The sequence below is a fragment of the Oryctolagus cuniculus genome, chromosome 5 (assembly GCF_964237555.1).
Source record: "Oryctolagus cuniculus chromosome 5, mOryCun1.1, whole genome shotgun sequence".
Taxonomy (NCBI): domain Eukaryota; kingdom Metazoa; phylum Chordata; class Mammalia; order Lagomorpha; family Leporidae; genus Oryctolagus; species Oryctolagus cuniculus.
Window position 1 is genome coordinate 85,484,030 of NC_091436.1, and position 144,179 is coordinate 85,628,208.

The 144,179-nt window shown below is 39.3% G+C and overlaps 1 protein-coding gene and 4 pseudogenes across 1 annotated transcript; 3 read left to right on the plus strand and 2 right to left on the minus strand.

The window, feature by feature from the left end:
* Window positions 1-8,638: 8,638 nt before the first annotated feature.
* Window positions 8,639-9,149, minus strand: LOC100346461 (ribose-phosphate pyrophosphokinase 1 pseudogene; annotated as a pseudogene).
* A 12,600-nt stretch (window positions 9,150-21,749) lies between these two features.
* Window positions 21,750-95,967, minus strand: HTR1E (5-hydroxytryptamine receptor 1E). Its single transcript, XM_070074641.1, has 2 exons — window positions 95,488-95,967; window positions 21,750-24,921 (listed from the first exon to the last, which is right to left on the minus strand). The coding sequence occupies exon 2, from the start codon at window positions 24,734-24,736 to the stop codon at window positions 23,639-23,641; it is 1,098 nt and encodes a 365-aa protein (XP_069930742.1). The 5' UTR covers window positions 24,737-24,921; window positions 95,488-95,967; the 3' UTR covers window positions 21,750-23,638.
* LOC100346203 (ATP synthase subunit g, mitochondrial pseudogene) lies at window positions 24,890-28,573 on the plus strand (annotated as a pseudogene).
* Window positions 95,968-108,449: 12,482 nt separating the features above from the next.
* Window positions 108,450-109,542, plus strand: LOC138849865 (periodic tryptophan protein 2 homolog pseudogene; annotated as a pseudogene).
* A 2,674-nt stretch (window positions 109,543-112,216) lies between these two features.
* Window positions 112,217-112,385, plus strand: LOC138849898 (U2 spliceosomal RNA; annotated as a pseudogene).
* Window positions 112,386-144,179: the final 31,794 nt, after the last annotated feature.

Here is a 144,179-nt window from a genome sequence, read left to right on the forward strand (position 1 = left end):
GTTTGTGAATGAATAATCTCTTGACGATAATGGGAACTGACACATGTATTTGGGTGGCACGTAGGTTATCATTTGGTTGGTAGAAATTATTTGATATTATGCCAACAAGCTCTTTGTCCTGATTAAACCCATGTTGCAACTTGTATTTATATAATACTTAGTTTCCAGGCAGAATCAATATGATTTGAAAGGTAATTCAGCCTACGTTTTCTAGAACTCTTTTAGGATATCCATTCCCTGAAAAATCTATTTCTGTGGTTCTAAGGTTAAAGTGACCTGCCAGATACTGTAACAGTGTGAATAATAATAGTGTGTAATAGTATGAATAATAGTGATGATGATAATAATAATAATAATAATAGTCCCTTTCTCTTCTTTCTTCCAAAATCCTACCTGTTCTAATCCCTTTGTCATAGAAAAAAATCTAACTCAACAGAACCTATTTTTTTCTTTTCAACTTTTATTTAATAAAAATAAATTTCCAAAGTACAACTTTTGAATTATAGCAGCTTTTCCCCCCATAACCTCCCTCCCACCCACAACCATCCCATCTCCCACTCCCTCTCCCATCCCATTCTTCATCATGATTCATTTTCAATTATCTCTATATACAGAAGATCAACTTAGTATATACTAAGTAAAGATTTCAACAGTTTGCACCCACAAAGACACACAAACTATAGAGCACTGTTTGAGTAGTAGTTTTACCATTAATTCTCATAGTACAACACACTAAGGGCAGAGATCCTACATGGGGGACAGGTACACAGTGACTCCCGCTGTTGATGTAACAATTGACACTGATTTATGACGTCAGTAATCACCCGAGGCTCTTGTCATGAGCTGCCAAGGCCGTGGAAGCCTCCTGAATTCACCAACTCTGATCTTATTTAGACAAGGCCATAGTCAAAGTGGAAGTTCTCTCTTTCCTTCAGAGAAAGGTACCTCCTTCTTTGATGGTCCATTCTTTCTGCTGGGATCTCACAGAGATTTTTCATTTAGGTAATTTTTTTTTTTTTTTTTTTTGCCATAGTCTCTTGGCTTTTCATGCCTGAAATACTCTCATGGGCTTTTTAGCCAGATCTGAATGCCTTAAGGGCTGATTCTGAGGCCAGAGTGCTGTTCAGGGCTTTTTCCATTCTATGAGTCTGCTGTGTATCCTGCTTCCCCTGTAGGATCATTCTCTCCTTTTTAATTATATAAATTATTTGCAGACATTGGTCTTATTTATGTAATCCCTTTGACATTTAATCCCATCTTTTAGATCAATTATAAGCTTAAACTGATCACTTTAACAAGTAAGATGACATTGGTACATGCTACCTTGATGGGATTGAATTGGAATCCCCTGGTACGTTTCTAGCTCTACCATTAGGGTTAAGTCTGAGTGAGCATGTACCGAACTGTACATCTCCTCCCTCTCTTATTCCCACTTTTATATTTAACAGGGATCAATTTTCAGTTAAATTTAAATGACTAAGAATAATTGTGTGTTAATTAAAGAGTTCAACCAATGGTATTAAATAAAACGAACAAAAAACACTGAAAAGAATAAAATAGTAAGTTGTTCCTCAACAGTCAGGACAAGGGCTGATCAAGTCATTGTTTCTCATAGTGTCCATTTCACTTCAACTGGTTTCCTTTTAGGTGCACAGTTAGTTGTCACTGATCAGGGAGAATATATGATATTTGTCCCTCTGGGACTGGCTTATTTCACTCAGCATGATGTTTTCCAGATTCCTCCATTTTGTTGCAAATGACCAGATTTCATTCTTTTTTACTGCTGTATAGTATTCTGTAGAGTACATATTCCATAATTTCTTTATCCAGTCTACTGTTGATGGGCATTTAGGTTGATTCCAGGTATTAGCTATTGTGAATTGAGCTGCAATAAACATTGAGGTGCAGACAGCTCTTTTATTTGCCAATTTAATTTCCTTAAGGTTAATTCCAAGGAGTGGGATGGCTGGGTTGTACAGTAGGGTTATATTCAGGTTTCTGAGGAATCTCCAAACTGACTTCCATAGTGGCTTTACCAGTTTGCATTCCCACCAACAGTGGGTTAGTGTCCCTTTTTCCCTACATCTTTGCCAGCACCGGTTGTTTGTTGATTTCTGTATGAGCCATTCTAATTGGGGTGAGGTGAAACCTCATTGTGGTTTTGATTTGCATTTCCCTGATGGCTAGTGATCCTCAACAGAACCTATTAAGTTGTTTAGTTTTTAGGCTTATAAAAACATCTTTTTAGTTGGATAGTTACTAAATTTCAAAATTTCCAACAGAAGAAATTCTGCTTTGATGAGTAAGCTTGCAATGCAGATCGGTGTGGCCTATGGCCAAATCCTGATGGTTTCTCTCACAGAGCATTTTGTGGAGTTTTAAGAGGCAATAATTCTCTTTACATACCTTCAACATTTTGGGGAAGCTGGTGATGCATTGCCCATCTGATGATATCAAATGCTCCCTCCCATTTATGCCATGAAGTCTCTCTGTTGGGCTTGCCACATCTCTCTAGTAAGGCCTCCAAGTAGGGCCCTATGAAGTCACTCAAGCCTGACTACCTTCCACTGTGCCCACTCAAGGTCTTTGGAATCCTGCTCTATGGACCCATGATGGATGCAAAAGCAGCTCTCTTGCATTCAGACTTCTCTCCTGGACACTGCAATCAAAGGCTACGCCAGCAAGTTTCTCCCAGTAAGATTTTTCAGATAAAAGTCAGGCCCCAGTGTCTGTACTTTCCAACTGTGAAGGATATAAATGTCCTCTCTCATGGCTGTTCCAGGGCAGGATAACGCATGCTTGTTGCTCAGTGAATGTTCAACAGTGGGCTCACTCAGCACTGTTCACTTTTGATTCTTTCAGTAAACACTTTGTTTCTCTCTGAGCAATTCTCTGTCAAGGCAGACCTGCCCAATCTATTCAAAGAGCTTAGCAATAGACTTTTGCAATTTCTGAACTTTCTTTATATCCTGGAGATGTGCTAAGGTTTGAAATTTTGATTTTTAGATGCTTTTAGTAGTCCTGTATTTGGTTCCTCTCTTTTTATTTTTACAGATTTCATTTATTTATTTGAGTTAGAGAGAGAGAGAGAGAAAGAAAGAAAGAGAGAGAGGAGATTTCATGCACTGGTTCACCCTCTAAATTTCTGCAACAGCCAGGGCTGGGCCATGTCAGGAGCCAGTAGCTTCATCTGGGTCTCCCACATGGGTGTAGGTGCCCAAGCTCTTGGGCCATCTTCTGCTGCTTCCCCAGGCCGTTAGCAGGGAACTGGGTCTGAAGGCAAGCAGCCAGGCCATGGCCTGGTGCCCATATAGGATGCCAGCATTACAGGCACTGGCTTTATCTGTCATGCCACAATGTCAGCTCTTCCCCTCTCTTTATAATGTAAGAATACCTATTACCTATTAGTTTCCATTGAACCTAGAAAGTATCTCATTTAATAGTCTACTATAACAATGATTGTGATTGAGAAGGGGAGGGAAATATTGAAGGATTAATCAAAATTAAATCTCAGTATAGGACTGACATTGTGGCATAGGGGGTAAAGCTGCTGCCCATGATGCCAGTATTCCATATGGGCACCGGTTCAAGTCCCAGCTGTCCCACTTCCTGTCCAACTCCCTGCTAATGTGCCTGGGAAAGTAGGGGAAGATAGTTCAAGTGCTTGGGCCCCTGCAATCACAAGGGAGACTCCTGGCTCCTGACTATGGACTGGCCCAGTTCCAGCTGTTGAGGCTACTTGGGAAGTGAACCAGTGGGTGGAAAATCTTTCCCTTGCTCTCTGTCTCTCCCTCTTTCTCTGTGTAGCTCTGCCTTTTTTTTTTTTTTTATAAATTTGTTTGACAGGTAGAGTTATAGACAGTGAGAGAGAGAGAGAGAGAAAAAGGTCTTCCTTCCATTGGTTCATTCCTCAAATGGCAGCCACAGCCGACGCTGTGCCGATCCAAAGCTAGGAGCCAGGGGCTTCCTCCTGGTCTCCCATGCGAGTGCAGGGCCCAAGCACTTGGGCCATCCTCCACTGCCTTCCCAGGCCACAGCAGAGAGCTGGACTGGAAGAGGAGCAACCGGGACTACTAAAACCTCGTGCTCATATGGGATGCCAGTGCCGCAGGCGGAGGATTAACCAAGTGAGCCACGACGCTGGCCCCCATAACTCTGCCTTTCAAATAAATAAATAAATATTAAAAAAATCTCAATATAAGTCATCAATAACTTACAATCAACATAGAAAGGCAAAGCAGAAAAATACATTTTATAGTTGTGAACGATGCAATGTGAGATATTAAGGACAGCTAAGTAAAAGTAATAAATAAACCAAATGCTATTTTAGGTATGAAAACTGTTCATAGGATATGTGTATGAGATGACAGATGGTAGGAAGTGTATTCGAAAGAGAGCATAACTAATCAAAGTGTTAGCATCAAAAGTGTGGCATTTAATTTTTGGGTTTATTAAATATCACATCTATGAATAATGAGATAGCTAATTGAGTTTATAATCAAATATTTATGTAAATGAATTAATGAAATTCCCTAACATTTTGTAAATCATGGTGAAAATTTGATAGAATGGTAGCAGGGATTCTTTTTATTCTATTAAAATAAAGTTAATTTTAACTTTTTATTTAAAAAATTCAACAGATACACAAATTGTACATATTATCTTGGAACTATGTGCTATTTAATTATATGTACAAATTGTGTAATGTCCAATCCAGGTAAGTATATTTATCTTTTCAAGTATTTAACATTTCTTTATAGTGAAAGTATCCAACGATCCTATCTTCTAGCTTTTTATATAGAGAAATATACAGTAGTGTAACATCTATCTTCACCCTTCTGTGCAATAGAATCTCATAACTTTTTACTCCTATCTGATTATATTCTAGTACCTGTCAATCAGCATTTCCCCAACCCTCCCTCCCAACTTCCCTCCCCTGCCTTTGGTAGCCACCATTATATTTTTGACTTCTATAATATCATCTGGTCTTTAGACTCCAGGTATAAGTAAGATCATGTAATGCATATTTTTCTGTGCTTGGTTTGTTTCACTTAGCATAATGACTTCTAGTTCCATCAATGTTGTTGCAAATGATAAGATTTCATTTTTTATGATGTAGTAATACTCCATTGGGTGTATTACGACATCTTCTTTATCTGCCAGTTGATAGAAAATTGGAATGTTTCCATTTCCTGGCCATTGTGAATAGTGCTGCAATAAACATTTGAGTGTAGATGTCTTTTTGACAGATGGATTTCATTTCCCTTGGATGTATAATCAGAAGTGGGATTGCCAGGTCATGCGGTAGTTCTATTTTTAGTTTTTGAATGACCTCCATGCTGTTTCCCACAATGACTGTACTAATTTACAGGCCTACCAAGAGTGTACAAGGGTTCTGTTTTCACCATATATTGGCCAACACTTGTTATCTTTTGTATTTTTAAAAAATTTTATTTAAGGTATACAAATTTCATGCATGCAGATTTAGGAATGTAGTGACACTTCACACCCTTCATTCCCTCTGTCCATGCTCCCACCCTTCCTCCTCCTTCCTTTTCTACTCTCTCTCTTGATTTTTACAATATCTGCTTTCAGTTTACTTTATGCTCATACGATTAACCCTACTCTATGTAAAGAGTGCAACAAATAGTAAGAAAGGACCACTGGTTATCAACAGTAGAGACAAGGGATTTAAACATTCATTGAATTTCAAAATGTCAATTTCACTTCTATATATTACATTTTTGGTACTCTATTAATTACCACAGATCAGGGAAAACATGATATTTGTCTTTTTGGGACTGGTTTATTTCACTAAGTATAATGGTTTCTAATTGCATCCATTTTGTTGCAAAAGGCAAGATTTCATTCTTTTTTATGGCTGAGTAGTATACCATAGTGTATATATACCAACATTTCTTTATCCAATCATCAGTTAATGGACATCTAGGTTGATTCCATATCTTAGCTATTGTGAATTCTGCTGCAATTTGCTGATTTCAATTCCCTTGGGCCATGCATTGGTTTTATAGGCTGATTGGTATCCTCCCAAAATTCATGTTGAAGTCATTGCACCCAGTATCCCAGAATATTACTGTATTTAGTGATAGAGCCTTTAAAGTTAAAATGATACCATCAGAATGGGTCCTAGTCCAATCTGAGTGATGTTCTTATAAGAAGAGGAAATTTGGGCACACAGAGCAACATCAGGGGTGTGTACACAGGGAAAAGCCGTGAGAGGACACAGTGAAGAGGCAGCCATCAGTCAACCAAGGAGAGAGGCTTCAAGGGACTCCAAACCCACTGCACTTTGATCCTGTACTTCCAGCCTCCAGAACTGTAAGGAATTAACTTTATGTGGTTTAAACCACCAAGTCTGTGATATTTTGATATGCCAGGGCCTAGAAATTAATCCAAACATTGGGCAGGGATGTTAGGGACAGGTAGAATGAGTTTGGGGATAGGAATTAAAAGCCTAGGCCTGAAAGCTGGGGTCTACAGGAACAGGAAGAATTGTGATTTAGGGAGCATAAAGCCTCAGGCCTGAGCAGCAAATATGACCAGGGGAGCAATGCAGGTCTCTGTTAGGATATTGAACATGGTTAGATGGTGGATCTCAGGAATGACTGTTTGGGAATAGATCCTCCTGGGCCCTCATGTGAGGAATGTATCAGTAGACTAGCTTATAGAGGCTGATGTGTTGGTGGTGGTAGAGATTCATGGGGGATCATCAATGATTTGGTTGATTGTAGCTTTAGACTAACCATAATTTGGTTTATTTTAGGGGTTGTGATTTTTATTTAGGTCAAACATAAGATTTTAATGCAATGAAGGTCATGCATGTATATGTGCATAAGTGTATGTATGTGTATAAAATTATATGGGGACCTGGGACATCTATCTTAGTTAAGTTCATTACAGTCTTATGCTTATCTGAGTGATTAGTGCATTTGTCATATTTTTATTTTGTCTGCATTTCTCAATAGACAATATTACAGAAGATGGTACAGTTAGAAATTTTAAAATTAAGAGCAATATTCACAGCATAGTTATTTCATTTTGCAGATCAGTTGTTTTCTTAAGTATTTAACATTAGAAAATGTATCCAGTAATATTTTGATTGTTTTTCATTGTATGAATGCTTTTGATGCATTCTTGAACTTTGTATATACCTTAATTTACTTATTTTATTCCCAAAGTTAACCTTCTTCGTGTTCAGGCATAATATGAAGTAGATTTGAAGTACAGGCAGAAAGAATTCATATTGTACATGCATGACAACATGATGGCCAGTAGAGGGCATCAAAGAATTGTCAGAAGTACAGGTTCTGCTAGGACAAAAACACTTGTTTTAACTGTAGGACAATTTTAGACAAAGCATCTACACTGAAATAATTCTATGATGTAGAGATGTTTAAAGCATCATGTTTACACTACTGAATGATAATTCTGTATCTAAATTAGTATAGACTACCTTAATTACATATTTTAAGTAAGAGTAGATCTTATATCTAAATGGTAATTGTTGCATTTTGATACTATTAGGAAAAATATGTTAAATTTAAAAACAAACAGCACAATGTCTGAATTTTGAAAAATGCATATGCAGTCTTTTGGTGCCTCTGTTTCATCATCTCTCCAATGTGGGAAACTGAAAAGATGCTCACCATCATCTTTTCTGGTTATGATAGAATAGAACAATAATTATTTTTTCACACACATACTGACACTTTATTAAACCCATCTAAAAGAGAATAATCACATCCATATTTTTAACGGATATCTCATGTCATTTGAGATGCCAAACGATCCAAGGAAGGAAGATGAAAATTAAATACTAATCCTAAGGCACCTAAAAACCTATGACCACAGTGGTAATAGGCTAAGGAAGATTAAGCTATGGCAAATCATCTAATGTGAAAGTTAGCAGTTACAAGCAAGAAGCAAGTTTTCTTTAAGGAAGGCACAGGGAAATGGTCACTTGAGCCCAGGAGTGTATTTGGCTAGGAGAAAGGAGAAGATGGCTGAAGGTAAAGCCAAAACCAAAAGGAATAGATACGAAGGAGAATTGAAGCTCCATAGTCAAGCAAGATGACGATGGATCAGGCTTCTTCCTCCTGAGAAGGATCCCACCTAACAACTGCTGGAGCTGAACTGCCCACTTCTTCCTTATAGGCTACTGGACTAGGTTTGATGTTACCCAGGACTCTTATAATTTAGCACAGATCTTGAAGAGCTTGTCACACAGTGGGAGGCTTTGTTGCTAGTTGTTCTGGACATAAAGAAAGCCTGAACATTCACATGCTAAGTAGTCTGAGCAACCACCATCACATCCAAGCATCCCTGCATAACACCCTCAAGAGTCTGAAATCTTGCAGCAGCTGTGCTGTAGTTAAAGCTGCAAAGCTCACAGCAAATTCATCAGGGGAGCCAAAATGAGACAAGACAGCTGGGAAATCCCAGCAGGTCATCTCAAGCTACCTTTCCCCATTAGGATAAGCTGTAATATACCTAATATGGGATGTAGAAAACTACACTGGATCAAGCTGGGTCTTCAGCTGAAGGTGTCTTCAGATATCAAGGGCAAGACAAGGGGTGGGGTTAATTTTATTTTGAAAAAGCCTGAGAAGTTACACTTTTATAAAAGGACATGGCTGAATGAATAGGAAACAGATTCCGCATTGTGAGTTCTCCTGATGGCTTCTGCAAGGATTGTGGAGATGTCAATCATTGTGTTTTGGAGCAATGATTCATCTTGTCCTCTTGAGGGATGGTATTGGTTACTACTACCGCTTCAAAGCATGTGTTATTTATGTGAGAAATGGCTGTGCCAGAAAAGGTTCCCTGAGTTAAGATAGCATAAACTCTGGTGGCTCCAGCTGAGAAGTTTGTCAAGTGCATGGCAGATTGTGCCACAAGTGTCAGCCATGTCACCTGCAAGGATGGCCACCGGATCCTTCACACCTCCCACTAGCTCCAGGCAGTCCACTTCATGGGCCTTTTGCTGTCTGTGAATCAAGGCAAAGTCCACATTCAAGGGGTATGCGATGCAGGTCACTCTCTTATCTCTGCCAGCGTCAGGCAAGACAATAGTGTGGTTCCTCCACTCTGACATGTTCTGGCTGATCCACTTCAGGACAGCTGCTTTGGTGTACAAATTATCCACTGGGATATCAAAAAATATGAGCAACATGTGGTCTATGGTGATGATGAGATCAGCGCCTGCCACAGATAGCATGTTTCCAACAAGCTTGGCTGAGATTGGAGCCTGGCTTTTATCTTTCTTATCCTGCTGAGCATAAGGGGAAGCAGGGATGACTGCAGTCACTGGGCTGGCTGAAGCAATCTTGCAGGCATCGATCATGATCGGAAGCTTCATTAGATTGTCATTGATTTCAACGCAACCACTCTGCACAATGTAGACATCTCTCCACATACACGTTTGTCGATTTCCACCAGATCCCAGGTTGCTGAATTTCTTTCCAACCACCCTGCCTAGTTCCAGGCCCAGGTGGTCAGCAATTTTCTGGGATAAGTCCTGGTGGGAGCTGCTGCTAGATTTTCATATTCAGCATCTTGACCTCTGACCCTAGGCACCCTTTGCTCAGCGATCACTGCTGCTGCAGAGACCAGGACTGAAGTCTTCCCAGAGACTCAGTGCTGATTGCTTGGCTTTGCTACTCTGCTATCTTCTACATCAACGATTTATTCTTCTGGGAACACCACTACAAATAGGATGATTAAATACAAACTATATGGAAATACTAGAGGGACCCAGAGATCGAATTAAAAGTGCCACGGAAGACCTGGACATTGAATGTCCAATTTCTTGGCGTTATTTATCAGATTAGGACCCTTTGAATATTACTTCAATATCTTATGAACTTTTATAGAGATTTTATGATTTCACTTTCCATCCCCTCCAAACTCTGTTCTTCTGTTTCTGTCTGTCTCTGCTGGCTTTGTAGTTGACCAAATGAACTTTTTGAGTATTGTGTCATTTAACTTTCACAACATCTGGTCAGTAAATAGTTCTACCCTGATTTTTAAACACTTTTATGTATTTATTTTCATTTTATTTGAAAGGCAGAGAGACAAAGAAATATATCTTCCAACCAGTGGTTTACTCTCTAAATGGCCACAACAGCTAGGGCTGGATCATACCAAAACCAGAAGCCAGGAAATTCAATCCAGGTCTCCTATGAGGGTGGTAGGGGCCCAATTATTTAAGCCATTACCTGCTGCATGCTAGAGTTTCCATTGCAGAAAGGTGGGTTAGAACAGATACTGCACTCAAATCAAGCACTCCAATATGGGATATGCATGGCAAGTGATGTCTTAACTGCTTTGCTAATTGCCTATTCCATGGAATGGAACTTTAAGTGCAGATTTTTTTTATTCCACATTCAGTATTATTTTCAATCTACCAGAATAAGTGTCAATTGAATTCCAAATATAATGCTCGAGAGTGGTAACTTAATGAACTATCCTTATTCACAAATATATGTTCAAGAATCTTATGATTTTAGAGGCAGAATGAGTTAGGTTTTCTAATTATCCATTGCAAAAATGCTTATGGCCTTCTCCCTGTCTCCAACTATTAACTCTGTCTTTTTGTTGGTATCATTAACTTGGGTTCCTTCAAATTGCAGAAAATAAGGACATGGCAGTTCTGAGTTCTACTGTTATAATTTCTGGCTGCCACATATAATCCCACAAAAGTACTTTGGCAAGGTCTTGGCCACTGTCCACTCCCTTCTGGGAGTGGGGTTCCATTTTAGAAGCGTCCTTGGAGCCACATGAAATGATGACAGGAAGGAATTCTCTAAGCTGTTGAGGGGTTGTTTCCAGAACGGAGAAAGAATCTGCTTTCTAAGCACAGGGTGTTGGTCCAGGGAGGGTGCCATAGGGAGAGTTGGTGAGCAGTTGGGAGGAACAGGAGAGCCCTAGTGTCTGATGGTAATCAAGGGAGTACAGAGCACAGAAGATGAATTTCTCTTGTCTGGCTCCTTAATTGGGGACCGTGCCAGGCTCAATGTAACCAAGAGGAAGTGTAGGGAAGGGCCAAAGAATGTCACCGTGTTAAGGGTTAATCTTTAGAAATATTCTGTGTGATACTTTTTGGTTACCAATATACAAAAACCAAGGAATGCAAAATTATGATTCCCAGCTTTTCTTGTTAGTGTGGGGCTTGTCCTCCACAAGAGGAGGTATGGTGTGCCTCCTCACTTGGGGTCACCACTACTGAGGCTTTTATCAGAACACACATAACTTGGAGTTACAGCTTCATGGAGGCCAGTGAGCTGTAAAGCTTACAGAATATGGTCTGGGGGAGCTGTGGAAGCCACGAGCTGTTTTTCTGATGCTAACTGAGCTTCACATTTAAATATCTTCTGTCAATGGTATAGGGTTCCTCAAAAAGTACACAAAGCACACATACCATGAAAAAATTACCCATGGATCTCAAAAACTTGTTGCACCAGAATAAACTTATCTTTTAATTTTGTCTTTTTTCCCATAAATTTTTTGAAGAAACCTGTAGACCTTAGAATTTAAGCACACATTCTAGATTCTATAAGATGTTAAACACAAAGTAAAGAGCATTCCATTGAGAGAGGGCATTATGTGTTAATCCCACATTTATTAATAAAACAATAAGTTTATTAATCTTAATAAATAGATAATTTAATAAATTTATAATTTCAATAAATTTAGTAATTTTGAATAAATTAATTAATGCATTAATTTCACATTTATTGCTTGTTTTGCATTTCTGTGTCTTGCTGTTGTATCTCCTGCTGGGCCTCTGTATTTGCAATGTCCAAAGCAATCAGATGTGAAAGAGGGTAACTCAGTAAACAGGAGTGACTTCCTTCTTCCATTTTCTTTCTTTTTCTTCTGTCCTGTTAATTTCCTTTAAAAAGACAAAGTCCATGATCTCTGAACCCTGGCCAATTAAACTCTCCTAGTTCAGCTTAAAGTCTTTAGTCTTGCCTGAAGAGAATATTTAAGGCTTTTATTAGGACACAAAAGGATTAGCTGAGAAGATGGGAACCTATGGGTACAAATTAATTTTAGAATAGTGAATTTCAGCATAATTGAGGGGAAGCATCAGTATCACCTAGGAATTTGTTAGGAATGCACAATCTCAGATCTTACTCTAGACCTATAAAATCAGTAGTGTGACTAATAATGCCATTGGCTGCACTTTAACACACTGCATTAAAAATGCTACTTAAACCATCCCTCTTTCATCAGACTGAAATCTCAGTCTGGAAGGAATCTGTATGTCTAGTTTCCCGCTGGGTATTTGGAACCTAGTGTAATCACTGGCGCATAGTAGGTATTCCATAAATGTTTGTTGTGTGATCCATGCGGGACTGTCTGCTGGAGTGGGAGTTGTTTGCATAACTAAGTTGTTAAGTAACCAATGTGATTAGAAGGACTGAATGAAAGAGTAGAGTTAACAGCGGGACAAATGAGCTGTGTAATTAACACCTCTGATATTGTTATTTCCTAGAAGAGATTCTTCCGCGCTGTTGACTGTGATTAAGCAAAGAGAGACACTTGCTCAAGTGAGAAAAGGATTTGTCTATTTAGCATAAGGGTGCCTTGCACTATTCTATGATACCCTTAGACTGTGAAATTACTACGTGGTCTCTTATGCAGGTGGAAACTTTGTTCTTCCAATTTAAAAAGGTCAAATTCTAGTGAAATCCACTGAATTGTCTGACTTTTGACTTTATGTCGGAAATTTTTCTGTTATCTCCCTACCTTTTCTTTCCTCTCCCCTCATTTTCTTTTACTTCTTTGGTGTAGATCCATCCCTCCTCCCATTTCTCTCTGGCTTTTTCTCTTTAAATATTTATTTTTATTATTTGAAGGGGGGAGAGAGAGAGGAAGGGGTATGGGAGGGAGAGAGAGAGAGAGATCTTCCTTCTGTTAGTTCATTCCCCAGATGGCCACAATAGCTAGGGAGCTAGGCCAGGCTGAGGACTGGAGGTTGGAACTGCATCCGGGTATCCCACATGAGTGGCAGAGGCCCACCTTCCACTTGAGCCATCTTCCACTGCTTTCCCAGGCTCATTGGCTGTAAGCTAGATTGGAATTGGAGGAGGTGGGACTTGAACAGGCACTAAGATACTGGATCAGGTGGTAGCTTAACCTACTATATTATGTTGGCCCCTTTGACCTTTTTCCACATTCATCTATCTGATGTTCACTCTTCCATTTTTTGGATTTATTTAAGGATATTCTTAAAGCTTCAGGTTTGATTATGTTCTCATTCAGTTAAAAATCTTTGATGATTTCCCACTGCCTGCAGGATAAGATCCAGCCCCTTTGGCAAGACCCTTCTTGGGCATGCCTACCCAGCCAGCCTTTTCTGTTGTCCTCCTTCCTACTCTATATTGTGGCCACTGCAGGCCACTTCTCATTTCCCAAACACTAATTTTGTCTGCAAATCTATGCTTTGTTCATGCTGTTTATCTGAATACATTGTCAGCCAGTGAATTCTTACATCATGTTCTGGTTCAAAATGTGATTATTTTAGGCTCCTCTCCCCAGCCCCCGTAAAACAGCTTATTTCTTCTTCTGTGCTGTATATAGCACACTGTACATATCTCCGCCATGAAATGTACCACACTCTTGCTTACTTGGCTTTCTTTTCCACCAGACCGTATTTTCCTTAAGGGATAGTGCTTTGTATTATTCATAATACAGTGTGTTGACACTAGATATTAATGAATGTTTATAGCTTGAACGAACTTTATCTTCAAATTATTACTTAGTAAATATGATGGTTAATTTTAGACGTGAACTTGGCTAGATTAAAGAATACCTAGAACACCTGGAAAAGCATTACTTTGGGTGTGTCTGGAGAGTGTTTTCAAATTAGTTAAGCGTGTGATTCTGAGCAGACTAGGCGAGATGACCCAGACTCAGTGTAGGTAGCACCATAAATGGGCTGGGATTCTGGAAGAAATGAAAACAAAAGTGAAGATGTCACTGACTCAGAACTGGGACTTGTTTGACTTACTTGATCCCTGCCCTGGACATCAGAACTCTCTGCTTGCTAGCCTTGGGCCTCCAGAACATACGCCAGTGGCCCTCTTGATGGTACTCAGGCTTCTGGCCTCCAGCCGAGAGTAATACCCTTGGCATCCCTGGTTCTGAGATCTTTGGGCTTTGACTGAATCGTACTACTGGCATATCAGGGTCTCCAGCTTGCAGATGACCTGTGTGGCACTTCTTGGCTACTAGTTTCTCTAATAAGTCCTCTTTCATGGATTTACCGAGTCTGGCTCTTTATAAAACCCTGACTAATGCTATAGACTACATTTCACCCCCTTGATAGGTTTTAGTCATATGTCTATTTTATTTGCCAGAGTATGTTCAGACCTATAATAGCTTTTTTTTTTAAAGATTTATTTATTTAGTTGAAAGTCAGAGTTACACACACACACACACACACACACACAGAGAAAGAGAGAGAGAGAGAGAGAGAGAGAGAGAGAGAAAGGTCTTCCACCCGCTGGCCCACTCCCCAACTGACCACAATGGCCAGAGTTGCGTGGATCCGAAGCCAGGAGCCAGGAGCTGCTTCCGGGTGCAGGGGTCCAAGGACTTGAGCCATCTTCTACTGCTTTCCCAGGCCAAAGCCGAGAGCTGGATAGGAAGTGGAGCAGCCGGGTCACGAACTGGTGCCCATATGAGTTGCTGGCGCTTCAGACCAGGGCGTTAACCCGCTGAGCCACAGCGCCGGCCCCTATAATAGCTTTATAAGTTAAGGGAAGTGATGCTACTACTAGGATGGCTGTAATTGAGCTAAGCCTGGGTGTGTACATAGTGGTAATTTTTAAAAAGACTTAAAATTTATTCATTTATTTATTTGAGAGAGAGAGAGAGAGAGAGAGAGAGAAAGAGAGAATCTCTCATTGTCTGGTTCTTTCCCCCAAATGCCTGCAACATCCAGGGCTGGTCCACATCAAAGCTAGAAACCAGGAACTAAAGATGGGTCCCCCACACAGGTGGTGGGGGCTCAACTACTTCTGTTATCACCTGCTGTCACTTAAGATCTGTATTAACAGGAAGATAGAAACAAAGTGGAACAGATATTTGAACCCAGGCACCCCACTGTTGGATGCAAGCACCCCAAATGGTATCTTAACTAACTGCTGCAACCAAACACAAGCCATGGAGGTTGTTAAGGTCATGCCTTTGCTCCACACAGCCCTTGAAAAACACAGAGAGGGTGCAAGTGGGGCTGGTGAAACCTAGTTCATAAACCCTTTACAAAAGCCTGTTAGTACTTTCATCTCCCCACTTAGCTCCTGCCCTTCACTCTTCCTTCCTATTCCCAAGATGTGCATTAGTAGGATCCACAATCCAGACACTCTATTCGTGATGTGGACATCTCAAATGATGTCTTAACTGCTGCACCACCTCTGCTGTATTAGTTCTTTCTTCAAATCGTTGCTGTTATATTGCCTTTCTTTTTCAATGAAAAATTTTCATAATGTATTTAAAAAGTTACTGCACATGCTTGGTCACTATTTGATTACCTAAAATTCTGCTGATATTATCTTCTAATTCCTCCCATTGCTGTTTCTTTGTATCATTATCATTGTTCTAATGACCTGCCCTTTCCTTCAAAGATTTTTAAATACCTGACAACTCCATTTTTACATGAGAAGTCACCCTCCTTACCCATTACGTAGTTCTGCTTGTAAATTTCTTGAAGTTCATTATCAATGTGTCCATTTCAATTAAATTCAACAAGCATGGAAGTTGTATCAGGGGAATGTATCAGGCATGGTTCTGTGCCAGGTGCATCCAGAAAGCCAATAGATCACTGAAGCACTCCTTTCAGAGTGATTTCCATCAGGTGTGACAGAAGTCATTCAAAACATTTTTTTGGTAAAACTGAAAGTTGCTTGTGTATTCTCCAGGTGTGTTTTTTGGGGAGAGAGGAGGTTGCCTTTAATTATCATTAAATGGTCTCAAGAACATCCAGAGTCTTCCTTCCTACCTTTTGAAATGTCTCTTCCTCCGATAGATGGTGCTTGAAATTCCACTTCACAACATCGTTACTTGACAACATGTGGAGTAGGTAACATTCTTGTTTCCTTTCCAATTTAACAAAAGCTCTCAATTTTACAAACTAGTTTAGTTCAGGTCTTAAATCTTGCCTATAATTCCCTTTAAATTCCATCTTAAAAGGACTAAAGTGAGAATACACTTAGCATTTTGGAAGCTTTTTCATCATGTAAGGATATGAGTCAGTCTTCAAAAACATTAATATGCATACACTACTACTCCTTGATGATAGACATTTTATTGGGCACCTTTTACTAATTATCTCTGCTAGTGTCATGGGAAACTCTTTAACTGATGTGATATCTGTATTTGCTGGTCTGACCCTGACTTTGATATTGGGCAAATTCAAACTGTCTTTGAACTTTTAAAAACCCGCATGACTTGCTATAAAACTTCATAACTAACATGTCCACTATGCTTAGCCTTTAAATCTTTAAATACCATCTCACCAACTCCTGAACTGACATTTGGCTTCTGAGCATTCTATGTTGATGCTGTTATTCTTTTGTTTCCCACTAGGTGATGATGTTGATATTTTCAGTGGCTAATTCTTTATTGAGTGGAATTGGCTTGTCTTTTTCAGGATTTAACCTGACGAATCGTACCTCAAGATATCATTAGTATTTTCTGTGGAGATAATGGAAATGCCCACATACATTCCCAAACCCCCTTAAAACTAGAGTTAAGAATTGCCCTTTGCAACTCATGACTAGAGCCTAGGGAGATTACTGACGCCATAAACGAGAGTGTCAAATTGTTAAGTCAACAACAGGAGTCACTGTGTACTTACTTCTCATGTGGGATCTGTCCTTAGTGTGTTGTCCAATGTTAAGTAATGCTATAACTAGTACTGAAACAGTATTTTACACTTTGTGTTTCTGTGTGGGTTCAAACTGATGAAATCTTTTCTTAATATATACTGCATTGATCTTCTGTATATAAAGATAATTGAAAATGAATCTTGATGTGAATGGAATGGGAGAGGGAGCGGGAGATGGGAGGGGTGTGAGTGGGAGGGAAATTATGGGGTGGGGGAAGCCATTGTAATCCATTAACTGTACTTTGAAAATTTATATTTACTAAATAAAAAATTTTAAAAAAAGAATTGCCCTTTGGGTTAGCAGATAAGACATCAGCTAAAATGCCCACATTGCACACTGGAGTATCTAGATTTGATTCTCTACTCCTGACTCCAGGTTTTTGCTAATGCAGACCCTGGGAGGCAGTGGTGATGGTTCTAGTAATTGAGTTCCTGCCACTCACATGAGAGACCTGGATTGTGTTCCAGCCTCAGCCAGTGTAGGTATCTGGGGAGTGAGCCAGTGGATGGAAGCCCTTTTGCATATCTGCATCTCAGATTCTCTCTGCATCTCAAATGAAAGCAAAACAAAACAAAACAAAAACCTGTTGAGTTATGCTCAGATATTTTTTCATCTCTTTGATAAATTTTCCTACTAATTATAGTCAATAATTTATGCCATAAACAAGAGTGTCAATTTGTTAAGTCAACAACAGGAGTCACTGTGCACTTACTCCTCATGTAGGATCTTTGTCCTTAGTGTGCTGTACATTGAGATTTAATGCTATAACTAGTACTCAAGCAGTATTTTTCACTTTGTGTTTCTATGTGGGAGCAAACTATTGAAATCTTTACTTAATGTATGCTAAACTGATCTTCTGTATATAAAGAGAATCGAAAATGAATCTTGATGTGAATGGAAGGGGAGAGGGAGTGGGAAAGGGGAGGGTTGTGGGTGGGAGGGACATTATGGGGGGGAAGCCATTGTAATCCATAAGCTGTACTTTGGAAATTTATATTCATTAAATAAAAGTTAAAAAAATAAAAATAAAAAATAATTTATGCACAGTGCTTTTCACATATTGCATGTGATAGCCCTTGAAAGTGAAACAAGATAGATTTCCACTCTTCTATGCAATAATTGTCATTTTATCAGCACTTTTTATTAAAAAATTACATTTACTTGATTTTTTATTATAGTCATGTTTCTTTTCACAAACTCTTGATTTTCACACTTCTTTGGCAAATGCGGTGTATAATGGAGTTATATGTTGTTGTGTGAGGGATCTTAGAAGCAAATCAAGCAAAGCAACCCTGCATTAGTAGCCTAATACCAATGTGATGGCCAGGCTTGAAATGCCTTGTATGTAGCACAGTTGCTGGATATTGTTTGAAAATTCACCTCATATATCATTATCAGAGTTTACAAACTCCATGCGTACAGGAGGCCCATATGGTTGTCCATGGTAGATAGTGGTTCTCATGGCTACCATGTATAATGAAAGGATCTACCAGGTATACCATGGAGTGACTTATGTCTAAGAATTCTTTCACCAAGTATACACACTAAGAAGTTCTAATTTCTAATGGAGGCAAATGAAATGTTTTTAGCATGCTAATGATTTCACTAGAAAAACTGACTATACAAATATTATAAGGTGTTTTCTATCCTCTCAAGTTTTAATTTCAAGGGGGAATAGTGGTCAATAGTTGCTGGCACTGTTAGTTAAATGAACAAATAAAACAATATTTTTCAAAAGGTTCGTCTTATGTTAGAAATATATGCAATTTCTTTGCTAATGGCAGAAGTAGCAGAAATACATTTAATTAGGACTTGTCTAGTAAATTGAAAATGAGGTAGTAAAAATGAGCAAGTGAATATTCTTTATGCATCTTCCTTTTGCTTTTATTTCTTATACTCTTAAAATTGTAAAGCTCTTAAAATTACCAGGAATTTGCCGGCGCTGCGGCTCACTAGGCTAATCCTCCACCTAGCGGCGCCGGCACACCGGGTTCTAGTCCCGGTCGGGGCACCGGATTCTGTCCTGGTTGCCCCTCTTCCAGGCCAGCTCTCTGCTGTGGCCAGGGAGTGCAGTGGAGGATGGCCCAGGTGCTTGGGCCCTGCACCCCATGGGAGACCAGGAAAAGCACCTGGCTCCTGGCTCTTGCCATCGGATCAGCGCGGTGCGCCGGCCGCAGCGCGCCGGCCGCGGCGGCCATTGGAGGGTGAACCAATGGCAAAGGAAGACCTTTCTCTCTGTCTCTCTCTCTCACTGTCCACTCTGCCTGTTAAAAAAAAAAATTACCAGGAATTTTCAATTATGATATATGGAGGACAATGAAAGTAACATGAATTGTTCATATACTTTCTAGACATTATAGTCAAGATGAATATTAGATATTATTAGTGTATTCATAATCTTAGTTGAATCACCTATAATTTAAATGTTAACATCCTTGTACATGGCTCACTATTAATTGGGCAGACATGTGATTTGCTCAGTAATATTTAAGCTACTCATACCAAAACCAATACCCTTTTATAGCAGATGGATCATTGTTCCCTTGTATCCGTTCTCACCTTCTTTTTATTATTAGGTCAGATACCACAGTTTAAAAAAGATTCATTTATTTGAAAGGCAGTGTGACAAAGGGAGGGGGAGAGAGCTCATCCATCTGATTGTTCACTCTCCAGACGGCTGCAACCAGCCAAAACCAGGAGCCTGGAACTCCATCTGGGTCTCCCATGTGGATGACAGGGGCTCAAGTACTTGTACTGTCACTCATTGCTTTCCCAGATGCATTAGTAGGGAGCTGGATCAGAAGTGAAGCAGGCAGGACCTGTATTGGTGCTCTGATATGGAATGCCAGTGTCACAAGTTGTGACTTAACCCTCCAAATCATAATGCTGACCCATCATCCAGCATCTTTAGTGAGGCACATGACTGCCCATCTAGAGACTTCCCTCCTTGCTCACTAAGGTAAAGTAAGCAGGTGTGATGTATACGATTTCTACATACATTCTGAAAAGGAAATTTTTTCTCTCTTTCCTTTCTCTTCCTTCACATGGACAAGAGCTTCAAAGTGATGGTGACTCAGCTTTGAACCTCCAGAGGGGAAGGCAGAGCCAAGATAGAAGGGATCTGAGTCTCTATGTAACTGTGGAGCAGAGGCCCCTAGTCATTCTGGGATGCTCTCCCACCTCTTGAAGGAGGTTGAGGAGAGAGAGAGGGAGATCTTTTTATAAAAAAAGCTACTTTTTTTTGGGGGGGGGGGAGTTGTGTGTTTCTCTTTTTTGAGGGCAGGTTGGCTGAAATCCTAACAAATAAAGGATGTTTACTTCTATTCAATGTGGCATTTTTTCCCCCATGAAGAACTTTTTCCTGACATTTTTATTTGGAACAAATCTGTAATGGCAAGGTTAACGTTTGGTGGAAAAATGAGGTTGATGTTTCACCATGGGTTTTCTCACAGAGAGAAGATGGAATATTCACATTTTCTCTCCCAGGGATTTACTTTCATTCACACTAACGTTTATTGAGTGCCTACTGTGTGTAAAACACTGTAGCAGCCCTAAGATGCAGGGATGAGAGAGATGCTGTCCCTGCCCTCAAGGAGCCCCCAATCTACTGGAGAAGATAGCACAAATACACAAAGGCCCTAGACAATAGGAGGCACATAATAGTAAATATGCAAGGCAGGTTCTCTGGGAGCATGTGGTAGGGAGAGAGGGCGTCCATAGGGAAGCAGGATCTCGGGAGGACTTCACAGAAGAGACATGGTGAAGAATTGGTGGAAAGAAGATGGGAAGCCGTGGGCCTCACGTTTCTGAAGGCGTGGGTACAAACATTAGGAGGCTTAGAAGCACAGGTAATATTCAGACCTTACTGCACTGTGATGTGATCGAGAAGAAGTCATGCAACATAACTCTGGAAAGTCAGTTTGAAGCTACACAGTGACGGAATCTTGAATGCTACACTGAGGAATCATAATTTTCTACTAATGGGGAAAGAGGGGTGGGAATACAATTAAAAATCAAGGGTACACTCTAAGGTAGTGACTCAAACTGTAGCATGCATCACAGATTGATGGCCTCTACTCTTAGAACTTATGATGCAGCAGGTCTTGGGTGGGGCCCATGGCTTGCAGTTTGATCAGGTTCCCAGGTGTTGCTAATGGTACTTGACCCATTGTAGAAAGGTCTCTCTAGTTAGATGTAGGGGCAGAATTGCAGGTGCAGGATTCCAGAATTAAGTGGATTAACTAAGGGGATTTGGTCCAGGTGAGAAGACCAAATAATAGAAGAAGAAGGTAGTATTTACTAATGTTTCTGTAGAGGTAAATGGACAAGACATTAAGACTATCTGAATGTGGGAGACCTATGACAAACTGAAACAATCAAACCTAGTATGAATGATTAAAGGCATGTCAGTTCTGAGATCTGAGACTTTGAAGGTGAAGGTAAGAGAAGGTTTGAGGGTGAGAAAATAATCATGAGTTGACTTTGGAAGGGTTTTTGAGGGACCAGTGGAATGTTCATAGGGAAGTGGTCACCATACATAATATTTGGGTCTGGAGCCTGAAAAAGGGTAATGATAACTAAAGCCACAAATTTAAGAGACATAGGCATAGAATTTATTGATGGAATAATAGTTGGGATGGTTTATGGAAATATAGGAGGTGATTGCTGAGGATGGAGAATGAGAAGATAATGAATGAGGAAATAAGGGGTCCAGAGCAGTAGGAGAGTGAAATATCCTGGAGGCATGGGCATAAACAAGAAAAGGAGAGTTAGCTGCTTTAACTGATAAGAGAAAGAGAGGTAGATAAGAACAGAGGAAGGTCACTGGATTTTCCTATTGAAAAGTTGTCAATCATCTTTGGGAGGCCAGTTTGGGGAGAACTGGGAGGCCATACTATAATGGCAAAGGATAGAATAATCAGTAGAAGGTAAGAAGACAGAATGAGCAGATTAATGATTGGAGAAACTCAGGTGAGAGTTTCAGGGAGCACTGAAACAGGAGCTTGATAGGGAAGTAGGACTAGAGAATGTTGATTTTAGTGTACAAAAGACTTGGATAAATTAATAGGTAGATTAAAGAAGAATAGGGGGTGGCATTTTGGTGTAGTAGCTAAAGCTGCAGTCTGCGATGCCAGCATCACATATGGGTGCTGTTTCATGGCCCTGCTTCTCCATTTCCAGTCCAGCTCCCTGCTAATGGCCTGATAGAGGCCGAGAGGACAGGGGCTTGGGCTCCTGCCACCCATGTGGGAGACTTGGAAGATCTACCTCTTCCCCTCTCTCTGTAGCTCTTTCAAATACATAAATCTTTCTTTCTTTTTAAAATAATAGTGAGGAGGAAAAGGGGTAGCTTGAATAAAGAAAAAGAGAGAGAGAGGAGAAAAAGAACAGATTACCAAAAAGTTGGGAGGGGATACATCTTGAAGGGGTAAAAACATGGGGATAGAGAGGAGGCCAACTGATACCTTCTCAGTGAACACAGAAAAGTGAAGAGAAGGGGAGAGGATGTAGCTGAGAGACAAAGATCGAGGATGAGGAGAGTCATATAGGAATTTATAAGCTTTCAGTCTTATCATTCTTGCTCATAGTGGTGCATTCTCCCACACTACCAGAGGTGTCTTTCTCCATCATGTGAGGCTGAGCCAGGCTACATTGTGTAGCATCAGGTCCCACCTGCAGCTTTCTGGGCCAGGGTGCAGCCTGGCACAGAAGCCACAGGAATTCCAGGAGACACAGTCTCATACTCATTTCCTGATGGGTGATCTTTGCTGTAAGCATAGATTTTCAGCTTTTTATTCCTTCCCAGATTCTCCAACAGTTATTCAGATAATGTAGTCCCTTGTTTGATCACTGTATCGTGTTACACTTCTTAAAAAAGTTCCCGAAAGTTGATATGTACTCTCACCAAAATCCTGCTAGTGAGAGAGTATATAACGAAGCTTAGATGGAATATTTTTTAGAATGTGAGCTGGCCCAATGTGTCTGTCAGGTAATATAGCAACACACTGATCAAAACAGATTTAGGTAATTTCTCAATTGGTTATGCTTCACATTCATAATAAAAGATGTAGGAAATTGCCAGTGCATTCACTGCAAGTTCTTTTTTAGATAATGAAGATGTTTATTTAATCAAGAACTAAAAAGAACATGCCAGAAATACTATTTTTTCCTGAAAGGAGTAGGCTTTGTAGACATAGTGCTACAGTAAGTAGCTTTAGCTCAGGTCTGCAAGTGGTAGATGACATGATATCCCTTTCTTTTATTCTTTATGTAGTCATGCAACCTCCACTGGAATGTGTGTGCATTTAGAGCTATAACCTCAGCGTTAATGCCACACATGGGCAAGTTATCAGATATTTGATAAATAAGTCAAGAAATTCTGCAATTAAGGATTTCTTGGGCATTCTTTAATTGCAGGGTTAATTGAAATGGCTAAAAAACATACTATTTCATCTTATTATTACTTCTAAGAAATTTCTGGTTTTGTACGATAATGTTTATTTTATATTATGTGCCACAAATAAGACCAGAGGTAGAAAACAGCACAGCAAATAACAAGCTTCAGACAAAACAGAACAAAACAAACAAATAAAAAAAAAGACCACACATACTTACAAATCCTCCCGAACCAAGTAAGTTCAAGAATTAATAAGTTGCACCCCTCACCCCTGTCCATTCATGAGGATCTGGCCAAAGTCATGCTTTTGGCTTTTTAGAATCTAAGTATGCTCTCGGCACCTAATGAGCTTTTTAAAAGCCAGCTTGAAGTCGTCATTAAAACTCGTATAGAGCAGAGGGTTGATCAGAGAATTAACATAGCCAAGCCATGTCAAAAAATCCGCCACTTCCGAGGAAACGGTATAGATGCTCAGACCTACAATCAACTCTTTGATGAAAAAGGGCAGCCAGGACAAAATGAATGCACCTAAAATCAGCCCCAGGATGCGTGCTGCCTTGCGCTCTCTGGTGCTAGAGATCTGCTGGCGTTCTCCTGGGTGGTCGAGATCGTTGTCGAAGGGAGGGATCCTGATGGAGCTGTGGATCTTTTCAAACTCTGTGGTAGGGTCTGAGGTGGAGAAGTCAGACACACAGAAAGTCTGTGTAAGCTTACAACTCGCAAAGGAATTTTGACTGTCTGTGCTTCTGTTGCTCAAGTGACGGCTTGATCCCCTTTTCTGGTAAAGGCTCTTGGCTGCATGGTAAATCCGGTAATAGAGAATCAGTATCAAAGTCAAAGGGATATAAAATGCCCCGAATGTGGAGTAGACGGTGTAGATGACATGGTCGTGCTGGATGGTGCACTGACTGGGAGGTGGGCTGAGCTGGCGGTGGCTTCTCCAGAACAGAGGGGGCATGGAGATGAAGACAGAGATGGTCCAGACGGTGAGGATCATCAGTCCAGCCCTCTTGGCCGTCCTCTTCCTGGCATATTCAATAGCATTGGTGATGGCCCAGTACCTGTCCAGGGCAATCACACAGAGATGCAGGATGGAGCAGGTGCAGCAGGTCATGTCAACACTCAGCCACACCTCACAGATGAAGTACCCAAGCTTCCAGCTCTCCATGACAATGTACATGATGCTCAGGGGCATGACAAGCACCGCCACCAGGAGGTCCGTCACGGCCAGAGAACAGATCAGGTAGTTTGCAGGTTGGTGTAGCTTCTTGGTGGTACAAATGGCCACGATTACGGCTGAGTTCAGCAACATGGTCAGGGTGGTGATAATCACCAGAGTCATGCAAATGAGCATCTTCTCAGTGACAGTCTTGGGTCTCACCGCCATGCTGGCTTCTGTAGTACAGTTCGTGATGTTCATGTTGCTCTTGTTCCAGTCTACCCTGTGGAAAAGCTGTTGCTTATTTTCCTTCAATTGGAAACCAGGTAGCCTTGAATGTTTCTCACCTGTAAGTAAACTACAATTTCTTCAGCTATGTAGTCTCTTGTGTTTCAGTTCCTGTGGATAAAGGGAATGGCCACGGCATTTCTGCTGAATGGAGGATCCTGGAAAATATTGTGCACTGGTTAGTGAATGAAAAGGCTACTTCCTCCTGGGAAGCATGATATCTTAGTGTTCAAAAATTATTTACACATTTTAAATATAATTTCATTTTTCTCCTCTGCAATTTGAGTTAATGCTTACATCATTTCTCAAAAAACACTTTGTTGAGGTAAGTTCCCAAACTTTTTCTGAGGACTACATTACCAATTTTTAAGTCTATCTTGCCGATCTAAATTAGTTTCTTATTTGTAATTATTCAGGTGCACACATAAGTGTGTACAGATTGATAAATATAGAAAAAAGTCTTTTCTGCATTCAAAGACATATATTCCCATTATATAATACTTTAAGAATTCTGGGACCTTTACACTGAAGAAAAATTATGCTGTTTATAATCAGCTGAATTCAAACGAGATTTTAAATTTTCACAGCAAATATTCACCTCCAAATATGTACTAGTGTCACAATTGTCAAAATTGTAAAATTTTGTTTAATTATTTCTGGCATTTTACCTTTCCCACTATGCATTTCTCTGGAGAAAATGTATACAGCATTACTCTGATGTTTGTGGTAAATTGTAGAGTAATACAATAAATAAACTTTTAAATAGCATTGTTACCACGCTCAAAGGTCTCTACATTAAAAATAGGTTTAATTTGGGTTAACATTTGTATTATATCTGTGCTTTCATCTATGCATCCATTCATCCATCCATGTGGCTTTCATGCCTCACTGCTTGAAATCAGAGCTATGATTGATTGGATCATTCATTGAGATAGTGACATCCTAAGAAAATGTTGAGTTGATTTTTAAAAAAATTTATTTCAAGGAGAGAGAGAAAAAGAGAGAGACCAACTGCTGATTCAGTCTCCAAATTTCTGTAACAGCTGGGGTTGGGCCATGCTGAACTGGTCCAAGCTGAAAGCAGTAGCCAAGAACTCAGTCTGGGTCTCTCATGTGGGTGTCAGGGACCCAAATACTTAAGCCATCACCTGCTGCCTCTTAGGGTGCACATTCATAGGAAGCTGGAATCAGAAACAGGGCTGATACTCAAAACCAGGCAATCTGATATGGAATGCAGGTATCCCAAGCAGAATTTTTTTTTTTTTTTTTTTGACAGGCAGAGTGGACAGCGAGAGCGAGAGTGAGAGAGACAGAGAGAAAGGTCTTCCTTTTCTGTTGGTTCACCCTCCAATGGCTGCTGCAAACAGCACCCTGCGTGGATCCGAAGCCAGGAGCCAGGTGCTTCCTCCTGGGCTCCCATGGGGTGCAGGGCCCAAGCACTTGGGCCATCCTCCACTGCACTCCCGGGCCATAGCAGAGAGCTGGCCTGGAAGAGGGGCAACCGGGACAGAATCCGGCGCCCCGACCTGGACAAGAACCTGGTGTTCTGGCGCCGCAGGTGGAGGATTAGCCCGTTGAGTCATGGCACCAGCCCCCAAGCAGAATCTTAACCACCATATCATTCCTAAATCAGTGACATTTTAAAGAAAGATAAAGTCAAATATAAATGTATATTTGCCAACAATTTTAAAGCAATCAAAATCCAAAAGGACTATCCACAGCTGATAGCAACTGGTAGAAAGAAGGTTAATTAAGCCTCATTTGATTCTGGAAGACCTAAAAAATTAGTGTTTCAGTAGTTTTAAGAAAGGAAATAAATTGATTTTCATCAGTATTAACAGACACAATGATTTTAGTTTAGCAAAGGTTGGGGCAGGAGCAGGTGAGGTATGCATGACACAGGGAGTGAATGTGAATGGAGTCTTTGGGTGGCCTGGGGCCTAAAATCTGGAGGGTGGGAATAAAACTCTGTAGCCTGTGGGTCAGATCTAAACCTGGAGTTAATTTTCCTGCCCATAGAGCATAATTAAGAGGATGTGAGGAAGGGCATCATTTTTTCTTTAAATATGGAAAATAAAAGGAAAACAATGATTTAACTAAATATCAAATGCGACAATTATTTTTAAGGTAGTCTGTATTTGTATACAATTAAATGATACACTTTCTGCCTACCTATTTCATTATGCTTTTAGTATTTCTGTGTGTATATTTGCTTTTGGGTGTCTCTCTTTTTTTTTTTTCTTCTGGTTCTTCCATGAGGGTTGCTATGCCAACAAGCCCCTCTTTTGCACTTCTCTTGTAGATTAAACATTTTCTTTCCACTGGTATCTTTTAAAAAAATAAGCCATCCTTATTATTTATGTACTTGGATGGTATATATATATATATATATATATACACTATTTTACATATATATATATATATTCTACCATCTACTGGTTCACAACCCAGATGCCTGTAACAACCATGACTGGGCCAGGGCAAAGCCAGGAGCCAGGAACTCAGTCTGGGTATCAGGGACCCAGGCACTTGACCCTTCACCTGCTGCCTCACAGGGTGTGCAGTAGCAGGAACTTGGATTGGAAAATGGTGCCAGGACTTAAACTCAGGCACTCCAATATGGGATGTGGGCATCCCAAGTGGTGGCTTTAGTGCTGCATTAAACATCTGCTGCATCCTCTAGTATCTCTCCCTCCTATAGACAGTTTAAACTTGAATATATATTTGGGACAGACTATAAAATTGAAAGAAGATGGGCTTTGGAATCAAATCAGACAGTCCTGGATTCAGACTCCATTGGGCCATCTAATAGCTGCCTGGGTCAACTTCTATATACTTCTTCCAGTTCTTGAGTGTTTATTTCTTCTATTTTTGATCTCTTTCTCTAATAAATTGAAATGTATTTTTGTGTATGTTTTGCTCCTTGATTATATTTTTTTTGAATTCTTGAAATTTACTGGGTAGGGTAGTTTTCAGTAAAAAGGCTTTTTTTTCCCTCCCATTCCAATTATAAGAGAGCATAGAAAGTTGCATGGATAAGGGACAGGTAGGTAACTAGAAATTTCAATTTATAGGGACTTTGCAGCTTATACCCTGGCCCAATTTGTCCTGAACCTAGTGGGGAAGGCCTTGGCACTGGTGAATGCTGCTGTGACTTACTCGAAGCCTTGGTTGGCCACATTTTGTCAGTACAACAGGGTTGAGCTGGCTCCTCCAGCCACTGCTGAGTTCCCTACAGCTATTCAAAGCCTGAAAAATATAGTTAACTCTGCTCTGACTGGTAGTTTTGAACAGCTTACAGCTAAGGAAGCTGTGCTGAATGGTTTGGTGGCCACTGAGGTGTGGATGTGATTTTATATCCGAGAGATCATAGGCAAGCGTGGCATCACTGGCTGTAATATTTAAAGAGCAATCTTTAACATATTTGATTTATTATTTGAGTGGACTTGGACCATATGGTTGAGACTATTATCTGAATAAAATATGTGAAAAAAAGAAATTTCAATTTATAGTAGGAATAATAAGGAGATGTATTTATTTTGATAGCATGCAGTAAAAAAATTCTAAAGTAATTCAGTTTTTAAAACCTTTAAAAGCTGTTTTATTTATTTGAGCTCCTGTAACTCTTAATTTTTATTTCCCTGGTGATACCATTTTATTCTTATCTTTATAGCTATTTATTTTTCATCCCTGTTAGCAGATATTGTTTCTGATGGGTGGGATGTAGATCTAATTTTCCTTTTTTAACAACTTCTGGTGAAACCAGAGAAAAGATTATAGGGGGATACATTCTCAACTCTTTAATGTGACTTCCTGGTTTATTTTATTTTATTTTTTAATTTATTTTATCACATTTTCTTTTTTATAGAAAGATTTTATTTAATAAATATAAATTTCATAATTACAACTTTTGGATTATAGCTATTCTTCTCCCATACCTGCCCTCCCACCCCCAAACCATCCCACCTCCTACTCCCTCTCTCATCACATTCTTCATTAAGTTTTATTTTTAATTATCTTTATATACAGAAGGACAGAGGTCCTACATGTGGAGCAAGTGCACAGTGACTCCTGTTGTTGATTTAACAATTGACACCCTTGTTTATGGAGTCAGTAATCACCCGAGGCTCTTGTCACGAGCTGCCAAGGCTATGGAAGCCTCTTGAGTTCACAAACTTCGACATTATTTAAACAAGGCTATAACCAAAGTGGAAGTTCTCTCCTCCCTTCAGAGAAAGATACCTCCTTCTTTGACGGCCCCTTTTTTCTACCAGTATCTCACTCACTGAGATCTTTCCTGTAGATTATAGTTTGCCACAGTGTCTTGGCTTTCCATGCCTGAAATGCTCTCATGGGCTTTTCAGCTGGATCTGAATGCCTTAAGGGTTGATTCTGAGGCCAGAGTGCTGTTTAGGGCATTTGTCATTCTATGAGTCTGCTGTGTGTCCTGCTTCCCATGTTGGATCATTCTCTCCTTTTTAATTATATCAATTATTATTAGCAGACACTTGGTCTTATTTATGTGATCCCTTTGACACTTAATCCTATGTTTATAATCAATTGTGAACTTAAACTGATCCCTTTATCCTGGTTTATTATGAGCCCAATCGTGTCAGAATAGGAGTTGCATTTTATATGCCTATGTTGTCAGTCGTTACAAATTCCTGCAGATATCCAGCTTACTATCTTTCATTTTTTTAAATTAGCAATATATCTTAAAGTTTGGTCCATAACAGCACATGCACCATATTCTTTTGAATGGCTGGGTGAAATTATACCCAGGAAACCCTAATTTGGGAAGTGACTGAACAAGTCTCAGAACTAAGTCCTGGAGCTTTTCACCATTGAAGGGCCAGGGAGATAAGGGAAGAGCAGCAAAGCAGATGGAGAGGGGAGGCTTCTGAAGTGGAGGAAAATGATAAGACACAATTTTAATTCAAGGCAATGTGAAGAAAATGTGTCAAGCAAGAATGATCCACTGTGTGAATACTGCCAACAAACCAAGAGTGATGAGGAGTTGACCGGTTGGGTTGGGCCATACAATGACTTTAGTGACATTGAAAAAGAGTAATTTGGTGAGGTGATGGAAATGAAAGGCTGATATAGTGGTTTCCAGCATCACTGCTGTCACCAGGATCTACAATCACAGGAAGCTGTTGTTGGGCTTTGAAACCAGGTGTTGAACTGGTACTTTGATATTGAACGTGGGCATCTTAAGCACTAGGCTAAATACCTGCCCCAAGATGGCCCTTTTAACTAAGCAGTTGACAATGTTTTTTTCTCCCACACTAAAGCCTTTCTGTTAGGACAGAGAGTTTCTGGAGTCAGTGAAATGTGAAAGAGAAAGAAAGAAACCAGTAATGTAGGAGGCAGGATGGGAGTCAGTCAGGATCTGGGGGGCACCAGCTAAGTAGTGTTACTTAAACAATTTAGGAGATCATGCTGAAGGTGGCAAGGTGATCAAAGAAAACATTCACATTCAGGAAATAATTCAATATCAATTTTCTTAGGTTCCTTTTACCTTCTTAAGAAAATACTTTTTTAAAAAGATTTATTTATTTATTTCAAAGGCAGAGTTCAAGAGGGAGATGGAGAGACAGAGACAGATTTCTGTTCCATCTGCTGGTTCACTCCCCTATTGGCTGCAATGGCTAGAGCTGGGCCCAACTGTAGCCAGGAACCGAGAGCTTTTTCCAGGTCTCCCATGTGGGAGCAGGGACCCAAGCACTTGGACCATCTTTCACTGCTTTCCCAGGCACATTAACAAGGAGCTGGATTGGAAGCAGAGCAGCCAGGACACAAACCTGCAGCTATATGGCATGCTGGAACTGCAGGTGGCAGCTTTATTCACTACACTACAATGCCAGCCCCAATGCATGGTTTTATAACTACTGTAACTCCTTAGTAAATTATATGCTTTCTAATTAGAATAGTGCTGATTAAATAACACCTGGAAATAAATCCCTGTAAGTCTCTTCAGCTTTTCATGTACTGTAGAGAAAGGGACCATAATAACACTTAAAATACATTCTACAGAATCAATACAAACTATAGTAAAAACACACCAGACTTTATTAGTCTACCAGAATGGAAAATTAACTGCACTAATCATAGCTAAAAATGAATATATCCTATAAGTTGCTGATATATAAATTTCTTGGGGATTTGTAACTTTCAGTTTTTGCTTTAATTGTCACATGGAAAATACTCTTACTGTTAAAAACCTTGTTTACATTTTTTTCATTAAAATTACAAATAAAGGGAATCAGAATCAAACTGATCAGAGCATACTACTCCCCATTTGCAAGAATACTTCAGAGCTTCTGATTCATATCACCCCACTGAAGGTTGGAATACCAGGGAGATGAGGTTGAAGAGAAGAGATGTTAAAGTAGACTTTGACCTGCATTTGTTCCTCAAAGATTTATTTATTTATTTTGAAAGAGTTATACATAGAGTGAGAGACACACAGAGAGAGATCTTCTGGTTCATTCCTCAGTTGGTTGCAACAGGAGCCAGGAAATTTTTTTGGGTCTCCCACCTGGGTGGCAGGGTCCAGACACTTGGACCACCTTCTGCTGGTTTTCCCAGGCTGTTATCAGGGGGTTGGATTGGAAGTGTAGCAGCTGGAACACAAATAGGCACCCATTTGGGATGCCCTCATTGCAGGTGGTGGCTTTACTGCTATGCCAAAATGATGGCCCCTGCACACACCATGCTATGCACACTATGAGAGAAGTCCTTTTCTTCCTTCCACTCACTTTCTTTTTTGAAAACATGCTTATGTATTTTCATTTTATTTGAAAGGGAGAGAGGAGAGGAAGGAAGGAAGGAAGGAAGGAGAGAGAGAGAGAGAGAGAGAGAGAGAGAGAGAGAAAGGTCTTCCATTTGTTGATTCACTCCCCAAATGCCCTCCAAAGCCAGAGTTGGGTCAGGCTGAAGCCAGGAGCCTGGAACTCGATCTTAGTCTCCAGTGTGGGTGACAGGGACTCAAATACTTGATTCATCAACTGCTACCTCCCATGATGCACATTAGCAGAAAGCTTGAATCAGAAGTGGAGCCAGTCCTCAACCCATATCCTTGCATATGGGATGTGGGTAACCCAAGCTATATCTTAACAACTGCCTGAACACCTGAACCTAAGTTCTACTTCTTTTTTTTTTTTTTTTTTTTTTTTTTTTTTTTTTTTTTTTGTGACAGGCAGAGTGGACAGTGAGATAGAGAGACAGAGAGAAAGGTCTTCCTTTTGCCGTTGGTTCACCCTCCAATGGCCGCCGCGGCTGGCGCGCTGCGGCCGGCGCACCGCGCTGATCCGATGGCAGGAGCCAGGAGCCAGGTGCTTTTCCTGGTCTCCCATGGGGTGCAGGGCCCAAGCACCTGGGCCATCCTCCACTGCACTCCCTGGCCACAGCAGAGGGCTGGCCTGGATGAGGGGCAACCGGGACAGAATCCGGCGCGCCCCGACCGGGACTAGAACCCGGTGTGCCGGCGCCGCTAGGCGGAGGATTAGCCTAGTGAGCCGCGGCGCCGGCCCCTAAGTTCTACTTCTTGACCTAGGTAGGGTTTGCAAGGGTGATCATCTTATAATATTTCATTAAAATACACATTTATTTTATTTGAAAATGTTTAAAAATACTCTCAAATGTGAATAACAATTTATCCTATGATTCTATCTCATGTGTTAACTATAATACTGTATTTCACACTCTAGGCTAAGCACTTGTGAATTCAATTCTCAAGGCTCTCCTGTCTGTAGGAAAGGTCAACACCTACCTTCCCTCTTGGAGAATGGCTGCTTCTGGACACTGATATAAATGGCTTATTTCCCTCACTTTTAATTTCATGACTTTATCAATGCTATTTGTTTTCAATAACTATAAATTATGTACCATAACTATTTTTTCATCTCTTCTTTGGTTGTCTCATTTTGCCCTAAGTACTTCAAGGCATTAAAAAATCTTTAATATGTACCAATTTCTTTATTTCTTTTTTTGTTAATTCAAGAGTGGTGCTTTGTCCTAATATCACTACTTTTATTCTCTGTTTAATTTATTTCTTCAGCTTCTAGGCTTTTCTTTGCCAGTTCAGGGGGAAGGAAGGTGGATACTATGTTTCTCACTTTGTTCTTCAGTAGGAGGTTCAGGAAGAAGTAGAGGAGAAACCAGTCTGTGGAGTTCCTTATTCTTTTTTTCTTCATTTAAATTGAAAATGAGATGTAGCCTGTGGTTATTATAAGGTCATTACATTCATAATACTGAGAAAACACTGCCAATGTAAAACTTCAAGCAAAAACAGAGTATGTAGAGTTTTGAGAGACATTTATATACTCTAGACACAAATGTTTTGTCAGAATGATGTTTTGAAAACATTTTCTTCCACTGTATGGTTTGTCTTTGTATTTTTAAAGTAGTATCTTTTGATAAGCAGATTTTTTGATGAGATTGAAGTTATTGACTTTGTGATGAGAGCTTCCTGTGTCCTAAAGAGTTTCTACACTCAGGGTCACAAAGCTGGATCCATTTTGAATAAGTTTTTGCATTTGGTGTGAATAGATATTGAGGTTTATTCCCCCCACTCACCCACATTCTACTCATCCATGTGGATATGTAGCTATTTCAGCACCTTTTGTTGATAAGACTTTCCCCATTGAGATATTTTGGGGGCCTCTTTAAAAATTCAGTTGACTTTTTTATGTGTCAGTCTTGGTTCATGTATCTACTTTTAGATAGTGTAACACTATCTTTCTTATTGTAGCTTTTCTGGTCTTGAGATCAAGTGGTGCATTCCATCTACAGTTTAATTTTTCAAATGTATACAACAGCTGGATATGGGTCATACTGAAACCAGGAGCCAGGAACTTATTGTGGATCTTGCATGTTGGTGGCAGGGACTCAACTACTTGAGCCATCACTTGGCTGCCTGCTAGAATCTGCATTAGCAGGGAAGAAAATTTGGAAGTGGAGCTGCAACTTGCTGGAACTTGAACCCAAATACCCAATGTGGGATGTGGGCATCCCAAGAGGTGTCTTAACCACTGCACCTAACACCCACCCATGTTCTGTCAAGTTTTGAATCTTGTGTTTTGCTGTGTCTTCTTGATGGACTGACTCTTACTATGTAATATCTCCATTTATTCCTGATAATATTCTGTGTTCTGATGTTCAGTTTGTATGATATTAATGTAAGGATCCCAACTTTATTTCGACTGTTTACAAAGCATATCTTTTTTTAAAAGATTTATTTGTGTATTTGAAAGGCAGAATTATAGAGGCAGAGGCAGAGGCAGAGGCAGAGAGAGAGAAACAGAGATCTTCTCCACCAGTTCACTCAGTTGGCTGCAATGGCCAGTGCTGGGATGATCTGAAGCCAGGAGCCTCCTCCAGGTCTCCCATGCGGGTGCAGGGGCCCAAGGACTTAGGCCACCTTCCATGGCTTTCCCAGGCTATAGCAGAGAGGTGGATTGGAAGTTTAGCAGCCTGCACTTGAACTGGAGGCCATATAGGATGCTGGCACTATAGGTGGTGGCTTTACCCACTATGCCATAGCGCTGGACCCTATAGCATATCGTTTGTCTACCCTTTTACTTTTAACCTATGTGTTTATATTAAGTGGATTTTTAAATATACAGCCCCAAGTTGGAGCTTGCCTTTTTATCGAGGATGATAATCTCTGTATTCTTGCTTTCTTTTAAAGTTTATTTATTTGAAAGGCAGAGAGTGAAAGAGCATGGTGGAGGGAGGGGTGGGGAGAGAGAGAGAGAAAGAGAGAGAGAGAGAGAGAGAGAGACAGAGACAGAGACAGAGATGATATCTGTTGGTTTGTTTCACAAATGCCTGTAAACATCAGGGCTGAACCAGCCCGAAACCAGGAGCCAGGGATTTCATCTGGGTCTTCCATGGGTAAGAGGGACCCAAGTTCTTGGGTCATCAAATGTTCCCCTTAGGGCTGTAGCAGTAACCTGGATGAGAAGTGGAAGATAGATTTGATCCCAGTTGAGAGAGTTATTGATGTCTGGTGGTGGACTTGTCTGTTTCCCTTTTCAATTCCATTGTATTTTTTTGACAGGCAGAGTTAGACAGTAAGAGAGAGAGAGAGAGACAGAGAGAGAGAGAGGCCTTCCTTCTGTTGGTTCACCCCCTAAATGGCCATTACGGCAGGCGCACTGCGAAGATCTGAAGCCAGGAGCCAGGTACTTCCTCCTGGTCTCCCATGCGGGTGCAGGGCCCAAGGACTTGGGCCATCCTCCACTGCACTCCCGGGCCACAGCAGAGAGCTGGACTGGAAGAGGAGTGGGACAGAACGGGTGCCCCAACCGGGACTAGAACCTGGAGTACCGGCGCCGCAGGCGGAGGATTAGCCTAGTGAACTGCAATGCTGGCAATTCTATTGTATTTTGCTCTACGTGTTTTGCAGCTGCTCTTCTGTTTATGCATATTTAGGACTGCTGTCTTCTTGGTAGATTGACCTTTTCATCATAATGTAATGTCACTCTCTGCTCTTGGTCATTTTCTTTGCTCTGAAGTAGACTTTATCTGATATTCCTATAGACACTCCTGGCAACTTCGATTAATATGCTCATGGTACTTTTTTTCCTACTCTGTTACTTTCAACTTACCTGTATAGGCATGTTTGGAGTTTCTTGTAGATAGCATAAAGTTGGCTCATGTTTCTGTACCCACTATGCCAATGTATTTTTATTCGTACATTTAGACCTTTAAAATGTAATATAATTATTGATGTGCTAGTTCTTAATTCTGTTTTTTTATTTTTTGTTTTTCATTTTTTTCTCTCTTTGTGTTTTGGATTTATTTTTCTGCCCTCCTGTGAGTTATTTGGATATTTTCCTGGAATTCATTTTAATTTATCATTAGTGGTTTTGAGCTTATTTCTCTATAGCACTTTTTTGATGGTTGCTGTAGATATTACATTACACACACATAACTTAGGGTACTGCCATTTTCCAGCTTAAGTGTAGAAACCTTACTTCTGTTTACATCATTTTACCCTCTCCTAATTATAATAAAATTGTTTTAAGTATATTTTCTATATCCATTGAGAACCACATCAGATTGTTTTACAGTTTTGCTTCAACAATCAAGCATACTGTAGAAAAAAAGAGGAAAATTAAATTGTATTCCCCTTACATATATTTTTGCCTTTCTGTTATTCTTTTATATTTTTTTGATGTTCCAAGAGTCCTCCTTTTATAATTAATTTTTGATCATGGAACTTTTTTTAAAGTTATTCTTTTAGAGAAGATCTCCTGACAAATTCTTTTAGTTTTCCTTTACCAATGATTGTCTTGATTCTCCCTGCATTATTCCAAAAATATTTATTTTCATTTATGAGCTGGTGTGTGTCGGGGGAAGGAGATATCTCCCATCTTCCATCTTCTTGTTTACTCCTAAAATGCACACAACAGCTAATGGTGTGGCAGACTGAAACCAGGAGCCTAGAACTGAATCTAGGCTCCCATCTGGGTGGCAGGAACTCAAGTACTTGAGTTATCACCTGTGGCCTCCTAGCATGCCCTTTTCCCTCCCTGCCTGCCTGCCTGCCGTCCTTCCTGAGATATAGTGACATAGAAGGAGAGAAGGAGACAAGGTTGGGCAGGGGGAGAGACAGAGAGAGAGAGAGGAGATATTTTCCATCTTCTGTTTCACTCCCCAAAGGCCCCTGATAGGCCAGGCTGAAGTCTTGAGCCAGGAAGAGCCAGGAACTCCGTCTGGCTCTCCCATGTAGGTGTCAGGAGCACAAGTTCTTGGACCAATATCTGCCTCCTCCCAGGAGCATAAGCAGAAGGCTAGATTGGAAGCAGCTGTGACTCAAAACAAGGCACTCTGATACAGGAGACGCATGTCTTAAGTGGTGATTAACCTTCTGCACCACAATGCCTGTCCTGTGTGAGTAACTTTTTATTATTGTTACTATTGTGTTATGAACATTTGGATCTTTAAATCTTGTTATGGTGGTCTTCCTCTGATATTGCTCCAGGGAGGGAAGAGAGGTGCTGCCTAAATACTGCCAGTCAGAGGTGGGAAGCCAGCAAATTCAGTCTTCATTGCAGGGTAGGGGATCAAGTCATAGTCCTTTTTCTTTCTTTTCATGGTGTGGGAGAGATTGAATATAATGGTTATTATCTTAAAGCATTTTTCTTGCTAGGCTGTCCCTTTTGTGGTCCTTTTCTTGGGGAATGAAATCTGAGCGGAAATGGTGTGTGCCACTTTCAGACTTTAACCACAAACATCTCTAATGTGCTGTCCTTGCTCTTAATCTCCATCCAACAGTTAGATGGAAAGGTCTCTGAAGACTCTGAAGAGGGCATAGCAGTGAGATGTATGTATCCTGGATGCCTGACAAGTTGTAGCAGACCACTTTCTGCCACCCCCACTATTGACTTGCATGTGATGGCGATATGATTGAGAAATAACATTTTGTTGTTTCAAGTCACTGATATTTAGGAACTAATAATATTTACCTAAGTAATATATCTTTTATTCTCTCTCTCTCTCTCTCTCTCTTTAAAAAGACAGATTTACAGAGAGAGGTAGACAGAGAGAGGTCTTCCATCCACTGGTTCACTCCCCAGATGGTCACAATGGCTGGAGCTGAGCTGAGCTGATCTGAAGCCAGGAGCCAGGAGCTTCCTCTGAGTCTCCCACGTGGATGCAGGGGCCCAAGTACTTGGGCCATCTTCTACTGCTTTCCCAGGCCATAGCAGAGAGCTGGATCAGAAGTGGAGCAGCCAGGTCTCAAACCAGCGCCCATTTGGGATGCCAGCGCTTCAGGCCAGGGCTTTAATCTGCTGCACCACAGCACTGGCCCCTACTTAAGTCATATATCAACACTACTTGAGAAAATTACTTAATTTTTAGAAACCTGGTTTTACAATTTGAGAATGAGGATAATTAAATCTACCTTACATGTTCACAGAGAAAACTAAACAAAGCAGCATTTGGCAAAGTGTTTACACATTTCCTGGCTTCTAAGAGATAACCAACAAACATTTGTTCAATCTATTGTTTGCTGAAAATGTTCATGTGTTGATTTACCAATTGATTTGTTATCTGCATATTGAACTAAGGACTATTTACTTGTGTTTCCATCTTTGAATGTTTAATCCGTCCTTTTTTTTTTTTTAAGATTTATTTACTTATTTGAAAGGCAGAGTTACAGAGAAGCAGAGGCAGAGAGAGAGAGAGAGAGAGAGAGAGAGGTCTTCTATCTGCTGGCTCACTCCCCAGATGGCTCCAATGGCTGAAGCTGCGCTGATCCAAAGTCAGGAGCCAGGAGCTTCTTCCAGGTCTCCTACGTGGGTGCAGGGGTCTAAGGATTTGGGCCACCTTTATTGCTTTCCCAGGCCATAGCAGAGAGTTGGGTCAGAAGTGGAGCAGCCGGACTCGAACTGGCGCCAACATGGGATGCCAGCCCTGCAGGCAGTGGCTTTACCAGCTCTGTCACAGCACCAGCCCCTAGTCCATCCCTTTTAAACTTACTTTTCAGCTATCAAAATGAGAAAACAAAATGTAAAGCTAATATACTTTGACCAAAATATTATATATTTGTCAGCTCACTTAACATAATTTCTTAATAAACACTAGTAGTGGGCTTGTGACCTTGAATTTATGAACTATTTTGACTAAACCTCAGACCACATGTATCATAAACTTTCCTAGAAATTGATTTTTGGAAATAAAATTTATGTTCCAAGGAAAGATGAGAAGAAAAAAGGCAAGTTATAGAAGTAGTTTTCCTCATTTACTTCATGCTTATGTAGAAGGCAGATATATGCCTCTTTAACTGGTAAATCAGTTTTATTCATTCATAAAGTCATTTTGAAGGGATTATTGCTTATAAGACAAATCCAGTACTGTGCATTGCAGGCAGTCATTTGAGGAGACAACCAGTGGATGAGATTTTCTGTCTTTCTGCCTCTAAAAAAAAAATGACGGAAAAAGAAGACAAATACAAAAGAAGGTGTCAGACGAAGAACGTGGTTGAGATTTCTTTGAGGAAACTAGATGTTGTAGGTGGGAATGATTGAGAGGAATAGTCTAGGGACTGAACCCCTCAAAGTTATAAGTAGAGGAGGGCCTGAGTGGCAGAGGGAGGGATTTAGAAGGCCAGTTTCAGCAAGGGGATGCAATTTACTGGCAAAATGTGTTATCATTTTTGAGATCTTAAAAGTTACTTATTATAAATTTTATTTTTACTTATTATTATAAAAGTTACTTATTATTATAATATCTTAGATGACTTATACAAAGAATTTAGAGAAAGTTTTCAAATTTGAAGAGTTTTCCTAAAACTTATATTTCTAATCAGAGTATTTTCTACTATTAAACATTTATTTGGATAGCCAGCACACGCATGTGTTTCTGTGAAATCTAGTCAGCTTGTTAGTTTGGATTTACCTGCCTCAATTTTTTGCTGGGTTCAGAACATATTCTCCTTCTCAGACTACTATACAAATGACATTTTGTTCAGGGAAAAGCAGTATTGCTTTTGTTACCATTCTATGGCCTGCTGTCACTATTCTATTCCTGACTGTTGAACTAATTTAATGCTCACAAGGATTCTTTAATTGTCTTCCTTGGATTTGGCAATTCATTAGCTATAAATCTCTGCCATACTCTAAGTAGAGCATGCATTGGTGTATATTTACATTAGTTTTTAGATATATACTTTTAATTTTGGTATAGTTTTATATTAATTGTACCGACTTTATTTACTCATTCATTTATTTGTGATGGCATTTACTATGCACATATGCATGTTTCAGTTCCTAGGGGGCTGTAGCATCTAGTTTTAGGGAAATTATTTTAATAAAAGTATTTTTGATGCCAGTTTATGTTTTCTTATCTCAGTATGAACTCACAGATGTTTGTTTAGTTCTTTGGGCAATAATCCAATAACATTATTTTATGGCTAAAATGTCCCAGTTTTGGCAAGTAGAATCTCTTTCAGTTAGCTCCTATTGTACCACCTCTTTTATCAGACTGTTTTCCTTTGTCCTGTATCGACTGGCAATATCCTTTGAAAGGTGATGAGGAAAATTATCTGTCTTGTGAAATATAGGTAAGGTTTTAGTCAATAGAGTCCATTTTTTGGGCAAATAATGCCTTTTAATATGAAGGACACCTGTAGGAGTGTTATTTACTTTTCAACTGAGAACAATAAAAATGAAATTTATGAAGTGCCTGTCATTTAAGCTAGCCGGTGCTTTAGGTTGTATTAGAATATTTCAAAAAAATATGAAATGACTCTTTGACCCAGCTTAATGACACTGCTGAAATACAGAGTTCCTCAGACGAGATCTGGGTTCCTTTCTGTGCAGTGCACACATTTTTCCTTTAAATCTTTTGTGTGTGCTTTTTTGGCAGATCCAAGGGAATAAGCATTTAAGCTGCCTGGACTGATTTCCTACTGGGCTCCCACCTGGGAAGCACTGCTATCTTAAACCACTTGGTCCTGTTCCAATTGCCTTTACGGGCATGTCCTACAAAGGAGAGGTTTGTGGATATCTTTTTTGGTGCTACTCGCTCAACCTAATGCATTTTGAGGAACCAGGGACAGGGTGTTGTACAGAATTGGAGGGGTCAAGAACAGAGGCCTCCAGGGGACCAGCACTGTGGTGTAGTGGGTAAAGCTGCTGCCTGTAATGCCGGCATCCCATATAGGCACTGATTTACCAGTCCTGGCTGCTCCACTTCTGATCCAGCTCCCTGCCAATGTGCCTGGGAAAGCAGCAGAAGATGGTCCAAGTGCTTGGGCCCCTGCACCCACAAGGGAGGTCTGGAGGAAACTCCTGATTCCTGGCTTCATTGTGGCCATCTGGGGAGTGAGCCAGCAGATGAAGGATATCTCTCTCTCTCTCTCTCTCTCAGGGTGTGTGTGTGTGTTTGTCTCTCTTTCTGTGTAACTCTTACTTCCAAATAAATAAATAAATCTTAAAAAAAAATTCAAATGCATCTCAGATCTACTGATAGTTGGCTGTGTGGCAGTGTGGCACTGAAAAAGACACTATACCTTGGTTTATCCATTTATAAAATTAGAGCTTCATTATTTACGAGCATCTTTCATGTCTAATGTCCTATGTCTTGGTTAGAGTTAGTGTTATGATGATTTGTTCCCCTGGTTTATATCTTTCTTAAAGGTATGATTAATATGTTAGAAAGGAATTGGTTAGGCTGGTGCCGTGGCTCACTTGGCTAATCCTCCGCCTGCAGTGCCGGCACCCTGGGTTCTAGTCCCGGTTGCTCCTCTTCCAGTCCAGCTTTCTGTTGTGGCCCGGGAGGGCAGTGGAGGATGGCCCAAGTACTTGGGTCCCTGCACCTTCATGGAAGACCGGGAGGAAGCACCCAGCTCCTGGCATCAGATTACCACGCAGCACTGGCTGTGACGGCCATTAGGGGAGTGAACCAACGGAAGGAAGACCTTTCTCTCTGTCTCTCACTGTCTATAACTCTCTCTCTCTCTCACTGTCTAACTCTGCCTGTCAAAAAAATAAAAAAAGAAAGGAATTGGTTAAAAGTCACTGTTGAGATAATATTGTCTATTATTTTCAAATATTGTCCATTATTTTCCCATGCTTATTTAATTTTGCATTATAAAGTCAGTGGAATCTTCCAATTCCAGATATTTATTCCTGAGCTACTCTTACAACAACCATTTCTACAAGTTTTATAAACAGCACAGAGAGAATGCTGTCATCTACTGGATTATTTCCCAAATGCTTGTAATGGCTGGGGCTGGGTCAGGAGTAAGCCAAGGGCCTAGAACTCAATCCAGATTTCCCACTTGATGTGTATCAAAGACCCTATGACTTGATCCATTGTCGCTCCCCCTCTTCGTGGAGGAATGACACTAAACCCTGCCTAGGTTTCCTATCCGAGTCACGGCACCATTATGTCGCTCCCCGTCTTCGTGGAGGAACGACACAGGACCCTGCGTTGTTCTTTTATCTGCTCGGCCCTCCCCGGGTTTGCTGCTGGTTCTTCCTGGGTTGGCTACCATCCCTTCCACCTCCGTGGAAGGGCGGTTCCCCCTGGCCACTTTCCCCACTTCCGCGGGGGAGCGGCACACCGCCGGCCGACTCTCTCGGGGGCTGCACAGGTGTTCCTTCAGATAGATGTTCCCCTTAGATGTTCCTGGTGCATGTTGTCTCTCTCCTCCTTTATAGTCCTCTTCCGCCAATCCCAACTCTGCTGCCCACACGCCGAGTACGCTGCTCTCCTCCAATCAGGAGCAGGATCAGCTCCTGGAGGTCATCACTCAAGTTGGCAAGAGGCAGCTGCGTAGAAGCTGTTTTCTCCTCTCCCAGCGCCATATTGTGGGAGAGCAGATGCATAGAATAAGTCTTAATTCCAGTAACTCAGTCCAGTCCGGGTTGCTCCCCACAATCCATAATCTCCTGCCTCCCATAGTGGACACTATCAGGAGGCTGGAATTGAGAGCAGAGTCAGGGCATGAACTTAAGTACTCTTATATAGGGTGTGGGTGTGTTAATTGGCTTCTTAGCCACTAGATAAAATGTCCTTCCTTAGTGCCTCTTGGCAAATGTTCAATAGGCATGTGTTGTTAGTGGCTATCATAGTGGATAGAACAGATATATTTCTATAACTGCTTAAAATTCTACTGGACAGTGCAGACAAAGCTCTTTATACATTATGGAATGTTATACAAATAAGTTTTCTTATTCCTTTGTTATTATGGGGAGGTTGGATGAAATAAGCTCATCTGTTTTACTGCTAACTTGTGGCACATATTACAACTCATGTGTGTCATGGAGAATCCTAGTTTTTATATACAGTAAAAAATAAGGAAGAGTTCACCAACAGAGACAAAGCTGGAAATGGCAACCAAACTTCATTTCATGTATCAGCAGCTGTGCTAGCTGTTGTATCGCACTTTCTAATGTTGCATATCATCTCATCATGACAATTACTTTAAAATGATGATTGATGTTTGCCATGAGTGTGGGAAAGGGCTAGGGAGCATGCATTATAGGTATTTCTTTTTCTTTTCTTTTTTGTTTATTTACTTTGTATTTGTTTCTTTACTCAAAAAGGAAATGTGCTTTGCACTTCCCTTTGTATAGGCATAGTTATATTGCTGATTCTAAGTTTACAATATTTACATTGTCAGTGTCCTTCCTTCTCTTCCACATTTCTTTTCCTTCTGTCATTTTTATGGTTATTAAGGGGGACAGTGGGACTTTGTTATATTTTTTCTTACCCCTAGTGAATCTCCTTAGTTGCTAAACTATTATCAGCTACAGATCCATCTAGGATATATTTAATTAGATTTCACTATTTTTTAGCAAAGAATTGAAAAAGTCTTTAGGGATTAGTAGCACTACTCAGAATTTGAAAAGATACTACTGCTCTCTGTAAATATTATAGGATTATATTTTTTTCTTAAACTGCTGAAACTGAAGTACTTCAAATATTATTGGAAAAGTAAATAGTTTCATCTCATATGAACTCCAACTCATGGGTTCTGGGCTGAGCATTCAAGAGTGGCATCTTGAGTCAGCAAAAGAGTTATAACTGATCAGTGATCAATCCATGGTGACTATCTTTCATTGAGATCTGAAAAGTTGACTTTTCATTTCCCTGGAACTAAATAACAAAAATCACTGTACTTCACATGGCAGCAGAAGTCTTGAGTACTGTCATATAGATTGAATCAACATTCCAAAACAGCATAAATAGTAAATACCTGCTCACTAGATATTGGAAATAATAAACATTATCAAATTCATTCTACAAAATGTGACAAATGCCATCGTACCAATTCTTAAGATGTTTAGGACATATAGAATAAACAGTGGCAGTTTTCTGAGGTGAGTATTGTGTGTAGAAAAATAGCTCATGGGTACCACACAAAGTAAGAAGGGATGCTAGAAAGAGAAATGTAAAGAAAAGGAAAGATTTCATTAAGTTTAATTTGTGATAGCTGTAAGAAGCACTTTAGTGTGAGTTAGGTAAGAGGTTTACCATTGTAGCGGAATGATGGCCACGATTAAATGACGACTGTGGTCCTTGCTGTTGAGGTGCTCTCAGTTCAACAGAGAAAGCTGACCTACTTTCTCTCCTGGAGAAGAGAAATCATAACCTGAGTGAAGCTATGCTGAGTGGATCTCTGACTCCACGTGAACTGACAATTTCTAACCATGATGGAAGTCTGTATGTTGTCTTACTACTGATTAGTACAAGGATACTTACAAAAGTTCATGCAAAATGCAATTAAAAGATAAATTGATTTTTGAAATCCATGCATAGCATGTTTCCATAATTTTTAAAAGTACTCTGATACTATTCAATTTCCTTTGATCTGGAATATCTTCCCTCATTTTTTCTGTTCATTTGAATCCTACTGTTTTTTCCAAGGCACCCAAATCTCGTTTCATTTGTGAGGTCTTTTTGGGCATTTCTTATAGTTATTTGTTTAATTATCCAGGGTCAATTTGAGACTTTAAAAGTATCAAGCACTATAAAAATATTTTGAGGGGCCAGTGTTTTGGTGCAACAGGTTAAGGGGCAGGCAGCTTATGATTCTTGCCTCCTATATTAGTGTGCCAGTGTGAGTCCTGAATGCTCCACTTAGATCCAGCTTCCTGTTAATGTGCCTGAGAGGCACAGCTTGGGCTCCTGTCACCCACGTGAATCGGAGATAGATGGAGTCCCTGGCTCCTGATATTGGCCTATCTCTGTCCTTGCCATTGTGGCCATTTGGAAAGTGAACCAGCAAATTGAAGATTTTCTCTCTCTCTCTCTCTCTCTCTCGCTCCCCTGTGTATCTTCCCTTCTCTGATGCTTTTCAAATCAATCAATCAATACATAAATCTTTAAAAATATATTTTGATATTCATTTTGTAATTGAAAGTGCTAAATAACTGTAAGGACATCTCACAAAGTTCTAACTTGTATTTTGATGAATATTTTCATGCATCTAAAGGACCCATCAAGGATCATATTGCTTCTTGTTCCTTTTTCTTTCTTTGGTTTTTCGTGCTTTTGCATTGGAACCCTAAAAATGTACTCGATCTGCGTTGAGGTAACCTGGCAATGCTCAGGCTTGTCTCCTACAGTGGATTGACATCACCATCTTTGTTTCCTTAGTTCACAGCTCATCAAGCAACAGACAGTAGATGTTCAATATGCATTAGTTGAATGACTAAGTGAATACATTTTAGTCTTTTTCATTACTTGGCATATACTGTCTTTTATTATTAGTAGAGTATCCAGCACAAAATAGGAATTGACAAATTCTTGTTTGACGATGTCTGTCTTGTGATGGTTAGCTGTATAGCAAAATTTGTGCTCCTCATTCTGTAGTCTAGGTTGAACACTAATTTCTACCTTTCTACCTGACCTTGCATCTAGATTTGGTTTTGTGATTATTTCACAAGAAACAGAATGTGAGCCTAACTGATGTGTGTTCCTTGTAGGCTGTAGTCATTACGAAGCAGGGATGTTTCTCCATACTATCTTCTTCCACTGGCTGAATGCAAAAGCCTATTAGGTCTGGAATGGTGGAACCACAAGATAGAGGAGCCTGGGCCTCAAATGTGGAGAAAAGCCACCTCAGGAATTCCCTAGCTGGATCGTTATTTGAACAACAAATAAACTGCTGTGTTAACACTGACATTTCTGAGCTTATTTGTTATACTTGTAAGGGATATACTATCTGATAAGTCATTGTAATTAAGTTCTTAAAGTTAGCATCCCTGGTTTTTCTTGTTTGTGATTCACTCTTGCCATTAGTTAAGGTACAGCACTGAAATGCAAGTCATGCGGCACTCCTTGTGTAGGCCAGAGAGTGCTGCTGTGGACCCAGAAGCCCAGATGGCTGTGCTATGGTTTAAGGCAGGTTGATTGACAGAATGCGGATTGATCAATTCAAATTCATTTATCTATTTTGTGAAAAACATCCTAGTGAGAATAGAATATATGACCTCCTGCTCTGGAAAACAATATTATATTTTACATACATGTATTCTAAAACCACGACTACTTTTGTTTCTTAAGTCTGAAGATGCAGCTTTTTGAAACTAAATATATATGCCCAGTCACATAATCTATTAGGGAAGTGAGGCATAAGCCAAAAAAAAAAAAAAAAAAAGAAATCTATTAAAGTGAAGGGTACAGCAATTAAGGTCTAAATATCACTAGGAAGTAGATCACATTGGATGATTTTACAACAATTTGAATACTGATTTCTACCTTTCTCCCTGACCTTGCATCTAGATTTGGTTTTGTGATTATTTCACAAGAAATAGAATGTGAGTTTAACTGATGTGTGTTACAATTGGAACTGTGTTAAAAAATATGGTTTGGAAAATTTTTGTATAGTACCTCCTCAAATAACTGTGAATATAGGTTGATGTAAGTCTGAATTTAATGGGAAAGACTGGTCAAATTACTCTAAATGTATATGTATATCCATATTTAGATAATTTTTCCAATGAGGCAGGTGTTTGATGTAGCAGTTAAAATGCTGCTTGGGACAACTGTATCATATATTGGAGTGCCTGGGTTTGAGTCTTGGCTCAAACTTCCAATTCCAGGTTTTTGCTAATGTGTATCCTGGGAGCCAGCAGATGATGGCAAAAGTACTTTTGGGTAATTTCCACCTACATAAGAGAGCTGGATTGAATTCCTAGCTTCTAGCTTTGGTTTGCCCTGGCTCTGTTCATTGTAGCATTTGGGGAGTGAACTTGTGGATGAAAGATACTTCTATGTGTGTCTGACTTTACTTGTCTCTTTCTCTTTCTGTCTTTCAAATAAAGAAAAATAAATACATTAAAATGTTAGTTTTAATTCAAGATAATATTTTTGACTTTTTTGAATTTATATACTGATTATGTAAAATTTATTTATTTGTTTTTATTTTATTTGAGAGAGAGAGAGAGAGGGATTCAGGGAGGTATCTTCCATCTATTGGTTCATTTCTCAAATATTCACCACAGCCAAAGCCATGCCAGGAACTCCATCCTAGTCTACCAAGTGGTGGCAGGGACCCAAGTACTTGAGCCATCACCTTCTGCCTCGATTCTTTACGTGCCACATTTACAGCATGACGCTTGGTTGGAAAGTCAAGGTAGGTACTCTCTGATTATCAGGGGATTCAGTAGAGATAGGAAAAAAGTGCCATTTTTGCATCAGGTGTAAATGGATTTGCCCACCAAATTAATAAAGCATGTGTCGTGATCTCTATATGAAAGCTTGTGATTGTTGTGAAGAGAAAATGAATTAACAGATGTAAAAGCACACAAATAGTACTTGGCGCATAATAAGTGCTATTCAAATGTTGGTTATAAATGCTATGGTTTGTGTTATCTGTTATTATTTTCAATTGATCATATTTTTAAAAATTATGTTTAGTATTCCTAAAATCCAATATAGTCCAAAACTATTACCTGATTCACAAGATTGTTGTTAGTATTAAATCAGATAATATGTATGATAACATATATTACAGAACATATACATTTAAAAACTATATGTATATAAATTTGTAAACTATAAAGTATATCAGATAATAATAATAATGCTGATATAGTATTTAGGGTCTTTATGGGAAGATCATTGAATCCATGGGTACTGATCCCTGCCAAATTCTCTTGTCTCCTGGGTTTTCCAGGACCAATTTAATCTCTTGTTTAAGTAACACAGTATTACAGCTGAATTAGTAAGAATTTTGGTGATTTCCCAGCATTAATAATTCATGGCAAAGAAACTTCACCACCAGGCCATCTAATCACTCTACTGACAGAAAGCTGTTGTGGTTCTGTGCTTATGCCTGTATGCTATTCTCAAAGATTTCAGAACACTTACATAAGAACTGAAGATTGTGAATAGGATTTGAACAGATATCAACAGAGCGTTTTACTGTATACTCAAATCTGGACTGAACTCCTTTGCTTTAAATACCTGCTAGAATTAAATATTTTCATTGAGTAGCCAGGACTACTTTTCTTTTAACAGCTGTCATATAGTTTTCATTAACCTTGCTCTAATTTATTATTTCAACACATAATTATTAAACATCTACTTTGTGCCAATTACTGTTCCAGTTGTTGGAATATGGTATAAACAAAACAAATTAAAAATTTTTTTTCTACAAGCTAATATTATATTCACAGCATAGTTTAAGATGAAATATTACATGTGGGTTCTTTGGAGACAGACTTAAAAGTATACTTTGTGTAAATTCTAAGATAATACAAAATGTAGGAAATGTTTTCAGTACATGAACGCATTTTCTATGTAAAAGCACTCAAAAATCTTTAGAGTATTTATTGATTTAAAGATCAGTTTTATCTAATAGCATTATTTGTTATAAGAGAATATTTACAAAACTTCACAGGAGGGGACTGGCATTGTGGCTTAGTAGGCTAAACCTCTGCCTGTGGTGCCAGCATCCCAAATGGGTGCCTGTTTGAGTCCCCACTGCTCCACTTCCAATCCAGCTGACGGCCTGGGAAAGCAGTGGAGAATGGCCCAAGTGCTTAGGCCCCTGCACCAACGTGGGAGACCCAAGAGAAGCTCCTGACTCCAGGCTTCGGATCAGCCCAGCTCTGGTAATTGTGGCCATTTGGGGAGTGAACCAGCGTATGGAAAATATCTGTCTCTCCCTCTGTTTCTCTGTAACGCTGCCTCTCAAATAAATAAATAAATAAATCTTTAAAAAATTCACAGCAAATGGAATGAAAAGTTTTTTTGGAACAAAAATGGAAACTAGTGGATAACTTTTTTTTTTTTTTTTTTGACAGGCAGAGTGGACAGAGAGAGACAGAGACAGAGAGAAAGGTCTTCCTTTTGCCGTTGGTTCACCCGCCAATGGCTGCCGCGGCTGGTGCGCTGCAGCCAGCGCACCGCTCTGATCCGATGGCAGGAGCCAGGTGCTTTTCCTGGTCTCCCATGGGGTGCAGGACCCAAGGACTTGGGCCATCCTCCACTGCACTCCCTGGCCACAGCAGAGAGCTGGCCTGGAAGAGGGGCAACCGGGACAGAATCCGGTGCCCCGACTGGGACTAGAACCTGGTGTGCCGGCGCCGCAAGGCCGAGGATTAGCCTAGTGAGCCGCGGCGCCAGGGGATAACTCTTTTTTAAACTAAATTAAATAAATTTATTTGAAGGGCACAGTTACAGAGAGGAAGGAAGAAAGAGAGAGAGAGAGAGAGAGAGAAATATTTTTCACCCACTGGTTCACCCCTCAAATAGCTTCAATGGCCAGTGCTGGGCAGACTGAAGCCAGGAGCCAGGAGCTTCTTCCAGGTCTCCCAGGTAGGGGCAGGGACCAAGTACTTGGGCCATCTTTGCCGCTTTTCCAGCCACATTAGTAGGGTGCTGGATTGGAAGTGGAGCAGCCAGGACTTGAGCCAGTGCCCTTTTGGGATGCCAGCACTGCAGGAGGCAGTTTATCCCTCTACTTCAAATGCAGGCCCTAATTATTTTCGTAATACACATTTTCTATGAGCTTGAAGACCCCTCATCTGCATGAATTTCAAAAATTTTGTACCAAAATAACCTTATCTTTTCATTCTATCTTTCCAGGATTTGTTTGAAGTATCCTTATATTTGCTATGCAATTTGCTATAAGGACAGAAGTAATTATTTTCAGCATAGACAACATCATTGATGAATCTAAGTCATTCTTTTAATTTATTTAAAAAATACTGGGGCTGGGGCTGGGGCTGGGGCTGGGGCTGGGGCTGGGGCTGGCTTCATGGTGCAGTAGGTAAAGCTGCCACCAGGATGCATGGCAGTTCATGTCCCAGTGCTCCAGTTCTGATCCAGCTCCCTGTTAATGGCCTGGGATAAGAAGTGGAAGATGGCTCAAGTCCTTGGGTTCCTGCCACCCCTGTGGGAGGCCTGGATGAAGCTCCTGGCTCCTGGCACCATCTTGGCTCAGCTCTAGCTGTGGCCATCTGGGGATTGAACCAGTGGATGGAAGATCTCTCCCTCTCTCTCTGTAACTTTGATTTTCAAAGTAAATAAATAAATCTTAAAAGGGGATATTGGGGCACGCATTGTGGTGTGGTGGGTAAAGCTGCTACCTGCAATGCAATCATCCCATATAGGTGCCTGTTCATGTACTGACTGCTCCTTGGGAAAAGCAGAGGAATATGGCCCACATCCTTGGGCCCCTGCCACCCCCATGTGATACCTGGATGGAGTTCTTGGCTCCTGGCTGTTGCAGCCATCTAGGGAGTAAACCAGTGGGTGGAAGATTTTCTCTCTCTCTCTGTGTCTCCTCTCAGTAACACTGACTTTCAAACAAATAAATACATCTTTAAAAATATATTCATTTTATTGGAAAGGCAGAGAGAGAGAGAGAGAGAGAGAGAGAGAGAGAGAATATTCATTTTCTGGTTACTCTCCAAATGCTCACAATAATCAGAGCTGGCTGGACTGAAGTCAGGAGTCTTTAACTCAATCTGGGTATCCCATGTGGGTGGCAGAGGCCCAAGTCTTTGAGTCATCAATTGCCGCCTATTTTCATTAGTAGGAAGTTGAAATTTGAAGCAGAGCTGGCACTTGAACTCAAGCTCTCTGATAAGGGATACAAACATTGAGTCAAATGCCTGCCCCCTATCATTACTTTTAATAAAGAGTTTTTCATTTTTTTCAACATCTTTCATCAAAAATTCTTTATCCTACAAGTTGAGTATATTTTTTGAAAGAATGTCTTTAAATGTTAAAAAAATTTTACTTATTTGGATGGAAGACACACACACACACACACACACACACAACGGGGGAGAGAGAGAGAGAGAGAGAGAGAGAAACAGAAACTTCCCATCCACTGGTTTACTCTCCACATGCCTGCATCACCGGGGGCTGGGCCAGACAGAATTCAGGAGCCAGAAATGCAATCCAGGTTTCTCCCATGGGTGACAGGGACAAAAATAGTTGAACCATCACCTACTGCCTCCCAGGGTGAACATGAGCAGGAAGCTGAAATCAGAAGTGGAGTTGGACACTCCAAAATGGGCTACAGATTCCCAAGTCTGGCTTCTGTGCCAAACACCCACCCGTCTTTAAATTTAGACCAGAAGAATCTGGCAATACTGATCTGTGAGTTCCTAACTTAGCAGCTGTTAAATCTGCACTTTGTAGAAATTAATTATTTCTTAGTGAAGAACTTTCTCTCTGGGTTTTCCTAAATTCAGTGGAAGCAATGAAGAGTCACATGTTGTTCCATCTGAAAAATGATTCTCTGTGTTACAAATAGTAAATGACTCAAGTTCAGAAAGATAAAAGAGAAGGACATTCCTACCAACAATTTAAGATAATCAAAACTGAAAATAAAGTTACACAATTTACTTTACATGTTAAAGATATTCCTGAATTTGCAATTCATTCTGTCAACAGTAACTGAACTCATCCTTTGTATGAATTTAGGATCTCTCTCTCTCTCTCTCTCTCTCTCTCTCTCGCTGTCTTGCCCTTCCCTCTGTCTTTCCTTTTTCTAACGAAACAACACAGACTAGACACTGAATGGCTTGGGATGTGAAAATTGCTCATCAAGTGAACTATAATTAAATTAAATTAATGTAGTCTGATAATGAATCAGTAGGATGCTATATTCCTCATAGATTTGACTGGCTTTCATTCAAAGTGTTCAGTCACATCTTATTATTTTTAGAACTTTCCTATTTTATAATCCTTCTTCGTTCCATTTAATTCCCCTGGAGAGGGCGCTCAGGATCTTTTAAATTCTGCACAGATTCCAGACCAGTTTTCAGAAGCTTAGAAATGTTTTGTCTAGAAGGGAAACAGATAATTAAATTGAACATTCAAGTTAGGCCTTCCATACCGAGCGGCTGCAGTGCATCATGCGGTGTTCCCCCCAGACCCTTCTTCAGGGCTGATCCATTCCTTGGTCTTCTCTCCTGCCCAGTCCTTCTTTTCTGATTTATTTTCAGATGTATCTCCTGAGAACACCCTATAACCAACTTTTGCACACAATTTTCCATCTCAGAATTTAGTTCTTAGAGACTCAGTCTGAGACAGGAGAGTGTGTAGGGTTATGCCTCCTATTTTATTCATTTCTCAGCGATCATCAGGAAAGGTATAAAGTTGTCTAAAGAATATTTAGCATGTGGATGCTCTTTAGAGACAAAGTGGGGATTAGGTTACTTGGACAACTGGGTAATTGTGGTAGAAGGGAAGAGAAGGTAGATTTTTATAGGAAAATATGGTTTATATAATTAAGCAGGGAAACAAGATAAATAGCTTTTGATACCTGAAGACCAACCACATGGATAGAGCACTTGCCTTCATTACACAGCTGAAGAAACATGGACATTTGAGGCTAGGCCAAGCCCACTGGAGGGCCCTCATTCCTCAGGGAGTGGTAGATATTATTAGAGGTATTGTAAAGGGATTCAAGGTGCAGAGATGTCATTCATATGAGGGATCAAAGTTGAGTGAAAATTTTCATTTTATATGAAAAACCAATGAAGCACTTGAGATGTAGTGGATGTTTGGCCAGAGTTGCTGTACTTTCTTGGGTAATAAGGATGGAAGCATTAATTTTAGAGTCTTAGGTTCAAATTCTGGCTCATTTCCTTATAGTTATTGTCTTTGGTTAAGATAGATGACTTCTCTGAGATGAGTAAATTGGAGATAATATCAAAGGACAGTTGTGAGAATTGTTATGTATGTAATATACCCAATATAGTATATTGCATGCAAATATGGTAATGGCTGAATTGTTCTATCTTCTATTCCAAGACATTGAAGAAAACCTTAAATGGAGTTTCTACTGTGGAGCTAGATTACAAAGTGTAGATCTATTCCAGGACATATATACATCTTCGTTTCTTGGAGTTTTATGAAGACATTACTTAGGCATTCAAATATTTACCTGAGAAATGGTAAGCATAATTTATGCAATTCAGGGAAATGCTGGCATTCATGTGAAGCTATAATTGTTACAATCACAAAACAATACTGAAGCTTCAATGAATTGTAGTGTTATTTGTTGGTTTCTTTATCTAAAATCTAATTTAGCCCTAATCATTGTGGACATTTAGCATCAGCAGATGAAGATATATCTCTCTTTCTTTCTCTCCCCCTCTCATTTTCCAAATAAAATGAAAAAAAGTATTTAGCATTGTCTACACAATTTCAAAAAAAGCCTTTTTCAAACCAGAGCAGCTAGCAAGTAGCAAAAAGGATGATACCTGTGAGGCGTGATTATCAGGCACATGCAAGGGGGCTGCAGAATTCTAAAGCTAGCTTCATGACAAACTCTGTTTATTTAACCCATTATTCCACAGAGGAGCAGCTGGTGGGGTGAAGATACTTGCCCAAATCCTGCAGCATACTAATGAAAAGACAGATCATCATCAGTGTCTCTGAACCAAAGGTCCAGAACTTCTCCACTGTACCATACCACCTATACATTCTTTTCCAGAAAAAGACATCAGCATGTTGGGTTGCTGGTGACATTTCAGATTGCCTACACAATGGACTCCCAACCAGTCAGTTTGGTAGATTAAACACACCCACAAGCACTCCCAGACAAAATTTATATTCATAAAAACTCAAAAAAGAAATGTGAATCTAACATGAATTAGGTTAGTCTGGAGATGGAATCAAGCAATTGTCACAAGTTTATAGAAACATTAAAGTATTAAGTACTACCAAAGCATGAAACTAGAGCAATATTGTTTCTTGAGGATTGATTGTACTGTTGGAAGTTAGTGATTATAAAATTTATACTTGTTTATATTCATCAAGTTGTCCAAATGAAGTTTGATGATTAAACACTAGAATTAACAAATTGGAAAGAATTCTGAAGCATACATCTTTGCCAAACATGTGTACTAGAGCTTCTGTGGAATCAAATCTCACCAGTTGTGTTTTTTTTTTTTTTTTTTTTTTGACAGGCAGAGTGGACAGTGAGAGAGAGAGAGAGAGAAAGGTCTTCCTTTGCCGTTGGTTCACCCTCCAATGGCCACCATGGCCGGCACACTGCGCTGCCGATGGCAGGAGCCAGGTACTTATCCTGGTCTCCCATGGGGTGCAGGGCCCAAGCACTTGGGCCATCCTCCACTGCACTCCCTGGCCACAGCAGAGAGCTGGCCTGGAAGAGGGGCAACCGGGACAGAATCCGGCGCCCCGACCTAGACTAGAACCTGGTGTGCCGGCGCCGCAAGGTGGAGGATTAGCCTAGTGAGCCGTGGCGCCGGCTATCTCACCAGTTCTTAATGAGAGTCCCTCTGGGGCTGTGATTTGAACAGTGTATGCATCTGGTGGTGTGTGTTTGCATGATTGAGTCCTTTCCACTCCTGACCCTATTCCAGTTCACAAGGACTTTTCTTTTCAGACAGGATGATCTAGCTCTCCTTCCTTCAGATTTTTTCAATGAGTGATTCTAGCAGGAGATCAATAAAGTGAGATTGGGACTTTTATCTCAATATTCCCCAGGCTTCTTTCTTGTTGATCTGCATGCAGGAAGGTAGTTTCTGCATCCCTCTGCCTACAATTATAGCTTCTGTCAGATACCTTTGTTTTAGGGCTTTGACTCTCACTAGGCTGCCTTTTGAGAAAACTCCTTCCTCTTGCCTCTTTGAGTATGATGAGTTTTGTGGTTCCTATTGTTTTCAATCCTATGCTCCTTTGCCTCCTGGGAGCTTCCCTTAATCCTGCCAGTCTTTTAAAGAATTTTTTTTTTTTTTTAAAATTTGAGATGGATAGTGAGATGGGAGGGAAGAGGTAGAGGGAGAGGTTCAATCCTCAAATGCCTATAGTGGTTGGGAATGGTCTGGGGACAGAGTTAGGAGCTGGGAATGCAATCCAAGTCTTCCACGTGGGTGGCAGAAACCCAACAATTTGAGCCATCGCTATTGTCTCTCTAAATGTGTGATTGAAGGAGGGTGAAGTCAAGAACCAGGAGTCAAGAGTCAAACTCAGTACTGTGATGTGGGATGTGAGCATCTTAACTCCTTGTCCACTCTTTTGCAAACAGTCCTTTCATTGATATTTCTTTAATTTCCCTTTTGGATTGTGCCTTAAGTTTCTTGACAGGATGCTGACATAAGTATGCACATAATTATACATACACAGCAATATATTGTCACTAAATATCTTAAAGTCTCCAGTGACTTTTTTATGTTTGTTGTGTTTTCCAACCATACTGTAACACACTCAAATACATATGCAACCACCTTGCTATATTGAGGAAGGGAGTTACATGATCTGTCCTCTCAACCATAGCAAAACTTAGATAATACAGCTTATTTTATTCCATCTGTCTCCTTTCCTTTATCATGGTAATTTCTTTGACCATCTGTAGTTATTATTCAGTCTCCAGGAAAAATTTTCACTTTTCTGAGTCATGAACTCCTTTATGAATCACATTAAAATACAATTCTTCTCCCCAGAAAAGTACACAAAACTTATGTACAATAAATCTGCATAAGATTTATTTTACTAAGCTGTTTATTGATTTTGACCACAGAGTATTTCATTCATGAAAAAAAATCATGTAAGTTTGGTGGTGATTTTCAAGAAATAGTTGAAATAAATTTTAATTGTGGTATGAAATCCCAAAAGTAATTTTTAATTTTTCCCAAATTAAGCTTTGAAAAAAAGCAACATGAACGTTATCTTGGATACTTGGTTGATTTTTATTTTAATGACAGCTGATGCTAAAGATAGACTCAAAGATAGGTTGTTATCAAAGAACATCAAGATTTTTCCAAGACTTTTGGGTTGAATTTATGTGCCGTCATTTCTTTTGTCTTCAAATCAATGCAGCTACCTTTGCAAAGCTGGCATTATCAATTTCTCTATGCTGGAAAAGAAATGATTATGAGGCCATGTTTAAGGTTTAAAGTTGTCTGAACAGAAGGAATCTGCAAAGGAAATCTCTGATGTTTGCAGTTATTTTCAGATTTCTTTCTTCAGGGAAGCTCAGACAGCCTTGTAACTCTTTAATGTAACCTATACCGGCACTTTCCCCAGCACTGCAAGGTTGACATTGATGTTTGGGTTAACATAGGAGCTTGGATATCAATTAGGATGCTTCTGATTACAGGTACAATAGCTTAGTTCAATGAAGAATTATATAGTAATGTTTATTATCTCTCACAACAGACTGTCAGAAGTAGAGCTAGCTTTGGTCAGATTGGTGACTCAGTGGTTTCATGAGGTCATCAGAGACCGAAATTCTTTCCATATTTCTGCTCTGTTGTCCTCAGATAGCTTGGAATTCATATAGTTGCCAGGCTGAAGCCAGAAGCCAGGAGCTCCATAATGGTCTCCTAGTTGGGTGGCAGGGGTCCCAACAATTGGATCACCATTAACTGCTTTCCTAGGAACATTATAGGAATCTGGATCAGAAGCAGAGGATCTGGGCTTCAAATAAGATATGGGATGCCAGCCTTACAAGGGACAGTTTAACCTACTGCTCCATGGTGATTTTTTTTTTTTTTGACAGGCAGAGTGGACAGTGAGAGAGAGAGAGAGACAGAGAGAAAGGTCTTCCTTTGCCGTTGCTTCACCCTCCAATGGCCGCTGCGGCTGGTGCGCCGCGGCTGGCGCACCACGCTGATCCAAAGCCAGGAGCCAGGTGCTTCCTCCTGGTCTCCCATGCTGGTGCAGGGCACAAGCACTTGGGCCATCCCTTATTGCACTCCCAGGCCACAGCAGAGAGCTGGCTTGGAAGAGGGGTAACTGGAACAGAATCCAGCACCCCGACCAGGACTAGAACCCGGTGTGCCGGCGCCGCTAGGTGGAGGATTAGCCTATTGAGCTGCGGCACCGGACCTCATTAAAGTTTTGACCAGCCAAAAACCCTTTTACCATTTTGAGATGTTGATTCTTGTTCAGTTTGTTAGTGAATCTCAAAATGACAATTATTTGAAGATGCCAGTAAGCAAGTATGTAGACAAAATCCAGAAATTGTCCCAAGCTTCTGGATGTCAACTTCATCCAGTTGTATATTGAAAGGAAGTATATAAGCTAATAGCTTCTCCATTATTTGCTTACATGTGTTAGTGATTTTTGGGTAGATTTTTCCATTTTGGCAATGTAATGTTTTAGAATTGATGATAGAGTTGGAGTCCTCTTCTATGGAATTTGGGGGCCAAGTGTAATCATTTGGATGCCATTCCCTTTTCACATTTCTCCCATTTGTTCCTCTCTTCTGCCTTTTTTCTTCCAGATTTTCTTTCTCCATCTCCTTCCTTGATATCTTCCTTGTTACCACTTTTTTATTTCTTATTTTCTCATCTTTTTCCTATATTCTATAATATCTTTCTTATCATTCCTTTATTACTGCCATGATTCTTGTTACATCAGAAGAATCCTTCCAGTGATAGAATGTGATGGGCAGTGTTTTCCATAAAAAATTAATAATTTAAGTCACCTTTTTGTCAACTTTTGTTCTACAGAGGAATCAGTGAGTGAAGGAAACCCTCATGGGAAAAGAATGTGGATGAGAGAGTGTGTGTGATATTTAATGATGAAAAAAAGACACATTTTCTCTTTTAGACAAGACTATATTGATGACTGCTCTGATGGATAGAAAAGAAGGAATCCCTCTTCTTTGCTATATTTCAAGTATACTGATAAAGTATTAGAATGTCCTTAGACCAAAAATTCTATGATTATCTTTTTGTTCAAGGTAGAAATTTTATTGTTTGTAGTCACAGAGGATGTCCATGTTTGGGGCAGCCTGGAGGAGTGAGGAGGATACACCTATAGGATGGCCCAAGCAGGATGAAGAGAATATCCACATGTGGGTAGTTATGTGTTTTTCAGAGAATGAGCAGCTCTGTGAGGTTAAACATTGTGAGGGTGAGGACAGACTGACTTGGCATGGAGTTCAGAAACTCAACAGGATACAGAGGTCATCCCTGTGTGGTTGTGTCCTGAGTGGAATGAGGAGGATGTCTATGTGTGTGTGTGTGGGTAGAAGTTTCAAAGTTGAGAATCTAGTTATATATAAGATAAATGTTTAAGCAGCTATATGCTAAGGTTAATGCTAGCCAGGTTTCTCAATGTTGGAAAAAGGAACTGCAAATACAGAAAGAGAAAGCTGGGATAAACTCTGAGTGGTTGGAAGATTTAAGTGCGAACTCATAGTCTTCAGAATGTGTGGATAGATATCTTAATAACTAAAGATTTAAATGTGTGTGGATTTATTTTAATGTGCAAATAAATGTATTTTCAACATTCCAAAGCACTGAATGGTCTTGGGAGTGGTGACACCCAAATGTAAGAAGAACTTTGACTCAGTTCTTGGTTTCTAAATCCCACTCTTAGGGGAGTCAGAAGTTCTTGTAGAAATGGATGATTTCAGTTTTTAGGCAATGAATGCATAATTGAACTTAGGACATTTTGTATCACAAAGTAAGGAAATGTTCAAAAAATATGAGGATGTATTAAAGAACACAAGAGCCACTTTGAAAGGACTCTCATTGGCCAAATGCTATCAATTTGAACTTCAAAACTAAGTAATAATTGTAATGAATTACAATTCATCAAGAAATGGTGATTCATACTAATAAAAATAAATTAATGAATTAAAAATTTAAAGTATGTCTCTATAAAATGTTAATTACATAGGGAAAAGAAAAGAGTAACTTCAGAGTTGAGAAGACTGATAGAAATCATCTTACATGACTACAGTGAACATAGTCAATGACAGAACAAATTGCAATCATGCAACATTTAATAGAGACATGGCCTTACTTCTGTGATACTTCTACTAAAGATGCATAACCTAGAGCTAGTCATGAGAAAACAGTAGAAAAACCTAAATTAATGGATTTTCTACCCCCTTGGAATTTTCCTAAGTTTCAAGGTCATAAAAAACTGAGTTACCAGCTCAGATGAAATGAGACTAATGAGACATGGTAACTAAATGCAGCATATGATACTAAACAGGATCTTTTTGCTAGAAATGACATTACTGGATTGAGGCACAGAGGAAATTGACATATCAATATTAATTTTCTGATTTTGGTGGCTATACTTTGGTTCTGTAGAAAATGTCTCTTTTTTTGGTAAGAAATACCCATTAAAGTATTCAGGGATAATGAGGCATTAGGATAGCAACTTACTATCAAGTGGTTTAGGAAAAATATTATTTGTATTGTATCTACTACTTTTTTGTAAGCTTGACTCTCAAAAAATATATATACATAAAAAGATCAAAATATGAAGGTCCAAAGTAGAGAAATTATCTTCAGCTGTGGGCACAAAAAGGGCTTGATGGAGAAGGAAGCATGGCAACTTGAAGGATGGGAGGACTGGGGCAAGAAGAGCTAAAGAGAGATCACTCTAGACAGAGAATACATATGAGCTGTTTGGATTTATTGAGCTTTTTGCAAAGATGTGTGTGCATGCACATACATACACTACCTGGATCTGGCTTATTATTTCTTGTCTATACTATTTTGAAAGTGTCTTCATAGGTCATCCTCCTTCAGGAGAGGAGCACAGAGGCTATTATGGGTTTAAAGCCAAGGATTCAAGGTGAGAAAGTGGAAAATAGAATAGAAGCCAATTTTCCCTCCTAGGCAAGCAAATCTTCCTACTGAACAGCAAGAAAATATACAAACTTGCTAGAGTACTTCTATATTACAGGCCAAATGTGAAGTACAACTATTATAAAGAACTAATCTTTAATATACTTCACTAACAGAATCTATACAGCATTAACTTCTGAATAGAATGAATAATGATTCGGACATCATTTGTGCTGTTTTTAAGATAGAAGTAATATTTTACAGTTAGGGAAATTTTCATTAACTAAAGCAGATACAGCTTTTAATAACTGCAAAAATAAAAATTACAATACTATGTTAAAAATCCCAATAATGCAATAGAACAAAAATTTTTCTTATACTCTGTTGACATTAGCTCATTATATTCTCTGGATTACATAAAGCAAAATTTAAGAATAATTTAAAATGGTTTCTGTTACTGTGCAGCACAATTATTATGTTCTTTCTCACCCAGGCAACATATGCTTAGACAATCTAAACCCATTTTGTAGGAAAAATGCAATTAGGAAGAAAATTTTACTGCTGGATCTATCACAGAACAAGGTCCCCAAACACATCTCAGTGACTTGATTATCCACTACTTCTCATTCCTTCAGTAGCGGAGACAATTGGAAGTTGAATAAAAATCACAGTTTATTTGCAGAAATCAGAGCTATCACTCATACCCATAATATCTTCCTTTTAGAGTTTGGAAACTTTTATCTGTTTTTTATAATCCATAGCATTTTGAAGAAAAATGAACCTTCAGGAGAAAAATGATGAAATAATTAGTTGTAAAAGGGAATGAGTAGTTGATATGTGTAGTTATCACCATCATCATTTTTATGTCTAATCTCAAAGTGGACATTGTCATTGCCCTCTTATAGTAAGAAAGCTAAGGTTTTTGACTCAGGGTTTCCTGGCTTTGAATACAGATGCTGCCATCAGTTAGCTCAGTGATCCCTTGCAAATAGGCTACCTATACATGTGGTACTTTAAGATTTAAAAGAACTTTGTCAGACTACTTTCCTTTTTTCACCCTTCATATATTTATTAAACATTGTTGTGTTCCAGACACAGATCTTGGGAATACAGTGGCATTAAGACAGTTTCTGATTTTAAGAAGCTTAAGTTTTCAGAATTGTTAAGAAGTTGTAGCTGGTAGTGATAGAAAATTCAATGTAAAATGACTTGAAGAAAGACAGGGAATTATTAGCTTACATAATTAGATAATCAAGGGACAAGATTGTTTTCTCATTTGATCTAAGCTTCAGGTGATTTTCTCTCCATCCTTCTCTTGGTTCCAGGTCTTCATTTTTGGTCCATTCTGCAGGTTCCTGTTGTAAGATGATTCTGTATGAATCTTTGTTCAGGCTCACCAGCCCAAGTTTCACTGTGTCTCATTAGATCTCACTGGGCACACTCTCATGCCTGAACCAGTCACTAGGGCTTGGAGAATGACTTGTGCTACGTTGAGTTTCTCTAGGTCATGTGTGGGACCTCTGTACTGAAATCAAGTCAACATAACCAAAATCACCTGAACTCAGTGTAAGAGAAGAGAGAGTACCCAGAAAGAAATTTAGTTATCAGGAGCAAGATATAGAGAAGCTGGAAGAGAAGGAAAATGTTCATAACAGAAGTGAAAGCATTAAGAGACGGCACTATTAGACCATTGTACAGCATGCTGAAGAGAATATAGAGGAGTATTTGACTTGGTCTCAGGCAGGTCAGCAAAGTAAATCTGGGAAATATTGTCCACAATGAAGCCTAAAGACAAGTACATAGTGAGAAATCTACATGGGGCTATAGATGTAGGTAGAGGCCAGATGAGAAAAATCCTGGAGGTCATGTGATGGGGTTTGCAAAATACCATGAGGGCAATTGGGATCTGTGTCTTCCCTTCTCCTTTCACATCATTAAAGTGTTTTGGATTCTTCCCTACTTTTTCCTCTTAACTATTTTTATCTTTTTTTTTTTTTTGACAGGCAGAGTTAGACAGTGAGAGAGAGAGAGAGAGAGAGAGAGACAGACAGAGAGAGAGAAAGGTCTTCCTTCCGTTGGTTCACCCCCAAATGGCCGCTATGGCCGGGGCGCTGAGGCCAGCGCCCCGTGCTGATCCAAAGCCAGGAGCCAGGTGCTTCCTCCTGGTCTCCCATGCAGGCACAGGGCCCAAGCACTTGGGCCATCCTCCACTGCACTCCTGGGCCACAGCAGAGAGCTGGACTGGAAGAGGAGCAACTGGGACAGAATCTGGCGCCCCAACCTGGACTAGAACCCGGGGTGCTGGCACCGCAGGTGGAGGATTAGCCTAGTGAGCCGCAGTGCCGGCCAACTATTTTTATCTTAACATTTCCCTGTTCTTATTTGCTTTTTTATGTCCAGTGAGGCATTCTTCTTGCATAATATCTTTTCTCTGCTCCTTGCCACACACATCTACTTGGACCGAGCAGATTATATCAAGTATACACTCCGATAAAGCAACTAAGGGCAATTTTTACCTCTCTCAACTGCATAATGATGGCTTTAGGAAAGCAGTAGTCCTATACAGTAATGTAGGGTATGGCACTTCAGATTTATGAAGGAAAATTGAAATATTCATGAATATAGTTTGAGAATCATTGGTAATCATCAATGGAAAAAAGCGATATCTATACTTCACACGAAAATAAATACAAGAGATTAATAGTTTACATAAAAAGTCATAGTAGTAGATAAAAACTAGGAAGATCCTTTAAAATTAACCTCATATTAATAAAGACCCTTATAAATATGAAATAAATTCTAGACTTCACAAACAAAAGATTGATTGGTACACTAATTTATTAAAGCTAGATATTTCTGTAAGGTTAAAAACACCACTAACAAGGTCAAAAGACAGATGTCAGGATAGAAAACATATTTGCAATTCAGATTGTGTATAAGATCTAATTTCATTCATATTAAAATACTCCCAAAAATCAATCAGGAAAAAAACCACCACCCCATAAGAAAAACTGATAAACAGAATTTGTAGAAAAGCAAACACTAGTCTTTTAAAGAACCTATAAATAAATGCTAAAGCAATCTTATAACTAGAAAGAATGCAAATGGAACTACCACAAGATCCTGTGTTTTACTTATCAGATTATCAAAGATACCAAATTTTGAAAACACATTGTGTTGGTGACAATGTAGGGAAACAGGCACTCTTACAATCCTTTTGGGAATTTCAATCAAATATATTCGTGTTTTTTTTTTTTTTTTTTTGACAGGCAGAGTGGACAGTGAGAGAGAGAGACAGAGAGAAAGGTCTTCCTTTACCATTGGTTCACCCTCTAATGGCCGCCACGGCAAGCGTGCTGCTGCGGCCGGCGCACCGCGCTGATCCGATGACAGGAGCCAGGCGCTTCTCCTGGTCTCCCATGCGGGTGCAGGGCCCAAGCACTTGGGCCTTCCTCCACTGCACTCCCGGGCCACAGCAGAGAACTGGACTGGAAGAGGAGCAGCCGGGACAGAATTCGGCGCCCCGACCTGGACTAGAACCCAGAGTGCCGGCGCCACAGGTGGAGGATTAGCTTAGTGAGCCACTGTGCCGGCCTAATCAATATATATTCTTTGGAGGGAACTTGACCATAACAAACAGATTATTAAATCACATACACTTAGGTCTACTAATTCCATTTGTAGGAAATTATCTTACACACACACACACACATATATATATATATGTACTTGCAGGGACATTTCTACAAGGATATTTATTGAATTATTGTTTATGGTTGAAGTTTAGAGAAACAGGCTTCCCTACAGAGTATCCAAATGTCCTTTATAAATAAACAGAAGACTAGTTGAATAATAACATGTGGTCGAGTGTTTGGCACTGTGATTAAAAATGACATTTGGGATATCTGCATCCCATAATGGAGTGCCTGGGTTTTAGTCCAGGTTCTATACCCAATTCTAGCTACCTGCTAATGTGCATCCTTGAAGGCATCAGGTTAGAGAGATCCAGATTGAGTTCTGGGCTTCTAGCTTTTTCCTGACACAGCCTTGGTTGTTGCTGGCGTTTGGGGAGTAAATCAGTAGATGATCTATCTGTTCCTCTGTCTTTAAAATAAAATGAAAATAAGAGGCCTGTGTGGTGGCAAAGCGGGTTAACACCCTGGCCTGAAGCGCTGGCATCCCAAATGGGCACTGGTTTGAGACCTGGCTGCTCCACTTCTGATCCAGCTCTCTGCTATGGCCTGGAAAAGCAGAAGATGGCCCAAGTCCTTGGGTCTCTGCTCCCATGTGGGAGACCTGGAAGAAGCTCCTGGCTCCTGGCTTTGGATGGGCGCAGCTCCGGCCTTTGCGGCCAATTGGGGAGTGAACCATCAGATGGAAAACCTCTCTCTCTCTCTCTCTGCCTCTCCTCTCTCTGTGTAACTCTGACTTTAAATAAATAAATAAATCTTTAAAAAATGAAAATAAATAAATAAAAAATCAAAAGAATATTAATACAGCACAAATTAACCTCTGAAATATAAGAGAAACACGATGGAGGACAGAATAATGCATATACCATGATACCACATGTAGTATTATATATACTTATTTAATATCTCTAGAATAACATATGAGAGGAATTATTTACAATGACTGCTCCAGGGAGAGAAACTGGTGGCTGAAAGACAGATGTGGGAGGGACAATATTTTCTGCATAATTATGGGCATTAGCCCATCCAGAAAGCCCTTCCCTCCACCAAAGTGTAACAGGCCAGAATACTCACCTCTTAATGAAACTATTTTCTGTTATGCTCGCATCTTCCAAAGAGCACATGTCAAGTTATCTAATGAGAGAGGTATGTAAAACCCTTTGTCAAGTGTAAAACACTGAACACAAGTAAGGGACAACTATTATTAGCACTAGTCTAATATCTTGTAATATATCTTGAATTATGTTAATTTGACAAGTGAAGCAAGAAAAGGTTGGAATAGAAGAGTAAATTTCCCTGATCCTAAGCACACTTAAGCTTTCCTCTCCTGTGAGTATTTAATCTTTCCTTGTCAGAATAAGAACCACATCTTTCCAAAGTTTAGTATGATGTTTAGCTCGCTGTGGGTGTTTAACGAGTGTTAAATAATAACAGCTATTTATGGATCATCACACTACTTGATAATACTTTCTTGCCATTGAATCACACCTTTCAGCGAGCCATTTAAAAAATGCATTCCTAACTAAATTAAGTGCAATAACTCACAGTAAGAATTGATATTTATCTAAAAAAGAAACTGGCACAAAACCAATAATTTAAACTGCAACTTTACAATTCCTTCTTGGTGGCACTAATAATGGTGCCCTTTTGAAAGGTCTTTTCTTCTTCCAAATACCATATTATAATTGTGATAGGCTGGCTAGAGAGTGTAGTCTTCCCATTTGCTATTTTTTTTCTCTTCCTTTTGCTTTTATATTTTGTGATGTGCCAAGGGGGAAGGGCATCAAAGGGAATAATAACCTGATTTTAACCTTTAATTGCTCTTTCTCTAGCTGATTTCACAGTCTTCCTTCTCATTATACTCTATCACTCCTCAGTCATGAAACATGGATACAAGGGGTTGAGATGAATGGTCTTTGAGGTCCTCTGCAGTTCAGAATCTCTATTTTTCTAGAAAATATGTATATGTTATTGTCTTTGGTTATGAAGCATTATGTTTGTTTAATACATTTGCATAAAATATTAACCCTTTAAAAGATAAAATTTCTCTTGATCTTTTTTTTTTTTTTTTTTTTGACAGGCAGAGTGGACAGTGAGAGACAGAGAGAAAGGTGTTCCTTTGCCGTTGGTTCACCCTCCAATGGCCGCCGCGGCCGGCGCACTGCGGCCGGAGCACCACGCTGATCCGATGGCTACACTGCACTCCCTGGCCTCAGCAGAGAGTTGGCCTGGAAGAGGAGCAACCGGGACAGAATCTGGCGCCCTGACCGGGACTAGAACCTGGTGTGCTGGCGCCGCAAGGCGGAGGATTAGCCCAGTGAGCTGTGGCGCCAGCCGATCTTTTTTTTTTAGAAAGGATTTTTTTTTAACTTTTATTTAGCAAATATAAATTTCCAAAGTACAGCTTATGGATTACAATGGCTTTTTCCCCCTCATAACTTCCTTCCCACCCGCAACTCTCCCAACTCCCTCTCCAATTTGATTCACATCAAAATTCTTTTTCAATTATCTTTATATACAGAATATCAAGTTAGTATATATTAAGTAAAGATTTCAACAATTTGCACCCACACAGAACATAAAGTGTAAAATACTGTTTGAGTACTAGTTATAGCATTAATTCACATTGAACAACACATTAAGGACAGAGATCCTTACATGAGGAGTAAGTGCACAGTGACTCCTGTTGTTGACTTAAATTGACACTCTTGTTTATGGTGTCAGTAATCTCCCCAGGCTCTTGTCATGAGCTGCCAAGGTTATGGAAACCTTTTGAGTTTGCCGACTTTGATTTTATTTAGACAAGATCGTAGTCAAAGTGGAAGTTCTCTCCTCCCTTCAGAGAAAGGTACCTCCTTCTTTGATGGCCTGTTCTTTCTACTGGGATCTCACTCACAGAGATCTTTCATTTAGGTGTTGTGTTTTTTTTTTTTTTTTTTTTTTTTTTTTTTTTTTTTTTTTTTTTTTTTTGCCAGAGTGTCTTGGCTTTTCATGCCTAAAATACTCTCATGGGCTCTTCAGCCATATCCGAATGCCTTAAGGCCTGATTCTGAGGCCAGAGTGCTGTTTAGGACATCTGCCATTCTGTGAGTCTGCTGTGTATCTCACTTCCCATGTTGGATTGTTCTCTCCCTTTTTGATTGTATCAGTTAGTATTAGCAGACACTAGTCTTGTTTATGTCATCCCTTTGACTCTTAGACCTATCAGTGTGATCAATTGTGAACTGAAATTGATCACTTGGACTAGTGAGATGGCATTGGTACATGCCACCTTGATGGGATTGAATTCGAATCCCCTGGCACATTTCTAACTCTACCATTTGGGGCAAGTCAGCTTGAACGTGTCCCAAATTGTACATCTCCTCCCTCTCTTATTCCCACTCTTATATTTAAAAGAGATCACTTTTCAGTTAAATTAAAACACCTAAGAATAATTGTGTGTTAGTTAAAAAGTTCAACCAATAGTATTAAGTAGAACAAAAAAATACTAAAAGGGATAAAGTATTAAGTTGTACATCAACAATCAGGACAAGGGCTGATCAAGTCACTGTTTCTCATAGTGTCCATTTCACTTCAACAGGTTTCCTTTTTGGTGCTCGGTTAGTTGTTACCAATCAGGGACAGGATTTTTTTTAAGATTCATTTATTTGCAAGTCAGAGTTACACAAAGAGAGCAGAGGGAGGAAGAGAGAGAGAGAGAGAGAGAGAGGTCCTTCATTTGATGGTTTACTCCCCAATTGGCCACAATGACCAGAGCTGCGCCGATCCAAAGCCAGGAGCCAGGAGCTTCTTCTGGGTCTCCCATGTGGGTGCAGGGGCTCAAATACTTGGGCCATCTTCTACTGCTATCCCAGGCCATAGCAGAGGGTTGGATTGGAAGTGGAGCAGCCGGGTCTTGACCCGGTGCCCATATGGGATGCCAGCACTCAGGCCAGTGTGTTAACCCACTGTGCCACAGCACAGGCCCCGTCTTGATCTTTTGAGAATACGTCCATAGAGATGATTTTGAAACATTGGTATAATGAAAATGTATATTCAATATCTCTAAGAATTCATATATGTTGGCTACTCTTACATGGAAAGTCTTTTCTCTGCCTGGCAAACTCCATCTCAGCATCCAAACTTAACCTGTCACCTCTTTCTTGAATCTTTCCCTAACAAAGGAGGGTTTCAGCTTTCTTCTCTGCTCCTACACAATCTTACAATGCTGCAGCATTTCTCTAGATCTCTTTATCTGCTTCTGTCACTGAACTTCCCATCAGATGGTGAGCTCCTTCAGCAAGTGTTTCATATTCATCTTTGAATATCCAATGCCTGGAACATAAGCAGGTACTCAACAAATCTTTCTTGAAGAAATGAATGAAAGCACGATTGGAAGAAAGGAGTCATGAGTTCCAATCTTGGCTCTGCTGCTAATAAGGTACAGTCCTGAGACACTGGACTAACTTTTCCAGATCTGTTTCTCTGAGTATAAAATAAATGGATATATATTAGAAACCCCGTTAAGTCTATTTTGATGATTTTGCTTTCTTAACTAGATTATTAATAAATATATATAGCACAGCTTCTATCTTTTGGGTTGTTATACATAGCACATTGCTTAATAAGTGCTTATTAAATTGCTTAGAAGTTCATTGCCTCCAATCATAAAGGATTGCCAGAGAAGGAAAAGGGTTGATTATCCTTATTTTATTATTTACTTGTTTGTTTTGGACACATGGAATTACTCATTTATTCTGGATCTTTATTTCTGAGCATGTTTATATTAGGTTTTGGATGCAGAAAGCTCTAAAGTTGTTGACTGGTCTCACTCTGCTTTGCATTGCTAATGAAAGGTAATAGAGGAGAGCCACCCACAGTGATGAGTACAGCACGGGTGCAAGTATGTAAAAACACATGCAACTTTTCTACGCATCTCCTTTATACACACTAGTTTTATCCAAAAAAAAAAAAAAAGACAGGCTCATTACTCATTTTCCTAATATTTTATAAAACACTCAGATATTAACATTTGGGGGATATTGTTCTGGTTTTTTAGGGCAAGAACGGTTACACTTCCTAATTCCTTAGATTGCCCTTATTTTATCAGTATACATTGTATAAGTGTCTTGAAATGTCACACTTTAGCCCACCAATATGTACAATTATTGGTAATAAAATCTTTGAAAATTTATTTGAAGACTATGAAACTAAAAAATAGTATTTTGTATAATTGAGCTATTGGGAAAATGATTGGTACCACTTCAAACCAAAGGTCCTTATGTTTTGAAAGATTATCCATCATAGAGACTTTTTGGTACCATACTTATGCCTCCAGAAACATGAAGGGAAAATATAGAGGCATAGCAGAGTATAGGTCTCAAAGAGACAACAGTTAATCAGAATGAATGACAACCCTCTTCACTAATCAATATCATTTACTAAACATTACTTTGTGCCAGGTAGATTACGCATATTGTTTCTGATTTTCAACACAGTATACAAGGAAGGTGATGGAACTAAACTTTAGAAATGTTATGTAGCTTGCTGTTTCAAGCTATTGCTACAAGAAAAAACACCAACTATAAGGCATAAATGAAGAATCCATTTATACTTCTATTCTATGGGTCAGGAGTTGAGAAATCACACAGTCAATATATTTGGGTTTTGTTCCATGATGATTAGTGTTTCATCAGGAAGACTTGAAGGCTGGGAATGTCTGGATGGCTGGGAGCTACAACTGCGTAAAGGTTTATTCTGGAGGTGAATGTTGATGGTTAGCTGGGATCTCAACTGGAGTTTTTGGCCAGAATGCACACCTCAGGTCTCTCTGCTTCCTCATGGTGGAGACTGGGATACAAATGGGACCGTTACATGTGGACCAAAAAGGGCTGATTGACTTCTCATGAATGAGTGTCAAAAGTCATGTAGTGTGAAGTCCAATGTAGCCATAGGCCCCCTCTAGATTTAAGAGATAGGGAAAATGAACCCTGCCCTTCAGTAGGAATAGATTCAATCTCATATTGTAAGAGGAGAATTTGTGACAAGAAAACCTGCTGTGAGAAATCTCAAAAAAACTTCCTACAATTTCCCAAGATTCCAGAGCTAATACTATTAGTGGAGATGTAAATTATTACAGACATTATGGAAAACAGTATGAATGGTTACTCCCAAAAACACAAAATAGAACTACCATATGACCTGGTAATTCCACTGTGGGGTATATTTCCAAGGGACATGATTTCAGTTTACTGAAAAGATGTATGTACTCCGTTGTTTATTGTATCACTGTTCACAACAGCAAGAAATAGAAATAAAGAGTCCATCCACAGATGAATGGGTAAAGAAAATATGGTACATACACACAATACTCAGCCACAAAAAGGATGAAGTTTTGTCATTCACAACAAAATGGATAGAACTGGAGGTCGTTGTGTTAAGTGAAATAAGACAAGCACAGAAAGACAAGTTATCACATGATCTCACTCATATATAGAGTAAAAAAAAGGTGATCTCATAGAATTTCAAAGTATAATAGTAGTTATCAGAGGCTGGGGAGGTTAGAGGAGAAGGAGCAATGAGAAAAAAATTAAGTTATTAAGTTATAGTTGGATAAGAGTAAGAAGTTCGGGATTCTATTACATAGTAGGGTGACTACAATGTTAATATACTGCCTATTTATTAAAAAAACCCCGAAACTATAAGATAGGAATTTGAGCATTTTCACTATAAAGAAATGTTAAGTACTTGGATAGATATATTAATGCCAACTGGAATGCATGCATATATTGAAACATCATATATCATGAATATATGATTTTATGTGTTTGTTAAAAAATTAAAAAGTAATTAAAAAGCACACAGTTGATATCAGTCACTTCACTAATTAAAAATGCATATTGTTCTGTGCTGCTTCGTGTTTTACATTATTTAAGCATGATTTTGTAAAGTAGCTGCAGCTCAGAAGGATGTTCAATGCTAAAAAGACTGTGTCATTGTGCTGTTTAGACATCTCTTTTGGGTGATTAACATGAATTAGTCTAATGTTAAAAAAGAGACAGAAATAATATCTATTTTAGCTTAGACTCATACTTTTTTTCCATACTACAAGACCTCAGTTATTTGATGATGCTAATAACTGGATAGAGTTACTCTACATGTAAATTTCTCAATAAGCAAGATGAACTTTTCTTAAAGTAACAATTATTTATTTAATTTCTCACTCTGCCTGTTCTATATCATACCCCTACCCCCAGACTCAGTTACTTCACTTATGTTTTTAACTGTTCTTCTTCTCTCTTTTTGGTATTATCATTTTCTTTCAAAGTTCCACTTGGCCAAGATATTTCCTTTATTAAATTTTTTTCAGGGTTTGAAAAATTGGAAAACCACTCTATCCTTTCATTTTTTATCACCTCTGAGAAAGACTATAAGGTAGCATTAACTGTATATTGAAAAAACCACTTATTTATTATCATTCCTTTAGCTACTTATAGCAAATCTGGTGTGTATGTTTGTGTGTTTCTGTTTGTGTTCAGCACTACTGGGTGAAATGACTTGGGTCTTCTTTTTGTTTTAGTTTTTAGAAGATCATTCATTTAATTGCTATTCATTTATTTTCACTTCACTTGAAAGGCAGAGCAGAGATAGGGATAGAGAGACAGAGATAGAGATAGATAGAGAGATATAGAGAAAGAGGTCTTCCATTTGCTGATTCACTCTCCAAATGCCCATAGCAATCATGGCTGGGTCAGGCTGAAGCCAGGAGACCAGGATCCAATCTGGGTCTCTCATTTAGGTTATAGAACTAAAGTATTTGAGGCAACACCTGCTGCCTCCCAGGGTATGCATTAACAGGAAGTTGGATTGGTAATAGAGCTCAAGTTCAAGTTCAGGACTTGAACCAGGCACTGCAAAATGGGAAGCAGGTATCCCAAGCTACATCTTAACTTCTGAGAGAAACACACCCCTGGCTGTGTCTTGATATATTGACTGGGAAGGTAAGGTTGGGATTACTCATGAGGTCTATTATGGAAGTTTTCCTTAGCACTGGCTTCACATTAGAACTACCTGGGAAACCTCTATAAAATGCTGATGACTTAAATCCACTCTAGAACCAGGGCCTGAACAAAGACACTCAGATATGGGATATGGGTCTTAATCTTGGTGCCAAATGCCTGCCCTGACAATTTAGCTTTTAGAACTGGAGGGGTGATTATAACCAGGAAACCTTCCCTAACCTGCCATTGTCCCAGAGAAGTCACCACTCCTCTCTTCCATAGCACTCAGGACAAGCTTCTCTTCCAGGATTCTCTAGAATTATGTCCTGAATTGTAATTACTGCTTCTCTGTTTTTGTTTTTATTCCTAAGGTTACAAAGCCTTTGAAAAGAATCTGTTCATTATGTGTCCAGTGCCTAACAGAGTGTTTGGCATATAATAGGTGCTTGGAAAGTATTTACAGGATGAGTGATTATGTTAATCTCTTTATATCAATGACTCCCCTTTCATAGAGTGAAAATCATTTGTATTCAATTTCTGAATTTCTGACTCAAACAACTTCAGGCAAATGGTTTTTTGTTTTCTTCTTTATGTGCCCTGGGGCTGAGAGATCACACTAGCACATTTTATAAACAGTTCCTGACCAAAGAATGGTCCTTAATGTGCAAACAAAAATCTTACCCACTTAATGTCCCTTTTCTTTTGACTATTTTCCTCAATGCCAGTTATGAGCAGGTATGCCTGGAGCCCAATATTGTGTCACAAGTTCATAAATTTTTAAAGAAGATTTATTTATTTATTGGAAAGGTAGATTTACAGCACGGGAGGTGGACAATATGGGGGCAGATCTTCCATCTGCCGGTTTATTCCCTAAATGGCTGCAATGGCTTCATGCTGAAGTCCAGGGGCCTGAAACTCCATCTGGGTCTCCTACATGAATGTAGGGGCCCAAGCACATGGGCCATCTTCTATTGCTTTCCTTAGTGCATTAGCAGGAAGCTGGATGGGAAACAGAGCAGCTGGGTTGTAGGGATGCCAGTGGGCATCACAGGCAATGGTTTGACCTGTCGCATCAGAATGTTGGCCCCCCATGCATTAAAAAATTGAAATATTCCACTTCATTTAAATTTATTTAATTAAGATGGCAGAAGGGAGTTGGTGGGGGGAAAGATAGAGAGAGAGATAGAGAGAGAAAGAGAGAGACTCCTGTCCCCAAATACCTGCAATAGCAGGGACTAGGCCAGGTAAAAGACAGGAGCAGGGAACAAGGAATACAATCTGATCTTCCATGTGGGTAGCAGAGAACAAACTAAATGTTGTCTCCCAGAGTCCTTAGCAAGAAGTTGGAATCAGTATCCAGAGTTGGGAATCAAGCTCAGGTCCTTTGATGGGGGATGCTTAACTTGGGGCTTAACTGTTTGTACAAAGGCCTGCCCCAAATCCCTGCCTTGGATGCCTGTACTTGTCTTTGCTGCTGTGGATGTGAGCCTGTGACTTTGTTAGGTGCAGCAGTGGTGTGTAATCAACCAAATGTTAAGGGAATCTGGAGTAACTGGAGGTCTTGGATTAAAAAGGGTTATGCAGATGAAAGTCTACAAAGCAGCTGAATTTAGACTGGGTTAAAAAAATGTAGAATCACTCTGATCTTCACTTGACATTCCTTTCTCACATAAAGATGCACACAACCATGCATATATTTGCATGTGCAAGTGTGCATTACAAAATCGAAGAGAAAAATAAAGATTATAGGTGCTGCTGAGAGACATGATCTCATCCACCCGCTCCTGCTCAGCACACTGCTTCTGTGTCTTCATTCAGAGTCAGAGCTTCTTAATAGCCATGGAGACACCTTGGGCTAACAATACTGCAGTGACACACTTGGCAAAAGAAGGACATAGAAGTGAATCATTAAATTCAGGGATAAGGAAGAGAAAAATAATTAGAATAACCAGATGGTCAGGAAGGAGTAATAAAAATTTACCCCAACTTGGACAAATTAAACTCACATGTAATTTTAGTTTACACTTTAGTCTCATTAAGATGGAACATGAAAGAATGGGAAAGGGTTAAAGTCTGGTAAAAATAATACACTTAGAAAAAATATTCACTTTATTTAATTTTAGCATTATAATTAGGTATGACTTTTAAGTGTAAAGGCATGAAAAGATGATTTTAAAACAGATGAAAGAAACTCATTAGAATTCCATAGCAACTAGAGATTTTCTGAATCAGTTGAGCAGACAGAATAATACAAAAGAAAAACCAAATCCCTAAATATTGGAAGTTGATTTGAAACCAGAATATTTAAGATAGTGGTATTTAGTTCCTAGCCTCATTTTTATCATTGGCACACTATTTTTTTCTATTTATATAAACAAACAATGTATATACAAAGCAATCCAGAACCTATATTCTGAGTCACCATTATGGGGAAAATAAATGCTTTTTAATAGGAATTTTCTGTTCTTCAAGTGGTAAAACTAAAACCAACAAGAGCAGTAGTGGATATTTGAAGGCACATAAGGCCCTAAAACACATTAGGCACTAAGAGAGGGGTCTGAGGTCTCTATGGCTGGTAGAGTCTTGGAAATAGAAATCTCATGAAATGACAGGGCTGCAGGAGGATAGGGAAACTGAGGCTTAGAGTTCAATGATTTGCTCCAAATTACTGGAAGAGGTTTTAAAATCTACCAGAGTTCAGGTTGTCTGACACTTAGCTTGGCCTTTCTTTCATTAAGACTCTCTTTACCTTGGAATAAATTTAACTGATGTCAAAGATTTCTATGATGAAAATTAGAAAACACTAAAGAAAGAAATAGAAGAAGACATTAAAAAATGGAAAAATCTTCCATGTTCATAGATTAGAAGAATCTACATCATCAAAATGTCCATACTACCAAAAGCAATTTACAGATTCATTGTGATCCCAGTCAAAATACCAATGACATTCTTCACAAGTCTAGAAACTATAATCCTAAAATTATATGGAAACACAAGAGACCCCAAATAGGTAAATCAATCATACAACAAAAACAAAGCCAGAAACATCACAATATTAGAATTTAAGACATAATAGAGGGCAGTTATAATCAAAACAGCCTGGTACTGGCAGAAGAATATACTTGTAGGTCAATGGAACAGAATAGAAACTCCAGAAATCAATATACACATCTACAACCTACTTATCTTTGTTAAAGGAGCTAAAATTAATCCCTGGAGCAAGGATACTCTGCTCAACAGATGGTACTAGAAAAACTGTATCTTGTGTGCAGAAATATAAAACTAGACTCCTACCTTACACCTTACACTAAAATCCAATCAACATGGATTAAAGATCTAAATCTATGACCTGACACCATCAAATTATTAGAGAACATTGGAGAAACCCTGCCAGATGTTGGCACAGGCAAAGATTTCTTGGAAAAGACCCCAGAGGCACGGGCAGCCAAAGCCAAAATTAACAACTGGGATTACACCAAATTGAGGTTTCTGTACTGCAAAAGAAACAGTCAGGAAAGTGAAGAGGCAACCTACAGAATGGGAAAAAATATTTGCAAATTATGCAGCTGATAAAAGATTAATAACCAGAATTTACAAAGAGATGAAGAAACTCTACCACAACAAAACAAACAACACAGTTAAGAGATGGGAAGGACCTAAATAGACATAATTCAAAAGAGGAAATCCAAATGGCCAACAGGTACATGAAAAAATGTTCAGGATCACTAGCCATTAGGGAAAGGAAATCAAAACCAAATGAGGTTTCACCTCACCCTGGTTAGAATGGCTCACATACAGAAATCAACAAACAACCGGTGCTGGCAAAGATGTAGGGAAAAAGGGACACTAACCCACTGTTGGTGGGAATGCAAACTGGTAAAGCCACTATGGAAGACAGTTTGGAGATACCTCAGAAATCAGAATATAGCCTTACCATACAACCCAGCCATCCCACTCCTCAGAATTTACCCAAGGGAAATTAAATTGGCAAATAAAAGAGCTGTCTGCACCTCAATGTTTATTGCAGCTCAATTCAAAATAGCTAAGACATGGGATCAACCTAAATGCCAATCAACAGAAGATTGGATAAAGAAATTATGGGATATGTACTCCATGGAATACCACACAGTGGTAAAAAATGGAATCTGGTCATTTAAGTTTTTTTTTTTTTTAATGAGTTTGAGTTTTGATTTAATTATCCACAGATGGAGTAGAAGTGGTTGCCTTACTTGCTGGTGCTCCAGAGTGTAGTGGCATTAAGGAAGAGTGTAAATGCAGACAAAGCTGAGCATCAGGGCCACCTACCTTGGCCAATAGTTTTATATGTTCTCCTGGTTGAGGTGGCACTGCAGAGCAAGGGCTCCTGCTGAGTCTGGCTCCATCTTCTGATCTCTTTTCATCTTTGTATGAAAGAGTGTAACAAGAGGTCCAAAATTTGTTAGGAGCTACATTAACTGTCTCTTCTTTCTGTATCTTATTGCATGTTTTCTTTGTTCTACCTTCACGAGCCAAGGCTCTGTCATTCTGCCTGTGAGGGTTAATTTTCAGTGTCAGTTTGGCTAGGACATAGTTCTCCAGATATTTGGTTAAATACTGGCTTCAAGGTTGTAATGGGAGTATTTTTTATTTTTAGATGACATAGCATTTAAGCCAGTAGATTCTGAGTAAAGCAGATTGCGCTCCATAATTGGCGGACTTCATTCATCCAATCGCTTTAGAACTTTAAGTCTTAAAGCTTTAAGATAAAAGACTGAGGTCCCTCAAGGAAGAGGGAATTCAGCCTCCAGACTGCCCTGAAGATTCAAGCTGCAAGGTAATCTCCTCCCCAGGTCTCCCATCTGCTGGCCAACCCTGCAGAATCTGGGTTTGCCATATTCCACAATTGTGTTAGCCAATCCATTGTGACAGAGACTCTCTGTCTCATCTCTTCCATGCACACTCACTAGTTGGGTATTTTTCCCCAGAGAACCCTGATTAGTACACTGACATACACAGTTTGGGAGTCAAGTCAACCTCTTGGTAGTGGATATGTCATTTTTAGACTCTGGCTGCCAGGATCCTTTTCTCTGAGGCTTCTGAAAACAGTTTCTCTAACAAAGAAGACAGTGGTACTTTAGAAATGGTTGTAAAACTTGAATGGACTGCAGTAGTCCTCTGCACTACTGGAGAAATGTAACTGAGAATGATAGTACAAGGGTATCTGTTTCATTCATTCAAATATTAATTGACCATCTATACTATGTTACTTTCTCTTTTAGACATTAGGGAACCAGCACTGCATAAAGTCATGAAACTCCTGCCATCTCCAAGCCTGCACTGTAGCTGGGAGAGGGCCCAATAAGCAATTACACAGTTAATGTTGGACGGTAGCAAGTGTCATGAGGAAAAGAGGGGGTGGGGTGGGGATAGACTGCAGGAAGACAGGGGCTTCTGATAGAATGGCCAAGGTCATTGTCAGGAGCTCGCATTTAAGTTGAGCTGCATGGGCTTATGAACGAAAAATGCCTTTATTGGGCAAGGATGTATTCCATGCCCCCTTCCTAATTAAAAACAAATGTTAAAATTAAACAACCTGTGAATGCAGTCAAGATGTAAAAAAAAAAAATCTGCTACCATGGAATTATCTATAATAAACAGTAACAGATTTCTTACTCCTCCATGGTTTGCCAATGCTAACCACTGAGTGCTATGCCAACCTTTCCCCATGCATTTCTCTTTTTTGTGATTTTTTAAAGAGTGATTTTCAAAAAAGATTTATTTATTTATTTGAGAGGCAGAGTTACTGACACAGAGAGGGAGAGACTGAAAGAGAAATCTTCCATCTATTGATTCACTCCCCAAATGGCCACAACTACTGAAGCTGGGCAGATCTGAATTCAGGAGCCAGGAGCTTCTTCTGGGCCTCCCAAGTTGGTACAGGAACCCATCCTCTGCTGCTTTTCCCAGGCCATTGTCAGAGAGCTAGATAGGAAAGGGAGCAGCCAAGACTCAAACCAGCACCAGAGGTGGAGGCTTAACCTACTATGCCACAGTGCTGTCCCTCAAAACATTTAATTAATTAATTAATTGTCTACTTTATTTGAAAGGTAGAATTAGAGAGAGAGGAGGTGAGACAGAGATAGAGATGGAGAAAGAGATAGATAGATAGATAGATAGATAGATAGATAGATATATCTTCCATCCACTGGTTCATTCGCCAAAAGCAGTAACAGCCAGGGCTGGGCCAGGCTGAGGCCAGAAGCCCAGAGTGTCTTTTGAGTATCTTGTGTGGATGTATGGGCTCGAGCACTTGGATCATCTTCCACTGCTTTCCCAGGTGCATTAGCAGGGAGATGGATCGAAAGTGGAGCAGCTGGTTGCAGTAGCACCCACATGGGATGCCAGCATTGCAGGTGGAGGCTTAATCCACTATACCACATGCCAGCTCCTTCCCATGCAAGTCTATGCAGATAAAATACTACTATGTATAGTCTTCACTACACTACATCATCTTCCCCCACATAATAACATATCTTTGGAATTTTACCATGGAAAAGCATATAAATCTTTCCATTGCTCTCACTGAGAAAATATTTTATTTTGTAAGAAATTGTAAAGCAAGTGGAAACTACTAAAACATTTAGATAAGTTGACTCAGGAGATAGACCAAATAACTGATATTGCAAGGGTTGGGGGGAGTACAGATATCCAAGGAGAGTTTATTAAAAGTTAAGGTTAGGGAGGAAAATGACTATGTAAGAGAAAGCTCATCCCAATTTCTGGGCTTTGGTTTCAATAGTGTTTCACAAAAGCACAGATATTATTGACCAGCATCTATGATCATAAGAAACTTCCAAATATCTTATCAAATAAATAGAGGTTATTCTACATATCTATTAAGAGAAAAAGATTTTCTTTAATTGCCTTTTTGAAAGATTAAAAACTCTTAGATTAAGATTTTCTGAAAGATATTGCTCAAGTAGTTACCTCAGAAGGCAGGAAATAATTAGCCTTGAAAAATGTTGATTGCTCATTGTTTTTGAAAAGTCCTGCAACATCAGCTCTACTTGAGCAAAATTTCCTCCTGGGCTGGTGCTGGAAATAGGATTAAGTGTTTGGTAATTACAATAGATAGAATTAAAAAGGAGCAAATGCTCCAGCATGGGAAACAGTTCATACAGCAGACTCATAGAATGACAATTGCTTTAAATAGCACTCTGACCTCAATCAGCCCTTAAGGAATTCTTGTCTGGCTGAAAAGCCCATGAGAGCATTTCAGGCATGGAAAGCCAAGACATAGTGGCAAAAAATATTGTACATGAAGGACCTCTATGGATGAGACCCCAGTGGAAAGAAGTGGTCATCAAAGAAGGACATACTTTTCTCTGAAGGGAGGACAGAACTTCCACTTTGTTTATGGCCCTGTCTAAATAGTTACAGAGTTTGAGGATTCAAAAAGATTCCATTGTCTATCTAGGCAGCTCATGTCATACTCTGCTGTCATACCTAAGAGTGTTAACTGTTAAATTAACAACAGGAGTCACTGTGCAAACTAACCATGCAGAACCTCTGCTTTCAAAGAGTTATATTAGGAGAGTTAGGAATAAAACATGTTTTCAAAGATTTATTCCATTTTAGTGTATTAAGTGGAGGATATTCTTATGTCTTACAAGTTTTAATTGAGCTGAAGTGTCTGACTCCATTGCTTGTTTTCAATTTCTTAAGGTGTATTTAAATAGACATATCCATTGTTTTTTTTTTCTTCAGTGAACTGAATTCTGAATATATCCTTCATCAATATGTCATTCAAAAATTAGTGAATTAAGCCAGTCCCAAAGGTACAAATATCATATGTTCTCCCTGATCAGCGACAACTAACTGAGCACCAAAGGGGAAACCTGTTGAAGTGAAATGGACACTATGAGAAACAGTGACTTGATTAGCTCTTGTCCTGACGGTTGATGTACAATGTAATACTTTATCCATTTTAGTATTTTTTTTTTTGTTCTAGTACCATTGGTTGAACTCTGTAATTAACACACAATTATTCTTAGGGGTTTAAATTTTAACTGAAAAGTGATCCCTGTTAGGAATTTGGAAAACATTATGCTGAGTGAAATAAGCCAATCCCAAAGGGACAAATACCACTTGTTCTCCTTGATAGGTGACAACTAACTGAGCATCAAAAAGGAAACCTGTTAAAGTGAAATGAACACTATGAGAAATGGTGACTTGATCAGCCCTCACCCTGACTGTTGATGAGCAACTTAATATGTTATCCCTCTTAGTATTTTTTTTGTTTGTTCTACTTAATACTTTTGGTTGAATACTGTAATCAATACACAATTCTTCTTAAGTGCTGAAACTTAACTGAAAAGTGATCGCTGTTAAATATAAGAGTGGGAATAAGAGAGGGAAGAGATGTGCAATTCGGGACATGCTCAAGCTGACTTACCTCAAACGGTAGAGTTAGAAACATACCAGGGGATTCGAATTCAATCCCATCAAGGTGGCATGTACCAATGCCATCTCACTAGTCCCAGTGATCAATTTCTGTTCACAATTGATCATAATCATAGGACTAAGAACCAAAGGGATCACATAAACAAGAATAGTGTCTGCAAATACTAGCTGATAGAATCAAAAAGGGAGAGAACGATCCAACATGGGAAGTGAGATACACAGCAGACCCACAGAATGGCAGATGTCCTAAACAGCACTAGGGCCTCAGAATCAGCCCTTAAGGCATGCGGATCTGGCTGAAAAGCCCATGAGAGTATTTCAGGCATGGAAAGCCAAGACACTCTGGGGAAAAAAAAAAAACCTAAATGAAAGATCTCTGCGAGTGAGATCCCAGTGGAAAGAACGGGTCATCAAAGAAGGAGGTACCTTTCTCTGAAGGGAGGAGAGAACTTCCACTTTGACCAGAGTCAGTGAACTCAGGGGGCTTCCATAGCCTTGGCAGCTCATGACAAGAGCCTAGGGTGATTACTGATGCCATAAACAAGAGTGTCAATTGGTAAAGTCAACAACAGGAGTCACTGTGCACTTATTCCTCATGTAGGATCTCTGTCCTTAGTGTGCTGTACATTGAGATTTAATGCTATAACTAGTACTCAAATGCTATTTTTCACTTTATGTTTCTGTGTGGGAGCAAATTGTTGAAATCTTTACTTAATGCATGCTAAACTGATCTTCTGTATATAAAGAGAATTGAAAATGAATCTTGATGTGAATGTAAGGGGAGAGGGAGTGGGAAAGGGGAGGGTTGCGTGTGGGAGGGATGTTATGGGGGGGAAGGCCATTGTAATCCATAAGCTGTACTTGGAAATTTATATTCATTAAATAAAAGTTAAAAAAATGAAAAAAAAAGTAGTAAGAGAGGTGAAGTTCCTCAACATCAAAAAAAGAATCTCCAATAAATTCACCGTTAACATAAAAAAATTAGTATAAATATCAGTAAAAATACAAACATGTTCCAAGAGGAGTCTTACCTACTTAAAATTTCACATCTGCTGAACAACCAATGTTCCGCCATCCTGTCTTTTTCCCTAATGGTAATTCTTGTGTAGTTCTTAAGTCAGTTCAGCTAAAGATTCACACAGGAAATGGAAAGCTGCATCTTTTAAAGAAAAATACTTATTAATTTAGATTTAATGATGATATGTAGAGGCTTTCAGAAGTCTAACTTGAATTCATTGCTATTAATTTCATACTCAGAGTCCAGGATAAAACTTTAAAACCTGTCATAAAAGGAAAAACAAATACTTCAAAGACTGTTGGTAAAGCACATAGTTAAGTGCTGATAAGGAGAATTTCAGGTTGGTTTGATCTGTGGAGATAACCAGATAATGTAGCATACTGAAATAATTAGGAAGGAATTAATTTTTAGCAGAGAGCCTTATTAGTCAAAGTAATTCTAGAATTGATTAATTTTGTCTGTGTTAGAAACATCATGAGTCCTTTTCTTATTACAAGGACTCACTGTGGAATTTGAGAGAATGTCAATCACTATTAAAATTGTCATGGTAAGGAAGGCTCTACAATGAACCATTGCATTGTCTTTCCCAAATGAGTGATGAAAAATTTGAGCACTGGATGGATGAAAAGCCATGAATATATGGACTGTGCTGTATTACCTGTGGAAATGATTAACCTTAGAGAATAGATGAAGCTGAATTTATTTCTTAAAATAAATTATTTCCATTTTATTTGAGAGAGACCGAGAGGAGGAGTGAGCAAGTTGGCAAGAGAGGTATCTTCCATCTGCTAAGTCACTCCACAAATATCCTCAAGAGGCAGGGCTGGTCCAGGCTGAAACCAGAAGCCAGGAAGACCCAGCAACACCATCCAGGTCCCCATATAAGCGGCAAGGTCCCAGGCACTTGAGTCATCATCTGCTGCCTCTCTGGGTACACTTTATCAGGAAGCTGTTCAAAAGGAGAGCAGCCAAGACTCAGACTAGGAACTCCAATACGGGATGTGGGTGTCTCAAGCAGCAACATAATTGACCTAACTGTTGTGACAAACTAGTTCAATTTCAGTGTGGAAAAATAGGATGAAAAATTCTCCCCAGTTTGACCTTTCAATAGATTTTAGGTTATCCCAACTCTAAGGGGCATTTTTCATAGCATTTTAAGCCTAAAAGTCAGTTATTCTGAGTCCAGTACAATCTACTCATTTAAAAAATGACAATACTGAAAGATTTGATAATCCGCCCATGGCTCCAAAGCTAATTTGTCAAAATGTAAAGCCAATAATAAAGCAGCTCTCATCATTTTGAGTGATGTAGAAAGTACTATTCCAAGAGCATCACATACATTTTCTCATTTTGATTCTTACCATCCCTATGAGGTTTGTATTATCATATTACATTGTTATGATTATCACTTTGCAGTTGAGAAAACTAAGAACAGAGCAGTTAATCACTTTGCTGACTGCCTTTCAGCTTAGAAGTGGCTGTGTTTGAACTCTGACCTGATGATTCCAAGCCCAGTTTCTCACCCATAACCCATGCACGGTCCCACATCACTCTGATTTTTCCACGCATTCTCTCTATAGAAAAATTCTCAATAAAATAATAGTTTGCATTTAAGTAACAGGCCATGTGGTTATTTGAAAATATTCTTTAATAATAGAAGTTATAGGCCGGCGCCGTGGCTCACTAGGCTAATCCTCCGCCTTGCGGTGCCGGCACACCGGGTTCTAGTCCCGGTCGGGGCGCCGGATTCTGTCCCGGTTGCCCCTCTTCCAGGCCAGTTCTCTGCTGTGGCCCGGGAGTGCAGTGGAGGATGGCCCAAGTGCTTGGGCCCTGCACCCCATGGGCGACCAGGAGAAGTACCTGGCTCCTGCCATCGGATCAGCGCGGTGTGCCAGCCGCAGCACGCCGGCCACGGCGGCCATTGGAGGGTGACCCAATGGCAAAGGAAGACCTTTCTCTCTGTCTCTCTCACTATCCACTCTGCCTGTCCAAAAAAAAAAAAAAAAAAAAGAAAGAAAAAAGAAAAAAGAAAAAAGAAGTTATAAAGCAGCCTGGACTTGAAGAGTATGACATTAAATACCAGGTAACTCTCTTCAAGCAGGACAGTAGGATTTGTTATAATTCAAGGGCATGAATTGACTCTTAATATTTAACAATGATTATGAATTTTAACATAATATTCTTATTCTGAAAATGTTTTATTCACTGTGCATTTAGGAATTAGACTAATTCTCGATAAAAAAATTCACCAGGCAGCTGTGTATTCATTTGCCATATGCCGTGTTCTCTCTGAGCCAGACATGATGAAACATGATTTACATTTGGGAGAAACCAGCTGCCTCCTCCAACGAACACATTCACTCATCACTGGGTGGGTAATATGAATCTACTAACCATGTGCCTAATGATTTGAGCATTCTGCAAAGAGCAATTGGTTAAGTAGGAAGGTAGATTTTATTCAAAAGATAAAACACTATGAAAGGTTCCAAGTATATTTTTCAGTTAATTATTATAACACATATTTTAATTCTCATTAAAATGAAATAATGAAAAATAAATTTAAGTTATTAAAATAAAATAATTATTTTCAGTCAGAAGTTGTAGTAACCTACAGTCCTAATAGTAGAATCTGGTCATTGCTAGTAACATATATATATTTTGTGGGCTCCAGACTGACTTCAAACACTTTTGACAGAAACATTCAAATAAGTGGGCAACTTATTTTGGGAAAACTCATTGCTTACCTTTCTGTTGTAAGGATAATGATATGCTTAACTCTTGAAATAAACACAGAGAAGAGAAGAAAGGAAACCTAAATTTGAAGTTCGGCTTTGCTAATATAGGCATGAGTGAAATAGGTCACTTATCTTTCTGTTTTTCATTTTCTACCTTCAAAATAACAACTAGCAGCAGAGAGGTATGAATAGATGGCAATTAAGAAGTGGCAGGCACTCTTTTAAGCACTTTTCACATATTGACTCATTTAACTCTTAAAAAATCTCTAGCTATTAGTATTATTTTCATTTTATAAGTAGGGAGGGAAAGGTTATGTAACTACTTTCCCTCAATTACCCTGTGAATGATGGAACTAGGTAGGATTCCTCTCTAGAATCTGAACCACAATTCATTATATAAAAAGTATATATTTATATTGTATATGTTTAGATTGTCTTAATCACAATTCATCTTTATTAATTGAGGGTATTGGATTTCTGGATTAGTGAAGACCCTTTCAAAGAAAGATGACAGAAATCCTTTCAAACTGGATCAAACAACTCCAATGTCCTGGGAAGATCAGGCTTAGGTAAAACCACAAACGCAAAACAACGTGATCCAGAATCTTTCTCCATCTCTTGGCTCTTCTTTTCTCTATGCCAGGTCTTATCCTCAGCAGGCTCCTCCTTCTGGGAGTTCCAGCATTTCTAGCTATTCATGTACAAACTCTGATCTCCAAAGCCGGTATAGATGATGGCACCTGTAGACTTGAACTGAGTCGCATTGATTCTGATTGGTCTGTCCTGGATCACGGGCCATCCTTGAACCAATCACAGTGGTAAAGAGAACAGGTATTTTTATTGGCCATTAGGGCAAGTAACTCTAGGATCCAAAGGTGCAGTTTGATCTGAAACATATGGGCTGAGAATTAAGACATGTGGTTCCTCATGGAAAATCAGGGCGGTGTTACCAGAGAAAGGGATGGAAACTGGGCAGGCAAAAACTGACAGATGGCAATCCCAATTAGATTGTTATTTTGGCAATTTCCAGTCCTAAAAGCCTATAAAATTTTGCTCATGGGAAATGGGAGGACGTGATAGAGAAGAGAGAAGAGAAGGCTTTGGTGTATATATAAGTTTCTATAATTATCAAGTCTTATTTTCCCCTAGCAACTTCAAAGATTTCTTGAACTTCAAGGACTCCAGAACTTTTAATAAAATAATAGAATAGTGAAGAACAAAGATGTATGTAAAATTTATTTTCTTGTTATAATTTTACAGTATTAAAATACTAGTGACATCCTAAAAGTCCAATAGTAATCTTTGATTAAGTAAGTTGGAGTATATACATAAATCAGAATATTATACACTGATGTTTTCAAAGAATACAGAATATTTAATTATATGTGAAAGTGTTAAAAATATAATGTTAATTGGATAAAGTCTGATATAAGAAAAATCTATGGCATGCTCCAGATTTTATTGAAAAAGAAACAAGTTTTCTACCTGTATATAGGAATAGCACTGGGGTAGAAATATGCCAAATTATCAATAGTGACTATATAAGGGTGGTGGCAATATGAGTAATTTTAATTCCATTTAAAAATATTTAAAGCATTTTATTTTAGAATAGTTTTAAATAAACAAAACAAATTTTTTTTGGTGACGTAGTAAAACAGAGTTCCTATACACCCCATTTCCTTCATTAACATCTCATATTAGTATCTGTTACACTTTATGAAGCACACTCAGATTCTCCTTATTTTTAAAATTCAGTGGCCTCTGTACCTTCCATTCCTGCCTACCTCTAGTAATCAACAGATTGAGGTTCTTTTTGGTTTGTTTTTATTTTATTTTATTTTTTTTCAGCTCTCACATATAAGAGAGAACACGTCTTTCTGTTTCTGACTTATTTCACTCAATATGATGTCCTCCAGTTCTACCCATTTGTTTCAAATGACAGGATTTAATTCTTTTTTAATAGCTAAATAATATTCTGTTGTGAATTCATCATACTTTTGTAAATTTCCAAATTTTCCACAATAAATATGTAACATATTTTTGAGAACTAAGGCAGGAAACAAATGGTTTTTCCAAAGTCATACACAGATTAATCCACAGAATTCATATTTCTTTTTTTTAAAAAAGTACGTCAGAATATTCTAACCTATAGTGTGTGTCCTTTGCTCTTTTATGTGGTTTACTTTAATCTGAAATACTGATCCCCAGTAACCTGTTAATAGTACAGGTGAGAAAAGGAGGCGTTCCTAATAAACTGCTGTTTTTTTTTTAAAAAAATTCATATTTCTTAATTTTTTGTTTACTATTGTTATATCAATATCTATAATATGGTATTAGATGCTCAACATTAATAAAACTAATGGAATCTTGATTTTTGCATCATACTTTATATTTGAAACTATTTTTACACAGATCATCTAACTTCAGTCCAAGAACATTACCATGAGTTAAGACCATTAGTTGATAGTGAACCAAGTCCTTATCAAACAGTCATTCACATACTTTCATGTTGTCACAAGAAACTCCTATGATGGCCCTCAATGATCTGGGTCTTCCTAGTATTCATGTCCTTGTGTAATCTCTACCCCTTTAGTGTGGGCAGAAACTAGTGACTTGTATGTAATTAGTTCAGTAAAGCAAAGTTAATTGGATGAGATTTCTGACAGTAGGTTATAAAAAGACTGTGGTTTTCATTTTGGAATCCCTCATTTCTCAACCCTCCCTTTAGGAAAAACTATCACATCTGAGGCCAGAAAGTAGTATCATATGCAGCTGTGGAAAGAACTGCAGATGGCAGAGAACCAGTGTCTCCAGCTAACAGCCAGCCAGCCAGCCAGGCTGACCTGAATCTGGCCAACAGCCACATGAGTGAGCTTAGAAGCTTATCCTGCCCCAGGTGGGCCTTGAAATGTTTGTGGTCCTCGTTGACACTGTTACTGTGGCCTGTAAGATCCTTATCCAGAGGACCCAGCTAAATTATGGCCAGATTCCAGGCTCATACAAACTGTAAGCAAATGAAAATATGCTGTCTTACGTTACTTTTTGGAGTAATTTAATATTTAGTAACTGATAACCACTATGCATATTTATTCATCATAACAGCCCTATGAGAGAGTACTATTATGCCAGCTCATCTAACAAGTAAGGAAATTGAGAGTTAAAGAGGTGAAATTATTTTCCCAAAAGTAAACATTTAGCAAGTTGCAGAGCTAATATATGAGTCTGGCTCACTGGAATTTAGTTTGGGCTCAATCTTGTGCTCAGTTGCCTCTAGGACTTAAACACAGATACAGCTGGACTTTACACAGGGGATAATAAATTCCAACAGCACAAAACTTCTTCTTCTTCTTCTTTTTTTTTTTTTTTTTTTTTTGACAGGCAGAGTTAGACAGTGGGAGAGAGAGAGACAGAGAGAAAGGTCTTCCTTTTTCTGTTGGTTCACCCCCCAAATGGCCACCATTGCCGGCATGCTCTCCCATGCAGGTGCAGGGTCCAAGCACTTGGGCCATCCTCCACTGCCTTCCCAGGCCACAGCAGAGAGCTGGACTGGAAGAGGAGCAACCGGGACAGAACCCGGCACCCCGACCGGGACTAGAACCCAGGTGCCGGTGCCACAGGCAGAGGATTAGCCTAGTGAGCTGCGGCGCCGGCCTGTGGAAACTTCTTTAAAAGGAGACTAAGGGAGGCTGAGTAGGTATGATGTTTCCATTGTAATGATGACAGACCATGCAGCTCACTCAGTTGGGAGGATGGAGCACTAACCCAAGCCCTCTGATCCTGTCTCTGTTCCAAGCCTCCTCATCCTTAGATTCATATTCAAATTGATATTAAGCAGGCAAAACATATGCTACAAATACCACATATTTTAATCTAACTAATGTGTAGAAATCATATGCAACCATCAGTTATTAAAGAACATTTTTTCACAATGACACCCTTCTGAAATGATACATGTAATGAAAAATTATGAATATACTGAATTTTATTAACTTTCATAACTTTTGAGATGATCATTGACCCATGGATGTGATGTTCTTACTCATTTTATAAGAAATTTTGATTTTCCCATAAAGACAACTCCAGGGATAAAAATACTTGTAGTGTGACAGAAACATGTTTTCTTGTTTAGGTTACAAATATATAGCCAGGGCTATAAACAAAACATTTAACACATGATAATAATATGTTGTCTTCCTTACATATTACATACTTACATATTACATATCTATAATCAGAGCAAGTTCTTTGAGGGTAAGTTCTGTTATATATTTTTATGTTTCTTTAGCTGTAATGAACACATTCAGTTCTGTACCCCATGCTGATCCATGATGATCAAAATGTGATTTGCAGACCAGCAACATCAGCATCCCCTGGGATTTTGCTAGGAATGCGAATTCTTGGCCTCACCCACTCTCCTAATTAGGAATCTTAAGTTTAACATGTTTTCTAGGTGATTCTTCAGTACACCAATGTTTAAGAGACATCTATATAGCATGCAGAAATCACGTGACTGGATATACAGCAACTATAAATGGAACACCAGCATCACATATTAAAAGCGATCTCTTCTGCACGCACAAAAGAAGGATTTGTCAGTGGACCCAGAGTTAGGGAATTCAGTTACTGGAGAAAGTAGCAGTCAAGGGCATCATCTGCAGCTTGAGATAACACTTGGCTGGGGGTAGAGTGCAGAAATTAAGAGAAGATGAATTCTTGTCAGCAGATCATGGTAGTGGAACTCAGCTGGTTGAACTTTACTTATTTTCCACAAGGCCAGCACCACACTTTTCACATAAATTTAGGCCAGGACTACTTTCCTAAATAATGAAGATTACAATTTTAATAATAACTACCATTTCTTCACAGCCTATGCAATGCTACCCTGTCAACTTCTCCCAATAGGTCTATAAGGCAAGGCTTGTTATTCTCATTTTAGATATGGGTCAGCTGAGATGCACAGAACTTATTTTGGTTCATGTTATGACTAATTGAAGGGGGAAATAAAATTACAACCAAGAGAGCAAACTGGAGAATTTGGATAAAAATATTAGAGAAAGTTAATACAATGGAGGACAAATAGTTAATGACATTTTAAAAAAGCTCATGTTAGTTTTATAATTATGCTTTTGCAGACACTAAAACTATTTCTGAAAGGAGGCCATGGGGAAGCAGGAAGCAAATTGCATCCAGGATTGGAGTTGGAATGAATGCAGAAAACAGGGGAATCCTGCCCTTCCTAGGCTACAGAAGCTTTGCGGAGTGGTTCTTGATAGGAATTCACTGAGTGTGGCTGTGGGAAAGCTGGGAGCAGCAGTCCCAGCACTGAAGACAAAGACAGATGAATCATGAGCTCAGAGACTGCTCTGTCTGAAGTGAGATAAGAGTTTTCCTAGCAGAGAATGTTAGGAGGTTCTTCAAACCGACAGGTGTCAGCCCCTTTTCAAAAGTGTGTAACATAAAATCCCTTGGCAGCACACCATGTTATTGAGGTGACTAGGCAGAAAGAGTAAGAGGAGGTTTTCATAAGCAGTTCTTCTGTTACCTAGCAATTGCTATGCAGGTTTAACATGAAAGAGCAGTGACAGTAAAGTCTATGAATATTTCAAGTATTAAATACAGGTATCAACAGAACACACACACACACACACACACACACACACACCCTTTGTGTGGTATAAAGTTCCTACTGAAGAAAGTTGGCAATACACACTTTCTACATTATTAAGAAATGTTTTTCATCAAGAAGTAAATTTGTAGCAATTCCTGCCTCCCATCCATGTGGATGGTTCAAGTGATATATTTACTTATTGAAATGGTGATATGAGAGATTTAAGAGGAAAGAACAATATTATTTAGTATAATTTGTAAATTCTTTGGTGGCTTCAAATTTGAATATAATGAAATAAATCAATGCAGATCTCAGAGCTGGATGGACCCTGGGAAGTTATCTAGCTTAGTCCTCTATGGTTAAAGTCTAGATTAAAAGATAATCTGAAATGGACACAGAGATACAATGCCCATATCTATCCTCCAAGAAAAATCTTACAGTTCCAGCTGCTGGGATCATTGTCAGAACAGCCTTTGGTTCATAGCACTTTAAGCAATGTCCTCAGCTGTGCAGAGTTGCCTCATCCAAGAACATGCCCTTCCTGGGCATATCACAGCCAATTATCACTGAAGGAGATGGTTGGAAAGTTTAACCATGTTGGCCCCGTTTGGGACAACTCTGAGGGATTATTTTAGTGCAGAACACCCATACCCGCTGAGGTCGATTGATATTGTTATTGGGCCCATTCGAAGTCCAACTCCTCCCGGTGCCTAATCCTGCTTCCTTCCTTCCCTCTCCAGTGCTTTCCAAGGATATTTTCTAACAAACATCTTGCAGTCTGAAGTTCAACTAAGAAACTGCTTCTTAGTGAACCCAGGCTGTCACATGCCCCTCAAATCATTGCCTCATCACTTCCCAATGATGCAGAGAACATACTACAGGGAAGTCTAATTGTATTTTCAATTAGATTTTGAAAATTCTTCTATGAAATGTTAGAATCTGCTCTCTGCACATTTTGTTAACCAGGTCTCTCCTCCTGAACTATCCAGATCATGACTAGCCCCTTGACATTTTATTATTTCCCCCATCCCCATTCATTAGATTGAACTCTTACAGTCTAGAATGTAAAACAAACTTTTAGTTGATTAATCTCCTTCTTTGTTGTAATTGTGCACTTGGAAGAAAATAAAATTGAAGGGAAAAGTGAATGATTTATAGGTCAACAGTTCAGGAATATGGAATTCATGTTCCTTTTTAGGAAACTACCTGTTACCATTTGGGCTATGGCAGGAGGAAGGGGTTTGGATGGAAGAGAAGAAAAAAATACAGTGCTTTGTAGCAGAAGCACAAGTTTGGAATCACCTTAGGGAATTATTTTTATTTATTTATTTATTTGAGAAGTAGAGTTACAGAGAGTGACAGGGAAAGACAGAGAGAAAGGTACTCCTTCCGTTGGTTCACTCCCCCAAATGGCTGCAACAGCCGGAGCTGCGCCCATCTAAAGCGAGGAGCCAGGAGCTTCTCCAGGTCTCCCACGTGGGTGCAGGGGCCCAAGGACTTGGGCATCTTCTACTGCTTTCCCAGGCCACAGCAGAGAGCTGGATTGGAAGTGTAGCAGCCAGGACCAGAACTGGCACCCACATGGGATGCCGGCACCAGAGGTGGAAGATAACCTACTGCACCACGGCGCCGGCCCCAGGGAATTCTTTTAACCTTTCTCAGATGCAATAAACAGGGTCTCATTCACTTTCCCATGTTCTTAGTTTTGGTGAAAAGAAACATTATCCACCAAATTTAGAAAACTGGGAATTGTTCTGCATTCCATACTTTCTTTTTGCTCCTCGTATCCATGTGATTTCTACATGTCATCATTTCATTCTTCTCCTATAGTCTGAATTCATATGGTTTCTGATTTCCTCTCTCCACATGCCTTCTTGGTTTAGGCTCTTGTTGTGGCAACTGTCTGAACTAAATTCATTCTCCTCAGCTCCATATTGCAGCTAGAGTGAGCTGTCACATAAAAATACTGTTCTCGGTGAACAGCTTAAAGTGCTATAATGAAGCATTATTTACTATAGCAAAAACCTGGAAATAACCAAAATATTTATCAATGTTAGAATGCATAATTAAATTGTGGCATATTCATTCAACATAATGCTATAAAACAATGAAAGTAAACAAGCCTCTGATGTAGCCTCACATGAATGAATCCCCCGAATATAACAGAAGAGATCACTCTGTGTGATTTACATATATATGTAATATAATCTATGGTGTTAGAAGGTAGGTAGTAGGTAGATTTAGGGTGGAGACTGAGTAATGATTTGATGGGAACAGGAAAGAAACTTGTATGGTGGTGATGTTCCATTTCTTATTGTGGTGGTGGTGAGTTACATGGGGTTATATTCACATTGGGAAATGTCTATGAGCTTAAAATTTACATTTTTACACCTTTATGAATGTATATTGTTCTTGATAAATGCCTTACAATTCTACAATTATTACCTCAGTCCTGCAAGATAAAGTTCAAATTTATAGGAACCTTTTCTGATCAGCCTATTTTTCAAACCTTCTCTCTAGCTAGTTCCTTGTGTATGTTAACTTCACTCACTCTGAATTTCTTGTACTCGCCTGAAAAGGATAGCAACCCAAGTAGTTGAATAATGCAGTTTTAAAATGAATAGTGAGACTGATAATACTTTGCAGTTCTTTTGTGAGCATTAAATAAAAAAAAAGTACAGCTCTTACCAGTTTCTGAAATGTATCAGATACTCACTATATTTTAATTTCTTCTTCCTTTCCCCTTTTGCCACCACTGCAGGTGAATGAACTTGTAACTGTGAACATAATTAGGATACTACAGCTGCAGCCACCTTTTTGGAGGTATTGCTTCTCAATATCACTACATGTTTGGTGGCGTTCACTCCAAAAAGACACTTTGGCTTATCTTCAAGTCACAAAAATGCAAATCTTGACAAAAATTTTACTTTCTTGGGCCACCTATCCCAACAAAGTTCATTGTTAATGTTTAAGTTGGATCCTTCCTAAATCTTTTGGAAATGTCACTAAAGGCTCATTATTTGATAAATGGATCAATATTTATTGCATCCAAGGAAAGACATGTTCATGGGTTCTGTTTTATTTCATTTGAGTCCTTTAGGTAGATGGGGTCATAAAAAAGAGAGTTTTTGAACTGCAAGCCACTGTTGCTGGTTGCTGTTTCATAAAATATTATCTTTTTTTTTTTTGCTATGAAAATGCTTTTTTCCTCATGCCAGAATTCATAAAGACTTTCCATCTGGTCTGTACTGATAATGAGAATCTCAAGATGCTCATTCTTCTTACAACTTCTGGTTTAAAATGATCCAGATGTAGAACGATTGGGCTCTACAGTTTCATATAAAGGATTTTGTCTCCCTAATCTCATAACTGTATATGTTGAGAACTGCGCAGCATGGGAGGACTCTAACAACAACCCTATTACAAATGTTTTACCAGCTATGTATAATTTTCATGTGATGTGTTTTAGGGCAATATAACTAAGACATAAAAACACTGAAATCTGTTAGGACAATGACTATAGTGAACCTGGTAATCCATGGTGGGTGAGACAAAGCAAGAGAACTAAAAAGGAAAAATAAAATTAGAATCAAACTGGATTAGCAATAGAATTCTCAAGGATTTAAGCAATTTTCTATGATCCAAAAATATGCCAAAAGATCTCCATAAATTTTGGTTCTCAGTTTCTTAATCCACAAAATGTGGGAATGATTACCCCATTATAAAAGTAGATAAGATATTAATGAAAGGCCTTAATTCTCAAGAAAATAAACTTTGGTAATTTGACTGGGCCATCAAGTATCTGTGGCCACAATATTGGTTCTAGAAATTGCTGAGGGATGAGAAAATGAGAAGTCAACCACTCCAAGAGACACTGCTCTATTCCAAAACTAAGAGATTTCTTCTCTTTTCAGTCATGTGTCTCCTCCTTACTCATATAGTATACTCATCTTTAGTGTTTATTTAATGTTCATATATTTTCACATGCATAAAAATGTGCTAAGTGGAGAAGAAAGGAGCAAAAAGCATGAGATGGTAGATTTGTCTCTACCCTGAGATGGCCTTGATAACATATGGAATGAGTGATACATTCTTTGGTTGAAATTCAAGTTTTGAGCAGTCCAAAACTTATTTTTTCATGTAAGTAAGCCTGAAGAAATAGAGAGAAGACCTCTTCATATTAATATATTAGAGTTAGATCTTTAACTTTTAAACTATAGAGCTAAAATTCCGAAGAGGGTCATAGAAACATGAAAAAGAAATGACTTGTGTGTAAAGGTGAGATATAGGAAACTGGATGTTTGAGTAATGAGAAAATGACCCAAAGGGATCTATTTGCCATTTGAAGCTTTAGTATCTTGGTGGTGATGGAGGTGCATTGGGTTAGTATGTTGAGTGCTTTAGCCAGGTGGGGACAAGATGATGCTAGTAATATTGAAGTATCTTACTTCCTTTTCCAACAGTATTCCCATCAAACAGCAGAAAACAAGAATGATGATAGTGTCATGTGAACTATATATATATATATGTCTTGAATTTTGTGTCTTCTTAGATACCATCTCTGAGACTTCCTGACTTGCTTATTTTCCTCAAAAGAATGGCAATTTATTTACATGATTACTGATGACAAGGCATCCACAAGAAGAAACAGAGAGCAAATAGAATAGACACCAATCAGAAAGGCTAACAACGGGGGCATCAGGCTGAGTTTCAAGAGAGGCTATGGCTCACATCTCAGCAGTTGCCCAAAGAACTGGCATGTGCAGGAGGATATCCAGTAGTACTTGATCTGGGAATGTGCCCCAAGGAAAGTGACCTTCAGCAGCAAAGAGAAAGAATGAAATCTTGAGTTAACTGTGTTTGTTATGTTGATTCTTGTGGAGTTTTAAATTTGTCAACTGATGGATCTACATTGTTGAATATTTTTATTATAAAAATAGTCTGGGCATCCCTGGAAATCTTTATGAAAGGAACAACTACCAACATAAGTAGTATTGAAACATGCATGTCCCTGAGAACCAAAGTGGTGATTATGATTTTAAAGCTCATTCTCAGCTCTGTCATTTTAAGTCTCAATTTCTATAGAGATCTGTAGCAGCTCTTGGGGCTTCTAGAGCCTATTTCAGGTGATTATGACATAATACGTAAATTCTTTCAACACTGATAAATCATAAATCTGGATTTGAATTAGTTTTTCTTTATAGCTTTGTCAGTGATGAAATAGTGGCAGAAGTACTTCTCCCACCTCTATGCAGTGGAAAGGTTAGTTGTGAGGTGCTGTGAAATTTTAGAAGCAGGCTGTATACTTTAAAAAATAACACAAAAATTGAGCAGAGTCCAATTTAGGAGGTCATCACAGCTCTGTGGGTTGCAGGCTAAAGTTCTGAAGGAAGTAAAAAGGCAGGAACTATTTTTGTGTATTTGCTAAGGGGGCCTCAAACATCTCAACTCATTTATTTGTTGAAGACAAGGTCATTTTATAATTCAGTGAGAAAACAAGTGCATCAGCAAGAGAAGAAAGAGCTGGCTCATAATCTCTTCTTTGTATTTCAAAGATATTTTAAATATACTCCTATGAAAGAAGCTGCACAGGGAGCCAGATCTAGGTGCCTACTTCCTTTCTCATGCACAGGGTAAAGTCAAGGAAGCTCCTGACTCACAAGAGCTTCCTTGATGCTTAAGATTATGCACATTATGTCTGGATGTGTAATTATGGCAAATATATATTCACAAGCCATATCAAGGTCAGACCAGGAGCATATGCTGCTTGGCATTTTGGGGGAAGACATAGGAAGAATGGCAAAACAAGCCGAGTTGCTTGTGAACCAACCCCTGCCTCTCCCTTCCCCCTGCCTTTGACCATTATTCCCTCCTCCCTCCTTGAGAGATTTGGTGCAGGAAGCAGGGGAGGACAATAAGGAAGGTTAGGAAGAAGCAGTCTGGGATTCTGACACCTGCTCATCCTTCTAACTCAAGGACAAGCAGGGTCCAGTTGAATACAAGGCGCTTTCCAAAACTGGACATGGGCAAAAACATGCCCAATATCTATATCCTAACAACGCAAAACCACAAACGAGCCTGTGATAGAACTCCCTTTCATTTTCACTATGTAGGGGACCAAGGTCTTACTTTACAGTGTTGAGTGGAAATAGCTTAAGACCAAAGTTGCCGTCTTAACTGGCACTTCCAAGCCTTATTTTTTGTGATTGAAGAAACCAGTCAGCCCATCACCTCCTCACTTGGGTATTTTGCTTCTCAGTGCTGAGCACATTATTATTTTCAGAGGCTGGAGCAATCGCGCAGTCTTTCCTAATCAAACGGTTTTCAATCAGCGCAGGCTTTGAAAGCACCTCATCCTTATGCGGTCCCGGGGCACCCTATCTCTTTCTACTCACGACTTCTTCGCCTTAACCTCCCTCTCGGATTCATTTAACCTGTATGCCGGCTCGAATCCTTTGGCAGGGATGCAGAATCCAATTCTTAAACCAGTTATATAGGAGATCCCTACTCAGGTCCACACATTTGGGAGACTGTTCAAAGGGGAAATGCGTTCATTCTCTACTAAGCCCAGAGGTCAAGCACGGGGCTCAGGCGGCCCCCGAGTCTCCCTCCGCATGCTCCACGCCCCACGCCCGGACTCCCGCCCCTTCGAGCCTCACAGGAGGTAAAAGTCCCCCAGCTAGATACGTGGCCCCAGTCCTGGGTGGGGTGAGACGGAAGCCCCCGCAGAGTATACGCCCCTCACCTTGTGCACGGTGCGTGCCGCCGCGTGGCACGGGGCGAACTGGCGCGTCCCGCTGGCTCACAAGTCTCACTTGGAACCCGCTGCTTTTCCTACCGGGCTTTCACAGAGCCCCGCTTCTCGCAACACCCGGCTTTGGGGGTACACTGAGCCCCGGGGCGCTGCCCCTCCAGTGCCCTTGACGCGCCAGTGCCCTGTGGGCTGAGGCGAGACGGGGCCGGTGAGCGCGGCGTGCGGGCTGCAGGCGCTGCGCTTCGCGGGTCTGGGAGCCGGGACTGGAAGAGGAGGCGAAAGCGAGAGCGGGGAAACGGAGGAGGAGCAGGAGCAGGGGGCAGTCTACTCAAGCAGTCGCGCAGTGGAGTCACCCAGGGCGGCACTGAGAGGACAGGGGGTGGGTGGGACGAACAGGTGAGGCGGGTGCAATGCAGGCAGCGGCGGTGGAGAACGGCGGGCCAAAGCTCTGAGGTGATCTGGGGCTGGCTCAGGCTGTAAAAGAGAAATCCTGGAGGCGATGGCGCCCCCAGGGCTCCCGCTTGCAAACACTAGAGGGCATCGCTGTCCGCGCTAACAACTTGACTGAAGGGGTTGGAGGTATGGGCAAGGGTCCCACCTCCTGTGCCCCTCGCTGGCCCAGAGGGAGAAGGGGCCGACTACAGCAACAAGACGCAGATCCTACCAGCTTGTTCTGTGGCGGGCCTGAATTGAGAAAGGGGAGGACAAGAACCAGGCGGCCTGTCTAAGCAAACGGGGGTGACAGTGTTCCTCACAGGCAAGAGGGCAGTCAGCATCAACGGGATGCCTCAAAAAGACGCCTGAGAAGAAGGGGGCAAAGAGAGAGAGGAGGAAATTGTGGTCAGAGTGGAAGGAGGGGCAGAGATGTGAAGAGAGCTGAAGAAAGGAGGTGGGCTGGGGCTGGGGCTGTTGGAGCTGAGACACCCTCCAAGGCGGCCGCCCTTTTTCTGGTGGGACCTCTCCCTGAGGGGCTGACATTATCTGGCAGGCTGGCAGAGAATTTGGGGCCCTTCCTAGAGTTCCAGGAATTTTCCGTTCTGTTGTATGGTGGGAGAAGTTACCCTCGGTGGAACTTTCCAGAATCCCGTCAAGCTTCCTTAGTGACTTCGGCAACTCTGAAAGCTTGAGTCTCTACAGAGATTGCTTGACAGTACTTGTGTGTGTGCAAGTGCGCATGCGCGCTTCCGTGTGTGTGTGTGTGTGTGTGTGTGTGTGTGTGTGTAGGGCGGTGGGGAGGAGAGACAGTGGGGGCACGTTATCTGAACTAGAACCCTGGCAGATGGCGAACACTAAAAGGAACCGGACAATCTTCCGTAGACAAAGTGATCTGTAGACGGCTCAATGCAATCATTGGGCACCAGTGCAGGAAACAGATGCAGCAACCACAAACACTTGTCTTGCGCTTGCTTTCCTGAGTGTAGTAGCCTTATGGCTGAATGGAAAAGGCATTAACATTTTTGTAAAATTTATTTTCATTTGTGTTTGAAGTGGAGGGAGAGACCCCAAGTTGCTGCAACAGCCAGGGCTAGGACTGTGCCAGGCAGAAGCCAGGAGCCTGTGACTCAATCTGAGTCTCCCTTATGGGTGGCAGGAATCCAAGTCTTCAACAGTCACTACTGCCTCCTAGGGTGCAAATTATCAGGGAGCTAGATCTCAAGCAGAGTAGCTGGGACTCAAACCAGGCACATGCTATGGGATGTGAGAGTACGAAGCTGTGACTTAACCACTATGCCAAATGCCTGCCTAGAGAAGACACTATTTATTTATTTACTTATTTTCTTTTTGCAGCTTGGCAATTCTAAATAAATGAAATCCTTCTTCAAACCAAAAAGCAAGTCTGTGCTTGCTCTCTAGAGTCCTTCTCAAGACTGGGCAGGGATGCAAGATGGGCCTGAGAGGAGTTTCACTGACCAAGAGAAAGGTCGGTAATCTGTAGGCCTGAATTGTGATTTGCTTTTGTTAATGCATTGTACTGTGAATAGGGTTAAGTAGACTAAAACCTAATGGGAGGAGAGGCTGGAAGAATATAGTTTCTTTACCAAGGAAAGATGGTCAATCTTGGGATTTATTTTCTGGGAAAAATGTTTTATAAGAATAAGCAAGATAAGAACTATTCCTCATTTTTAGGAAGATTCTCATGGGACTGAGGTTTTATAGATAACTCAGCAGTATCACTGGATATGAGGTCCTATTCTGGAAACTTTGGAGTCCTTCCAAATAATTAAGGAAATTTGAATTTTTTTTTAAACTTTTATTTAGTAAATATAAATTTCCAAAGTACAGTTTATGGATTATAATGGCTTTTTCCTCCCCATAACTTCCCTCCCACCCGCAACCCTCCCATTTCCAGCTCCCTCTCCCATTCCATTCACATCAAGATTCATTTTCAATTCTCTTTATATACAGAAGATTGATTTAGTATATATTAAGGAAAGACTTCAACAGTTTGCACAAACACAGAACATAAAGTGTAAAATACTGTTTGAGTACTAGTTATAGCATTAATTCACATTGGACAACACATTAAGGACAGAGATCCTACCTGAGGATCTATCAGTTAGTATTAGCAGACACTAGTCTTGTTTGTGTGATCCCTTTGACTCTTAGACCTATCAGTGTGATCAACTGTGAACTGAAATTGATCACTTGGACTAGTGAGATGGCGTTGATTAGGTCACTCATTCTTTAGTTATTGTAATGAAATCAACTATGGAAACATGTGTTAGTCCTGAACTGCACATATATTAGTCTTGTCCTGTACATACCTCAGAATATCCCTATTGGCAGATTTCCTTTTTACTTGGGATTCACGATTATTCACATTCTGTTAATTAACTTCTGGGATATATTACGTCCATTTAAATAAAAGTCAACACCTGCTTAATCAAGAATTGCTAATTAAATTTATAGAGTACCCATTTAAATTTCCAGTGCACTGTATGAGTATTGTAGGTATATATAAATTACATCCCCATTTCATAATGGAGAATCCATTGTCAGTTAAAAGACTGCATGGATGAGTGGAATCCTGGGCATCTGGCATAACAAATCAATCACATTTTTTTTAGTAGATACTAAAGAGTCATTGTGAAAGAATTAGCTTATCAAATTAATTATTTCAAAAAACGTTAATAGACATGTTCCAGCTTCTAGGAATACAATAAAGAAGATAGAATTTCTTATCTCCAAGACCCCCGAGTCCACTAGAAAGACAATTTTACTCACAAAGTAGTAAATCCGACCCAGAGTAGTAGTTGGGAGAAGAGGGAAGTACGGGATGCTATGGGAGCACAAAGGAAGGCAATCTAGTTTGGCCTTTGGATCCTGGAATCACAACTAGAAGTGGTAGTGTGTTTCTATGAGGAGTGGTGGGTAGAAGTGGTGGTGGTGGGAAAAATAATAAACAATGAATTGCTTCCATTCCCAAGACACATTCTAATCACATTTAGTTTTCTGCTTGGATGTTGGAACTTCAGTTAGCATATAAGGAAGCAAGCACACAGATACTGTATTTTCTTTTAAGAAGCTAGACTGCATCCTTTGTGAGGCATTGACTATACAGGACTTGTTCATTATACCAGCTGAGAGAAAATTCAAGATCCTGGTTGACATTGTCTGTATTTTCCTACCTCCACTGTGGAAGTGGGAATAAAATGGTAAAAGATGGAATTGTGGGAGGGAGTTCACATTTACTGAGCTCAGACCATCTGGGTGCTCTGCATGTTATCCTACCAAATAATCCCACCAACTCTGTGACCTAGTTCTTATTTCATGTTACTATTGATTTCAAAGACTGGGATTCAAATAGAGTATTTTTGATGTGACAAAGGCCAGAGGGAGAATAAGATATGTCTACAGGAAGGTTTCTCCATTTGTCATCTATCAGTAAGTTATGCTATGTTAATGAAGCATAACATCCAAATATCAGCAAAAGTTTTCATCTTGCTGCAAGCTTCATTCCACATGTTCATTCTGGGACCCTGGCTGATAAAGCCAGGCCATTCTCATTGTAGAAGGGAGAGTAATGGTAAAATATCACAATGTCTCTTAAAGCTTCTTCTAATTGTAGGATAACTTACTTCTACCCACATGACTAAAACAAGTCATGTACTTGAGCCCAATATCAACTGAATAAAAAGTAGGTTTCTTTTTGGAGGGATTTTTTTTTGGAGGGATTCCAGATCAGGGCTCTATAGGGATGGGCCTGGGAGTACCAAAATATTGTGAACAAATTATTCAGTTGACAACAGAAATGCTTTTCAATGAAGTAATATTCTGTTTAAAATATTTATTTGGCTCTAATGGCCAACTGTGTTCACCAACCTCAGGATACAGGAAACAAAATAATGAATCCGAGTGATTACCTTGATTGATAGAATATGTCATTTGAATCCAAATTGTGCAGGAAGCAGTTGGCAAGTTGGTCTTGCACTAATAAAAAGCTCCATTCTCCAGCCACAAACTGGCTCCCTCTGCATGACGGCACATTTTAATATTTATTCCCATGAGGTGGGACAAAATCTCAAGCTGTAATAGTATTGATAGTCACTTGTAATCAGAACACTTTTTCATCAGAAGTAATCATGAGAAGCAGCTTATTCACTGATGAATTGAAATAGTTGATGCATATTCAGAAAAAAACATTCTTCAACACTGAAATTTTAAGGAGCTGAATAAGCCTTTATGGAGGATTGTGGCTAAGCGTGATTTGGAAGGAAGTGTACACTGTTTGTAGGGGCCTGCTTCTCTGTGTGTAAGGTGTTACAGGCGTGCATCTGGGAACTCACCAGCTTGATTCTTTCCAGATGGACAGACCAGAAGCCACATGCTAGGACAGTGTATTCTAAACAATTATATTGCTCTTTTACTGTATTATCAAAAAAAAATAACTTAAAAGTAGAAACTGTGAAGGTGCATGGGCACACAGCAGAAATTCAGTGTGCACACTGAGTTTTGAAACTGGTATGAGAGGAAGGTGGTTATCTGTGAAAGTGACTCACACACTCATGCACAGGCTATTCTGTGCTGGGCATCCTTGCTATGCAAAACTCATCTGTATCTGCTGCTCCCGAGTCCTGGTCAAAGCTGGCAGTCCTTGTTAGACGTTTGTAGGAGGTTTTTGGTGATTTGGGAGATAATTCACTCCATGTTATAGCAGGTGCCTTCTCCTTTCACCTTCCTTTCTGACAGAGGTCAGTTGACAAGCATTCTAATTCTATAGTCAAACTTCAGGGTTCAGATTCCAGCTCCTGGAAGAATAACTGGAATAAATAGAAGAATAACTGTGGGCTAGCCTCAGATTTTACATTCATCTCCATCCCCACTCCTGTAGAATGAGGCTGCTAACATACTTATAAGGCTGGTATGAGGGATTCTCACATGGGACAATGCTCTAAAGGACTTGGCACGGTGGCAAGCACATAGTAACTGGCTTGTGTTAGCCGTTATTATGATCCTTTTCTTTCCCCTAAGACATAAATTCATTACTTAGATGAATTGCAACATTGTTGCTTCTGGTTTCTGGCTGTTTTCAGGCTGAATGAATAGTGGTATTCTCTAAATATTTCTTGTGCTTCTCTCTTTTTTACTTTTCTTTGTATCTCTCTTTCTCATCTATATTATCTTTAGTTCTTTTTACCATTAGCATTTCATAGCATGGAAAGAAAAATAATAGACACTCAATATTTCTTTTGCCTCAACTCCATTCATTCCTCAGTGAACTAAATATACCTTCTGACTTTGTTATGCTACAAAAATTTCCTTTGGAAAAATCATCAGTGGCTTTGTAATTACTGAATCCAGAAGCTGTTCTTCAGTTCTCACCCCTTTGATCAGTTTTGACATTGTTGATCATGAGTCTTCCTTCAACTTGCTCTGTGATTGGCCTTTAGAATATACCTTCACTGGTATTTCTGTCTCTTATGCCATTATGTCTAACTAGCCTTTCCTGATGTTTCTTTTAGTGGCCTTTAGGTATTGCTATTTATAATAATTAAGTCCTCTAATACAAAAAGTTGTGCAGACACAGTCACTGCCATTAATGAATAAACAGTAAATTTGCGTAAATGAACATATATTTATATACTTGGATAAGATGACTGGAGTACTCACTTTTTTTTTAATTGGGAGAATTTGACAAACAATTGTGATGTGTATCAGAAATTTTAAACTTCTTAGAAATATAAATAAAAGTTTGAAAGAGAGAATAATTGGAGGACAATTGTCTTAGGTGAAATAGACTTATTTATCTATTTATTTGTTTGAAAGAGTTACAGGGAGAAAGAGAGAGACTGATAGATAAAGAGCTCTTAGATCTGCTGGTTTACTCCCCAGATGGCCGCAACAGCCAGTACTGGGCCAGGCTGAAGCCAGGAATCAGAAGCTTCTTCCAGATTTCCTACTTGGGTGGAAGAGGCCCAAGCACTTGGACCAACTTCTGGTGTTTTCCCATGCTGTTAGCAGGGAGCTGGACTGGAAGTGGAGCAGCTAAGACACAAACCATGCACATATGGGATTGCCAGCATTGCAGAAGGCAGCTTTACCCACTATGCCACAATACTGGTACTAAAACAATTTTTAAGTAGGAATACTACCATAAATAGTTTTAAAAGGGATAGACAAATTAGCACAAATGGGAGTCTTGAATATACATAAACTTAATGTGATAGGAAGACACCACAAATCAGTGAGAAGAATGATTATTAAATAAAAAAATATTGAGAGCAATGACCAACTAGTGGGTTGACAAAATGATTCTAAAGCCATGTATCATATTGTAACTCAAACTAAATTTCATTTAAAAAGGTAAATTTAAATAATGCAAGGTGATAGAAGAGAAATATTCAGACGCCTGTTCTGTGATATTTGAATAAGGAAGGAATCTTAAGCACCAGATTTGGTGTTTAAGGACATTTGGATTAGTAATCCTCTCTCCTTTAGCACATAGAATTGTAGAGTTTCAAGTATATTTGTCATGATCCCAAGCCAAAACTCACCAGAATCTTCTGTTCTTATAGATTGTGGTAGCTTTCCTTGTCTCCACAGGAAGGCAAGGAAGCACATGGTGTTCCTCTATCACCTCCTTTTTCTGGGCCCTCATCCTGGAGGTTTCTCTTTTCTGATTACTCCCAGCCTTAACAAACCTGTTAACCATCACTTTTTTTTAAAGATTTATTTATTTGAAAGGCAGAGTTCTGGAGAGAGAGAGCAAGAGCGAGAGAGAGAGAGATAGGGACACACACACACACACAGAGATTGTGCTTCCATCTGTGGTCCACTCCCCAAATGGCTACAATGGGTGGAGCTGGGCTGGGTTGAAGCTGGGAACAAGGAAATTCCTCCAGCTCTCCCACATGAGTGGAGGGGCCCTCTGCTGCTGCTTTCTCAGGGGCATTAGCAGGGAGCTGGATTGGAAGTACAGCAGCTGGGACTTGAACTGGTCCCTGTATTGGGTGCCAGTGTTGCAGGTGGCAGCTTTACTCATTATGCCACAGAACTGGCCCCATTGCCATCATTTTTTAAAGTTTTTTTTTGGTCTGTTTGTTTAAGAATATTTCAAATAATACAGGAAAGTATAAGCATACATAGATTAAATAATTTTTAACATTTTGCATTTTTACCTAATATGTAAACATTATACACACATATATGCATGAAATGAGGAATCTGAGTATGGACCTTAGTCACACTACAAAACACCTTCAGTGAAACACCTAAAGTAGTCATTAGTTGAATTTTGAGGAATGTAGCTTGGTGAATTTGACACATCCAGAAACCTTCACAATTGAATTTGTTTCTGCTTCTTTGCCTACTGAGATTTTTACATAACCTTCCCTATATGTATATTACTAGATTTTTTTGTCATCACTTGTTAAGTCTACTTTCTATTTGAAGTCTACTATGCTGTACATCATTTTACTGCTCAACAGAGTGCTTGGTGTATAATAGGTTATCTTTTTAAAAAATAAAGTTTTTTTTTAATATTTCTTTTTATTTGAGAGGCAGAGTTAGGAAGAGTGGGAGAGACAGAGAGAGAGGTCTTCCATCAGATGGTTCACTCCCAAGTGGTCATAATGGGCTGATCCAGAACCAAGAGCCAGGAACTCCTTCCAGGTCCCCAATGTGGGTGCAGGGGCCCAAGCACTTGGGCCATCTTCCACTGCCTTCCCAGGCCATCAACAGAGAGCTTGATTGGAAGAGGAGCAGCTGGAACACAAACTGGTCCCATGTGAAATGCTGGCTGCAGATGAGGCTTAGCTTACTATGCCACAGTGCCAGCCCCTATAATAGGATATCAATGACTATTTATTGAATGAAGATTTTCCAATTACACTTTTGAACCATTTTCTTTCAAAGTTACTCTTAAGTATTATTCTTTAGCTATTTTGTTCATTCTTTTATTCATGAAATGATGGAGAGCTACCTTTAACTAATGATAGGAGAAATCATGAAAAGGGTTAAGTATAATTTTTGCTATAGACAACTGGATAGAAGAAATACTAGAGTCAAGTTTTGGACATGTTAAACCTGGGGATGCTGTAAGCTATCCAGTATAGCTAGTCAGTAGCTGGAACTAGAGATAACACTTTTTGGGTCATTAGGGATTGGCATTTATGTGAATCTTATGGGCTGCCCTAAAGCTGCATTTGTACATCAGCATGCTTATCCCTAGGATATTCTTTTTATCCATCTCCTAGAGATTTATTTTTCTGTGAGATATTCAGGAATTTTCTTTTTAGACCTTGCTTGCTCTTAAATCTCTTTAATTTGTTACTCACCTAAGGCTGTTCACAACTTACAGAAAAGAAAATGTCCCTTTTATCTTTAATCCAGGTAGCCTTCTTTAACTGATCTTCATGAAGGAGGAAGATACCCTATTTTTTTCTTTTTTTGGTCTTGGAAGCTTTTCATCTTGTACAAAAAAAAAAAAAAAAAAAAAAAAAAAAGGACTTTGGCATTATGAAGAGCCTGCTCCTGTGGGCCTGCCTGTTCAGGCCCTGAGTTTAGAAGTTGTAATGACTACATATAGTACAATTTCTTGCTGAAGTCAAGGAAAATCACCTGCTATTGGTCATTCTTGTCTTCTGAAGAATTACTCAAAACTCCATTTCTCTTAAACTTCCTGAATATATTTGGTATACAATGAATATTAAAATGTTTGGGAAATAATGGTAGAGACTTTTTCCATAGTGGGAAAATGATGTTGAACATGTACCATGTGCTTTATAAACATTATATTGATCATCACCATTAAACAAGTTTGGGAGATAGACATTAATATACCCATTTTGCAGACAGGGATCACTAAACTAGACCTGACCTGGGAATACTCAGTGAAGTGGGATAGGTGTGGGTGGACCAATCACAGAATGTCTTGAAATGTGTCTATGATTACTATTACTATTACTACTATTGATATTATTAGCTTGTGTAAAAATTTATAATTTTCAAAGCACTCTTACTGTCTCCACAAAATTCAGCAATTTCAAATCATTTAAAAAAGAAATGGGGTTTACAAAATCACACATTAGATGATGACAGCACCATAACTTTGCTTATTTACCTATTTATTTTAATCTTTATTGAGGTACATACAATTTATGTAACTTAAAATTGATCTATTGTGAGCATGCAATTTAATGATTTTAGTTTCTGGAGTTGTTCAATCATTTCCACAATGTGGTTGAAGAACGTCTCCACTACCCTACAAAGTCCCCTCATGACTGCATCCCATTTGTGCTTACACTTCCAGTCCTGGGCTGGAGTCTGCTTTCTTTATAGATTTACATTTTTGAAAGACATTTCATGTATACTCTTTTCATAGGGCTTCTTTGACTTAGCCATATGTCATTGGATTGATCCCTGTGTTCTGTGTACTCTCTTTTAATTACTGAATCATGTCCCACTATATACATCCACTACATTATTTTAAATCCATTCACCAATTTATAAATAATTGTATGATTCCTTAATTTTGACATACATTATCTCAATTGATTATCAAATGGAGTCAAAGTGGGTATCTCCTAATTACAGTAAAGATAGCACAATCTTGTATTTATTGGCTTTTTATGATTTGCATCACATGATTTGTTATATGCATTAACTCATTTAAACTTTGCAACAGCCTTATGGGGACAGAGCTACAATTATAATCAACATGTTTTAGATTGGTAGACTTTTTCAAAAAAATCAGGCAACTTTTCCCAATTGTGGGAGCCAATAAGTGTGGCAAAACTGAGGTTTGAAATTAGACATTCTGACATTAGGACTAATCAGATCTCGGAGACTTTTAGAGAAATTAGACACCTTAGATGTTAATAAATAATGTACTTCTTTATGTATACATAGTATATGGGTTGAGAAAAGAAAGTTGTGCATAGCTTTTACCAAGTCACACAGGTAGTCAGTAATAGAGCTTGGATTAGATCCCAGTTCTCCTGAGTCCAAAGTTGGTAATTCCTTCATTAACTTCCCCTCTAAATATTTATACAAAACTTGATGTGATGGCAACATTTAGGATCCTGGGAAACAGAACAAGGGTGACCTTGTATTGAAAGGAAGGCTATTGAAAAGGAAAGCAAAAGTTGAAGGAAATGATTGTTTTCTCTGAGTTTGGGGTGTAAAGGATGCATTTCTGACAAGGCCCCAAAACTTTTTCAGTTTCAGCAAATTCTTGGATTCACAGATGACTGGGGCAGCATGGGAACTCCGTGTATATTATGTGTCTATACAGAGGGAAATGGCCAAAATTACTCTGGCAAGACTTCGTGCTGAAAAGAAAAAAAGGTTTTAAATTTAGTTACACCATGTTCTGGCAACTATTATTAACAAGTACATTCCAAAGTGAGTCCTGGAAGGAAAATAGATCAAGTAAGTTTCTTATAAGGGTCTCTCAAAATTTCAATTCTAGGAACTTCAATTATAATTGTGGTACTTATTATACAATACTGCAATCTTTTAGCTTTCAGAGGATGTACAACTCCTTTCGTCCCACACCTTGTGAAGATGGATTCCTGTTGTGATAGATTAGACGGTCCTGCCCTTGGGATGTGGTTCAAGTCTTCCCTTCAGGGCATGTTTCAGGGTGTAGGCAAGTCTCTGGGTCCTCCAGCACTGCTAGAAAGTGTTGAGGAGACATAAGCTGCAAACCTGCTCTCTCTAAGCACCAGCTTCCACTTCACCGCAGCTTCATTAGACTGTTGACTGTAAATTCCAGGCTCCAAAGGCAAACATTCAAGGCTGGGTTTTGACCTCTCCACTCTCTTTTCTTACAAAGACAAGCATATTCAGAGATTTGAGTGATTCACAGAAACTACATTTTCAAATACAAAGGTAAAAAAGAAGTAAATAGGCCAATTCAGAAGGACATCGCTAATACAAGTCCCTAGAGATCTGTTACAGAGCTGCTGAGCAGATAGAATTGATGCAGTGGTTCCCTCAGGTCCTGTTCTTGTGCATGCATCTCATTGTTGGTCTGGAGTGTAGAAGTTTCTTGTTATACATCAGAAAATTGCCACACACGAACCCCATTAAATAGCCTGATAATTTACACTCCTTTTGTTGGCAAGAAAATGGACAGCGGGAGGTAGGCAGATGTGGGAGGAATCAAAGAAAATATGAATGGAGAGATTTTATTCATTCCCTCCTATTATTTCTGGATATTCTGGAGTGGTGATTTCTAAGCATTCCGAGGATCAGAATCACTGGGAACATAAAAATCAAAACAAAACAAAATCACATGCCCTAAACTTACTGAGTTAAAATATCTGATGCCATGGATAAGGAAGTTGTAGTTCCTTTTTTTTCTCCCAAAGATTTTATTTATCTATTTTATTTATCTACACAGAAGATTTTATTTATCTACACAGAGAGAGGGTGAGACAGAGAGAAATGTCTTCCATCTGATGGTTCATTCCCCAAATGGCCACAATGGCCAGAGCTGGGCTGATCTGAAGCCAAGAGCCAGGAGCCAGGAGCCAGAAGCCAGGAGTCAAGAGCTAGAGTCTTCCATGTGAGTTCAGGGACCCAAGCACTTGGGCCATTTTCCATTGCTTTCCCAGGCCATAGAAGAAAGCTGGGTCAGAAGAGGAGCAGCTGGGACACAAACTAGCACCGATATGAGATGCCAGTACTGCAGGTAGAGGCTTAGCCCACTATGCTAACACAGTGCCAGCCCCAGTGGTAATTCTTAAAGCTAACTCAAATGTATTAAAGAAATCAAAATATTGCTCGAGACTCAGACACATGTATTTTTAAGATGATGATTTTGTTTTCTCAAACCATTCATATGATGAAGCTCTGCTTGTACCCTCATAGACATTAGTTGATTATCTTAGTCTCAAATTGCCATAACAAAATGCCTTAGATTGGGTGGCTCAAACAAAACAAGTCCTTTTCTCTTGGTACTGAAGGCTGGAAGTTCAAGATAAACCAAAGCAGGGTTTGGTTTTTGGCGAAGGTACTGGCTTTTGGATTGCCACTTTCTTGTTGTCTTCTCATGTGGGGTAGTGGGGTGGAAAAAGTGAGAGAGGTAATTATTTTGGTGTTTTCTCCTCTTTTATATGTGTATCATTTTTAGATGTATACTCTTTCATATGTATACAGAGCTTAATTACTTCCTTAAAGGCACTTAATTACTTCCAATACTGTCACATGGAAGTTAGGGCACAGAGTCACCACATAGACACCTTGAGTCCGGTGAAAGTAGGCCAGAGGTGAGCAGCCCGCAGCCTCGTTTATTTCAGTTGGTGCAGCAGCTTATATAGCCAAGGCAGCCAATATGGTTAAGGGGTGGTTTATGCCCTAACCAATCACTGCCCCTTGCCAGGCAGGCTCCTTTGCCAGGTGGGTTCTGAAGCCATTCCTGAGTAACTGACGCTTGCTTGCCAGTGGCCATCTTGGCATGGCCTTCTCATTCCACCACACTCTTTATCTGTCTTTTTGGAATCATCATGAACATTAGAGACTCTACTGTTGATACTTTTCATCTCAGCTGTGAGGGTGCAGGGCTGGCTGTGGCTATGCTGCATGAATAGATCACCTTCTGGGACCCTGAGAATGCCATGCAGACAGGCTCCTTTGAGGGCAGGCACAACCTCAAGATGGGAAGGAAGAAACTGAACAAGGTCACAGCCAAGGACTTGGCCAAGAGTAAAGCCTGCACCATGTGGTGCTACTCAGTGGACTGCCAGAGCATCCTTGCAGGAGGCATGTCCTAGTTTGTGTGCATCAGGGAGCAGATTCTCAGGAAGAAGATTGAGATTTCCAGCAACCTTGCCCTGGATGGCATGAAAGAATTTTTAAACTGTAGAAAGATGACAGAATTTGACACTCTGGCACTAATTGATCAGGAATCTGGGGAGGAGGATGAGTGGCAATTTTTCTGCCATGCATGAAGAAACAGTACTTGTATCATTGGCATTTCAGACCTGAGATCAGGGTGACTGCACTCTGCTTTTCTCCTACTGTACACTGCTAGGTGGTTGCCACTACAGAAAGGTTCCTTATCTGCTCCTTGGACTCACAGATACTCTTTGACCCCTTTGAGCTGGACACCAGCAGCACTCCGTGCTGGGTTATCCAGGCCCTGTGACAGCAGGAGATCATCCACATCATCCTTATGGCCTTCTGGCTCTGGAGTCAGTGCCCTGGGATGAATTGAAGTCAACAGCCTTTCCCTTCCTAAGCTGTATGTTGAGAAAGTGCTACAGTTCTTGGTGTCTTCCTCCAAAGTATCCCACCAGTTCCACTTCACTGTACTCAGAGACTGCTCTTGCTGCATGGGCACAAGCTGAAATCCAGGGCTGGGATGCTGCTGCCTGATGTGCAGCTCATTCAAAAGAGCATCCAGCCTCATTTGGACGACCTCTCTGAGCTATGCCACTGGAACCACTACAATGTTCAGTATACGCTAGCAATTTTCAAGCAGGGGTACCTGAAATGCACCTCAAAACACTAAGGAATGAGGAAGATATAGGAGCTTCTGATGGTGATGACCTGCACCTGCTTGGAGGAGCTGGTTTTGAAGGAGGTGTTAGGGGGTAGGATTGTAGATTTTTTCCCTAGGACCTCTGACCTTTGGGCCCAGGGGCAGATCCGAGAGTGCATTGAAATATGGTCACTGAGAGAATGTTGTTCTTCTAAGAACCAAATACATAGCCCATCAGGATGGCCACTGAGGGTCCATGGTGCTAGGAGACCTGTGGGCAGTATGAACAATGATAGGGGTTACTCACCTGCCGTTACTGTGCCTTTGAGGGAGGTAAACTGGCTCATGTTTATGGACTCTATTTTTTGTATAGAGTTATTTGTATTTTAAATAAAGTTTTGATGGATTCAAGTTTTAAAAAAGTTGGAGCTCTGTCAACAAATACAATAAAAAAATACAACTGAGTGCTTCAACAACATAGTAGACTAATTGGAGGAAAGAATTTCTGATCTTAAGGACAAAACATTGGAAATGACCTGGTCAGAGAAAAATAGAGAAAGGAATTAAAATGAATAAAGAAAGCCCATGAGACATATGGGTTACCATTAAGTGAACATATATTTATAGTATTGGGATACCAGAAAGAGAAAGAAAAAGATATTGAGAATCTATTTAGTGAAATAATACTTGAAAACTTTCCAAGTCATGAAAGATATGGATATCCAGATACAAGAAACTCAAAGTACTCTAATCAGACTTAATCACAGAAGGCTTTTTTCAAAGAATATTGTAGTTAAATTGTCAAAATATCAGAAAAAGGAGATAATTCTAAGGACAGTAAGAGGGAAACATCAAGTTATGTACAGGCTCATATAACTCACTTGACTAACAGGAGACTTCTCAGCAGAAAGTCTATAAGCCAGAATAGAATAATATATTCAAGATATTGAAAGAGAAAACTTCCAACCAAGAATACTATATCCAGGAAGCTCTCCTTTAGAAGTGAAGGAAAGAGGTCGGTGCTGTGGTGCACTAGGTTAATCCTCCACCTGTGGCACTGGCATCCCATATGGGCACCGGTTCTAGTCCTGGTTGCTCCTCTTTCAGTCCAGCTCTCTGCTATGGCCTGGAATAGCAGTAGAGGATGGCCCAAGTGCTTGGGCCCCTGCACCCACGAGGGAGACCAGGAAGAAGCACCTGGCTCTTAGCTTCGGACCACACAGCTCTGGCCGTTGTGGCCATTTGGAGAGTGAACCAACGGAAGGAAGACCTTTCTCTCTGTCTCTCTCTCTCTCTCTCACTGTCTGTAACTCTACCTGTCAAATAAATAAATAGAAATCTTTAAAAAAAAAAAGAAGTGAAGGAGAAACAAAATATTTCTCAGATAAAAAGTAACCAAGAGAAATCATCACCAGAACATCCCTACAAAATATCCTGAAAATAGTCTTAATCAGAAGTGCAAGGATCATATGAATTTCACAAAAATACATGACTTGGAAAATTCACTAACATACACAAGTCATAAAGAGATAAGAATACAACCTTATCAAGACAAAATTTACCAAAACACAAAAAGAATAAATGAGGCAGGAAAAAAAACCAAAGAGTATAGAAAATAATAAGCAGTCAACAAAATGACAGAAGTTTGTTTTTATTTATCAAGATTTACCTTGAATATAAATGGATTAAATTCTCCAGTCAAAAGGTAAAGCTTGCCAGATAGATAGAAATAAGATCCAACTGAGTTCTGCCTACAGGAAACTCACTTCACTGGTAAAGATATACAGACTGAAAGTGAAGAGTTGGCAAAAGATATTTCATGCAAATGGAAACCAAGAAGAAATGAGCAAATGTTTAGGACATGAAAAAAGGGGAATTCTTATAAATTGTTGGTTGGAATGTAAATCACTACAACCACTATGGGAAACAGTGTAGAGATTTCTTCAAAAAGTAAAGATAGAACTGCCATATTATTATTGTTAGAACTACCATATTGTATATCGAAAGGACATGAAGTTATTGATATAACTGCTCTACCATATTTACTGAAGCACTGTTCACAAAAGCCAAGTACATGGAATCAACCAAGGAGTCTCTCCTCAGATGAATGGATACAGAAAATGTGTTATAAATATATATAATAGAAAAATATTCAGCTATGAAAAAAATGAAATACTGTCATTTGCAACAAAATGGATAAAACTGGAGGACATCATGTTAAGTGAAATAAGCCAGACATGGAAAGACAATTACTGCATTTTTTCACTCATATATGAGAGCCAAAATAAAAGCAAAATGAAAGAAAAGCATAACCCTCAAACTCAATATGAATTCATAATGGTGATTACCATAGGTTGAGGAGGGATGCAATGATAGAGGGAGTTTGGATAATGGGTACCAACTCAGAGTTAGATTGATGGAATAGTTCCTAATGCTACACAGGATGGGTAGATTATAGCTCACAATAATTTAGTATATATTTTGTGAACAAATAGCAGCAAAAAACTCTAAGCCTTTAACCATTAAGTAATGTCAGTGAAGGGGAAATATTGAACAACCTTTTTTTCATCAGTACTTGCATACTTTCATAGAAATATCACATTGTAGCTCATAAACATGTTGAATTATTGTTAATAAAAAAGAAAATCTTTTCACCTGAAGAAAGTAAAGTACTGTTCTTCTGGACTCTTTCTGTTATTTACTATTAATTATGTGTGAACATATTTCAAAAATTGTAAAAAAATGGAATTAAAAGATGTTTATTTTAGTACAAACTATTTTGAAATTCATATCACTTCTTGGCCTTTTGGCTAAGATCAAGTGTAGAAATCCATGTGTAGTGTTTCATGACACATTTTCCATGAAGTTCTTGAAACACCACCTTGTGTATGTTAATTTGGGTTACTGGGTGGAACATACACTCTCTTTCACTATTAAATGAGTGATGCAAGTTTACAAATTAAAGAATAAGTTTTGGGCCGGTGCTGCAGCTCACGAGGCTAATCCTCCGCCTTGCGGCGCCGGCACACCGGGTTCTAGTCCCAGTCGAGGCTCCGGATTCTGTCCCGGTTGCCCCTCTTGCAGGCCAGCTCTCTGCTGTGGCCCAGGAGTGCAGTGGAGGATGGCCCAAGTCCTTGGGCCCTGCACCCACATGGGAGACCAGGATAAGTACCTGGCTCCTGCCATTGGATCAGCGCAGTACACCTGCCGTAGTGTGCCGGCCGCGGTGGCCATTGGAGGGTGAACCAACGGCAAAAGGAAGACCTTTCTCTCTGTCTCTCTCTCTCACTGTCCACTTTGCCTGTAAAAAAAAAAAAAAAAGAATAAGTTTTGACATTTTTCTGCTAATGATCACCGCTGAATTCTTAAATTACATAGCAAAAAGATATTTGTTGAAATGGATTTTATAGCATCATATTATGTCATGCTTAGTTTAAAATTTTAACTGAAATTTAATTATATGTTGTGATTTTTTAAAAAGCATATCCTAAATTATTTCATAATATGATGTTGGAATTCTTGCATTTGTATTTAAAAATCTCAGCTCCTTTATACAGTGTGTATATTTGTGTGTGCATATGTGTACATGTGCCTGTATTGAATATATTAATGAGATAGGAAGAAAGATTTTAGATTATTATTTTTTAAAAGATGTATTTATTTGTTTGAAAGTCAGAGTTACAGAAAGAGAAGGAGAGAGAAGGAGAGAGGAAGAGTGACAGAGAAATCTTCCATCCACTGGTTCACTCCCCAGGAGGTTGTAATGGCCAGGGCTGAGCCAGATTGAAGCAAAGAACCACAAGCTTCAACCAGGAGTCCTGAGCACTTGGGCCGTTCTCCACTGCTTTCCCAGATGCATTAGTAGGAAGCTAAATCAGAAGTGGAACAGCCAGGACTTGAACAGGTGCCAATTTGGGATGCTGGCATTGCAGGCGGCGACTTAACCAGTTACACAATGCTGACCCCAGATTTTAGACTTTTAAGTGCAGGCCTTTTCACTGAAAATAACTCAATGTTGGTGATACATTTATGAAAAAGTGACAATATTTTCTTTTTAAACATAAGTTTTTGCTGCTTTATAGGCATTTTTATGAGAATTTTGGTTAATGAAAATTATGCATCTGGCTAAAACTAAATAGAATTTAAAACTGTCGTGGGATGTTATGGCTCAGTGTTTTCAGTTGAGTGAGAAAGCATATGAATGACCGGTGGAGTCATACTTACCTGATAAGCCCCAGGAATCACTCAAATGCATTTTTTTAAATCTTTTATTTAATGAATATAAATTTCCAAAGTACGACTCATGGGTTACAATGGCTTTCCCCCCAATACCGTCCCTCCCACCCACAACCCTCCCCTTTCCCACTCCCTCTCCCCTTCCATTCACATCAAGATTCATTTTCGATTATCTTAATATACAGAAGATCAGCTTAGTATACCTTAAGTAAGGATTTCAACAGTTTGCTCCCACACAGAAACATAAAGTGAAAAATAATAGATGATTTTTTTTTAAATGATGATGAAATCAGATCAGACCTATTGTCATGTTTAATCCCAGTGAGAGTCAAGTTGGGAATTGATAATTTCTTCCTTTTTTTTTTTTTTATAGAAGATCAGTTTAGTGTACATTAAGTAAAGATTTCAATCGTTTGCACCCCCATAGAAACACAAAGTGAAATATACTGTTTGAGTACTCGTTATAGCATTAAGCCTCAGTGTACAGCACATTAAGGACAGAGATCCTACATGAGGAGTAAGTGCACAGTGACTCCTGTTGTTGACTTTACAAATTGACACTCCTGTTTATGGCATCAATAATCTCCCTATGCACCAGTCATGAGTTTCCAAGGCTATGGAAGCCCCTTGAGTTCTCCGACTCTTATCTTGTTTAGACAAGGTCATAGTCAAAGTGGAGGTTCTCTCCTCCCTTCAGAGAAAGGCACCTCCTTCTTTGAAGACCTGTTCTTTCCACTGGGATCTCACTCACAGAGATCTTCACTCAAATGCATTTGATAGCTCTCAGAGACCTTCCAACAGCTGTATTTTTAAATATAAAAATTTAAGTAATTATTTTGCAAAAAATAGTAATTGAGACAGACACTTTTGCTATCTCTAATAGTGGGAAGCTGCAGCACAACTTTGTGAAAGGGAAAATGATGAGTCATTGAAATTTGTCAGCATAATACTCATAAGAATACTGGAACTTGGCACTCTTGGAGGGTGGTAATGAATTATCAGGTATGAAAATGAAATTATCATACTTAGGATATGTAAAAGAAATATCCACCAGAGCAATTAATGCTTGTTTTCTATGTATGTACACCATTTTACATGGATTTTTAAAATTTAATCTTCCCAAGGATATCTGAGGGAAATTATTACCTTTTATTATCTTCATTTTATAGATGAGGAGAACTGAGGGCAAAAAACTGCACACTTATACATTGCCCAGGGTCATATTGCTAGCAGTTGGAGCAGACAGATTTCAAGCCAAAGGACTGTTACTAGAGAATATATTCATTCTGTATGCCTACATTTTCCATATACTATGTAATAGCATATGGAAGTGGAATAGCAAATAGAAGTAGAATATCTGATTTTATTTAATGTCATATTTTCTGCAAAGGGCTTGAAAAAAGTTCCAGTTTTATCATTTGGTACAAGCTGGCACTCATGGAGAGATGGTTGTGAATCTGTACACTTTTCCAGTTTCTTCAGCATTCTGTGCTTGGCCAGGGCACAACTAGTCTCATGTAACTTAGTCATTGTGGAGGAATACCACCTCCCATTGCTCTAACTCTTAATAGACGCAAAGTAAGAGAAGCTTGGTAAGGCAGGAGACAAATGGTTGTTTAAGGCATGTTGGAAAAATGTCAAGTGTGGTATACCTACTTAAATGGGGTGTTCATGCCATGAAATTCATGTGTAATCTTTTCAACTTGGAAAAGGGGAAATCATTGACCTCAATTACCTCATTGCCTATTGGATTGGTTTTCTAGGGTTCTATAGCAAAGCACCACAAACTAAGTTTAAAAACATTAAAGCTTTATTCTCTCACAGTTCTTGTAGTAAGAAGTCCAAAATTAAGGTGTTCATGGGCTGATGCACCAGGTGAGACTCTGTGTGGAAAACTTACTTGCTTCTTCCTAGCTTCTGGTGGTGACCAGCCATCCTTGATACTCTTTGGCTTACAGCTGCATCACTCAATTTCTGCCTCTGTTGTAGGATGATACTCTTTTTGTGTGTCTGTCTTCATGTGGTATTTCTCTCACTCTCCTTCTCTCTCCTGCCTCTTCCTTCCTTCCTTCCTTTCTTGGAATTTTTCTCTTATCAAGGGTACCAGATATTAGGAACTACTCCAATGACCTTGCCTTACCTTGACTACATATACAAATATCCTATTTCTGAATGTGATCACATTCACAGGTTCTAGTGACTAAGACTTCAATACATCTGTTTGGGGGGCATAATTCAACCTATAATATCAAGCAAACTGGCAAGAGCTCCTAGGGTTTTTCACCAGACAATCATCTTTGTTTCCACCCTAGTACAAAATGCTAGCCCACTATGAAAAAATGTTCAATAATTGAGATAATATTGTTAGTTTAAAAAGCTTTAAACTAAGAGGAAAATATCTGTTCATTTTCTGCTTCATGCCTAAACATTCCTAAGAAGAGAAGAAGGTATTGCAGTTATTATTTGTAGTTTTGTGTTTCAGTTTTAGTTACCTATGATCAATTGTGGTCCATAAATACTAAATGGAAAATCCCAAGAATAAACAGTTCATAACTTTTTTTTTTTGGACAGGCAGAGTAGACAATGAGAGAGAGAGACAGGGAGAAAGGGCTTCCTTTACCGTTGGTTCACCCTCCAGTGGTCGCTACGGCCAGCGTGCTGCGGCCGGCACACCGCGCTGATCTGAAGCCAGGAGCCAGATGCCTCTCCTGGTCTCCCATGTGGGTGCAGGGCCCAAGGACATGGGCCATCCTCCACTGCACTTGGGCCATCCTCTACTGCCTTCCTGGGCCACAGCAGAGAGCTGGACTAGAAGAGGGGCAACCGGGACAGAATCCGGCACCCCGGCCGGGACTAGAACCCAGTGTGCCGGCGCTGCAGGTGGAGGATTAGCCTATTGAGCCACAGAGCCGGCCAGTTCATAAGTTTTACATTGTGCAGCATTCTTAACAGCATAATAAAAATCTGCTGTCCTGTTGTGTCTTGCCTAGGATGTCAATCATCTCTGTGTTCAGAATTTCCACACTATGTATGCTACCCACCAATTGGTCACTCAGTAGCCATCTTGGTTTTCATTGACTATCTTGGCATTACAGGACTTGCATATAGGGTTTGGCTCTATCTGTGGTTTCAGGCATCTTCTGTGAATAAATGTGAACTCTAGTATTTTGAGGAAGGGAAAAGAGATTCAGAATTTTCACCTTTTTTTTCTTAAGATTTATTTTTTGAAAGGCAGAGTTACAGAGAGAAAGTGGGAGAGACTGAAAGAGAGAAATCTTCCACCTGCTGGTCTACTCCCCAAATGACTGCAACGGCCAGAGTGGGTTGGTCAGCCAGAGCTGGGTTTATTTGAAGCCAGAATCCATGACCTTCTTCCAGATCTCCCGCGTTGGTTCAAAGGCCCAAACACTTTGGATATCCTCTGCTGCTTTCCCAGGCACATTAGTAGGGAGCTGGATCTGAAGTGGAATATTTGGGAATCTTAAGCTATGGCTTTACTGTCAAAGCCGAAGCATTGCCCCCACCTCCATTTTTTTTTTTTTTTTTAACAAACGTACACCAGGATGTTCAAGTGCCTAGGTTTCAGAAAGATTTTTCTATATCCATGGGAACATAGCTGCTAGAGTTAGAGTTAAAATTTTTGTTCTTGGGTATAACCTTGGACATTGATCTTGATGATATTTCTAAAAATAGGGTTCCAACAGAACAACTAAGATATTTTCCATCTTTCAATGATACTTACTCTTGTTTTTCCCCAGAGGTTGAAAAGTATTACCAAAAATCATCTTTGCCTTTAGAAAAACAAAATTTTAGGGGATGTACTGTTCAAAGGAAGAGAGAGGTAAAAGAAAGAGAGATAAAAGGTAATTACATTATTGTTGTCTTCATGTTAGTATAGTCTTATTGTTTAGAGGAGCACTGGTAATATTTTCTGTTTCAGTATTTTTAATGTTCTTCTAATTTTCATCCATTTTTGCTCTAATCCCCTTTCAAAGCAAAGCCTGATGTTCTATTTCATTGACCAAGCTTCATGAATTGATAGATCAAATTTATAATCCAGAGTTGATGATTTAAAGGCTGAAATGACCACAATGTTGTATATACAATGGTTGTTCTCTAAGTCATCTGAGATTACACTATAGTTTAGGATCCCATGTCTAAAATTCAGATAAATCCCAGTACATTGTTACAGTAAGGTAACAGAATTTGATGGGCATAAATGAGACTGAATAAAGACAACCATTTGTGTCCTATTTCTGTTAAGGCTTACAGAAAGCATGCCATACAACTTGATGCAAAACACTCAAAGTTACTTATTCAGTCTAGGAGAGCCTCTGTATTTGTTTTTTTGGACATATCCAACACAGTCATAAATATTTAGCCATGCATTTGAACAGATTTTAATCCAGGTGGATGAGTCATAAATGTGACTCTTGGTGCCCCCGATGCATTACAATGCTTACTATCATGTAATAAAAAGGGCAAAAGGCAAGATTTAAGAGGTTTTTAAGTGGTGAGGATAATCCATCATATGCTACTGAGTTTCTAAATGGGTGTTGGCTTAATTTTGTAGAAAAACAGATGAAAGAGTTTTTCCAAACAAATAGAGTTGACCCTGTTTTATTCCTGTCAGCACTGACTGCTGCTCAGTGCTAAAAGGGCTTATTAGGATAGTCACCTATTTACTTCATTTTGCTTATTCACTCCATTCTCCTTAGACGAACTTTTGCTATTTACATTGAGCTCTAGCTGACTCCATGATTTCATTTTGTTCAGTGCTATATGGCTTTTACTGAAAGAGTGTTCACCCATTGTCTCCTAATAACCTCTGTTACTTACAGTACAGAGCCCAAATGTCCCAGCTTTGCACAGAAGGCTCTGTCCAAATATATTTCTTTACCTTCATCTGAAACTTCAGGCCAAGCAGTTCATCATTATATGGCAGCCCTGACACTTTTCTCTTCTCACCCTTGGTGCATGTGCATGGTGTTTATTCTGCTTCATATCATTTACAGTTAATGTAAATTCTACCCCCCACTTCAAGTTTCACATTCTTCATAAAGTATGTAAGGAATTCTCATAAATTTCACTTTGTGACTTACCTACAGAATTTATTTGAAAAAAAGGAAAATCAAACTTTAATCTTGACACAGGTATCTTCTTTTGTAGATGTTTTTCTTCCCTTGAAAATAATCAAAGAGCAACATTCACTTTTTTTGTCTCAAAATATTTCAAGAATTAGGAGGTAACATCCTATTGGTCAGTGGGGCCCAGCTGAAGGAATGTTGTAATTGAGTGACTTTGTCATTAGGAGTTAATAGGATCTGGAGATCATGGAAGGAAGAAAGCCAGTAACAGAAGTCCTCCCTCACAGCGCTTTGACATAACTTGAACATTAGTGATAGCTTGTTTTCCCTCTGTTACAAAGAAGCCAAGGAGGTGGGACATTTTTCAAGCTCATGGTTCTGAGCTGCTATAGTGGCAATATACACATTGAAAAAAGGATGATACTACTCTGGCTTTCCTATAGATACATAATTCTTTTTTTAAACTTTTATTTAGTAAATATAAATTTACAAAGTACAGTTTATGGATTATAATGGTTTCCCCCCATAACTTCCCTCCCACTCACACCCCTCCCATCTCCCACTCCCTCTCCCATTCCACTCACATCAAGATTCATTTTCAATTATCTTTGTATGCAGAAGATCTATTTAGTATATATTAAGTAAAGATTTCATCAGTTTGCACCCACACAGAAACACAAAGTGTAAAAATACTGTTTCAGTACTAGTTATAGCATTACTTCACATTGGACAACACATTAAGGACAGATCCCACATGAGGAGTAAGTACACAGTGACTCCTGTTGTTGACTTAACAAATTGACACTCTTGTTTATGGCGTCAGTAATCTCCCTAAGCTCTTGTCATGAGTTGCCAAGGCTATGGAAGCCTTTTGAATTCGCCAATTTAAATCTTATTCCGACAGGGTCATAGTTAAAGTAGAAGTTCTCTCCTCCCTTCAGAGAAAGGTACCTCCTTCTTTGATGGCCCCATTCTTTCCACTGGGCTCTCACTTGCAGAGATCTTTAATTTAGGTGTTCTTTTTTTTTTCCCCAGAGTGTCTTGGCTTTCCATGCCTAAAATACTCTCATAGGCTCTTTAGCCATATCTGAATGCCTTAAGGGCTGATTCTGAGGCCAGAGTGCTATTTAGGACATCTGCCATTCTGTGAGTCTGCTGTGTATCCCGCTTCCCATGTTGGATCGTTCTCTCCCTTTTTGATTGTATCAGTTAGTATTAGCAGACACTAGTCTTGTTTATGTGAAATAGTGGCTCCAGTGAGATGCCACACATCAAATGTGTCATTTCCAGCAAGTCACCTTCCCTCTTCAATACTGTTAAATCTGAAGTTGCACAGTTATCTCTTACTGCTAATTTGACTGAAAGTATGGAAACAGTGGTTGCTCTTATAGTTTGGAAACTTAAAATGGGTCATTCACTCAACTTCAATTGCAGACCCCATGCACAGATTCCTTTTAAAAGCTTGTCATAGTTTGTGGACTTTAAAGTTCTGATCTGAGTTTATTTCTTCCTCCTAAGTTTTGTTGAAAGTCACAAAGCCAACACATGGATCATCATGATTCCAACCAATTTCCTGACTACTGGAATCTCCAATGGCACGTTGACATCTTTCCAGTCTTATTTTAAGGGTCATCAGATTTTCAGTTTGTTTGCCTCCATTAAGCCGTGACATGTTTTGGCATAAGTTCCTGGAAGTACTCCACTTTCAAGTATCTATGTTTATACCAGATACATTTTTTTGGCTTTCTATAAAAGTATAAGGAGCCAGACTAGCCAAAGCAGTAAAGTTCCAGACACTTTGTTCAAATTTAATTAATTATTTTTTTTTTACCTAAAAACCTCTTAGGGTATTTAAACTTCATGTATTTCATATATACAAATTTTAAAACAGTAATTATTCCACCTACCCTTCCTTTCACCCCCACTCCCACCCTTCTTCCTCTTCCCTCTCCTATTCCCTATACAAAGATCTATTTTCAATTAACTTTATCTTCGTAAGATTAACCCCACACTAAGTAAAAACTTGAGCATATAATATGGAAAAATAAAAAAAGTCTGATCCTCAACAGTCACGACAAGGGCTGTTCGAAATCATCACATCTCAAAATACCACATCATTCAGAATTTTTTTTTAACTTCTCTTTGGTTTTCTTCTATGACCCATTGTTCATTCACGAGCATGTTGTTCATTCTTCACGTGTTTGCATACATTATATAGATTCCTGCATTGTTGATTTCCAGCTTCATTCCATTGTGATTAAAGAAGATGCATGGCATGATTTTGATTTTTTTGAATTTGCTTAGACTTTCTGTATAGCCCAGCATGTGGTCTATCCTAGAGAAAGTTCCATGCACTCGTGATAAGAATGTGCATTCTCTAACTGTGGTATGAAAAGTTCAGTAAATATCCATTAGGTCCATTTGGTCTGTAGTGTTGATTAACTCTGTATTTGTTGATTTTCTGTCTGCTTGATCAGTCCATTGCTGAAAGTGTAGTGTTGAGCTCCTTCATTACTACTTTATGTCTCCCTTTAGATCCATTAATATTTCTTTTAAATAGCCAGGCACAGTGTAATTGGGTGCATATATGTTTATTATAGTCACATCTTCCTGTTGAATTGATCCCTTATCATCACATAGTGCTCTTCTTTATCTCTTTTAACAGTTTTTGTGTTAAAGTCTGTTTTGTCTGATACTAGGATAGCTACACTGGCTCTCTTTTTGGTTTCCATTGGCATGAGGTATCCTCCCATCCTTTCACTTTCAGTCTTTGGGTACTTTTGTTGGTGGGATTTGTTTCTTTTAGGCAGAAAATAAATGGGTCTTATTTTCTTAATCCATTCAGCCAGTCTGTGTCTTTTAACTGGAGAGTTGAGGCCGTGTACATTCAAGGTGACTATTGACAAGTAATTATGTGGCCCTGACATTTCCCCATAAATATTCTTATTGTTTATTTTGGATTTCTTTTGTACTTTTACTGGGAGAGTTTCTGCCTTCACATCCATTCATAGTAATGACTATGTTTCTTTTTTCTGTAGGTAGTACATCATTAAGAATCTTTTGTAAGGCCGGATGAGTGATAACAAATTCTTTCATTTCTGTTTGTTATGGAAGGTCTTTATTTCACATTCACTCATAAATGAGAGCTCTGAAGGATACAGTATTCTGGGTCGACACTTTTTTTCTCTTAAAACTTGGACTATATCTCTCCATTCTCTTCTAACCTATAGAGTTTTTGATGAAAAGTCAGCTGTGAGTTGTCTAATTATATATCCTCTGAAAGTAATCTGGCTTTTATCTCATTGACTTTTTAAAACCTTTTTGTTATGTTTTTTTGAGGAATTTTGACTACAATGTGTTGTGGTGAAGATCTTTTTTGGTCATGTCTATTAGTAGTTTGTTCTTCCTGTACTTAGAAGTCCCTTTCTCCAAATTAGGGAAGTTTTATGTAATTATTTCACTAAATAGGCCTTCTGGTCCATTGTCTGTTTCCATGCTTTCAGAAACTCCTATGACCTGTTTTTGGGTTGTTTGATAGTATCCCATAAATCTCCAATACTATTTTTAGTTTTCCAAATTTCTTGTTCTTTTTTTTTTTTGTCTGACTGTAAATTTCCAAAGATTTGTCTTCTAGACAAATCTGTATTTATCCTCACATTCTAATATAGATATGTTGTTGTGTTCCTTTGTGGGGGTTGTTTTATCTTCCTTAATGTTGTTACTCGAGTTTCTGTGTTTATTTTTTAGGCATTTGTGGGGCACTTCTGTGGCTTAGTGGAGAGTCTGCTCTTTCATTGACTCTTTTTTTTTTAACTTTTGTTTAATAAATATAAATTTCCAAAGTACAGCTTTTGGATTACAATGGCTTTTTCCCTTCCATAACTTCCCTCCCACCTACAACCCTCCCCTCTCTCGCTCCCTTTCCCATTCCATTCACATCAAGATTCATTTTCAATTCTATTTATATACAGCAGATCAATTTAGTATATATTAAGTAAAGATTTCAACAATTTGTACCACACAGAACATAAAGTGTAAAATACTGTTTGAGTACTAGTTATAGCATTAATTCACATTGTATAACACATTAAGGACAGAGATCCTACATGGGGAGTAAGTGCACAGCGACTCCTGTTGTTGACTTAACAATTATGAACTGAAACTGATCACTTTGATTAGTAAGATGGCATTGGTACATGCCACCTTTATATTTTTATTTATTTATTTATTTATTTTTTTAACTTTTATTTAATGAATATAAATTTCCAAAGTACGATTTATGGATTACAATGGCTTCCCCCACATACCGTCCCTCCCACCCACTATCCTCCCCTTTCCCACTCCCTCTCCCCTTCCATTCACATCAAGATTCATTTTCGATTATCTTAATATACAGAAGATCAGCTTAGTATACATTAAGTAAGGATTTCAACAGTTTGCTCTCACACAGAAACATAAAGTGAAAAATAATAGATGATTTTTTTTAAATGATGATGAAATCAGATCAGACCTATTGTCATGTTTAATCCCAGTGAGAGTCAAGTTGGGAGTTGATAATTTCTTTCTTTTTTTTTTTTTTTTTTTTTTTTACAGAGGATCAGTTTAGTATACATTAAGTAAAGATTTCAACAGTTTGCACCCCCGTAGAAACACAAAGTGAAATATATTGTTTGAGTACTCGTTATAGCATTAAATCTCAATGCACAGCACATTAAGGACAGAGATCCTACATGAGGAGTAAGTGCACAGTGACTCCTGTTGTTGACTTTACAATTGACACTCCTGTCTATGGCATCAGTAGTCTCCCTATGCTCCAGTCATGAGTTTCCAAGGCTATGGAAGCCCTCTGAGTTCTCCGATTCTTATCTTGTTTAGACAAGGTCATAGTCAAAGTGGAGGTTCTCTCCTCCCTTCAGAGAAAGGTACCTCCTTCTTTGAACACCTGTTCTTTTTTTTTTCTTTTCTTTTCTTTTTTTATCTTTTATTTAATGAATATAAATTTCCAAAGTATGACTCATGGGTTACAATGGCTCCCCCCCAATACCGTCCCTCCCACCCACAACCCTCCCCCTTCCCACTCCCTCTCCCCTTCCATTCACATCAAGATTCATCTTCGATTATCTTAATATACAGAAGATCAGCTTAGTATACCTTAAGTAAGGATTCAACAGTTTGTTCCCACACAGAAACATAAAGTGAAAAATAATAGATGATTTTTTTTTAAATGATGATGAAATCAGATCAGACCTATTGTCATGTTTAATCCCAGTGAGAGTCAAGTTGGGAATTGATAATTTCTTTTTTTTTTTTTTTACAGAAGATCAGTTTAGTGTACATTAAGTAAAGATTTCAATCGTTTGCACCCCCATAGAAACACAAAGTGAAATATACTGTTTGAGTACTCGCTATAGCATTAAGCCTCAGTGTACAGCACATTAAGGACAGATATCCTACATGAGGAGTAAGTGCACAGTGACTCCTGTTGTTGACTTTACCAATTGACACTCATGTTTATGGCATCAGTAATCTCCCTATGCACCAGTCATGAGTTTCCAAGGCTATGGAAGCCCCTTGAGTTCTCCGACTCTTATCTTGTTTAGACACGGTCATAGTCAAAGTGGAGGTTCTCTCCTCCCTTCAGAGAAAGGCACCTCCCTCTTTGAAGACCTGTTCTTTCCACTGGGATCTCGCTCACAGAGATCTTTTTGCCAGAGTGTCTTGGCTTTCCATGCCTGAAATACTCTCATGGGCTTTTCAGCCAGATCCGAGTGCCTTTAGGGCTGACTCTGAGGCCAGAGTGCTATTTAGGACATCCGCCATTCTATGAGTCTGCTGAGTATCTCACTTCCCATGTTGGATCACTCTCCCCTTTATTTATTCTATTGGTTAGTGTTAGCAGGTACTAGACTTGTTTATGTGCTCCCTTTGACTCTTAGTCCTTTCATTATGATCAATTGTGAACTGAAATTGATCACTTGGAATAGTGAGATGGCATTGGTACATGCCACCTTGAAGGGATTGAATTGGAATCCCCTGGTATGTTTTTAACTCTACCATTTGGGGCAAGTCAGCTTGAGCATGTCCCAAATTATACATCTCTTCCCTCTCTTATTCCCACTCTTATGTTTAACAGGGATCACATTTCAGTTAATTTTTAACACTTAAGAATAACTGTGTATTAATTACAGAATTAAACCAGTCATATTAAGTAGAACAGACAAAAAAACTACTAAGAGGGATAATGTTTTAAGTTGTTCATTAACAGTCAGGGCTATGCTGATCAAGTCACCATTTCCCATAGTGTCCATTTCACTTCAACAGGTTTCCTTTTTGGTGTTCAGTCAGTTGTCACCGATCAGGGAGAACATATGGTATTTGTCCCTTTGGGACTGGCTTATTTCACTCAGCATGATGTGTTCCAGATTCCTCCATTTTGTTGCAAATGACTGGATTTCGTTGTTTCTTACTGCGGTATAGTATTCTAAAGAATACATATCCCATAATTTCTTTATCCAGTCTACCGTTGATGGGCATTTAGGTCGGTTCCAGGTCTTAGCTATTGTGAATTGAGCTGCAATAAACATTAGACTGCAGACCGCTTTTTTGTTTGCCAATTTAAATTCCTTTGGGTAAATTCCAAGCAGTGGGATGGCTGGGTCGAACGGTAGGGTTATCTTCAGGTTTCTGAGGAATCTCCAGACTGACTTCCATAGTGGCTTGACCAGTTTGCATTCCCACCAACAGTGGGTTAGTGTCCCTTTTTCCCCACATCCTCGCCAGCATCTGTTGTTGCTAGATTTCTGAATGTGAGCCATTCTAACCGGGGTGAGGTGAAACCTCACTGTGGTTTTGATTTGCATTTCCCTGATTGCTAATGACCTTGAACATTTTTTCATGTGCCTGTTGGCCATTTGGATTTCCTCTTTTGAAAAATGTCTATTGAGGTCCTTGGCCCATCTCTTAAGTGGGTTGTTGGTTTTGTTTTTGTGGAGTTTCTTGATCTCTTTGTAGATTCTGGTTATTAACCCTTTATCTGTTGCATAGTTTGCAAATATTTTTTCCCATTCTGTCGGTTGTCTCTTCACTCTCCTGACTGTTTCTTTTGCAGTACAGAAACTTCTCAATTTGATGCAATCCCAAATGTTAATTTTGGCTTTGACTGCCTGTGCCTCGCGGGTCTTTTCCAGAAACTCTTTGCCTGTGCCAATATCTTGAAGGGTTTCTCCAATGTTCTCTAGTAACTTGATGGTGTGAGGTCGTAGATTTAAGTCTTTAATCCATTTGAGCGGATTTTTGTGTAAGGTGTAAGGTAGGGGTCTTGCTTCATGCTTCTGCACGTGGAAATCCAGTTTTCCCAGCACCATTTATTGAATAGACTGTCCTTGCTCCAGGAATTAGTTTTAGATCCTTGATCAAATATAAGTTGGCTGTAGATGTTTGGGTTGATTTCTGGTGTTTCAATTCTGTTCCATTGGTCTATCCATCTGTTTCTGTACCAGTACCATGCTGTTTTGATTCCAACTGCCCTGTAGTATGTCCTGAAGTCTGGTATTGTGATGCCTCCGGCTTTGTTTTTGTTGTACAAGATTGCTTTAGCTATTCGAGGTCTCTTGTGCCTCCATATAAATTTCAGCACCAATTTTTCCAGATCTGAGAAGAATGTCTTTGGTATCTTGATTGGTATTGCATTGAATTTATAAATTGCTTTTGGGAGAATGGACATTTTGATGATATTGATTCTTCCAATCCATGAGCATGGAAGATTTTTCCATTTCTTGGTATCCTCTTCTATTTCTTTCTTTAAGGTTTTGTAATTTTCATCCTAGAGATCTTTAACGTCCTTGGTTAAGTTTATTCCAAGGTATTTGATTGTTTTTGTAGCTATTGTGAATGGGATTGATCTTAGAAGTTCTTCCTCAGCCATGGCATTGTCTGTGTATACAAGGCTGTTGATTTTTGTGCATTGATTTTATACCCTGCTACTTTGCCAAACTCTTCTATGAGTTCCAATAGTCTCTTAGTAGAGTTCTTTGGGTCCCCTAAATAAAGAATCATATCATCTGCAAAGAGGGATAGTTTGAGTTCTTCCTTCCCAATTTGTATCCCTTTAATTTCTTTTTCTTGCCTAATATCTCTGGCTAGAACCTCCAGAACTATATTGAATAGCAGTGGTGAGAGTGGACATCCCTGTCTGGTCCCAGATCTCAGTGGAAATGCTTCCAACTTTTCCCCATTCAAGAGGATGTTGGCTGTGGGTTTTTCATAGATTGCTTTGATTGTATTGAGGAATGTTCCTTCCAAACCCAGTTTGCTTAGAGTTTTCATCATGAACGGGTGTTGTATTTTATCAAATGCTTTCTCGGCATCTATTGAGATAATCATATGGTTTTTCTTCTGCAGTCTGTTAATGTGGTGTATCACATTGATTGTCTTGCACACATTAAACCATCCCTGCATACCAGGGATAAATCCCACTTGGTCAGGGTGGATGATCTTTCTGATGTGTTGTTGCATTCTATTGGCGAGAATTTTATTGAGGATTTTTGCATCTATGTTCATCAGGGATATTGGTCTGTAATTCTCTTTCAGTGCTGCATCTTTTTCCGGCTTAGGAATTAAGGTGATGCTGGCTTCATAGAAAGAATTTGGGAGGATTCCCTCTTCTTCGATTGTTCTGAAGAGTTTGAGAAGAATTGGAGTTAGTTCTTCTTTAAACGTCTGGTAGAATTCAGCAGTGAATCCATCTGGTCCTGGGCTTTTCTTTGTTGGGAGGGCCTTTATTACTGTTTCAATTTCTGTCTCAGTTATGGGTCTGTTTAGGTTTTCGATGTCTTCCTGGTTCAATTTAGGTAGGTTGCATGTGTCCAGGAATCTATCCATTTCTGTTAGGTTTCCCTGTTTGCTGGCATACAAGTCCTTGTAGTAATTTCTGATGATTCTTTTTATTTCTGTGGTGTCTGTTGTTACGTTTCCTTTTTCATCTCTGATTTTATTGATTTGGGTCTTTTCTCTTCTTTTTTTAGTTAGTTGGGCCAATGGGGTGTCAATTTTGTTTATTTTTTCAAAAAACCAGCTTCTCGCTTGGCTGATTTTTTGTAATGTTTTTCTTGATTCAATCCTGTCAATTTCTTCTCTGATTTTAATTATTTCTCTTCTCCTACTAGATTTGGGTCTGGTTTGCTGTAGGTTTTCTAGATCCTTGAGGTGAATTGAAAGCTCATCTATTTGGTGCCTTTCCAATTTCTTGATGTAGGCACCTATTGATATAAACTTTCCTCTTAACACTGCTTTTGCTGTGTCCCATAAGTTTTGGTATGTTGTGCTGTTATCCTCATTTACTTCCAGAAAGTTTTTGATTTCTCTTTTGATTTCTTCTATGACCCATTGTTCATTCAGGAGCATGTTGTTCAATCTCCATGTGTTTGCGTATGCTCTAGGGATTCCTGAGTTGCTAATTTCCAACTTCATTCCTGTATGGTCTGAGAAGCTGCATGGTATGATTCTAATTCTTTTGAATTTGCTGAGACTTGCTTTATGGCCTAGTATGTGGTCAATCCTAGAGAAGGCTCCATGTACTGCTGAGAAGAATGTAAAATCTTTAGCTGTAGGATTGAAAGTTCTGTATATATCTGTTAGATCCATTTGGGCTATAGTGTCATTTAAATCTACTGTATCCTTGTTGATCTTCTGTCCTATTCATCTGTCTATTTCTGAGAGTGGAGTATTGAAGTCCCCCAGTACTATTGTATTGGGGTCTAAGTCTCTCTTTAAGTCCGTTAACAAATCTTTTAGATAAACCGGTGCCCTGTAGTTAGGTGCATATACATTGATAATTGTTATATCTTCCTGTTGAATTGATCCCTTAATCATTATGTAGTGTCCCTCTTTGTCTCTCTTAACGGTTTTTGTGGTAAAGTTTATGTTGTCTGAAATTAAGATGGCTACGCCCGCTCTTTTTTCATTTCTGTTGTCATGGTATATCTTTTTCCAGCCTTTCACTTTCAGTCTGTATGGATCTTTGTTGGAAAGATGTGTTTCTTGTAAGCAGCAAATAGATGGGTTTTGTTCCTTAACCCAATCAGCCAATCGGTGTCTTTTAACTGGACAGTTCAGGCCATTCACGTTCAATGTGACTAATGATAAGTGGTAACTTTGCCCTGCCATTTGCCAAAGATAAGTTCTAATATATGCTTTGAATTCCCTGTGATCTTTTGCTGTGAGCTTTCCTTCCTTTACCTTCTTTCATATTGATGACCGTGTTTCTGTGTTTCTGTGTGTAACACATCTTTAAGCATCTTTTGCAGGGCTGGACGAGTGGCAACAAATTCTTTCAATTTCTGTTTGCTATGAAAAGTCTTTATTTCACCTTCATTCACAAATGATAGCTTTGCAGGATATAATATTCTGGGCTGGCAGTTTTTCTCTCTTAGTACCTGGGCTATATCTCGCCATTCCCTCCTAGCTTGTAGAGTTTCTGATGAGAAGTCAGCTGTGAGTCTGATTGGAGATCCTCTGAGAGTAATGTGACGTTTCTCTCTTGCACATTTTAGGATCTTTTCTTTATGTTTCACTGTGGAGAGTTTAATTACAACGTGTCGTGGTGAGGATCTCTTTTGGTCGTGTTTATTAGGGGTTCTGTGGGCTTCCTGTACTAGGATTTCTCTGTCCTTCTCCAAACCTGGGAAATTTTCTGCTAATATCTCACTAAAAAGGCCTTCTAATCCTTTCTCCCTCTCCATGCCTTCAGGAACTCCTAGAACCCGAATGTTGGGTTTTTTAATAGTATCCTGTAGATTCCCGACAATATGTTTTAGATTCCTAATTTCCTCTTCTTTTCTTTGGTCTGACTGTATCCTTTCCTGTTCTCTGTCTTCTAAGTCCGATATTCTCTCTTCTGCTTCACCCATTCTGTTTGTTAGGCTCTCTATTGTGTTTTTCATTTGATCTATTGAATTCTTCACTTCAGTCACTATCCCAGTTTCCTGTTGTACTAGTTGTTTCGTTTCATTTTGATTCCTCCTTAATATTTCATTTTCACGAGAGAGATTTTCTATCTTGTCCATTAAGGATTTCTGTAGTTCAAGAATTTGTTTTTGAGAACTTCTTAATGTTCTTATCAATTTTTTGAGATCTGCTTCTTGCATTTCTTCTATGTCATCATCCTCATAATCTTGAATTGGGGTTTCTTTTTCATTTGAGGGCTTCATGGTGACTTCCTTGTTTTTATTACCTTGGTTTTTGCGTTTGTTATTTGGCATATTGGAGATATTTGGTTTCTTCACTGTGGTGCTTTTTCTTGTTATACTATGACTCTAGATTAAGTGGACTATCTGTTTTTGATGGAGCCTTAGGGCTTGAGATGGGTGTGGCCTGAGAGCTCTGTTTGGTGTGCCAAAGGTGACACTCCCAGGTTAGGCGTGGTAAACCTCTCTCTCTCTCTCTCTCTCTTTCTTTTTTTTTTTTTTTTTGATTCAAAAGGGAAGTTATTCTGCACAGCTGAACAAAGTTGGAGGTAGTTAGCAGGCAAATGATATACCCACAGGAGCCAGAGATCAGAAGCTCTTTCCCAAGGACCACACAGGGAATCTGTTCGGCCCTCAGAGTGGGCTCAAATTCTCCTTCAGTCTCCCACTGGGTTGGCAAAGTTCCGGAATTGTAGCGTCTCTGGAGAGTGCTCACGTGAATTCCGTGAGTTCTCTCCCCTACCGTCTCTTTTTTCACAGTCTCAGTTCAGTAGCACCACAAATTTACTAGATCCTAATCTCCTGTTAATTCGCCCCGCCCAGAGTCAGGTTTTTCTGCTAGGCTCAGGGCCGGTGCAGACCTGAGGTCGCTCTGCTTATAACGTATGTCCAAGATGGCGCCTGCTCTTTGTCTTGCTCGCCCTTGAGAGGTGAGCGGAGAGAGAGAAACCCGTGTCCGTACCAGTCACCTTTTTTTTTTTTCCTCTCTCTCTCTTCCAGTTAGCCTGGTGAAGTCCCCCCCGCCCCCCGGGGGTCGTTCCCTCTAGTCTCCTCTCTCCGCTTGCCTGCCGGTGTCTCGGGCTATTGAGGTTCGGCTCACCTCGCGTTCCAGCGCTGGTGTGTTGAGTCTGCCGCTGGTGTCCGGAACTGTGGGCTCCCATGCTCTCCACGCAGGTCCGCTCCCCTTCCAGTGCCGATGTGTGGACTCGGAGCCCTGGACGTCCCAAGTCTCCTCGCTGTTGTCTGTGTGGCACACACTCCCCTTCGAGCACTCTTTATTTATTTATTTTGACAAGCAGAGTGGACAGTGAGAGAGAGAGGGAGAGAGAGAGAGAGAGACAGAGATAAAGGTCTTCCTTTTTCTATTGGTTCACCCCCCAATGGCTGCTGTGGCCGGGGCACTGCACTGATCCATAGTCATGAGCCATGTGTTTCTCTTGGTCTCCCATGTGGGTGCAGGGCCCAAGCACTTGGACCATCCTCTACTGCCTTCCTGGGCCACAGCAGAGAGCGGGGCTGGAAGAGGAGCAACCGGGACAGAATCCAGCGCCCCGACCGGGACTAGAACCCAGGGTGCTGGTGCTGCAGGTGGTGGATTAGCCTATTGAGCCGCAGCCTGGCAGGTACATGCCACCTTGATGGGATTGAATTGAAATCCCCTGGCGCGTTTCTAACTCTATAATTTGGGGCAAGTCCGATTGAGCATGTTCCAAACTGTACATCTCCTCCCTCTCTTATTCCCACTCATATTTAACAGGGATCACTTTTAAGTTAAATTTGAACACCTAAGAATAATTGTGTGTTAATTAAAGAGTTCAACCAATGGCATTAAGTAGAGCAAAAAAAATACTAAAAGGAAAAAAGTAATAAGTTGTTCTTTGACAGTCAGGACAAGGGCTGCTCAAGTCATTGTTTCTCATAGTGTCCATTTCACTTCAACAGGTTTCCTTTGAGGTGCTCAGTTAGTTGTTACCTATGATATTTGTCTCTTTGGGCTGGCTCACTGTGGTTTTGACTGCATTTTCCTGGTGCCTAGTGATCCTGATAATCTTTTCATGTGTTTGTTGGCCATTGTATTTTATCCTTCAAAAGATGCTTATTTATATCCTTGACCATAGGATATAAAATTTTTCCATTTTTTTGTATCTTCTTGTATTTCTTTCCTTAATATTTTTCAATTTTCATTGTAGAGGTCTTTCATATTCTTGGTTAAATTTATTTCAAGGTATTTAGTTTTTTCTTTTAGGATCTGGACTATGTAGCTTCATTCTCTGCTAGCCTGTAGGGTTTCTGATGAGAAATCAACTGTCAATCTAATCAGAAATCCTTTAAAATAATCTGGTGTTTCTATTTTGCACATTTTATGATCTTTCCCTCATGCTTTACTTTTGAAAGTTTGACTACAATGGGTCATGGTGAAGCTCTTTTCTGATCATGTATTTTAGGATTTCTATGTGCAGTTCTTGTACATGGAATTCTTCTTTTCTAACATTTCAGTTTAATTTTTAATATCTGTAACTCCTGGCATAATTTCTCATTTATGTCATGTATGGATTTCTCTACTCATGTATTTGCTTCTCTGAGTTTTTGAGTAATCTTATGATTAGTCTTTTCAGTTCTTTGTCATGCATTTCATCAATTGCTTCATCTTCACATTTTAATATTGAAGTGTTGTGGTCCTTTTCTAAGTCATATTGTCTTCCTTGTTCATGTTTCTGTATTTCTGCATTTCTTTTTATGCATCTGTGGAAACACTTGTTGTTTTTCTCCTCTGAGGACTTTGTTCTTTGAAATGTGCCTCCATGGGTTAGTGGAATGCATTCTCCTTAAACAGGTATCCAAAGCTTTGTGCTGTGTGGGACCAGAGAGCTCAGACCAGTGCTTATGGGTGAGGAAAGGGTCCAGAGGGACACGAAGGTTGGGAATGGCAGATCTGTATTGTCAGCAGGAGGAGGGTGTGATCTTCCTGGCTGGTGTGTTCACAGACCCCATCCCTCTCTGCCAAGGTGAACAAACTGCTCAGGGTGAGCCCACAGTGCTTGTTCTCCCCACCCACCCAGGTGCACTAACAGCACCAAGGATCTATGTGCTCCTCCATATGAGGGCAGGGCCCACCACAATGACCCTCGCTAGCACTCAGGGAACTCTGAGCCTCTGTACTCAGATCCAGTAATTGCACAAAGGCCCAGCCAAACCATACACTCTATCACACAGTCACAGGATTTCCATAGCTGCAGGGTGCAGAGCTTCCACAGTCATAGTATGGAATATGCCATATGAATCTCTCTGTGGAGTGGACCACCCTGTTTATGCAGCCAGATTCCTTCCTGACAGACATTGGTAAGTGCTCTGCCTTGGCAAGTGAGTTGGGCATTTTGGTGAGGTAAGGAGAGGAGAGCAAATGCCCTTGCTTCACAGACCTAAGTGGACACCTTGCCTTCTGACAAGTCCCTAGGCCAGACTCAAAGTCAGTGGGGACTGTGAATTTATCCTTCCATCAAAATCCACCAGTATTTCATGGGTCACAATAGAGTCTCCTTGCCTTATTAAGATAGTACTTTCTCTCTGCTGTTTGCTGGAAGCCTTGGTTGGACATGGAGAGGAAGGCAATGTGCTCTCCCTTCACAGGGCTAGGTGGCACCTGGCCCCATCCAACATTTCAGGCCAGATTCAACTTCAGTGGGGACCATGAGGTTCTTCTGTAGACACTATCACCAGTGGAAATAGACTTCTGAAATTTCCTCTTACCTCTCTCCAAGAAGATGGCATCACCGCCAGCCCTCAGCTGCAGGAGTCACTGGAAGTTTCCTGCTAGCTGCTGTATGGTTGAATAGTTCTTGCTTCTCCACGTAGTCTCTGATCTTTCTCTAGACTGTCCATTAAGAGCTTCTTTCCAACTGTCCCATGAAAACGTAGTTCCTCCCCTGTTATTCTGGTGTCTTCCTGCATTCAAAATCAGCATGTCTTCTCACTGTTCAATTATCTTGCACCCAACTGAGTCTCCCTTCTTAAGGGTGGGCAGGGGTTATGGTCTTCTAGCTGGTATACTGAGGCCAAACTAAGATTCTGTTAGTAGATAGAAGAAATTGGATGTTACATAACTATTACACTCTCATAATTATTCCTCTAGCAGTTAAACATCTCTTATGTCAATCATTAAAAACATTAATAAGCCAGGGATGGAAATGTGGCATAGTAGGCTAAGCCTCTGCCTGCAGCACCAGCATCCCATATAGGCTCCTATTTCTGTCCCCACTGCTCCTCTTCTAATACAGCTCTCTGCTATGACCTGGGAAAGGTGGCCCAAGTGGTTGAGCTCCTGCATCTGTGGGGGAGAGACCCAGAAGAAGCTCCTGGATTCTGGCTTTGGATTGGCCCAACTCTGGCTATTGCTGCCATTTGGGAAGTGAACCAGCAAATAGAAGACGTTATTCTCACTGTCTCTCTCTCTCTGTCTGTAATTCTGCCTATCAAATAAATAAATAAATAAATCTTTTTTTAAAAAATAAAAAATTAGTAAACCACTGAAGGTACAACTTATGAGTGTAAGATAAAAATGCACAAAACTACTCATGGAAAAATGATTTGTATGCCATAAATATTTGCATCATGATTTTTCATAGTACAAAATTAATTTCTTAAAATCATTTTCCTGTATCTTTTTGAAGGTGATGATCTATTGTTCCCTAGCAAGATCCAGGGCTACTGATAAAAGCTCCCATGACATTCTTATTCTTTAGTCAATAATCTTTATCTTCTTTGATGTTACAGAATGTCTAGTAATATGTTCTAGGTCTTACAAATATCTAATTCAATATATTGAACACTCACTGGGCTTTCTCAATCTCATAATTAGTGTCTTCTATTTCTGGGGATTTCTCTAGTAGTATTTTCCTAATAAACTGCATCTTTCAATTCTTCTTTTTCATTTCTGAAATTCTGTTTAGCTGGGAGATGTATCATCCAATTCTTGTTTCATAGATGCAATATTTTTTGACTATCTCTGAGGAGTTAATCTATGGTCTTAGAGATCACCTTTGCCCTTGGACATTTCAGTTTCCCTTGAGAAGATTCCCTCTGAAGAATGGGAGTTTGGTTCCCAGGATTTTATATTCAAGGTGAAGAATGCAATGGGGGAAATGAATGTTTCACACACTAACTTTTAATCAAAGTACTTGTTTAAGCCCTGTCCCTGAGCTCAGTGTTATTAGTCTGGCATCTCCAAGTACTAAGCAACTTCAGGATTTGCTGAGGAATTTTTCCCCCTTTAGTCTTTATCCCTTCTGTGGAAAATTTCATCTGTGCTTTTTTCCATCTTAATGAATAAATTTCTGGAACTTTCTAATTGTTATTGTTTTAAAACTTTTAGTTTAAAATGTAGTTTTAAAATAAATTTATTTCCAAGAAACCACACAAAGATGCATTTTTTTTCTTGATGCCCATTTTTTTTGTCTAGCTCTTTATTTTATTCCATTACTAATATTTTAGTAGAATCTATACATATTTTATATTTTGAGTAATAATTCCATAGTATGTTATTTATTTATTTATTTTTTTGCTTAAATTAAATTGTTTCAACTCTGGCCAGTTTATGCTCTTTCTTGTTGGCTCCTGTGACCAAGATCAGACACTGGTTGTGGTAAATACTATTGAGGTGCTTTTTTTTCTAGGTCCCCTCTTGGGACAAGGCTAGGTTAAATGAAGGGGCTTGAAAAGGTTCGTTGGACATTTGCACTATCTTTCTTTTCTTTCTTTTCTTTTCTTTTCTTTTTTTTTTGGACAGGCAGAGTTTGACAGTAAGAGAGAGACAGAGAGAAAGGTCTTCCTTTTTCCGTTGGTTCACCCCCCAATGGCCGCTACAGCAGGTGCACCGTGCTGATCTGAAGGCAGGAGCCAGGTGCTTCTCCTGGTCTCCCATGCGGGTACAGGGCCCAAGCACTTGGGCCATCCTCCACTGCCTTCTCAGGTCACAGCAGAGAGCTGGACTGGAAGAGGAGCAACTTGGACAGAATCCGGTGCCCCAACGGGGACTAGAACCCGGGGTGCTGTGCCGCAGGCAGAGGATCAGCCAAGAGAGCCGTGGCGCTGGCCTCATTTGCACTATCTTTTAGTCACATTTTCAACAAACTTTTTGAAGCTCTTTCAGAAGTTACTGACCCACATTTAATTATGAATGTGTGTACACATATCTATATTTGTTTTATCTATTCAACTCTTTTTATATTAAGCTAAACATGATTTTGTAGTGAAATAATTGACTCTAATCCCAGCCCAGTTCATTTTATTCAGGGCAGTTTTAAAATAGGGCTGAGTTCATTGGCCCATTCTACCAAAAATCCCTCTAAATTCCGATAGAATACTAATATTATGCTAATTAACACTTTAAAATTAATCAAATCTATTTTATTATATGATGAGATTGTTTAATGCTTTTGTTCTGAGTGCTTAACAAACACAAACATGTATGCCTATTTTGTTGGACACAGATTATGTTGGTTTATTAAAATTATCATGGAATTTTACCTTTTATGGTTGTGTTGTTAATTTAATTGAGGCACAGATCCTTAACTTTTTGTTAAAGAAAGGAATAGTGCAGTCTTGGGTTTTAATATTCTCCTGTTTGGAGGAGAAGAGCTGGGGTAGTCATCCTCTTTTGACAAAGAAATCAACATTGCCTGATATCATCCAGAACACCAATGCATCAGTTAGGTGGACTAACCCTCTGGGCTTACACAGGACAGAGGATTTTCTTGAGATGTGGCACTTCCTGTGCTAAAATTGCAAAGGTCCTGAGCAAACAGGAAAGAGTTCCTGTAAATATTAACTAAGAAAACAAATTCTCTCTCTCTCTCTTTTTTTTTTTTTTTGACAGGCAGAGTGGATAGTGAGAAAGAGAGAGACAGAGAGAAAGGTCTTCCTTTTGCCGTTGGTTCACCCTCCAATGGCCGCCACGGCCGGCGCACCGTGCTGATCCGATGGCAGGAGCCAGGTACTTATCCTGGTCTCCCATGGGGTGCAGGGCCCAAGGACTTGAGCCATCCTCCACTGCACTTCCCTGGCCACAGCAGAGAGCTGGCCTGGAAGAGGGGCAACCGGGACAGAATCTGGCTCCCCGACTGGGACTAGAACCTGGTGTGCCGGCGCCGCTAGGTGGAGGATTAGCCTATTGAGCCGCTGCACTGGCCAAGAAAACAAATTCTTAAGACAACAAATCCCAGTTATAGATGTTATGTGATGTCAGAGTTTACTTTCATCGGACATGACAATTATCTCTGAAGTCCAGGTTTATAAGATTAATTTGTTAGTATTTAAAGTTCAATATTACCTCCTAAAGCTAAATTTTGTTTTCTGAAACTATAGAGGGGAGAGGAAAATATTTTTATTATTATTTAATTATTTTTGAAATTCAAATGAGGTTTGTTTTCAAGATAAAATGCTAGAATTCCATTAGTAAACATTAGTGGAACCTTCATACTGCTATTCATAATGGTTGTACTAGTTTATATTTTCACCACAAATGGAGATCTGGAGAGGATTTCTCCTCCCGCCTTGAAGAAGACATGGTAAGCAATGCACACACACACACACACACACAAATCCTTTGAATCGGAGTCAGTCATGCAGGTTTTAGAGGAAGAGGAAATGGGCAACCCCAGGCCACAAGTGTGTTCTTATACACTTTTCTCTACTATATCCTATATACATTTATAGCTAGATATCTGATCTAATTATATGATGTTTTCCACATTTTTCTCAGAGTGCCAATGATTCCATACTTCTTATGTGTATAACTTCTTGTGAGACTTGTCAGAAAAGATTACTTGCTCCTGATAATGAATAAAAATAGAAAAAATTATTCAAGTAAAATTCTAATACATATTGATTCTTTCACTAATTTTCAACTACTATCTTATTTTTTAGTCAATTGGTTTTCATATAATCGCAATTATTATTTGGAGTTATTTTAGGGTACAATATGTTAAATTTACTTATACAGTTCCTCTTCCATTATAAAATATTACTAGTTCAATTATATTTTAACCAAGTTTAAGTCAAACAATAACTTAACAACCAAATTAAAATGTTTTACAGATGTAGATAACAGTGTTATAGGCCTGAACAACTTTCTTGAAATGACAGTAAATTAAAGACAAAAAAGTATTAATTAATAATCATTTTACTAATTCATATGAGAAATGCCAGATCTATCCATATCTGATTTTACACAATGAATTTCACTTGCTTTATTCATTTGACATTGGTCCATCATATTGACTAGGTAAGACAGAGACTAAAGGTCCCTTGTTTCTGGTCTTTCTTGATTACTTTTAATAATGGAACTTGTGAGTCTTAGTTGAGTGTATGGCAGCCTCGTTAGAGGCTATACTTGAACTTGTGAGTTTAGTTGGACAGCAGCTCATTAACTCTTCTTAGATACCTCACAAGTTTATTGTGTATTTCCAAATGAACTTAATCTAATATGTGCTTGTATTTCTTGAGAAGATAATTTCTTTGTCTGGCATGACTACCCTAGTCTGATGAAGAGAGTAATATCTAATTTTAACAGAGTCACCCATATAATCTTTAGTAAAAACAAAATCAATTTGTGAAGTGGGAGGATTCTGCACAGCAAAGGAACAATCAACAGAGTGAAGATATCTGACAGAATGAGAAAAAACATATTTGACTATCTACCTGATCAAAGATTAATAGTGCGAATATATAAGCACTCAAACCTAAGAATGGTAAAACAACCAGTCTAGTTATGAAATGCTTAAAGGGCCTGAATAGACAGTTCTCAAGAAATACAAATGGCCAACAAATATGTCAAAAAATGCTTAACATCACTTAGGCATCAGGGAAATGCAAATCAAAGCATAAGGATATATTACTTTACCCCCATCAGAATGGCTGTTAGCAAAAAAAAAAAAAAAAAACCAGAACATAATAAATGTTGGTGAGGATGCAGAGAAAGGGGGATACAGGGAGTTTGGACAACTTGTACCAAATCAGAATTAGATCAAAGGAATAAATTCCCTTTGTTACACAGCATAGCTGGGTGGCTGTAGTTCACAACAACCTAGTATATATTTTATGAGTAAATAGAAGAAAGGAGCTCCAAGCCTCCAAACAAAATGTAATGTCAGGAAGAGGAAATGTTTATTATCCTAATAGAATAGTACACATTGTGTGCGTGTAAATATATATATATATATATATATATACAAATGTTACACTGTAACCAAAATATGTATAATTATTGTTAGTAAAAAAGTAAGAAATCAATCTATGGTTTTATCTTATCTTTTAAAATCTTAGAAAAGAAGATGGATAATGCAAGTTATAAGTGACATTTAGTAGGCTAATTTCTTTTTTTAACTTTTATTAAATAAATATAAATTTTTAAAGTACAGTTTATGGATTACAATGCTTTCCCCCCTCCCATAACTTCCCTACCACTCGCAACACTCCCATCTCCAGCTCCCTCTCCCATTCCATTCACATCAAGATTCATTTTCAATTCTCTTTATATACAGAAGATCAATTTAGTGTATATTAGTAAAGATTTCATCAGTTTGCACCCACACAGAACATAAAGTGTAAAATACTGTTTGAGTACTAGTTATAGCATTAATTCACATTGAACAACACATTAAGGACAGAGATCCCACATGAGGAGTAAGTGCACAGTGACTCATGTTGTTGACTTAACAAATTGACACTCTTGTTTATGGTATCAGTAATCACCCTAGGCTCTTGTCATGAGTTGCCAAGACTATGGAAGCCTTTTGAGTTTGCCGCCTCCGATCTTATTTAGACAAGGCCATGGTCAAAGTGGAAGTTGTCTCCTCCCTTCAGAGAAAGGTACCTCCTTCTTTGATCGTCCATTCACTCCACTGGGATCTCACTCGCAGAGATCTTTCATTTAGGTCTTTTTTTTTTTTTGTAGTAGGCTAATTTAAAAACACAAATTAACAGATTAAAGACAACCAAGATACTTTTCTCCTATAAGTTTGATAAGTTAAAGTTGATGATTAGCAGGCGCCGCGGCTCATTAGGCTAATCCTCCGGCTTGCGGTGCCGGCACACCGGGTTCTAGTCCCAGTCGGGGCGCTGGATTCTGTCCTGGTTGCCCCTCTTCCAGGCCAGCTCTCTGCTGTGGCCAGGGAGAGCAGTGGAGGATGGCCCAAGTGCTTGGGCCCTGCACCCCATGGGAGACCAGGATAAGTACCTGGCTCCTACCATCGGATCAGCGTGGTGCGCCGGTCGCAGCGTGCTGGCCGCGGCAGCCATTGGAGGGTGAACCAATGGCAAAAGGAAGACCTTTCTCTCTGTCTCTCTCTCTCACTGTCCACTCTGCCTGTCAAAAAAAAAAAAAGTTGATGGTTAACTCATTATTTTTCAGGGGAACATCAGTTGGGTTAAAAATTTTTATCTAAATTTTTTAAGATTTGATTTATTTTTGAGAGGTAGAGTTATAGACAGAGAGAGAGAGAGAGAGAGAGAGAGAAACAGAGGATAGTATTTCAACTGCTGATTCACTCCTCAGATAGCTGCAATGGCTGGAGCTGGACCGATCTGAAGCCATGAATGAGGAGCTTCCTCAGGAACCCTAAGTGGGCACAGGGACCCAAGCACCTGGACCATCTTCCACTGCCCTCCCAAGCCATAGCAGAGAGCTTGATTAGAAGACGAGCCGGTACACAAACCAGCACCTATATGGGATACTGGCACCACAGGCAGAGGTCTAGCCTACTACGCCACACAGCCAGTCCCCTAAAATTTCTTTAAAGGCATTTAAAATTTTTTGTGTAGTTCTAGTAAATATTATAATATTTTGATACATGTATACATTTTGTAATTCTTAATCATGGTAAATATATCTATGTCCTCAAATATTTAATATTTGTTTATGGTGAAGACATTATTCTGCATGATACAATATTGTGAAGTCCAAACAAATATCCAGTGAAAGATCTCCCGTTTACTAAGCTTAACAACTTCAAAGACAATCCTATATAAAATGTGTCTTCCTCTGAGGATCCAATAGTTTGATAAGGAAAGGATAATGTTCCTTGTATGTTTGTGTATTTGTAGATACACAATATTTAAATAGAACATTTTTTATAAATTTCTGTAGCAAGCAGTTTTCCCTCTTCCTTTGTTTTTGACTTAGTTGGTCTCCATGACTATAAATTAATGACTATTTATCAGCTCTCCATGTAACAGGTTTGGCTACTAGGTTTGAATATGTCCCTGTAAATTCATATGTTGGAAAATTATTTTGCAGTTCCAATGTAACAGTATTGAGAAGTAGGACCATTCTTTTTTTTTTTTTTTTTTTTTTTTTTTTTGCATTCATCTGAGAGACACACACAGAGAGACAGTTAGACAGAGGGAAAGATATCTCCCATTCAGTGGTTCACATTTCAAATGCCCCCAAAATCCAGGAGTCTGAAGCTGGGAGCCAGAAACGCAAATCCATGTCTCCCACGTGGTAGGCTAGAAGTCATTTACTTGAAACATCACTGCTGCCTCCAAAATTCTGCATTAGTAGGAAGCTGGAATCAGAAGCTGGAGTTGGATATGGAAACTAGGCTGTTTAACGCGGGATGTCTGTAACCTAACCAATGTCATAAGTACTAGGTCAAAAGCCCCTCTCAAATAGGACCTTTGAGAAATGATTTGGTCATGAGGGCTCTGCCTTGTGAATGGATTAATGCCATTATTTTGGGAATGTGTTAGATGTTGTGGGGAGTGTGTTAGTTGTGAGAGTGGGTTCCTGATAAAAGCATGAGTCATCTTGAACTTTAAGAAATAAAGTGTCAGTTTTTTAAAAATAATTACCCAGCCTCAAACTTTCTGTTATAGCAACACCCAACTAGCACAGTGGCCATAGACCAAGTCCTCACAATGAAATATAAATGGAAGTATCTTGTGGTAGCTTTGAGGTACCTTCTTTTTTTTTTTTTTTTTTTTTGGACAGGCAGAGTTAGACAGTGAGAGAGAGAGAGAGAGAGAGAGAGAGGTCTTCCTTTTCCGTTGGTTCACCCCTCAAATGGCCGCCACGGCTGGCACTCTGTGGTGATGCAAAGCCAGGAGCCAGGTGCTTCCTCCTGGTCTCCCATGTGGGTGCAGGGCCCAAGGACCTGTGCCATCCTCCACTGCCTTCCTGGACCACAGCAGAGAGCTGGACTGGAAGAGGAGCAACCGGGACAGAATCCGGCGCCCCAACCGGGACTAGAACCCGGGGTGCTGCCGCCACTAGGTGGAGGATTAGCCAAGTGAGCCGCGGTGCTGGCCGAGTCTAGAACTTATTTCTGGTCTCCCAAGTGGGTGGCTGGGACCCTGCTACTTGAGCCGTCACTTGCTCCCTCCTATGGTGTGCATTAGCCAAAAGCTGGAATTGTCATTGGAGCTAAGATTCAAACCCAAGATTTTTGATATGGTTTGCAGGCATCCCAAACAATGTCTTAAATGTTGCACCAATCACCCACCCTAACTCCACACTTTTACATGGGATAGTAGGATATTTCTATTTATGCCAATATTTTACATTTCAATAATTTGTGGATGAATCCAGTTTCTACTGATGGACTGAACACAATATTTATATAATTTTATCTAACAATAGGATAATGAGCATGTGAACATATTAGAATGAATAGAGTCTGAATAAAAATCTGAGTACTTAGCTATGTCAGATGAAAAGGAATTTGGAACTCCTTAAGGGTAGCTGTGAGGAAGGAGTTAATCTCTTTTTTACTCCAGCGACTTTGCTATTCTATACAAGAAAGAAGGCAGGATGTTTAATACATCAAAAGAATAATCTCCATGTGGTGACAGTATAGCACTGAGGCTAGCAGAGGGTACATTTGCTAGCTCACCCCTAGTCTGTCTCTGTCCTGGGTCCTTGTTTATTAGGGTTTGGTTTAAGAGCTAAGGCATATGTCATTCTATGAGTCTGCTGTGTATCATGAGAGTATTTTATGCATGGAAAGTCAAGACACTCTGGCAAAAAAAAAAAAAAAAAAAAAAGAAAAAAAAACCTAGATGAAAGATCTCTGCGAGTGAGATCCCAGTAGAAAGAATGGGTCAACAAAGAAGGAGGTACCTTTCTCTGAAGGGAGAAGAGAACTTCCACTTTGACTATGGCTTTGTCTAAATAAGATCAGAGTTGGCGAACTCAAGAGGCTTCCATAGCCTTGGCAGCTCATGACAAGAGCCTCAGGTGATTACTGACGTCATAAACAAGAGTATTAATTGTTAAATCAACACCGGGAGTCACTGTGCACCTACTCCCCATGTAGGATCTCTGTCCTTAATGTGTTTTACTATGTGAATTAATGACATAACTAGTACTCAAACAGTACTCTATACTTTGTGTGTCTGTGTGGGTGCAGTTTGTTGAAATCTGTTGATCTTCTGTATATAAAGATAATTGAAAATGAATCTTGATGTGAATGGAATGGGAGAGGGAGCAGGAGTTGGGAGGGTTGCGGGTGGTAGGGAAGTTATGGGGGGGAAAATCCATTGTAATTCAAAAGTTGTACTTTGGAAATTTATATCTACTAAATAAAAGTTAAAAAAAAGAGCTAAGGCATAATTGCTTCACTTTGATCTCTCTGAATCTAATTCCAGGGCCTCAGGCTAAATTCTATAAGTTGTTTTTACTCATTTTACAAGATGAATGCTTCAACTCCATTTGTCACATTCTATTCTAATACAGAAGAAGGGGCTATGCACTCTCTTTTATAAAGAAAGAAATAAAGCCTTCCTATAATCTCCAGTCTTCCCCTTATATTTCATTGACCTTATTGTCACCTTTTGGTGACAAAAGGATGCTTTCAAAAGTGGATATTTTGCTGGAAGCTGAATTCTTCCTTTCCTTAAGGAAAGATGGAGTTTGCTTGCAAGGAAAAAGCAGGGAAAGGAATGTCTGCTACATGGGTGCATTAGCATATAAAAAAGTGCCTTTGTTCTGTGATACAAGATTTTGTGATCCTTTCTGAGAAGCAAGAAATCTAGATTTTTATGAAAAATTTCATGATCTATAAGACATTGTTCAGACCAAATAAAATATTCTCAAGTTGTGACCTTTGAATTAGGCCACTAAGGCTCAGGTTCATGAATTTTACACTGTGAATCTTCTCTGCTACATTAATACTCTTTGCAAGTCTTGTCTTCCACAACCTCTGATTCTGGTATTTTGACTACATATACAATACCTAGTGCAGCCCAGCCCTCCTGCTTACAATGGCATTTCTCCTTCTGACAGTCATTTATCTCAGTACTACTTCTGTGGCATCCTCTCAAAAGAACTCAACCTTTTCCTCCCAGTTCCAGTACTTGCCAGGAAATATGGTTACCTTTTCCAAATTTCAAGTGCCACTCTTTTTCCTATTTATGCTTAGTCATCTGGCCCATGGTGGCAGTAGGACCTTCAGTAGATCTGATATGTGTTGA

What these genes read in the sequence shown, in the direction of transcription:
- HTR1E (XM_070074641.1), bottom strand. Translation starts at nt 24,736, where the DNA reads ATGAACATCACGAACTGTACTACAGAAGCCAGCATGGCGGTGAGACCC.